This window comes from Alosa alosa, chromosome 16, assembly GCF_017589495.1.
Source record: "Alosa alosa isolate M-15738 ecotype Scorff River chromosome 16, AALO_Geno_1.1, whole genome shotgun sequence".
NCBI classification, from domain to species: Eukaryota; Metazoa; Chordata; class Actinopteri; order Clupeiformes; family Clupeidae; genus Alosa; species Alosa alosa.
The window spans coordinates 16833917-16972098 of NC_063204.1; the positions used below are offsets into that span (position 1 = coordinate 16833917).

A 138182-nucleotide genomic window follows, 5' to 3' on the forward strand; every position below is an offset into this window, starting at 1 on the left:
AACTCCTCTGCTACTGTAAAACACTCTGGTGCCTTACAGTAGTGTTCAAAGACACCTTTTTCTTGTTAGCTGTAAAACAGAGGCCAAGTGAAGGCTATAAGCATTGGCCTACAAGTTTTCATAATTAAGAAATATTAATGCAAGCTATAACTACAAACTATTCTCAATAATGTGTTTGTGTTTCACTTTCACCTGCTGCCATGTGCGTTTAGCAATGGTGTTGCATCTGAAATGTTCACAGGATTAGGCATACACTAAATCAGTCAATGGGGGCTACTTAAACATCCAATTATCCTATTACTGTAATCTATATGCCCACTTCTGAATTGTGTTCAGTAGGCATTTCTCTGTACTCAAAATAGGCAATTTAATTATTTTAACTCATTTCAGACATTCCGCAAGCTATTAATCCTCCAGTAACACATATTTGAAGAACATGTGGAAATAAAACTTTACTTTTAGGCTACCCGATCTGCAATACGATGCCAACAGCCTTGCTTTGCTTTGTTCACTGCCGACGTATTTTATTTTGGTCGTAGAGTGGGTTTTAATTCCTCATAACTTGTCTTAATAATTGTGCATTCCTCATCCGTAAAATAAGGTGAACACGTCATCACTGAAAGTGGTGACCTGCGCTGCAACCCGCCCCTTTTATGTGAACGCGCACAAACTCCAATTAGGTTAACCCGGCTCAACAAATCAACTTCATAATCAGCGTCGTAGTACCGAGTAACACCACTTAAGATAACCAGGTTTTGTCAACCCTGGTTTAACAAAGTAACCCTGGGTTACATCTGGGTAGGTTAAGCTCCTTTCGTAGTACAGGCCCCAGGTCATCAGGACATAAACAGAATGCCTCAGCCTCTAATAAGCACAATATGAAGTGCAGAAAGCCCATCAGTGTTAGCTTTCATTCGATACCATGTTTATGTATATGGTCTTTTGTTGAGATATTCAACATTTTTTGTGGGCATGTCGTGTTGAGCAGGAAACCTGAAAAATGGCCTGAAACTGCTTGTTAAAGTTACAAAAAGATGTTTAACTTGACAACCACCCTAGAACTTTACCTGGGTCCCTTTTAACAAAAAAAAAAAAGGTTGTCAGCAACCCAATCATGTCCACAAGTCTTAACGGAAGCCCTTTTCAGAATTGCCCCCGACTATTAGGCCTAGGTGTTAACAAGCAAGCCCCGTGAGACCATCCTGATCTCGCGAGCTTCAGATTTCCACTCGCAAATATGCGGAGCAAATACGAAGCAATCCATCTGGCGTAGTCAGGTTAAATAAGCACCCCTTTCTGCCGAATTTGTGTTGATATTTAAATTAAACTCAGTTTTAAATGGTGCAAAAGTAATGAGTGGAAAGCAAATCTAGTGAAATGTTGCCTTTTACTGTACAGACAATGGAAACAACATACAAGTCATACATTCAGACAAAACAGGCATGTTCTGTTGAGGAGAAAGGCATTCAGAAGAACTCAAGTAAAAGAGGATCTAAGTAAACAATAGCAAGGTCTAGATCATGGTCTAGCCTGAACATAAAAAAAACTTTAACCTAACCTTTGTTTATTTTCGTATAGAAAAAACATAGGCCTACTTGAACAACAGTAGGCTATACATCTAATAACACTAAAAGTAATATGTGGCAAGTCTTAATTCAGCTTAGAGTTCATCAGCTCTAGGGAAAATGTCTTCATCTTTATCATCAAGAAATATCAATATTTTCCATACATGAAATGACTACTGAAAAAAAAAAAAAAAAACAGAGTGATAGATTTGTGCACTCATAACCAAAGCTCTGACCTCATAACTAGAGGGGAGTTTGTGTCAAGGAGAGGCGGTCAACCTTCAGTGCAATAAACACGACCACAGTGCAACTCTTCAACAGCACAATGGAATGCCTTCAACCAAGTCCATTTGAAAAGCCATATGTAGGATTACACAACACATACAGTTGTCACAGGGTTGGTTCATTTCTCTGTGTGTGTCTGTGCCCTGAGCATCGCTTCCAACAGTAAGGCGCCAAGCAGCAGCTTCTACTCCTCAGCCAGTTTCTGACAGAAGACTTTTTTATTCACCCAATACTTCAGAAGTATTCACTAAATGATTTGGAATTTGTTGTCTCCTAAGGCATTCAAACAAATAAACAGCGGTAGCAGTTACAGAATTTGCCTACAAAGTGTCCCTGTAGGTGTACTAACACAATCCAATGTGGTTTAAATCTCTTATATTTTTACAAGTTGAAAATAATTATTTACATGCACTTTTAATTTTAAAATATTTAAATAAGCTTATTGAAAGTGCCCTTTTTCTGCTATAGTTAGCAGGTCAGTTCAGGCCCAGTCTGGGCAGTCAGTCACATTTGGGTTTAATGCCATGTTTGGTTAGAGCAACTCTTCTAGACAGATTGCCGCTATTGGTTGTCTCCAGAAACAGAATGAGCTGTATTCTGGATTAGAGAAGGCTGAGGTCTGCTCTTTGCTTAACAGGGGAAACACGTGATCCACAAGTTCACTGAGTCTGCTGTACCTACAAGAGAACACAAAATGCGTGGAGTTACAGGCAGAGAAATAAACATCACCCCAAATCAGACAGCTATTTGAGAACCATGGGCATGCATCTGCATTAGGTGAACAGACTGAGCTTACTGGCTTGTGTCCAGTGACTTCCTACTTACGATGTTTTATTGCTTTTGCTTTGCTCTTGTATGAGTTCTCCTTTAGGGTTTACGGTGAAAATGCGGCATATAGGCACCGTGACATGTTTATAGGCGAACACATCCTGAGACAAACAAAAACAAAAGAGGCAGTTGAACTGAAGAGGAATACTGCCTCTCATGGTCAAACTGGGATTAGTGCTAAACACTACAGATTTAGTTAAATGCTTTAAGACCACACATTTGTTCCCATTTAAAAAGAAGACCACAAGAAACTAGGCAACTCATAAGTAAAAAGAAATGGTATGATGAAACACTTTTATGTAGATGTCTGTTTATGAACATAGGAACTGTTGCCATTAATGTAGATAATTATCAAAAACTTTTATCCAGAGCAACTTACAACGGCATCCTGCACTGGCTTGGAATCAAAACACTAACAACACACTGTATTGACTGTACTGACACCCTGTAGTGTGTGTGTGTGTGTGTGTTTGACTGAGTGAGTCAGTGAGTGATTGAGGGAAGAACGGATTGGCAAGACTCACATTAGCTCTGTTTCCAAAAGCCGCATAAAAAGGCTGTGTGTTGGGAGGAAAAAGGTTTTTGATATCTGTGAGGCATTCGATCTTGAACTTCTCAGGCTTTTTCTCAATCACTTCCCTAAGTAAGAAAGCATGTAAAATCATCAGAGTTGGATACTGGTACGCATGTAGACGTATAGCATGCAGTATTTATGTGGCATGACTGTGTGTCTTCACAAAGACCTGTGAAATGCTGAGAACAGGCTGCTGGGTGACAGCATGAGTGGACCCCGTGGCAGGATGGTGCCTCGGTCGTTGACCCAGTGCAGGTAACCCCTGGTCATGCCTGCCATGCCAATGGCCCGCGCCGAACAGTACAGGAATTTATAGCCATTCCTGGAACAGAAAACAAAAACACACATTCTGCATGGGATGTGGAAGCCATCAGTCTGGATAGTTCTGGAAGATATATTTTGGTGATGTACACATACTGCATCATAGACACCTAAAATGGGTCATGCAGACTTTCAACATGGCTATGGTTTCAAAATAGTTATCCTTTTGGGTGCAGTTGTTCTCTATCCATGGGATCTCCAGAGGGCCTGGTGGTGGTGGACTGGTGTCATGTAAAAGGTTGGTGTGTGTATGATGGTGGACAGCCTTACTGGTGTATGGTGTGGTAGAGCTTTGCGATACCCTGATGAGTCCAGTCTTTGCCCAGCTGAGGAAGAATCTGTCCAAACACATCTGACCTACAGGACAAAGGGGAGGATAAACAGAGCATGGTTTGGGGATCATGAAAAGTGAGTTCTGAGATTTAGCAATAGCTGTTGCACACTAAAGTTAGTTATTGTAGCACAGAATAGGACTGTTTTACTTTCTCTAATAGCAGGGCTATAGATTTATTTACTTGGTGATGGTTCCATCGATGTCAGAAATGACAATCTTGTCGTCCCAGTTCCACAGGTAGATGGTACCCTCACATCGGCATGTGCCCTGGTACTGTGTGGTGATGCTGAACATCACGTCATTGGGACCCTCTCTTAACCTCAGGCTGGCCTGAGACATGCAAAGAGCCAAGAGGTCAGGCTTATGAAACCAGGAAGAAGACTGACCAACCTCTACAGAGAGCAACACAGTCTTGTCTTACTATTTGGTCAGAGGACAGGCGAAGCGACTTCTTGTAGGAGTGTGTGTTGTTGTGGCCTTCTGAGGGCGCCCGGTCAGTAATGGTCGGTGGGCTGAGTTCTGTCTCCTCTTCACTGGAAATGTCGGCAACCTTTTGTCTGTTGCACATGGAAAGTGTGTAAACCTACTTTAGAGCCAATACATTGGGAGAACCATGGGAAATGTGCAGGGTTCCACATCTCTGATCGCAACATAAAAACTAAAGTAGGTCAATTTATGGTAGCCACTCAGGAAAAACAATACAAGCACTCCAGCTTCATAAATTCACTGCAGGCTGTAACAGTACAGGCACTTCTGTATTTTCAGTTTTGTGGAACTGTCAGCACAAACCATAACATGAGAGGAATATTGATTTAAAGTTGGAGATTATTTAAGGAGTTACATAGCCATCACAAATGCACTTAATCCATAAAGCTTGTCACCACCAGAGTGCATTGTTTTATTCTTTTAGACCAAAAAAAGACTCACTGTGGGATGGGGCTGTCTTTTGAGAGGACTGGGTCTCCTCTGCTGGGCCTCTCAGACGTCTCAGACTTAGATTCTGACTGAAGAAATAGAGAAGAACATGAGTGCATAATGGCAGTTAGCATGTTAGTTTGGGGTGATTCTGAATACTTTTCAACACCATTCAGCTGTATTCAAGTCTGACCTGCTTGAAACTCTTCCTCCAGAACCACCAGCGACCAGACTTCTTAGGCATTCTCTCTTTCACCCACGCATCCTCTGTGGCCTAATACACACAAACACATGTACTTACAAACAGCAATATAGCTAACTGAGACACTTAATAAGTCCTTATTAAAAATAGAGATATTTCATACAGTGTTATTTGTCTGATATATGCTGCACATCAATCAAACAGTGCCAGTCCAGGGCAGACTTACCTTAGGTAAGCTCTTCTGGAAAGCCTGCAAGCTGAGTACCATGGGAGCTGCTAGGGTCCAGTTGTAATACCTGAGTTTGACAGAAAACAGATAAATGGTAAAGATGTGTCAGAAGTGTGGATTGAATCTTAATAATGCCAAAATAGAGATATAGTACAAAAGTGATATAGTCATCTGTCCTAATACACTTGCATCTTATTGTTATTGCTTATTGTTTTGGTGAATCTGGAGGTCAATACTACATGCACTGTCGACATACACCTCACCTGTTGCCTATTCGCACCACTAGGTTGGGGTTGTCAATGATGGCTGGGTTTTCAGAAAACTCATGATAGGTGATAATGTGCTCCATGAACTTCTCTATTAATGAAAGAGTGATAAGTCAAGATGGCAAAATTGCTGCTACAGTTTTCATTCAGCAATACTCATAGACCCATACACCTAGTATGTTCAAACGTGTATTTTCTCTATGGTCCTGATTGGGTGACTTCTGTGGGTGTCTACCTTTGTTAATCTGGGCATCATCACCAAGGCCTCCACAAAGAGACAGGGAGACGTGGGGCAGGTCACAGGCAGAGTCCGAGAGGCAATCTGTCCCGCTGTCTGCTGCTGCACTGCCCACTGACTGAGGGGACTGGGAGCCTGAGCGCCGGCCGACTTCCACCCAGTGCTGAGCAGCAGAGTCCCACTCACTGACAAAAAAAAACACACACACACAGTGCAGACTCAGAAGAAAAAAACACCTTTTTTGATTTTTGAAACCTAACTCAGATCGTTCGTAGGCCTACTTTTTGGGAAAGTAGCGTGCCATCACGTCTGGCTCCAGAGCAGTGATGTCATCCAGGTAAATGTCATCTGGACCTTGATGCTGACTCCGTTTCCTTACAACTTTGTCATGAAAGAACAGAGAATCATGCTTATACATGTGTTTGTGCGTAAATACAACTTTAAATGTGTCTAATCTGTATGATAATTAGACACACTGTACCTTTCCTCTCGCAGAAGACGTCTGCTTTATCACTGGGTTTGACGTTCGGGAGACCCTCTGTCATGTCCCCCAGCAAACGGGCAGCAGCTGGGGGCACTGTTGACCCGTGACCATGGATACCCATGGGGTTGGATGGCCGTCTTGACTTTGGGCCAGGGGCCTCTGGTTTTGCACAAGTCACATCTGGCTTCACTGGAGGCGCGTCTAATTTCAGGCTACGTGGTTCCGGTTTGACAATGGGACGGACAGGATCGGGTGTGGAGGTGGCCATGGCGCTGGAGCTCAGAATGACGCGGAAGTGTGTAGTCTCTGAGGGGGTGATTGTGACCGTCTTCAGTGACTCAGACCTCTCTCTGCGGCTCACCTTTGATTAAGTTTTAAGAATTTTACAGGTGTTAGTTTTTGGGGCCTAAACATTATAAAGACAAACAAAATCTGAAACAATGTGGTTTCCTTGATTCTGTCGGATTTGACAATGAATGACCCATTAATATTGCTAAACTCATTCTGCCCTCTGATGGAAGGAGAGGTATTCTAATCTGCAGTAGAGTATTTTTGTTAAATAGTTTTAGAATAAATGTAACTGTATGTTTTTCTGCTGTATGATTTTCTTTTAGCTTCCCTGTTGAACTTACCCTGGTGGACTCTGGAAACTCGCCCCATGTCCACTGCATATGAGCCTCTGTCCCGTGCATGCTCTCTGGAGATCTGACCATCAGCTCAGAGTCACTCTTAGGACTGCTGGGCTGGGACTGACTCCTGCTGCAGGGAAGGACAGGACAGACATCAATCACACACACCAGGAGAAGCACTACTACCGTAATTTCCCAACTATTAGCTGCGGCTTATACATTGATTTTGCATAATTTCTTCAGCTATGAGGTTAATACACGGGGGCACTTAATATGGTATTAATATGGTTTTGTTTCTTTTAACTTGCACAAAACACTGCATTGCGTTGTCTTTGTACTTGTACTCTGCACAATGACAATAAAGTTGAATCGGTAACACTTTATTTTAATGTGTCGCTGTTACAGTGTACCTACCTAATTAGGTTATAGCAGCACAGCTGTTACATGTGTACCTACCTAATAAGGTTGTAGCAGCACAGCTGTTACATGTACACTGAAGACAATGAGGCCTTGACTGGAGCTAAGCATGCTTTGTATATCAAATCTATCATGACCCGATTTACCCCATCTAGCAGGTCTCAGGTCAGCTCTTTGCCTCTGATGAAAATTTAGGCAAATTGGCAAAGTTTTGTAAAAGCACTCAGTATTACAATGTAACAACTATATGTAGGTACCCACAAATACATTATGCAAGTACAATGATAGTACCTGATAGTACATGTTGTTACACAGGTTGTACCACTGTACCTAATTAGTACTGTAACATCGACACATTAAAATAAAGTGTTACCGTTGAATCTAATCTAATCTAATCTAAATTGTCAGTATGTCACCAAAAATAATTCACAAGTTATAAAAGCACTGAGACAGGAGGTCACCCACCAGTTGGAGGGCCTCCAGTCACCGTCTGATAAAGGGTAATTGTCCTGAGAGACTAATGCAGGGTGCCTGTGTTCTATGGCTGAGTCCTTCACTGCACACAGTGATAGGGGTCTAGGAATAGGACAGACATCAAAATGCATTGACACATGGCAAACAGGCTCAGAAAACTGTGATTGTAACACAAACAGGATACACAAGGGCATGGGGCAGGTCAATTTGTTAATTGACTGTTTTAGTAGGTATAGAAGTGTAAGCATGTTGGTGTTGTGTATGTGCTTGAATCTTCAGTATTACTGAGTTAGTTAGATCTACTATGTGCACTCATGCATGTTCCTTGACTAATGGATACATGAATATTGTGTGCCCATGTGCGTGCGTGCGTATTTACCGGCCAGTGTATATGTGGTTGTCATCCTCAGAGCTCTTGTCTTTGTCTATCTCCGCTTCACTGTTGGTGCTTACAGTAGTCTCTTCCTTTCGCAGGTCTCCTTTATGCTTCTTCCTCCTCTTCCTCCTCTTCTTCACCCCTGAGCTGCCGGTCAGCTCCTCTGTTGGCCCTCCTTCCACACAGGAACCCATAACACGTGAGTCATGGCCCCAGAACCCCGGGTCCTCTGTTGGGATGGGTGAGGTGACCAGATGGGCAGGAATGGTTTCCTGTACAGGACACAAATTAGAGCCTCAGTAACAATTTATTAGCCTGCTAATGCTATTGCTATTGCTATTGCTATCACAATAAGGGTGTGATCAGACAGGGGGGCGGTTTGTAGTTTGTAAAGTGAGGGGCATCATGCTGTATTTTTCTGTTGAAGATGACTGTTGAAACAAGAACAGTTCACTGTGGTTCTTGGTAAGTGTAACAGTTCACTATGGGTTTTGTAGTCATTGTTTGGCAACTACTGACTCAACTGTCATAATCTTGCCGGTAATAACACGCAATTTAAGATAGTACACGTTGACTGGACAAAGGTTATGGAAACAAAATACAACTTTCTACTAAAAACTTTCCTTTTGAGGTGCTCAGGGCGCCTCTTCAAAAACGTAAGCAGCAGAGGCAGCAGACGCACAAAATGTCATGTACGTGTTTCCGATCAAAGAGAAGATTATCTGTTGAGATTATCTTTATGTGTGCAATGCCACCCAATTTTAAATCGTAAAAGAGATCTGGATAACTGTGACTAGGATTCTATGAATTGTAGAACATGACATGTTTTGAATTTGTCTATAATGTCAAAGATTACTAAATCATATCATGTCAAATCTGAAGATAATGTTAGTAACATAAGACTCTGATGTATTCATAGTATATTACATGATTAATGAAGGTATCATAAATCACTTGAGCTGACATAGTACGTAAAGTGGTTCAAAGGGATAACATAAGTTCAGTAACTGTAAGTATCTTTAGTTTGGCACTCACATTGTGCTGTTCTGCCTCCTGCACAAAGAAGGCCTCGCCACTGTCACCAAGTTTCATATGCAGGTCTACTGGCTCTCCATTGACCTCTATGTCCACCTGTAATATTCACAGTCAAGCAGCAGACGCATGTGGGACTTAATAGAGTGACAGATATATTAACAGTAAAAGACACCATGTACAGGACACATCAAACACCATTTTACTAACAAGCACTCAATAGTAATAGTATGGACCAGCTCTTCAGGTGGTCAATATGCTGGAAATGTTTCTTATTTACTTATATATTTATTAATATTTATTCACTCTACTCTCCAGTAAGTCCAACCCATAAAATGTCCTTTGCCCATAAAAGCTCCTTTCAGTGTTGTTAACTGTCTCTGCTTCTTACCCCCCCAATTTCATTGTTGCTAAGTGAAGCAATCAGTCGAGTCCAGCTGTGCTTGAAAGAATACAGGGATATAAAACAGTGCAATTACATAAAATGGTCATATAATTGGGAAGATTATTCATAAAAGAGGTAATGAGTATTTGTTTTAAGAAGTCTTAGAAAAAATAACCTAATCATATCAGTGACAAGAGAGAGAAGCCAAGATAGTCCCAAATTTAAAACCTTTCTCATGTTTCACAATCAGTTCACATACCACTTTCTCTCGTGATCTGAGGACCCCCAGCTTGCCGAATCGGACGTGGAAGGGGGAGCACTGAAAGGATCCATCGGGCTGACGGACCACCACCACATCTATGCAGCCGGACAGCGTGGCTTGATTTATACCCTTGTACAGCTCTTTGACAGTGACCAGTACCTGCCCAGCCAATTGACCCACGTAATTCATGGTGTCTGCCTACCAAACAACATGCAAAGAAACAAACACACTGAGCATTCCACATACACATGGGCACAAGATGAGAAATAAGAGTTCAGTGCATCAAATTATTCAATTAAAAAACATGTATGTAATTTTGGCAATGCATGGACCTCCATGATTCCTCCTAAAACATCGACATTATTTTCCAAAATAACAAAATGGAAGAGAAACCTTGGAAAAGTTTAGATAAAAAAAAAACCCACATACACACACAAAAAACCTAAATCCTAGATCGTAAGCCCTAAGAATATTACATCAAACACACAGGTCTTTCTAAGAAGGAAAGCTTATCATACTACTTGAACCATAAAGGTCCACAAATTTAACTGTTGAGGTCTAGTACATATATACATCTGTATAGTATATACAAGATGGTTTCTAAACAGAGGAGATGTTAAGCATACAGAAACATATCAAAGAACAATAAGAACATTGACTCAGATTGAGTAAGCGAACACTACTAATGTCAGCAGTTTATTATTATGCTACAAGCATAATAAGCATGTGGCTGTTTGTACATGTGTAAGTATGTGTGTACATGTACACGACTATCAGAGATTTACTTAAAATAAGCAGTGAAGAAATTCTCATGCTGTTCCAGCAAGTTACAGTGTTGACAATACACCGTCCATGGACTTACTCACAGACAGTAACACTTGGTAAACAGGATTATCACACATGAGATTACACAGCACAGGAGCTGAGAGATTCACACTGGTCCTGACCTGCACAGTGAGTATATTCATCTGTGTTTATCCACTGGATTGAAATTCAGTACACAATGGAAGATCAGGGGTGAACACACACTGTAACTTGAGTGTGGCTGATCTATGGTTAATATCTTCATAATGCACTGTCATGATATCTTATGTTGATGAATAAGGCTGATACTATGAAAATGTTTTCTTCAAGTACACTTATTTGTATGTGTATCAACAAAATTAGTATGTTCTTCAACACCCCCCCCCCACACACACACACACACACACACACACACATGAGAGCAAATATATGTGCACCAAGCATATTCTATCAGCATGTGGTCTCGCCAGACACCAAACATGAAGTTCCAACATGAGACTAGCCAGACAATAGGAATAAGTAAAAGAACAACACGTCTGGTCTGTAAAATCAGCTGTGCTCCACCACAAACAAAAGCTTTAAGCTCCTTAGTGCCTAACCAGAGCAATTTCTCAACATTTTCTGCTACTTCTCCACTCCTAAGGACTTTGTTCTTTGTTTGGACAAGAACAGCTGCAGTATGTGATATGACTAACTCAATGACTCCTTCTCTAAAAGGACTCACAACCAGTCTTATTTATCTACGATCACATCCTGAAGTTCTGCGGGCTGCTTTTCTGTAAATCAAAATGTGAAAGCAAGCAGAGGACTTTCCGACAACTCTCACCACACACACACACACGTGCAGTAAATGAAACCATAAACACATGCACGCCCTGACAAAGATGTAACATGCTCACCAGAGTCCATGTTGGTTTTGAAGTGCAGTGATCCTGGATGCATCCACCTCCATCCATGTCAATCCCCCCACCACCCCCTGAGCCCTACAAATCCCTGTCTGAGTCCTCCGCCTGACTTTCACTCTTTATTCTGAGTCTGGGTCTTTCTCATCGCCCCTCTCAGTTTGTCTGTCCGTCTGTCCTGCTGTTTTCTGTCCCAATGTGTGTCTCGGGGTGATACCCCCCACCTTGCTTCTTGCCCCTCTCTTTCCCCCAATTGCCCTCCTCCTCCCCTCCACGCTGCTTGCCCCACTCTGGCCGTGCCATGCTCCGGCATTCTTCTGCCCTAAGTCCACCCCCAGGTCACCCCAGTGGAAAAAAGCCTCAAGAAGGGGCTTAAGCCCCTTATATAACCAACCCAGCAACCTTCACACTCTGATGGCTAAGCATGCTCTCATTGTGTTTTTTTTTTTTTTCTTTACTGGCTAATATCTGTTGAGTTCACCTAGATTCACTTGTATCTGCCATGGAAGTACCTATTATTATAGTATTTTAGGCTACACTGTTTCTATTGTATGAAACCTATAGGTTTTGCGGATATAAGCGCTAGGTCAGGTAAACAGACCATTATGTAAGACTTTTGTGACTAATTTTCTTTTGAAGAAAATACAAAAACAGACATGTGACAAGTGACGACCAAGACCATTTAAATGATAATGTATGTGAACTACTGTGGACTATAATATGTTTTCACATTAAGCTGCACAGAGCAAATACATCTCTAGAGGTGGGAAATATACAGTATGCTCTCTGCTTTACAGTCTAAACACAAAAAAGTCTGAGTGCTCGCTTTAAATGTGATGTTGTGTTGACCTGGACTACATACTATAGGCCTATGTTTGAGTGCTACCAGCTTCTCTGCCAATCATGGCCATTACTGCACAGATGGCTAAGACGCTTTATGGTATTCACTGTCTTTGTAAGGGAGGACCACTTGGCAGAGGACCAGGCAGGAGGCAAACAGGGAAGAGCTGCCCCAGACAAAGTGCATCCGGGGGAGCTATTTTCAGGAGTCAACCCTCTTCCTTTGTCATAAAAATGACCTCAAGCTTGTTCTTATGGTAACAGCTTCTATGTGGTCATTCGCCTCTGGATTCAATTACAATCTCCTAACTTGCTACACAGAGAGAGGTGATTTGATTTTATTTGAGAGAGAGAGAGAGAGAGCACTTCCACTGCATACATAAAGATGCCTTCTGACAGTGCACTGAGTAACCAATCAGGGCAGATGTTCTGGGTGACCGTCCAGTTCAGCTCCTATGTGAAGTGAAAAAAACCCAGACGGGTGATGTGCTGTCAGACATCACATTTGCCACATCCTGTTTGGACCACATGTTGCTGTGACACTTTCAGTTCCACAGAGGCCACAGATTCTTTCACTCTCCATCTCTATGCAAACTCATGTTATCAGTCTTCCACGTTCGTGTCTGAACAAACATCCATCATAGCCTAGATATCAGTAGGGCCTAGCGTAACATTTCTCTGAGACAACTAATTTCAGGTACCTTCGGGTAATCTCCAGATAATGTGTTCTGTAATCTAACAAATATAAAACCAAACTGAAATTTAACACGAACGATATCCTACGTTTCACAGTGAACCATAGTGAAATATAAGGGGGTAGACAGGTGAACTGAGAGCTTTGATTTCGCTTTCATCCTTTCCCGTTCCCCAATATTATGGAACCTTTAAGCCTTGAATGAGATTACCAAGCAAAGCAAGTTTGCAGGTATCTCGCGGGTCACCGACTGTATGTCATGATCGCGCGTTCGGTTACCGACCAGTGGAATCCTCCGGGAGAATCCCATGACCGGATTCATGTATAGCAAAGCCCGAGTCACGCGTCATGGTGATTAAACTCACCGGCGCGCGCGAGCGCACGTATGAGCCGCAATACGGTATGGGGCTATAAACTGAAGATAACGGGCTGTATTTTTTTAGTTTGAAATGTATATAGTCTAGTAGACTATTCTTCTGACCGCTCCTGTCATAAACCGAGACATTAAACCCGATAGCCCCTGGTCCTATGCGTTAGCACACAGAATCCCATCATATAGGCAAGGTCCATAAAACTTTCTATTGATAAGAGATAACTTCACACCGGCCTAACGTATCTTGGCTACACATTTCTAGGTTACACCATTCGTAGCCTACACCAGGCGGTCTGCCATAGCCAGTGAACAACATCAGTTTGTAAAGAATTGGAAAGAAACAAATAACCAGTCGCTAACAACGTGAAGCGTTCTTACCGCTATAAACCGGAGCAAACAGTTCTTTCATCGAAATCGCTCTTTCATATTTCCGACAGCGGTCCCTTCTTCTTCCACGGCTATAGCGAAGAGCGTAAATACCTTTCTCCGCTTGTGGGATAAACAAGCTCGACACCTGCCGGTAACTCGCTAACGGATGACCCTTTACCTCCCTATCATCAAAGCGCTGTAAGAGCGACATGTGACTTCCCTGAAAAGACGTCCACGTGACTTGGAGCGCTCTGTTGTCTAGAGCTTCAAATAAAATGTAAAACTAAACTAAAAATGTGTAGCTAAACAAGTTTACATGCCGATAAGGAACAGATTATTTTTTATTTATAATTTTGATGTAGAGCTATATAAAATAGCTTTACACGCATGTTAATGAAAACAAAATAGGCCCACACATTTCCATTTGACTGAAAATGTAGCCTAATACAGTGATAAACTGACGCACGACAGTGTGAGTTAACAAAGTGCAAAAGAAGTAATCGAAATCTGTACCTGACCTAGTTTCTGTCGAGATGTGCCCTAGATATTGTCGCACTGCAGACCTTTTTCTAGGTTCCCAGATATGTGTCGTGCATTGAAGACTTTTCCTTTTGTTTTTTTTTTCCTTCGCATAATGTGCCTATGTGGCGGATTAAGGCCTACCTTTAAATGGTGATGGTAGTGTCTCATACATAACTGCTGCTCTTTGCACATGAAAGACATGCAGGCCTACTTTTACATATATCTAGCTGTTTTGTTATAGCTATTTTATTATGTTTCAATTAAGTTAGTCAATGATGAAATCTCTACATAGTACAGTAGCCTTAAACATACAAAAGGAGAAAATAAACAATACAAAATATGTGCCCTCTGCTTGCTGTTTATTTGAGACAAGCCTCATATTCCAAAATAACTCATAGGTTTGTTTATTCAAAAATCTATATGGCTATTTCACCGCAACCAAGTATGATAGGCTATACAATAATAGACATAATATAAACGTCACCTCAGGTTGTACTAAAACTCATATACTTGTGTAAAAATCTATGCACACTGAAGTGAGAAATGTCTTTTGAGTGGCAACCTCTTTGCCTAATAGCCTAGCTGTTGCATTGCCCTTTACCAATATTTATTTCTGCCATTCAGTAAGAAACCACATTCTCTTTTCTCCTTTGTCACTTTCTCCTTCCCATATGATTCTCCATCACAAGTCTATTTTGCCCCTGCTGTAGATCCGCTGTCTAGTCCTCCGGTGGCTGAGGGGTGGCAGCAGGTGTAGTTGCTGGTGTGCTCTCAGCACTTCCACCAGGGGTTTTCAGAACGACAGAGTCTGCAGAACAGAGACATTTTTCCATGACACCATCAAGAGACAACATCAATATTTGATCTGCATGAAAATCTTCCACTTATCTATAAACATGCTGTGTCCCTCCTCATGGCAAATAGACAGTTTGTTATTTGAAGAGTTTGGTTCCAAAACGCTATATCCTCTATTTAAATGAATTTTTGTCAACCATATTGTTATTATTATATTATTATTATTATTATTACACATTGTTTTCAAAGCAATTTCAGTAGAACTGTAGTTGGGTATTGTTGTTTGATTTATCTTTATTTGATCAAAACAACATAACTGCAATTTTATGGATATAACCTGAAATACACAATTAAATGACATGACTTTTTAATGTTTTTGAAAATGGAGATATAGCGTTTTGGAACGCTGTCTGCAAAAAATGAGATAAATAAGTTTGACAAGCACATCCTGTATTGGGCATCTGTCCTGGGGCTTACCTTTTCTCTTTGTCACCTTCTTCTTCACTGTCTTCTTCTCCTTGGGTCCATCACCAGGTGTGGGTGTAGCGGTCGGGGTTGGTGGTGTGGAGGTGGTGTCAGGGACTTCCGGGGTGGCCGGGACTGGGGTCTCTGCTGGTGTGGATGGGGTTGGGGTGGGAGGTGTGGGTGTTTTAGGTGTAGGGGTCTTGGGGGGTTTAGGGGTTGCTGCCTTGGGTGTCCCTGGTGGTGGCTGTCCAACTATCACATTGCCTTGAGCGTCGGTCAGATAAGTGGTCAAGCCCAGATCACCCAGGCTCTCTGTCACTTTCAGCTGGCAAGGAAAAGTAGGAGAGATTTACATACACACACTCCAACACACAAGCACACACTCACCTGAAGTCCGTCTCATTCACATTTCAGATAAGTGTGTGCTTGTGTGTATACAGTCATATGGAAAAACAGGGTTGTACATTCCTAAATCAGACAATAAGCTATAGATAAGTGAGTGAAGATATAGTGTACACCATATACACATTTCTCAAAATATAGTCTTTGGTTTTGCCTCTTACTTGCTTTCTCATTTCTTTCCCTGTAAGGACTGGTCTCTGGGTCAGTGTCTCAGTCTGTACCGTGCAAACTCTTTGTTCTTGTTTATACTAATACAATCAAAATTCCCTTAGACTGTGAGCCTATATTTTCTGGTCAGTGATTTCTTTCAATGGGCACACACACATGGCCTGGCAATGTAGTCATCTCTAGTCACATTTTCTCACACACAGGCATACAGATAGACATATGCATTCTGCATGAACAAACTGACATACACACAGAGAGTGCTGGGGTGCTGTGTCTTACTAGGAGCAATGTGGTCAGACCTGGGATTAGTGAGTGAAAATCTGTGATCGTATTAATCATGATTGGGATATTAATCACTGAAACTCAAGCTGGACTTGAGTGGACTCAGTGAATGAGTGTATGCATTCAAACTATGTAGCACTACACAAAATTTGATAGTGAACAATCTTAAATATGATCTTTATTACATGGATACTACTATGAATAACTATATGAATGTTCATATAAATATTATATCATATTTATATGGTGATGTTTATAGTCATATAAACATTACTACATTTATATGAAAAACTTCAGAATATGCCACCTTTCAATGGTACCATGTATGTACCTTGGTTGTATTAAGTCTTAATAATTAAGAAAATTCTCAAGTGTGTCTGTCTCTGAATATTGAGAGTATAGAGATCTACGATTCAAATTTGTCCAATGAACCAGAATAAATGAGGGACGTGATGTTATCTAAATAACAATGGAAAATGTAATAGGTTTAAAGCTGTTTTGGTTCCACTGGTGTGATGTCCATTTGGAATATTTCCATTTATTTTAATGTATTGAAACTATCTTTCAGTGTGAGCTGAAAAGTGGATTCATATCCCAGGTACAGGTGAGCAGACAGCATCATCATATGAAGAACCAGGATTTGAAAAGGTGAGTGAGGATAGGAGGCAAAAATAGAAGAAAAGGATGACTGTCAGGCTGTGGTGAGGTGGGACAAAGAGGGAGATACTTGAACACACAACCACACACACAGAGAGAGAGAAAGGAAAGTGCCATAGAACAAGAACGGGACACATTGAAATCACACAGAGAAAAGGTGAGGGAATATGTGCTCCATTTATTAGAAAGAGGTGACAGACAAAGTGATGTCATAGTCTTTATTGTGACATAGTAGAGTATGTCATAGAGTTCTGTGCAGTGATAAAGCACATTATGCCATTACCTCTATGCACTGAAACAGAGAGTGACTTCTTCAGTAAATGCAGTGATTTAGAAGGTGACATCATAGTCTATGCAGTGAGAGATAAAGTGATGCAACTATGTTTCTCTATGCAGTGGAGGAAAGTGACGCAACAATTATAATGCAGTGACTGTGAATGACATGGGACACACATTGAAACACATGAAACATTTATATTCAACTGAACAAAACATTTAAAAGAGATTCTTGACTTTAACAGGACACCATGATTCCTCCGGTCAGACGTATGGAGGTGACATTCCCCTCACATTTTGAACATATGGCTTCATATCCTCAAACACTCGCGCATGCACAGCACAGTGCTCCAAAACCCTCTTACAAGCAACAATAGGCATTCACCAAAACAGGACACACAGTCAAAACATATCAGGGACTCGTCTAACTTCAGCTATCAAACTATTCCATCCCAACCCATTTAGCCCAGTTGATATATAATTGTTGTGCCATTTTGGATAATAACCAGTTAGTTAAAACATTATTAGCAAAAATAGTTTTGACAATTTTACATACTATGACTGTAAATGAGTATTATGCTAACAATTTATCATCTGACACATTTGACCAACATTATTCATGTCAGTATTCAGTTCCGGCTGCAAATCTTTGGGCCTACCCTGTGAAACCTTAAACGACTATTAGCACCCGTCTCTTGCCTTCTACATTGCACTATAAATACTCTGAAAGAGGGTAAAATACATTAGTGCCACAGCCTAATCCTGGCACTAATAAGCAGCCTATATGTACGTATATCAACTTTCCATGTCTGTCGCTTTTATACATATTTACTTATTCATCGGAATCCTGCTATTTTACTTTCTTTTGACGACGGGGGGGTTTGCCTCGTCAGGGATGAACACACTTACAGTGAATTCACCGCTCTCTGTGCCGTACTTGTTCTTCACCAGGATGCTGTACTTGCCGGAATCCGCTGTGTTCACCTGAGAGATCGTAAAACTGGCAAACTTGCCCGACTCGAACTTGAGGATGTAGTGGTCGTCAGACACCATCTCTCTCTCGTTCTTCAACCAGGTGACCTCTGGAACTGGGTCACCTGAGATATTGCAGGTCAAGTTGAGGGCCTGTGTGAATAGAAAGGACATACAGAAAGGGAAAGAGCGACAGGAATACAGTAAACAAACAAAAGTTTGAAGTCTCACCATCTCTTTTTCAAACAAACACACACACTGACCTTGCCCTCCTGAATGGTGACCACATCTGGTAGACCACCTGCAACGCGAGCGCGATCTGCAAAGAGACAGAGGAAAGAGATCATTGTATCATTACATGGATCATCAATTGTACACATTCAAAAGTGACTGAAAGTCATCAACACTCACTTCTTTCTGCAATGGCTGCCGCTCTACACAGCAAAAGGTAGAAGAGAGAAAAGGAGGGAAACAGACCAAACATATACAGTTGAAACAGAAAGCTAGAATTTTCCACCTCATTATTCTACCAAAGTATATATATATATTTGAATGTTTGCCAAACAATGTTTAAAGGTAAGCAAACTCTCTAAAGAACAGTTCTCCAAGATTTTTTTGCAGAGAATATGAGAAATAATAGAAAATGGCAAAACAATTTGCAGGCATGCAAGGCCACAAAATCCTGGAGGGACTGATAGACCCGTACTAAAAGTAAAAGTACAATGTTCATTATCATCAGGACTTACTTAAGCCTCTGGAACTCTGCATAGGCATCGTCGAATGCTGAAAAGACAGAACGAAAATCCCAGTTAATAACACCACTTCCTCACAGCTGATGAAATCCAGCTAAACCAAGTTCTCGCACATGCAATACGTGATCACACACCTTGTCCAGACAACTCTACGGTCCTCTGCAGGCCTCCTTTCCCATCAAAGAACTCGATGGCGTACTTGCCCTTGTCCTTCTCTGTCGGCTCTGTGATCTGCAGCCACAGCTGCTCTCCCACCACACCACTCTTAATGCGGTCACTGAAGGAGATGGGTGCATCCCTGGACAGAGAGACAGAGACTGTGTTAAAAAAGTCGGAGCACACACACACACACACACACACACACACACACACACACACACACACACACACACACACACACACACACATACACAACACACACACACAACACACACACACACACATACACAACATTTATTCACAGGCAGTCTGGAGTGGAAATATAGAGTACGTATACTTATACAAGACCCATACTTGTAATGCCAGGTGACGTGAAGCTCATCATTATAGTAGTTGACAAAGGTGTACAGTCTGATGCCTTCCTCAGTGCTCTGGATCTTCAGTGGGGTAGATGAGTTTGCTGCAAACATAAACACACGCACACACACACACACCCACACACAATGTCAGGTTTCTGTACTGATTCTTAGGATAAATAAAATAAAGAGAATATTACAGAAGAAATCATGGCTTACCAATCACCCTAAACACTTCGTTCATCAGGTCTTTGAACCCTAATGACAGGAAACAAGGAGACACAGATTATGTATGCTGAAGACGAGTGTGTATGTGTATGTGCTGGTTATTTTGTGGATGTGTGGATGAGATGGTACATTACCTTGATCTGTAAGGTTGAGTGTGGAAGTGTCCTTTCCCCGATCATCCTTCACAATCACCTCATACACTCCAGCATCCTTCTTAGAGATCTGATAGAAATGCAGACAACATGCTCAGACGCTGACATAAAAGACAGAAACTGAAACTGAAAAAAGTCCACCTCAGATGCACTATTCTAAAAACAAAAGGATGGAACGTAACACTGTTCTGAAAAGCTGGGCTTTTCTCCCCTGCTAAAGATGCTGCAGGACATGGATCTGACGATGAGAGCAAAAAAGCAAAAAAAAACAACAACAAAAAAAAAACAGAAGCTCCCCGATGACAACACGTACAGTACTTCACATAAATAAAGAGACGTAGGTTGTAAACAACTCACAAAAATTGATGGTACATTAGGGGATAACAATGACAAAAATCATAGGATGCAATACTGTTAGATTGATAGATAGACTGATAGTTAGACAGACAGACAGACAGGTAGACAGATAGATGGAAATGTATATTCGCAAGCAAAGTTACAGGCCACATGAACCAAACTGATTAGAGATTAGAGGTCCAGACTTTGAGTTTCTTCCAGACGGTGTCATCACCAGTAGCATCACCAGTTCGCTGTAATCAGACACATGAAGATATTGGCACGTGCACATGTTAAAATTTTTTAATCTAAAACACACTTGCATGCATCCTTACGCTGTTCAACATATTAATGGAAAGCACAATCCTTCTTGATAAGGATTGTGAATGAGTGTAATATATAAAAAATAACAGTTAAGTAATAACAATGTCAGCAATATTCAGGGATTAAGCCATTAGGCAGTATTCTGTACTGAGAAAACTTAATATATGTTAAGCCTATTTTTTGTAATAACGGGATAGCTATATTGTTAAGTTACATTGTTAAGGAAGAGAATAGGGCAATTCCACGGAATTCACATCCATAACGCCAGTGAAATGCCTTGCCATTTGTATGATGTGAATGATAACATTCAATTTTTTCTCATGTACATTCTTCAGCCAAAAATAGCAAATGCTCAAATTTCATGTAATCATTCACATCATACCATACCATCACAATTTATTGACATTATGGATGTTACAAAAAAGATAATTTCCCATGGAATTGCCCAATAACAAAAGAATTTTGTGGTTGCTAATTAATATTTGCTATGTTAGCCAGCCTTATGTTAGAGTTATTAACCCTTCAGTTGTGTTCAAACTTGTATCTGAGAGGAGCCAGGCAGAGGGGGTTGGGATCATTTGAGTCAGCTCTCACGTTAGTTTGTGTTGAGATGGTGAAAGGGAATGAGCACAACCGAAGGGTTAAGACTGTCTTTAAAACACACAATCACACAGCAAATAGACCTCCTCCATCCAATGGCGTCATGATGGCCTAATAACCTTTTAATCATCGAAAGAAAGGAACATGTTTATTTTACAGCAGAGGATATCTGTTCAACCAGCTGACCAAAGATTTGACATCGATGAACTTCAGTTGGACTCAAAGATGATTGTCTGGTGTACAAGGATGTTATTGCACTGAATTTCATCGTACACCTGTGCAATATACTGTATAATATCACTGTGTGTGTGTGTGTGTGTGTGTGTGTGTGTGTGTGTGTGTCTTTACCTGTGCAATCTCCAGGTGGAGCCATCCCTCACTGAAGTCCAGCTTCTCATTTGCCTGGACCTCACGTCCATCTTTATACCATAAAGCAACAGATTCCTTCTTCATGTTTCCAACCTAAACCAAAAAAAATATGCCATTGAGTTTTCCTTAAACACATGTGAAAATGCACACACACACACACACACACACACACACACACACTCTCTCTCTCTCTCTCTCTCTTTCTCTCTCTCACTCTCAAACATACACACTCATTGACGTACCTTGCACTTCAGTCTTACAATGCACTCTGGGGTGACCTCGTAGCTCATGTACTCCACAAAGTGAGGACCTGCAGGATGTTAGAGCTTTGCTGAAGTTACCCACAGATACACTATGCCAATGACCACAAAATGCAAGGATCCTTAAAGCCTTTAACTAAGATAGTATTTACCTTGTTTTCTGATCCATTCTTTTCTTTGGAATTCTGACTCCTTTTTCAACTTTTGGAAGACTGTGAAAAGAGAAATGTTTCTATAAGATAATATAACATAAGTGTGTGTGTGTGTGTGTGTGTGTGTGTGTGTGAAGAGAGAGAGTGTGTGTGTGTGTGTGTGTGTGTGTGTGTGTGTGTGTGTGTGCGTTTGTTTGCTCACCATCTCCGATTAGCACCAGGCTAGACTGGTTCTTGGCTTTTCCGTCTTGGAGCTGGAAGGTGTATGTCCCCTCATCCTGGTCGCCCAGGGACTCCATAACCATCTCAATCACACCAGTGTTCTTGTCAAAGTTCATCTTGTATTTCTGGAGTTGGACAAAAACAACATGCCTCAGTGTTTTTAACATTCTTTTTTAAAGTGCTCATGTGCAGATGTGCACATGTGTTTGTGTGTGTGTGTGTGTGTGTGTGTGTGTGTGTGTGTGTGTGTGTGTGTGTGTGTGTGAGAGAGAGAGAGAGAGACAGAGAGACAGACAGGAGAGAGAGAGAGAGAGAGAAAGAGAGAGACAGAGAAAGAGAGACAAGGAAACAGCATAACACTTACCTCTCCCTGGGAGACAACGTTGTCGTTGAAAACATATTCTACTTTTCCATTAGCTGTTATCTTCTCAGCCTGCAGCCAGAAGCGCACTTTGCCTTTCTCCTGTAGCTCCACAGCCAGCTCTGTCTTTAGTGGAATAACTAGCCAGGACCAGAGAAAAAAAACATCACCAGCCACCCCTCACACAGTAGTGTTATTGTATATGACTTCACACTCGAACATGCATGTTGTTTACGGAGGCCAACAGCCCTAATAATGCACTCACTAGGGAATTTGTGGTCGTGGCTGATTTTCAGCAGTTCCTTCAGCCCTGTGAGGGGGAAAAAAGTACATGTTAATTCATCAGCTGGATTCATGAAATATCCACCTCTTTCCCCCTCTCTCTTTTCCACTCTCTTCTTCTTAATCTCACACACACACACACACACACACACACACACACACACACACACACTAACCCTCTTCAGTAAGTGTGTAGCTGCCAGATGATCCATCTGTGTGTGACACCAGACAGGAGTAAATGCCGATGTCCTCCACATCTGGGTTGTTGAAGATGGCTCTTGACCTGTGACAATCACAACAATTTGGTTAACCTTGATTTCACACACACACACACACACACACAGACACACACATACAGACACACCCATACAGTATGTTTATCGACGGGCCAGCTAAATCCTTTTCATTCCTTTACACAGTCTTCTATGTCCACACACAGTATGCATGTGTGTACAGTACATTATGATCAACTTACTTGCCACCTTTGGTTTCAATGGTCATGCGTGAAGTGTCAGTCATCTCCTCATAGTTCTTGGACCAAATGAACTGGGAGTCCGGTGTGAGTGAATCACACTCAAAGATGAGTGAAATCACACCATCGTCATCCACATCAACCACCATGTCCTTTGTGCCTGAAGTGAAAGAAGGAGAAAAGGAAAATAATGAGTAAAATGTGAGCATGTGAGAGAGACAGAGAAAGCAGGAAGGCAAGATGAGCACGTGAGCTACCATTCTGGTATTCATGCACTCGGTCTCCTACCTGGTTTAGTGACAGCCAGGACTGGTTCTGTAGGCTCGGAGGGCTTGCTCACTCCAGCTTTGTTCTGAGCACGAACACGAAACACATAGGTCTCTCCCTCCTTCAGGTTGCTGACCTGCATAGATCATCAGGTATACATATTGTGGCAGTAGTTCCTTACAATCTTTATCAAAACATATATATATATATATTTTTTTCTGCTTTGAAATGGTTTGGGAAATATGATGGCAACCTTCAGATATCTGTTGGGGCAGGCCTTCTCATTGACCCCTCTCCAAGCCTCGAAATCTGCCTCAGCCTCCTTGATGTCAACATAGTACCCGTTCACCTCATCACGGCCTTGATATACTGGAGGTTTCCAAAGCAACACCAGGGACGTCTTCCGCACTTCCAAGGCCTGGAGGTCATGGGGTGGCCCTGTGGCACAGAGGAAGGTGGAGAATTTTGTAAATAACAGTTTTGAAAGGAGCTATGTGGAGTTCTGTTACAACTCGGGTTGTCTTAAACGCAGCCTCATGGCATTCCTCCATTGACTTGCATTGTATATTATGCAGCGGTACCCATGGTGCAACGTGGTATTACAAGAGAGCCAGCCTGATGCTAGCTGGTATGCATGCTAACTCCTGTGGATGTCTGGACAACACAGAGCGCAGGTGTTTTCGTCATTACATCAATGTGGTTGTTTTTTTTCACAATCTGTTGATTTCTAGGTCATTTTCCAATGTTTAAAACTAAATGGCATCCAGTAATGGCACTTTTAGCTCTTTCATGTTTTATTTAGCTGCCATGTCTAATGGTCCTCTCAGCTAACGTACACTTGACTTGGTTTTAACTGATTTAACCCTAACCCTGAGCCTAACTCTAGACAGAGATAAAAGCAGACAGAGAGATGCGTGTGGACTGACATACATGCAGACAGACAGACAGAGAGAAACTTGTAGCACACCTGGCACAGCGATGGTCCACTCCTCACATTTGAAGACCTCACTGGGGATAGATGGGATGCCAACACCGGCCATATTTGCAGCACGAACCTGAAACTGGTAATTCACGTTCTCCTTCAAGTCGGACACCTAAAAATGTGACAAAAACACAACTAAATATAATCACTGTCCCTTTGAAGCACATAACCAATGGCTATTGCAAATAAAACACGCAATATTGAATCTGTTTCCTTTTGTGGTAAGGACTTACCCTGTATGCTCTCTCGCTGACAGATTTGATGTTGGCCTCATGCCATTTCCCTGGCACTCCACCGTTGACCTCACGGTAGTCCACAAAGTAGCCAGTGATGTCAGCACCTCCGATGAAAGCGGGCTGCTTCCAGGCCAGCACCATCGAGTCCCTCACACACTCCAGCACGCAGATACCGAAGGGGGGCGCAGGGGAGGCTGGGATGATGGGGAGCGTCAGTTAGCACCAGGGTGTCTGTCATCACAGCAGCTGTTCTATATGTTCAGACTGTGTAAACGTGGTCTACAACAGTTGTCTAATTGATCTGTGATGTGATCACATTGTCTGTCCTGACTGTCGACAGTTCTCATTGGATACTTGGCCTGTGCCTTACAATCTAATTGTGCTATGTACAGGCAAATGTTTATCTCTATATGTGAATATCTGTCTTTGGATTATGTATAAACATGTTGTGTGAAAACCTTGAGGACTTTCATGTTTGGCTAGCTGTGCACACACACTGCAAGCGAAATACAGGGTAACTTACTCTGTCTGAGTGTAGGCTGCTCTTGTTGAGAAGTATTTGTCTATTATTTGGCTAGTAGTATTTGTGAGTAAACATGCTAGTTTTGCAAAAGTGATCAAAGAATAAGGAGGGAGAGGGTGGCCAGTGATCGGCTGTAGCGCATGTGTCATAGATACTGAAGAGATACTTAGACATAGATACTCTTCAATGGTACACTGTAGGTATTGGGTAAGTGACTAGTGAACTGCTTGAAGCATGTGACTTAAAGCAGTGCACGTTATTACAATACCTTACCTTAGGTCATACTTTCAAGTGTTACTTGCACTGAACCACATCTTTTTTCTGCCTTACCTGTACATTTATGTGCTGAGCTGTAAAAATAAGCAAAAATGGTTTTCTACCAGCATATTTGTTTCTAAAGTGAAGATTCTGTGTTGTGGCTTTCCACATTAAAAGAGCTAACGTTATGTTTTACAGCTAGAACTATGTTGGATATCTGTTGCAAATGTACAAAATTATATATGCTAGTGTATATGATGTGTTTATGAAGCTGGATAACATAAAATGAAAGATGAACCAGTTGGAATAAATCAAATGAAATTGGACAATGAAAATTGCTGAAAACAAAAAGGTTGAAATCAGAAGAATGAAAATTTGCAGAAAATACAACTCCTTGGAATTCTTTCTTAAGAGTAAAGATCCAGAGAGTTGCTGATGAGAGAAGTGGACGGCTTTTTTCATCTTTCATGGATGCTCACCTGCCGAGTCTCTTCGGGCTTTGTCTCTGCCCCGACCAGACGACTCATCTACTGAGGACTTACGTGTCTGAGCCCTGCCCTTTGGTTTGGGAGGCCAGTCTGTCTCTGGCTCTGGGAGTGTCTCTGTTACCTGCCCTGGGGCCGGCTCAGCTTTGGCATCTCCTACAGCCCCCGTGCCCTGCTGGTGGCCCAGCTGGGGGCCTAACTCAAAGGCCCCCGTTTGGGTGCTCTTGTCATTTCTTGCTTCCCTGGGCAGGCCAGAGGTGAGCTCGTCCGCCCAACTCACACTGCCTCTCTTGGGCCCCGTGCCTCTACTGAGTGCCCTGTGCAGACCCAGAGGGCCCCCCTCCCCCGTCCCCAAGTCAGCAGTTTGAGCTCTGAGCGTTAGCGCGGTGTCAGAAGGGGTTTGGGGGGGCACATGCCTGCCTCCCCCACGTGGGCTGTGTACAGTTAGTCCGACCCCATTACCCCCTGTTTCCAGACACACACCATGAGGAATACCGCCCCCTACAGGAGTTAGCAGAAAACAGCGAGAGAAGCAGGTCTTAAATTAGGCACTGATATACAAGTACTATACAAAAAACAGATTACACACTACTCACACAACATACAATTACAGCTATACACACATCCACAGTTGTAAATTACATGGTAACACATCTAGATTCACACAAATCACACGCTGTGAAGAAATCACTAACAGACACATTATAAGCATTTCAGAGGCATTTGATGCATTAAAATGCCATAAATCAAAAATCACACGTTTATCTATTATCACTAGGCTACAGAGACAGAAGCATCTGTTAAAGAGCACTATAGTCTTCATCTGGTTGTAGCAAACAAAATGAAGACAAGATGGCTGAAGAGAGACATCTGAGATTGGAGGCAAGCAGAGAAAAGAAGTAGAGTGAGAGAAGAAAAAAGAAAGACAGAAAGAAAGAGAGTGGGTGACAGGGAGAGGAGGATGGAAAGGATGTCTAAGAGAAATAATGGAAAGATGAATAAGACGTGAAAAATGAGGGAAAGGGAGAACACAGGGAGTGAAATTCAGAGGAAAGTGAGGGGTGAGTGTTGAGTGAGTTAGCATCTTGTATTAATAGCACAAGCAGACTTTGCACCAACCCTTGCTTAACAATTATTCACACAGTTTCTGGTTACAAAGCCAATGGATTTCACTCAACCATAAACCTTTCTACAATTTAGTCTAATTCTAGGTATCTATCATCTGAAAACAATGGTAATGGTAATAGTTCTTTCTATACCATTTATATCATTTATAGTATAGTATATTATATTGTATAGCAATGGTATTCATATTTTTATATGAATACCATATATATGGATTTATATATTCTATGTCTACAGTTACAGTTTATTCCATACAGTGTATCACTATCAAGTGTGTTCTTATCACACAACTAGCATTGCAGAAATGCAAATTCCTCATTATCACTGTTAGACCGGAGCAAAGTCAATCGGCATAGTAACCAGCTGTGTTCCATAGGGTACTAAAAGAGCATGCTGCTTGGTGCAAGGTTTTCTAGTGAGGGCTACCTCTGGGAGCAGTGCACAGTGGTATTAGAGCAGGGGACAATGGCAGAGGGTATTACAGGTGTGCTGGTGCTGGGGGGTGTCCATGGGGTTTGGGGACTGCATGGGATGTGGGGTGTGGGGACGACCGGAAGGGGCGGCAGGTGACCTGGTTTTGTAACCAACCGCTACTTTGGATCACTCGACCCAATCTAGTGGAAGTCTACAAGTCCTGACCACGCCTCCGGTGCATGTTGAGTGGGCAGGACGGTTATGAGAGTGGACAAGGCCTGATATTACGAACGGTGCAGCAGAACGTGGGTTAAACCATGACGTGGAAGAACACGAAACACTGGGACAGGATCGGAGGTCTGGTGACACACAGACTCGGGACGCTCCAGATGAAAAGTGAGAGGAGACAACTAACTGATGGAGAGAACAGCAGATATAAACACACCCAGCCTGTAGAGAAATGTGACATCTCGGGGATATCTGGACCAAGACAACTACACGATTCATAAACAAATCCCTCATCCATAACTCTACCTGTCATCATATCATCATTTTGGACCAAAAACTGTATCTTCTAGTAAACTCACCGATGGCAGCCTTGACCTCGATGGCCTCAGATTCCTGGGAGCATTCACTCAGCCCTGCAGCGTTCACGGCACGCACCCTGAACACATAGGTCTCACCCGTGGTCAGGCCATGGCAGATAAACCTGAAGACCAAAAAGGACACAAAATAACAAGTTACAAAATAGACTAGCAAAGTGGCACTTAAGGCAGTGTAGTTGGTGTGTATATTCTGGTACCTTGTGCCTTTGACGGGTTTGTTGTTGCAGGGCTCCCACACATTTTTGCCAGCAAGGCTAGCCTCTATGTAGTACCCAACCAGCTCTTTAGCATTCTTAGAGGCCTCCCATGACACCACAATAGAGGTGTCTGTGTTACGAGTTGGAACCACACGGCCAGGTGCAGATGGGATGTCTAAAGGCAGAAATAAAAATGGAATACAGTATGGTGGGGTTAGTTATATTGTGTGTTATATGTGTTATATTGTCCATTAACTTTTCAACATTTTGTACATTTGTACATTTCTATGTTGTTTTATGATCATGTCTGAGGTCATGATGTCTTATGACTGTGGCCTATAGGCAATGTGCACAAAATCATCCTGCCAGATACAATACAGGCCACCTACTCACACCTCCGTCACACCATCAAGCAATGTAGCATCAAGCTGATGTTATGAAGTAGCTGTGCTCTGGCACAGTAACTCACCTAGCTTGTCTCCAACAGTGGTGGCCTCAGTGTGCTCAGATGGCTCTCCCACACCTGCCGAGTTGCAGGCGCGCACACGGAACATGTAGGCCTTCCCCTCAGCCAGGTCGAACAGGGCAAAGCGAGGAGACTTTACGGGGATCTCTGTGTTGACGCGCTGCCAGCTGTCTGTGCCTACGATACACTAAGACACACCCAGTGTCACCCAACAAAGACACATTTTACCTGCAACCTCACAATACGAGAGTTGTTGTGATACAACACATATCGCAATACCTGTTGATTCTGAATAATGGCCATGTCCAAAAGAGAATTCACTCTGACAGCTGTTCTTAATTATTCTATATACTAGAGAAGGCAAAGTCTTAAGGATCGCACAACTTAAAAACATTTCAATTGAGGATCTTAAAAGTAAAATTGCATAATTCTGTTTCAAATCTGACAGTTAACTTTAACTTTAAAACTTAAAATGACCTTTTCTGTTGTCTCTTATGCTTTTAGTTTTTTGATGCTGTATCGAGACAGCAGCATCTGTATCAACAAATATCATGACATCATGATACCGATTTTTCAGTCCCACCAATTATTAGCGTCGTTTAACTGATATTTCCAGTAACTGATATAGTATTTTAGAACCATGTGGAATACAGTGTTTGTTTGTTTTTTCCGCATGTCGCTTACCTTCTCCACATAGTACATAGCACCCTCCCCTTTCTCACTCGGAGGCTTCCAGCTCAGGACCACATAGTTCCTTGTTGCCTCAGTAATAGTTAGGTCACATGGTTTGCTGGGAACCACACCCTCTGAATGAAAGCCCCAGAGAGAGATTTGTTACATTTCAGATGCTACACATTGCTTTCAACACCAGGCTCAATGACAAACGCAGTGAATGAGTACCGTAATTGTTATTAAACTGATGTAGCATCTAACCTGATGGCTCTTCCTCTGTGACAATGATTTGGCCAGTCCAGGGGGCAGAAGTGCCTACAGCACAGGGAGCGAAGAGGATTCAGTCAAAGAAAGTTCAGGTATGAGGAAAAGGAGAAGCAAGGAGCATGTTTCAAGTTGAGGGGACAAATTCCACCCGACAACATGGCGAGTAAACAGAGTGAGACGGACTTGGGTGGACTTGGGGTTTCGGGGGTACCTTTGCGAGCGCGGTCGGAGGGGTCCATGGCGGCGGCAGGCAGAGAGGCGCGGGACGGGTGGCTCATGCCAGCCTTGTTGACGGCGCGCACACGGAATGAGTAGCTGCGGCCCTCCACCAGTCCAGTGACCGGGAAACGGGCAAACTTTACTGGGGTGTCATTGCACTGGATCCAGTGTGTGGTGCCAACCTCACACCTTATGGAGGAGATGAGAGACGGAGGGTCACAGAAAGGTTAATGGGCAGTGTTGAGATACATGAGAGGACGGTATGAGAGCATGAATTATGGATCTGTCATGGCAACGGCAAAGGTTATTATTAACTGAGCACTACTCAAGACAGCATTTTCATTCATTTGCATGTTCACAAAGATTGTTTTATACTTTTAAGAGGGAATATTTTGACTGCATGTACTCAAGGTTTCCCAGGGAGGGCCTACACTTGGACTTAGAATATTGAACACCACAGGGCATGTGGTGTGGTACAGTGGGTGTTGTCTTTTGGAACTGACCGGTCCACAAAGTAACCCATAATTGGGCTACCACCATCCACAGCGGGCTGTTTCCAGGAGATAATGATGTAATCCTTGTTGGCTTCATGGCACACCACATCCAAAGGAGCCGCAGGGGCGCCTTCCACCTCCGCATCGGAATCTGCCACACAGAGGAATGCCCATGTGATCAACAGACATGCAGATTCTAAAAACTCACAACTATCTGACACATACTATAAAATATACCACTATAAAAATATAATACACAATTATGTACTTCAAATTACCCACAGAAATCGCATAAGGAATGTACGCCCATTAGATTACACATATGATGAAGACACATAACACATAAACATACAACATATGTGTGAATATACAACCCATCCACCCACCCTCCACACACATATACAACTAAATCAATACACATAAGACCTCATACACATACATCGTGTCACAGCGTCCACTGGAGGGTGCCTTTAAGGGTGCCGTTAGGTGTCTAGTTACACTTTGGTACTATTTCTGCTTTTAGCAGTACTGTGTGTGTGTGTGTGTGTGTGTGTGTGAGTGTGTGTGTTGGGGGATGTTGGCGATCAACCAGCACATTCACGTGCACAGTCCTTCTTGGTACTGTATGACTGTGTAAGGATACATGACTGTGTCTACAATTTCTCATGTACAGTCCACGGTGCACATTGCCAACAGCCAGGAAACAGTCTAACCTTTTGTAGATCACCTCTCACTATCTCACTCTCCCTCGAACATACACACACACACACACACACACACACACACACAGTCTCTTTATATATCTCTTTGTATCGCTCTCCTTTATTTCTGAACCTTGACACCACACAGCTGTGATTAGTTGACATCACATTCTTGGCAAGGACAACAGATCCCTCTCGGCTTTATATTGTGTGGGAGACAGAGCCGGAGTGATGCAGGAAGTAAAAGGTCACTTACTGTGAATGGGACAAACGTGATCAACAGTTTTTTCCATCCCCGAGAAGCAAAGGGATCATGTGTGTGTGTGTGTGTGTGTGTGTGTGTGTGTGTGTGTGTGTGTGTGTGTGTGTGTGTGTGTGTGGGGGGGGGGGGCAGATTAAGATATAACGGATCAATTCTTTCAAGCTTGTACTCACCTTCCATGTGGACCCACATTCATACACACCACACACGCACACTAACACACTGCCAGACCTATATTGGAGCCAATTCAGACCTTGCTTGTGTGCCCTTGCAAATATACTGTATCAACCTCCCCAATGGCTCTTCTCAGTTGTCTTCCTCAGGCCTCCTCATCTCCTCACTGCTCTGTTCTTCAGCCCCTCACCTGGACATTATTCTTCACCCAATGTCCACTGTTACTCAAGACCGCTACTAACACACAGGAACAATATCCCCCACTCCTCTCTATCATTTCCACTTCACTACCATCAGCTTGACAAAGTCCTGCTGGGACACCACCATAAATGTAGTGTTTATAGTATAATTCTATAATATATTCATATAATATTTCTATAATAATTTCAACTAAATTGGGTTTCGGTCAGATTTCCTCACATGGGTTTACTTGTTAATAAAAGAAAAGTCTACAGTCTAAGTTGAAATCTCACAGTTGAAGAAGGAGGAATTTATGTGCAATGAAGAGATGGCAACAAATAAATTATGGATAGATAACGCAAGACATGAGAAGGAACCCATGTTTTTTCGGAGTGTTTCTCACCTCTGACGAAGACGTAGGCAGAGTGTGATTCATATCCGGACTTGGTGATGACGCGGACAGTGTACAGGCCCTCGTCCTCTTTGTTGAGGTGTGTGAGTGTGAGCGTGGCTCTCTCTCCACTCCAATGCGTCTGAACCCACTTGGATGGAGTCAGCAGCTTGTCTGCATCGAGGAGAAAAAAGACACAGTAGCAACCAGAGAGCTAAGTTAAAGTTGCCTGGTACTGAGCAGATGCTTTTATCCAAAGACACATTCTCACCCAGAGAACTAAACAGAACAGAAGGTATTTTACCAAATTAGACACGTCACTACAGAAAGAAACTAGCTCAAGATTAAAGTTAAAGTTAAAGTTAAAGTTGCCTGATATTTAGTAGACTCATTTATCCACAGTGGCACAGACTCGCAATGGCAGGTTTAGGAATCAGACCCAAGTCGACTGATTGTCAGATGGTGACATTACGCCTGTCAAGTGAAATACGTATGTTGTGGATGAGTGCACTGAGATTACCATGGAAACCAGCTTTTGGTAACTTGGTGTGTGTGTTTTGGTGGTGGAAGGAAAGTGGGTATTTCTACAACAACAAAAAAATATTTGAGGAATTATTTTGAGGAAATTATCAATTAGAGAGATTCATCAATACATTAGCCTTCCATTTCCATTTGAGGAGGACTTTTTATTTTATCATGATTCTGTGATAACATATGGTGCTAAAGCAGGTCCACTCTGTCACTAACTTCTAATTGTACATCACTTGAAATGACTGACTGGTCAGTCTAAACTATTTAAGGTATAAACTATTTAATAATGATGAAAAGTACAGTACAATGCACTGGTAGTATAAGTACACAGCATTAGTCTATTTCTCAAAATATGCTTGCTAGGTGCTTTGGATAAATATATCTGACAAATACCAGGACCATAACGAAATGAGATCAGTTTAATAATTGTGTCCTCACCATCTCTGTACCACTCGATCTCAGGCTTGTAGCGCTGCAGTGATGGATAGATGATCACTGTGCAGCCCAGGCTCATGGTCTCGCCCTCACGGCCGAACGACACGTCAAACTTGTCCACAATGTGGGTCTCAAAGGTAATGCCGTATTCACATACCCAGCCATCTGCCAGATGAGAAAACACTCAGTCAGAAACGATGCACAAGGCAGGAGGCTGCCAGCCCACTGGTCAGGGCCAACCCTGAGGAATCAGATCACTACTAGGGATCTGATCCCGTCAGGCTGCCACCAACCTGGTCAGCAGCAGCCTTAGAAAATGGGCAGCACGTCAGGTGTGATGGACACAAGAGGAGGAGAATGGCAGGCTCGGAGATCACAGAGACATGGCTCTTCTGGGCACACACATACAGTACAAAGGGACTAGGGAAGTGTGAAGAGCTCGGAGACACCCAGAGACACCAGTGGACCCTGTAGAGGTTATTCAGTGTGCAGCACAAGACATCATATGCAGTGTGCAAGAGACAGACATCATGTGCAGTATTTAGGACATGGACTGTCTCCATGCATACATTAGCATCACATAAGAACATTACAACGTATAAACAAAATGTTACAAAACAGTACTCACAATCTTACATTGACACACACACACACACACACACACACACACACACACACACACACACACACACGGACACACCCACGGACATGGACACAGACACAGACACACCCACCCACACACACACACACACAAACATTTTGCTCTTTAAACACGTATATAAACACACACTAGGCCTGCTTATGTGTATCATCTGCAGGGCTACACTACGCAAGTCAATCCCATAAGAGGCATGTTAGGACAGCATGACTTACTGTAACAACAGACTAGAATCATGCTGCACTCTTTCTAGATCAGTGTGTACTGTATTTTAGACTAGTGTATTTTAAATAATCCCTAAGGTGCAAAAGTTGTGTAGATCAGGTGATCTTTACTCATTGACAACGTAGCAGTCATTTAAACTATAAATGGCTTTAACTGTAAGACTTTTTGAGCAGCAATAATGCATAGCATAGTAATGTATAAGATACATTTCTATTTTTTATTTAAAATACAGGAACATTTCAGTTTAAAAGAGTGGAGAGAAAAAGATTAGACAGAGACCGACCATGCACATGAACATTCGCTCAAGAGGAAGAAGAAATTCTCAGTTTTCACCAAACACAGAACAAAGAGGTCACATAAACGACACAGAAATACCAAAGAAGCGTTCACCCAGCAGAGCGTGACCGCTCAGTTACCTGGTTCGGAGTTTGCCTTTTCTGCATCCAGCGGACAAAAGACAAAATCAGCCGTTAGCGTGACAGATTTAGCATGTTAGCTCATGTCAGCCCCTTGCCCCTCTAAGTGGGTTTCACATTGATGGCGCAAAGGTCACTATTTCACATATGCAGAAGCACTGGTCAGCTGAAGCACATATCATTGGATCATTTGTATCTATACTCTGTGTGCTCTCAATGTGAAGTCACATAAAATTAATCAGAATGAAAGCAAATCAACATAAATGCAGTGAGCAGAAAGCTGTCATTTATTAAAACTTACGTTGACTGGGAGTTGGCAAGTCTTCCTCAAATTCACCTTTGAACCCTATACAGAAAGAGGACCACATATAAAGGTTTAAGAAACTCATGGTCAAGACTTCAGAAAACAACAACTGTCAAATTCTTAACAGGAAACTAGTGCCGACTCATATTCCATGCCATTTCATTATCATGTAAATTAATCTCACCATGTCTTTCTCAAGGACATAGCCAGTGTGTATTAACCAACATCAATATTAATTATTAAGAATTTATTTTTATTGCATGGTGCTTTGTTCATTTTCCTGTATGTGAAGAGAAATTGAAGTAAGAATTTTATTATACCTGGTACACTAGCTTACATATGACAATAAACGTTAAACTTGAGCTTGAACATTAATAAGCACGCAATGTGCTTTAGTGTGAGCTAAATTCTAAAATGTGCCCTAAAGTTGAGTTACTGCCAGCAGGGCAGGGCCTGTGTCTTGGTTCTAAATGAAAAGGTTTGCATGCTTTAAGGCAACTTTCTATTAACGGTGTATTATATTATCTATCAGATTTGTTCCGTGTGATGGTGGACAGCCTAGTGGGCTGCTGCAGGGGACTGAGAGACCTACTCTTGACGACGACTGAGGCGAAGGCAGAGAGCTCGCCCTTGCTGTTCATGGCGGATACACGATACTGTGCCGTGTCATCAAAGTCACATCTGAAAGGAGAGAGGTCCACGTGACCAACAGGGACAAGACATGCAGACTGTACCACCACAGGGGCAACACGCACACACACACACACACACACACACACACACCCACACACACACACACACACACACACACACACACACACACACACACACACACACACACACACACACACAGCAGCAGCATAGTAATTCATAGTCATAAACTGCATGTATTAATACTGACAATCATAGGAACACTGTTAACACATAAAACATAATAAACACACACACACACACACAAACACACAAACACACACACACACACACACACACACACACACACACACACACACACTTTAAATCATGCCAAAGCATGTGTGCTGAGACTGAAAAGAGTTCCCTGAATCCAAGCCCAGCATGCTGAGGAATAAATAGCCTGTGAAGTGATGTCATGACAGCCAGGTGCTGGGGGATTGGCATTACAGTAATTCACAGGCTTGCGTTCCATCACTGGTAATGCAGTAATGCAGTATCACAAAATTGGCCATTCTGCCTTCATCGTAGGTTTGTGTTTTTTGTGTGAGGGTATAATGCTATTGTATATAAATATGTGGTGGGCGGAGTTGTGTATATCAGTTGTGGTTGATGGCAGAGTTCTATAATAAGGCACAGCAGTAGCTGGCCTGAGAAAGAATGTCCCTTGTGTGTGTGTGAGTGTGTCTCCTCTGTAGGTATTTTTAGATGTCCTCATTGTTATCAACAAGAGCAAAAAGAAACAGTGCGCCTCGAGCCTAGAATTCAACAGCAATGCTGGAATAAGGTGGGCAGTAAAATGACCCAGACTATTCAGACCTCAGTTTAGATGGTATAGATCTATATTTTGTATGTTTGTATGTTTGGGGTTGAGGTGGGGTTGTTATAGTTACCATTTGTAAGCATTGATATGGAACGGTGATTAAACTTTTTACCAGATCTATTTCATACATAGTAGGTGTCCTGTTATTCAGACATTAATAGCCACCCCACCAGCCAATCAGAAAAGAGTATTTCTTCTCTCCGGTTGATAAATACCTGTTGATCTCCAGGGAGTGCACATTGTATTTGCTCTCCACCTTGTACTTCCCAGGGTCCGACATAGGGTCAATGCTGACATTGTTCTTATACCTGAGGACAGAGAGGGAGCGGAGGAAAGAGGCAGGGGAGAAAAAGAGAAGCCAGGAAAATAAGAACGAAGAGAAAGGGACATGACGAGGAACAGAGGACATCGATACTGACAGTGTCTCTCTGCAGTGTTGATGGCACTGAGCTGAGAGTGGACATCACATTCAAATGGAAAAATGGAAAGATGACATAAAGCACAAGGAGAGCAGAGGTGGGGCACTTGGGCCACATGTTAGGGCAGGAGAAGAGAGAACATTCTGTTTTAAGTTTATATCTATGTTAAACTTTACGCTTTAAAAATATGAGCACTGCTCACGTGTGTACGTGTGTGTGTGTGTGTGTGTGTGTGTGTGTGTGTGTGTGTGTGTGTGTGTGTGTGTGTGTGTGTGTGTGTGTGTGTGTGCACGCGTGCGTGTGTGTGTATTTGTGTGTGAGCGTGTGTGTGTTGGGGGTAGGTAGGGCTCATGCATTTTTGGGCCCCTAGACTTACCAGACCACTCGGGGCTCAGGCCAGCCAGACACAGTGCAGTGGAGCCTCACACACTGCTTCTCCCACACAGTGTGGGAGCGCGGCTTTATCACAAACTCGGGGGTATGCATCAGGTTGTCCTCGTTCATACGCTTGTGGTACTCCTCGTTTTCATGGATCTGGGGGCAGGCCAGTCATAATCCTTCACTTGCTGCATACAAAACTAACCATGCACAATCTGCACAGGCCATTCGGCATTCTTGGGAATCACCATTCAAAATTCACAATGCATTAAACAAGCACAATCCTTTATATACTGTCTAGTAACAGTGCAACAGTGTAACAGTGTAACAGACAGCGTAACACTGACAGTAACAGTAACAGTGATAAACTGTGTGTAAGTATGTGTGTGTGGATGTCTGTGTGTACATATGTGTGTCTTGGTTTCGTATGTCTATTCAAGGCCACAGGAATCATCACCTCCTTCAAGACACCCTGTGGTCATTAACACACAGTACCAACAACAAGTCCCAAGACAACAAGCTATCCGAGACACTGGCAACAGCCGAGACTGGGCCTCTGGGAGTACCAGAATGCCCTCCTAAATGAGAGGAGCCAGGGAGCTGGCACATAGGGAAGAAGCTAAAGTTAACCCCTCTCTTTAAGTCTGAGCCTTATTAAAGGCTCTTGTCATGGAAACGGACTCCTGCCCTGCGGTGTTGTGAATGACTCGGTCACTGTCGTGGAGGATTAGCATGTGTGGGGGATCTGCCGGCTGATTGGCAGCTGTGGCGTACAACTGACCCTCTTGGTGAGCGAGATGCGCTCGGCAGACTCCCTCATGACAGCGCGGCGGGACGTGTGCTCGCTGCGCTCGCTACGCTCCATCTCCACGCCGCTGGTGAAGAGGCCCCGGCGCGCCATGTAGCCCGAGCTCTCCTTTAGGCGCGCCTCCTCCGTGTCCGAAAGCCCACTTGCATACTCCTGACTGGGGTGGAAGGGGCAAGATGGGATGGGGTGGGGGTTGGGGTCAACATTGGTAGTTGAGGAAATGACTCTCTGCCTTTCTGCCACCTCTAAGGGCTAAGCTACATCAGGCACATAACTGAAGCGTTCCATTCACGTTGCGTCTGCTGCAACAGTTAGCTTCCACTATAATCAATGGAAGTAGCCTCACCAGACGTGATAGTGGCAGGTACATTTAAAAAAAAAATAGACCATTCTTCTAAAATGGATTTTACGAGTCATGAACGGAACGCTTCAGTTACGCGCCTGGTGTAGCTTCCCTGTAAGTCCGAAATTACACTGGAAGCTGCTGGCTTCAGTAAGCAGCCAGCTCCTGCAGTGGTCATTACCTGCCCCTGAAGATGGGCACTACATAGCCGATGATCTGGTTCTCCTTATCCATGGCCAGGTAGGTGGGCTTCGCCCGCTTGGGCAGTGGACTCAGTCTGCTCTCATCCAGAGCAGAGAAGGTTGCTGCAAGACTACAGTGGTACATAGCATATGATCATACTGCATGTGCTGGTGTACACTGGTATGTATAATGCGCATACATGGAAAATACATCTTGTAGGATGAATGGGAAGAGGGGAATGGGGTTGGAAGCTTTAGCAGCCAAAGGTGGAGGAGAATCAAGGAATGAAGATGGAGGAATTATTCAGAATTAATCGGGTGAAGTAGGGAAGAGTTAGTGCCCTCAGTTGACTGGTGCTCTCAAAGACATGAAACCCAATCAATCATCACATCAATAGTTCTCTGAATATCAAATATGCTTTAACACAGACCGAGAGAAAAACATTTGATCATCACCAGCTGACAGAGTAAGTTGAAATAAATAAGTTAAAATAAATAATAATTTGGGCAGCCGTGGTTAGCACTCTGGACTTGTAACCGGAGGGTTGCCGGTTCGAGCCCCGACCAGTGGGCTGCGGCTGAAGTGCCCTTGAGCAAGGCACCTAACCCCTCACTGCTCCCCTCGAAGCCGTTGTAGCAGGCAGCTCACTGCGCCGGGATTAGTGTGTGCTTCACCTCACTGTGTGTACACTGTGTGCTGTTTGTGTTTCACTAATTCACCGATTGGGTTAAATGCAGAGACCAAATTTCCCTCACGGGATCAAAAAAGTATATATACTTATACTTAATCCTTTAATTCAGTCTTAATTGAAATATAACAAATAACTGTTGCTATCCAAGGTCATATTTTATTCTCACAACCACGGCCACACAACCTCACAACCACCACACATGTCTCTGTTCTCTGACACATACACACACACAGTGAGGGTTACAAATACTAAATGCCTACTGAAACTGTTAAGATGCATCAGAGGTAAATTACAAACTATTGGAATGTCAGTACACATATTGAATTTCCCCTTGGGGATCAATAAAGTATCTATCTATCTATCTATCTATCTATCTATCTATCTATCTATCTATCTATATTTGTGTCTGTGTGTGTGTGGGTGATTGAGTGGGTCATTTGATCATTTGTGTATGTGTATGTCCCGAACAGAGTCCTAAATGGAAGAATATATGTAGGCTACAATAGCGCAATGAGATAAATCACAATATACGAGGTGTTGTAAAAAACATTTTATACAATTCCTGATCAGGAATATTTCAAAAGGTAGGTAAGTACTTCCAATTATAATCTGAGGCCCCTGATTCACATGAAACCATCCTATAATAACAATGACTACAGAGAGTCAAATTCAGATTTTCATTCACATGTTCCATTTGCAATTTCCCCTTAAGCTTTGTGTCACATTCTCTGCAGCAAACAAGACCAGGAAACGTTACAATGCCATACCACAATAATCCAGCAGCTCCCCAAAGTTAGAAGCACAGCGGTATAGCAGCAGGTGGGCTGGAGGAGACTGCCACTCTTACCACCTCTCCACAACAGAACAGGGCCCTGACCCTCATGGCCATCTCCCTTTCCAGACTCAGGTCGGAATGCTTCATGATGGATCATGAGTACAGGAGCTCTCCTTTCACCATGGGAACGCCAGAATTATTAAGTGCCCATTCACAACATGGAACGAACTCCCTAACAACTGACAAAATGTCTTCAGGGCATCATGCAATATCAACAAATGCTTAATGTGTCTCCTTTGTTACATTTAGGATTATGTTTCAGTTCTTAATAAACTAAAGCTAATGCTCAAATCTGACTCTGAGTAATCAAAGACTGAAAAAAATATGTCTTAAGGGTCATGAACGCTGCCTGTGAAAGTAATATTCGTTCTCATATTGTCAAAATAAATCCAGGCATCCCAATTATTGTCCAGATCTTAATTTATAGCACTCTGTTGTCTGACTTGTCCCAGTAAAGAAGCAGGAATGATGACTTAACATGTCCTATGGTCCTCCATGTCTATATGTCCATGACCAGATCAGACCTTAAGACCTTTCACTGCTCTTTAACACTCTATCCAGGTTCAAGGCTGAGGTGACAGGAGGGTAAAGGGAAACACTAATAAAGTCAACTGAATCTATAAAAAAGACACCACCAACCAGAAAGACCTTGTAAATAGACGTTCCATATCCACTCTCACTGGCACTGGCATTGACTCTCACCAACTGATTGTTTTTTCATTTGAACATTCAATTTTTAATTATGTGCCAACTGCCAAAATAAATATCCATTGTTAAAGGATTATGAACCGATAGAATATTAACTTCACTGGACCTTTCTTTTAAAACACCTGCCTTACATTAATATTGACTATACAGTTATCGTTGTACATGTTCATTCAAAAATATATTACCTTTATTCTGCTATATTTCAGCTCAATTTTACTTTTCAAAAACTACAACCCTTTAGAAAGCTTTTCTAAACAGCCAAAAATAATTAGCCATGTGCAAGAAGGAAATGGGATCTGTCGCCCAGACATATGGAAGTGTTATAAATATTATGTCACAGTAGGCCACTTATGTTCTAATCGTTTCAGCACCTTGGGTGTTTACCATGCCTGGTTTAGTTGGGGACAGGGGAATGGACCGAAAATTTTCAATTTTAAAAAAGCTAATCTGGTACAACAATGCAGCCAAAGAATTAACTTTCTAGACAATGAGTATTAACAAATTAAAGATGTGCTGTCTATCAAAGGAAATTCAGAGATTCACTTAGACAGCATTGAAACAAATCTCTCCACTAACCAGATGCTCCACTCTATAAATACCAAAGTGATATATGGAAAAAGTGGGCAACAACACAGTGGTGGTGTGGCTATGCATATGAGTGTGTGTATGCATGAGTGGTAAAGCAACAAAGCTTAAATTTTGAATAAAAATAAATAAATAAATAAATAAAAAACATATGCAAAAATTACATGCACAAAATCAAGGTAAGCATATAAACTGTAACCACAACATATAAACCACTGGCATCTGCACACATATCAGGGACTAATATTTCACTGTGTGCATATGCCATAACAAGACACAACACCACACTCCCTCATCAAAGCAACCCAATCAGCTACTTGCTTTAGCATCTGCTAGAATGCCATGGAAGATCAATGAAAAGCAAATCAAAGACAAACCTTCCAACACAAAGGTTTAGCTAAACACCAGACCCATAATATGAAATACCACCTTTACTATAGGTCAGACAGGAGCTTGATTAGGGGAGCAGTGAGGTTCAGTTCAAAGCACCATATGAGCAGCACAGAGGGAATTCACATGCAGACATGCAGTATTCACAGACATATTAATGCTTTGTTGTTATCTTTTGTGAAAGGATTGGGTTCTGGGGGTGCTGGTAAAAGGAGGAGGAAGGAAATATAGCGATTTAAGGAAGGTAGTCTCTGAAGTGGATAGGAAAGGTCGATGCATGTTTAGGGAGTTGACTAGAATTATGAGATGGGAGTTGAGTTTCGGGGAGGGTCCATGCCCTGCTGGATTACACCCTCTTACCCCTTAGAGCTGCTCTTGCTGTGGGCGGAGTAGCTGCTGGAGCTCTGCTGGTATTGGCTGATAGCAGACTGGGTCTCCCGACTACGATATCCACGATCATAGTGTCGGTGGTGTTTCTGATAGAATGGCAATGATCCTGACATCCTGCACGGTCTTCCCAATCCAAAACTGTATCCACAAACTACCTGAAACCTATGTTTCTCTCACTGGTAATGGAGAATACTGGTCAGTGGCATTACCAGACAGGACCTCTGTCAATAGACAGGCAATTTTAAACATTTATTATTATTATTATTATTATTGCTTGAAAAGATGGATGGACTAAGTTATGATGGCTTAAGTACATTCTCCAAGATTTCTTTTTAGATGCTTGTGTAGCTCCATTAACTACTTGTTGAGAGTTTGTTAATCAATTTCTTGTCAATGTGATGTTCATTATGATCAAAGATTTAGAAATAAATGTATGCTATATTTATATATTTTTTTTCATATGAGAACATGAGAATAATGCAAATTTAGGTTAGAGGGTTTGATAATAGGAATATGTAGGCCTAGATAACCAGTTTCTTCTCAAGAGCCTGTGAATATGGAATTCCTCTTCCATCAGTACATGCATTCACATTCAACATGCACAATAATATCAGTGGACGAGATCAAAACTGACAGCCACACAGTAGGCTAATATTAGCCAGCTGAATGGTTCAATATATTTCATGTTCCATCACTTGTTCATAGACATAATGTTTATCGTTTTAGAAATAATCATTCTTTCATTATTAGTCAGGGCAACATAATTAATCATATTTTTTCTCACCTAGTCCAAAGTGACTTTGAGCCGCTGAAAGCCGCGCTATGAGTTGTCCAACTCCGGGTGCTAGCAACCAAGCCTTGAAATCCACGCAAAGCCACAAGAAGGTACGGACGTAGTGGACAGGGCTGCCGTCTACACAACAAAAATAATGTTGGCGCTCGGCGGAATGTCGAAGCCACAGTCAAGTCCTTGTATGGCCAGAGAGACCGTTAAATATAGCCGAGAGTGAAGAGGCAAGGCTATCTCACCTCTCAACTAACTGGCTGAACGCACACCGGTGCAGGGAGGGAGCCTCGATAGTTCAATCTGTAAACTTGGGTTTCCATGCCCCCAGAGGTCAAATCAGCCAAATGCCGGCTGGTTGACAGCCTTAGGCGCTGGCATAGGTCCGTTCAGTTTAATTCGATAGGTCAAGATAATGGCCTACGTCTTCGTTAAAGCAGAGCACCAACTGTGGCTTTGGTCATGAAATTAAATTAGTAGCCTATTCCCTCTTGCATATTGACAGCTGACTCTGAATCAGCCCTGGCCCCTGGGTCTGGTCCTCAGACTCACTTACTGTAATAATAACATGTGAGAATTTAAACAATTCAGACATGAATGTGCTGAAGATAAAAACAAACTATATTTCTCACCTGTGCCATCATCATCACCCAATTCCACAATGGCTCCCAGAGGCAGCTATCAGTTTTGTGCTTCATTTTAGCCCATTCCCTGCCAAGTCAAGTCAACTTTATATAGCACATTTCATGTTGCAAGCACACATGTGCTCCAAAAAAAGAGAATAGCACAACAGACATGTCATAACCAAACAACAGATAAAATAGATAAAACTTAAAATATGGAAATATAAATACATACAGTAAATAGTGAATGTAAGTGAATAAAAATAAAAGATAATTACAAACAATTAAATAAGTAATAACAATAAACAATTACAATTATTATTATTAATATTATAATTAATAATATATTATTATTATTATTATTATTATTATTTAAAACTACAAAATAGTTTAATTACTTAGCCTTAAAAGCCTAGTTAAAATACTTTAAAGCCTTTTTATTATTAGTCTTAAAAGCCTAATTATAGGGTGATTTTAAAAGAATACACTGTCAAAGCAGTCCTTTAATCATCCCTGTTAGTGGACCACACTATTTGTATTCAACAGTGCACCTATTTGATGTTTCTCTAGGTATTGTTATATTTCTGCTAGCTGTCCTGTCACTAAGAACAACAATTATTTTCTTTAAATTTAAGATGTATTTAACATTCTCATTGTATTCCAATATCATATTGCTAGGGGTTAGGGGAGACCACTGGTTGATGCTGAGCTTATCTCTTTTACTGCCTGGGACTCAGCTGTGGTTGAAACTAACTTTAGACAAGCTATTGTTACCTCTGTCACATACAACACATGCCATCAGACAGAGAGTATGTGTGGGTGTCTATGTCATCTGTGTGTCTTTCTTTGGATGTCATTTTTTTTCTGTTTTGCACGAGACAAGGCCACGTGCTATACTGTTAACACACGCACACACACACAAACCTGAACCCCACTCCACCCATTCGCTGAGTAACATACTCTCTGCTGTTGTGCCTGTTGTCTCATAAGGAGCCAGTGCTTAATATGGTACTTGATTGTCATTAAAGGCATAAATTGGGTGAAGGAAGGAAAAGACTATGGTTTAAAGACACCCATCCAATTATATATGTTATTTACAAAATTATTTAATGTGGCCTGCTGACATTAAAGTGTCAATATGCTTATACTGTAGGTAGGTGTGTGTGTGTGTGTGTGTGTGTGTGTGTGTGTGTGTGTGTGTGTGTGTGTGTGTGTGTGTGTGTGTGTGTGTGTGTGTGTGTGTGTGTGTGTGTGTGTGTGCGTGCAAGAGAGTACATTTCTCTTTGTCAATCTCCTTGAACATCAAAGGACACTGGATGATGAGTATATCATATCTGAGAGATTATTGTTAACAGACGGTTAAGCCTCAATTACCTGTCTGTCAATATCAGCCCATAGATCACATGGAAAATGTCACTGAAGAGTATTCAATGTAACACTATGACAGAGAGAGAGAGAGAGAGAGAGAGAAAGAGATGGTTTGGAGTGTGTTCTGAGGCAGTACATTGATTCTTTTCTGTGTGTATGTGTGCGTGTTTTCGAATGTGTGTACTTTTTTCTGTAAGAGAATGTCTATTCAAAGGAAATAACAAATACAACATTTTTAAAGTTATTAATTTATCAGACAGTTTGATATTATCAATAAAAGTGGATGAAGACTTGTCGTTATTTATTCAGTATAATCTTATTCACTGATACAGGCTATAGACAAACAACATTGATGATCAGTTGATTAAGATGCTTCTATGGTTCGTTTTTCTTTTGCCAATTCAACAAAAGTCAGACTTGACTATCATCTGCTATTTTGGCACAAAATCAGTGTGGAGTGTTCAGTCAGTGGATGTCCATGTCAGTCAAAGCATGTGAAACCAACCACCCCGCAGTAGGCTACACATCCAGAAGCAGAAGTAAGCTATATTCTTCCTTGCTTTGAGTGGGTGAAGTGCAGACACACAAATTCCACTCCACCCAGGTGGATGAAAGGAAATCATGAAGCAACCCGCTTTGGGTGTCTTGAAAAGTGCTAAAATGCTAGTGAAATGCAAGCTAGTGAACCACAGATGTCATTGTCAAGCTAACGACAGTTAAGGAATACCCTCAAATTTGACTTTTCTACAGCTGTTATGTTCTTGTCCTTTTATGGAGAGCACACAGGTTTTGTACAAAACTCTACTTTCCACATCAACATCTAACTTCCCCAAGAATGTTGAAATGATCCCTTATATAATCATCCACTCTGTGTGAGTGCAGATCTATTTTTGCCACCCTTATCAGTATCCCCCCTCGCCTCCTTACCTGTCTCACATCCTGTGTCCAAATGGACCCACCATCTGCTGCTATAAACTAGTCTGTTTCATTGCTGCCAATGTCACACTGAATGTTCTCAGTCGCTTTGTTCTTTGGTAGCCTAAGTTTTATACCATGCAAACAGAACCTTTTAACCTCCTGACTACCAGCAGTTCAATTTAGTCTGAGGACAAATGCACGGTGTAAACTATCTCCCACACCATGCATACTACTGTGCTAACTTCTTTAGTGGATGGGAAATTAGAATTTTCATCAGTGGAAGTAATTGTTTCTGATACTATCTGTTTATTTCCTGACTCTTCCTAACACCTACCATGTTGTCATGACCATGAATCAGTCAAAGAAGAAGCAGAATTCAAGATACTGGGGTTGATGATTGTTAGTAGTTAGTGGTAGACTATTACTGTAAATGACCAGCAGAACATGAGAGGGCATTTACTCCACTTTCTGATGAAGATGCTCCCTCTAGTGGCTACCTCGTTGTTTGTGCTAACAAAAACGTGCAGAAATCATTAGGTTGAACAATAATACAGGACTCAAGGCATCTTGGATAAGATAATACTCCCAATTTTTTTTGATCAGAATTGGGGTGAGGTGGGGGTAGGGGTGTAGGCCAAGAAAGTGATCAATGCAGCATATCCAATCTGCCTTTGGGTTGGGTGATAAAGATTTTCCACTCAATTCATGGTCAATATAGTCAGACCAACATAATATGCTGGCCATCTTGTTGTATGAGCCGTAGCCAACTCTTTTTCAGTTGTCAAAAACTAAAGCAGCCTAACAGAAGTGTTGTGACTGACTATTGGTCTTGTGTGTGCTTGCCAGCCTTGTTCCCTTACTTCTGCATACTTTAACTTTCATGGCTTCAACTTTCAATAGTTAGCTCAATAAAGTAGGCGATGCGCGCATGGGCGGATTATGAACTTTCGGGCCCCTGGGCCCAGATGTATTAAGGGCCCCCACGTATTGTCGTATATGTGGGAGGGGGGGGGTGCATTTTGGGGATGGCCAATACTAAATTCAACCAGATTCATAGCCTATGCATCCTGATTTGTTGATATTGAGGCAATGATTCCATGCAAAGTCTTGGGCTTCAGGGCCCCCTGACCCCTTGGGCCCCTGGGCCTGGGCCCGGTAGGCCTGTGCAGTAATCCATCCCTGGATGCGCTCGGATACTGCATCATGTCTGGTCTAAAAGTAGTTACAACACTGTGGAACTTACAGTTGTCATCCAACATCCACCATGAGTTTCAAATACAGTGCTTTGCCCCATATTCCTGCATAACTTGTATTTGCCCAATGTCCTGTTTTCTGTCCTTCCACAAAATAAATTCTCCTTTATCTGTCACTAATCGGCAAAAAGATAACCTAGGCCCCCTTGTTCTCAAGTAGTACGCAAATGATTAGGTAACGACGTGTAGCAACCCTGTATGGGTCAAACTAGTTTACTAATCAAGTCAAGTCAAGTCAAGTCAAATCAACTTTATTTCTATAGCACATTTAAAAACAACTGAGTTGAACCAGTGCTTACAATCAAACATAAAACAATGACAATGGTACAACAACAATAATAACATAACATGGGGGGAAAATACATAAATAATTGAAATAATAAACAAATTGGTCAAAAATAAAATAAAGAATAAAGTGTGTGTGTGTGTGTGGGGGGTATTAAGGTAGATTAAAGTCTTGGGAGAAAATGAAAGTCTTTAAGTTAGACTTAAAGCAGTCAATGGTTGGAGAGGACTCAATATGTACAGGTAGACTATTCCAGAGTTGGGGGGCAACAACAGAGAAGGCTCTATCACCCTTAGTTTTAAGGCGTGTTTTGGGGATATAGAGAAGATTCTGAGATGAAGACCTAAGTGATCTTGGAGTGCTGTACGGAATTAGTAGGTCACATATGTAACTAGGTGCCAAACCACTTAGGGCTTTGAAGACAAAAAGTAAAATTCTAAAATTAACTCTGTGCTCCACAGGTAACCAGTGCAGCTTAGCCAGGAGTTGCTAACGTTTCTTAGAGCCACTTAATAATCTAGCTGCTGCATTTTGAACTAGCTGAGGTCCTTTGAGAGTCAGGCCTGCATGTAATGAATTACAATAATCTAGTCTAGATATTATGAAAGCATGTAGGCCTATAAGAGTTTCAAGATCAGAGAAGGACAGAAAGGGCTTCGGTTTTGCAATGGTTCTTAACTGGAAAAAGCTGCCTTTGACCACACTATTTACTTGCTTATTAAAATTTAAAGAGGAGTCACAGAAAACCCCAAGATTCTTGACTTCACTGTGGCAGTTTGCAGAGAGAGGTCCTAGTGCATTTTTCAAAATAGAAACATCACTTGGAAGGCCAAATTTAATGATAATAATGACTGATAATTATATCAGTTTTAGTTTCGTTCAGTTGAAGAAAATGTCTTGCCATCCAGCATTTGACATCACTGAGACAGTTAAAAATATTCTACAAAAAACAAATGCCATTACTGTTAACAGGCAGGTAAAACTGAGTGTCATCTGCCTAGCAGTGATACTGAATGTTATACTTTTTAAAAATTGAGCCAAGGGGTAGCATATAAAGAGAGAATAAAAGAGGGCCCAAAAGGGAACCCTGAGGAACACCACACTTTATAGGGGCAGAGGAAGAGGAGAAATTGCCTAAACTAACTGAAAATGATCTATCACTAAGATAAGAAGAGAACCATTGCAAAGCAGAACCCTGGAGACCAACTTCATCCTCCAAGCGTTTTAATAGGATGTTATGGCTGATGGTGTCAAATGCTGCACTCAGATCAAAAAGCACCAAGAGGGCGCAAGATCCAGAATCAACTGCTAAGAGAATGTCGTTTTGGACTTTAAGCAAGGCCGATTCAGTGCTATGCAGAGATCTAAAACCTGATAGGAATTTATCACATATATTGAACTCACTCAGATAAGAAGAAACCTGAGAGAGGACTCAACTGAGAGAGGACACAACTTTTTCTAGTATCTTTGACAGAAAAGGTAATTTAGAAATAGGCCTATATTTCTTCAGGTCACTGGGCTCAAGGCTAGGTTTCTTCAGTAAAGGTTGCACAATTGCATGTTTAAAACCTGACTGGACCACTCCATTGGTTAGTGAGTGATTAATTATGGCCAATACAAGAGGGCAGATGATGGTAAAAACTTCTTTAAAAAGGCGTGCAGGTAAAACATCTAAGTGGCAGGATGTAAATTTCATATAGGAGACCACCTCAGAAAGCTGGGAGGAAGATATAGCCTGAAACTGTTGGAGGCAGCTAGGTGAAAGTTCTATCACTGAGGGATCCGAATCCGGAGGTGAGATTTGAGATTTTATTTTGTCAATTTTATCGATGAAGAAGTTGAGGAACTTCTCACAGATTTCTGTTGAAGGGGCAAGAGTAGATGACGCAGAGGCAGGATTTAAAATAGAATTAATGGTATTAAATAAAACTTTTGGCCTATGAGCATTATTGTTGATAAGCTGAGCATAATACTCAACCTTTGCTGCCTCAACAGAGTTTTGGTAGGTCTTTAGAGAATCTCTGAAAAGGTCATAGAAGACCTGAAGCTTCTCTTTTTTCCATTTGCGCTCTGCTTTCCTGCAAGATTTCCTGACAGAACGGGTCGTGGCATTTAACCATAGAGTGGTGATAGTTTTGACACGCTTTTGTTTTAGTGGGGCAACACCGTCTAAGGTCTTAAGACAAGATGCATTAAAGAGAGTGCCTAATTCTTCAATGTCAGAGCAGGTAGAAATAGCAACAGAGATAGTAGGTGAGTGAGAGAGGATGAAAGAATTAGAGAATGTTGTGGCTGTGGTGGAATTAATAGAACGAGCAAAGGAATAGGACTTAGGGGCAGATACAGGGGGACAAAACAAAATAGATTCAAAAAATTAAAAAATGATCAGAGACCCCAACATCCATAATTTCTAAGTTGGAAACATTGAAACCATAAGACAATACAACTGGCCTGCATGAATATGCGCCCTGACCCATACATACCTTGCCGTTTCTGTTTTCACCAACCCATTGACTGAGTTTCTGTAGAGTAAGAACATCATAAGGGCATCCCATAATGAGCATCTATGGCCCATTTTCTCTCCTGCTGATATTCCACTTCTCAACATCACACCAGTTCATCATTGCCCTTGTTTTGCTTGAGAGGCTGCTGTTAATCGCCTAGCCTATCTTTGTGATTGGGAACAAAACCATTTGTCTCCTGTGGTGTAAGCTGTGCTTACCCCATGCTATCAAATTGCCACCAAGACCAAAGCCTGGTTTTTCCACTGTGCGCATTGAGCATGCTTAAATGCTTCATTACACTTCTTCCGTGTTTTCATTGATGGGGCACTGTTCTTGATTATATCCTTCTGACAGTCATCTCCAAACTGGTCTTAGCACATTTGAACTCCTCCACCAAGCTGGCCACTAGTGACAAAGTGGGTGCAGCTTTGTGTAACTTTTAGCGCCTGAAGGGGATGACGTGTTTGGTGCCTGAAGTTGTTGCCACTACATTTGCAGAAGCTCAGACCATGATTCTAAAGTGGTGTGACTAATTTGACATGGAATTAAGGGATATAGTTGTTGGGGAGAAGGTGAGATAGAAGGTTTTTTCAATCCATAGCCAAGGCAATACAGAATTCAAAATAATGCATAGGCCACAGCACATGTATGCTCATAAACAATTGAAACCATAGCATGTGTATAGTCAAATCGACATATGGTGCCCAAAAAAGTGATCTGGCTCAACTTTTTGATAAGCTGATTATGCTTATCAAATAGTCATGTTTTTGCTCAGCTATTATATAGCTTATGAACATTAGGCCTATCCTACAGGTTTTCTTAAAATCAAATGAGCATAAATGGAGTTAAAAAAAATAAAAATCATACTTTGGACATATGCTTGCCTGTCCCTCAATAAGTATACTGAATGCAGGGACATAGCACAATATCCTGGGGTCCTGCATAGGCAGTCCTGATGAGCCCCCATGTTCCTCAACCCAGGTAAAATAAAATATATTCCAGACTTTTCTAGGGGCCTGTTTCCCCTTGGACCCCTATAATCAGTAGTGGTTTTACCCCCAGTCCAAAGCCCCTGGCTGACTGAATGAAATGTCTCTATAGTTAAAATGCTATCACATGACTAATTTTAGAGATGTGACATGGGCTGGACCAACAGGTGTAGCATGAAATGTGGGTTAGCACTGTGAGTAGGCTAGCGCAATGTCTCTAATCAAGGACAATGAGTCATCACAATAATGTAGGCCTTGTCTTTCTGCATCCTGTTTTTCTGTAGGCCTATAGGCTATACAAATATATTAGTCTACTTCTTGAACTTACTTGTTGAAGTACACATAATGATTGTTGAAATTGAATTTACTGATTGATGTATACAAACAAACAAACAAATAAATAAAGGCCTTGGGGGAATCATACAACAAGATGAAACTACTCCATTTTTTAACAAACAAACTCAAATAAACTAATAGCTTTATTTAAGTGATTCAAAAATGGTATCATCGTCATTAATCATGAATTTTCGGGATGCGCTCAGCCAACTGTTTCTCGTTCTCCGTAAAAGGACATGTAGAAAGAATGTAGACGTAGACACAAGGTTGGGAGTGGGGCAAAGGGGAAGGAACTAAAAGAAAAGTAATAGGGGTATTGTGTTTGGGCGTCGGGCACTGTATGAAATAAAGCTAAGATATGTGTTTCTTTATTTGTATATTACTTCATTCAAAGTAAACGATACTTGTGCAAATACATTTAATTGACTAGGAATTGTATTTAATCGCACTTACAAATAAAGATGGATAAGAGATTTAGTATAGTCTACTGAGGTCCTCTGCATTTGGAATCGTCTGCGTTTCCTGTGCGGAATCCACACCAATATCAGGAAGTTAGGGCGGTGGTTGAAGAAGATCAGCGCCTCCTGTGTGAAAGCCGTTTCTCGACGAAGTGTGAGTTTAAGCTTTGTGTCATATTATGATAGAAACTTGTAGTTTGTATTACCTTATATTGATTTAATCACCAGTATAATATTGTTTCTACCTGACAGAAGTCATCTCTGGCAACACATTTAGGCTAGCAAAAGAAACCAGTGTTAAATGTGATAGCTTGTTAACGCTAGTTTGCGATATTTAGGGACATCCGATAGCGTTAAGCATCATTCAGAATGGACTTGTAGTATATTTTAAGTTACTTTACCAGTAAGCGGTCGTAAAAATGATTTACAATGACATTTTTGTTAAACACATTGCCGCATCTATATGTGTATATAAAATTAAGAACTTGTCCGGTCCTACAAGCTCCGCAAACCAAGCTAGGATGCGTAGTTAGCCGACATTAGCTGACGTAATTATGCTAGCCTAAGCCTGTCAATCCAGTGGTTTTAAAATGTAAAATGCTAACCTTATTTATTTTAAATTTAAATCGAAGGACTTAAAATTGCCGACTTAAGGACATTTGCCACCGGTTGTAGCAGTACTATAACCCCCAAACGCTTCGTGAATCTTTAAGTTACCTGGTTAACGAAATGTTGCAAGAGGCCCAACATTTCCTGTTGTTTTAATAAGTAGCATTCTAGCTAACATTTGGCTAGGATAGGTGGCTAGCCTTTAATGTGAGCTGACTTGTCTATCTCTTCGCGTGATTAGATCATAAATTACGTTTTTAATTTAGTACGTTCTTAAGGTGAGATTTTTGTCTGGAGTGTGCTTACATGCGAAAAGCTAAACTACTCAAGAGTGTTAGACACAAACAAGAAGTGCCACATTCTGAGAACCTAGTTTCCATTTAGGTCATGATCTAATATCCACATCTATATTCGGCTTCTCAGGGGCTCTGTATGTAGGACGCCAGGTTACTTGACGCGCTTTCTTTTATTGTACTCACAACATATAATTCTCTTCCCATTAGGCTGACGTTACGTTGACTTTGTGTCTCCCCACACAACGATTACGTAATATCTTTATCAGTAACGTTACCAGTTTCTATACTTGCACTGTGAGCTAGTAATCTACCGGTCTGTCTGGCAAAAACACTAGTTGAACTATGAGAGTTCAGAGGCTCTGTCAGACTCCTACTGAGGGAAAAGACCCCTTGCTCCCCCAGCTTCCCATGGGAAACACTAACATGCCTGAATAAGGACTCCATTTTCGCATCACCAGTTTTCCTGTCTAAAGTGGTCCTGTTAGAACAAAGCTTTGGATGTGGTTGCTCTTTTGCCTTTTATAGAGTTGCTGTGGCATCCCACAGGGAATCAAGGCCACATTATTAGATTCCTGCAGCAAGGCTCTGTTAGGCATGACTACTCAAATCCTTTAAGTAATTATGTTATCTAGTGGGCTTGTTTTGGATTTTGTTTTGCACAACTACACTGTGCAGAGCTGTCCTGAAGGTTCAGGTTTTAGTTGATTAATACACAGGATGTCATCTGTGCTTGATTTTGTGTGGCTGAATTAGTGCTTCATCTTGAAGCTTTTGAATTGTTTGGTCTATGACTTCCCAAGACATGTGGCTTGCTACTGCCATTAGACATACCCTCTTCTTTTTTACCTGTAAAAATGTGTCAATATACTAACAAAGTGTAGTAATAAACTTTACTTTTCAGGCATTTGATTACATTTTGCTTAGACTAATTTAAAACTGGTCTTATTACTCCAACCAGGTAAGAACACCAAAACAGCAACATGTCTAGCAAAAGGACCAAGGCCAAGACCACCAAGAAGCGCCCTCAGCGCGCCACCTCCAATGTCTTCGCCATGTTCGATCAGTCACAAATCCAGGAGTTCAAGGAGGCTTTCAACATGATTGACCAGAACCGTGATGGATTTGTAGACAAGGAAGATTTGCATGACATGTTGGCATCTCTGGGTGAGTAACTTAAAATTTTTTAAAAAAGTGTCTCAAACTAAATGTTGTCAACACCTGCACATGAGATGCCACATGGCATTATGTTTTGCCGTTTCATCAGATGAATGGAAATTAAATTGACTTCATGGTAAGGGGTATGCTTGCATCGTTTTGAAATGGCCTTATGTAATTTGCCATCCATAAATATGTGTCTCTAGGCAAGAACCCAACGGATGAGTACCTGGAGGCCATGATGATGGAAGCACCAGGGCCCATCAACTTCACCATGTTCCTCACAATGTTTGGTGAGAAGCTGAATGGCACAGATCCAGAGGACGTGATCAGAAATGCCTTCGCATGCTTCGACGAGGAGGGCACAGGTAGGAACCAGTATTTTAATTTGAAAAGGAAAAAGATAGTCATCAACTGGTCTTCAGGAATTTCAGTGGGGTTATTAATGCCATTGTGTCGAGACTTAATTTTTAGCGCCTGAAGGGGATGATGTGTTTGGTGGTTGAAGTGTTGTCACTACATTTGCAGAAGCTCAGACCATGACTCTAAAGTGGTGTGACTAATTTGACTTTCAAAGTAGGACTTATTGCCCTAAATTATCTGCAGAGATGATGACCCACATTGGTGTGGAGAATGTTATTACATTTAGATAACACTATAGTAGTGCTGTTAAGTCTTCTCTGTAGACTACTGTAAACTTGTTTCTCTCTCTCCAATTTAAATGGTTATTTTGCATGTAATCATTTCTGAGGTGCAATAAACAGATGATTGCAGAATGAGCTCATTCAATTCTTCTTTGAACTCTTGGGAGGTTTATCTAGTAAACTTTCAGTGTGCTTTTTAGACTTGTTCTGTCCTCCTCAGTGGTATGTTGCCGCATGTTTTACATCGGAGGATGCCCGTTATTAAATTCAGTTGATAATTCAGTGGTGTACATGTTTAAACTCGATTCACGTAGGAGGCTTTTAGTGGCAGCCGTGGAGACGAGTTAACAACTTCCAACTTGCTCTTTTTCTGATGGAAAGATGTTTAATTTAAGATGTTGACTTCATGGAACTTGCCTGGATTTACAACTACCTGTTAAAACAGTCAGTTTATCAAGTACAGCTTATTTTTGGTACACTTTGACATATTGTAAAATCAGTTGGTGATTTGACTGTTCTCAATCATTCGATGGATTTTGTGTCTAAATTGCTAAAACGTTTAGGCCTATAACCTCTGCTAAAGACTTGAGGCAGCGGCATCATTAACTTGTTTTATAATAGAAATCTTATGTCTTGTCCTCTTCGCAGGCTTCATTCAGGAGGACTACCTGCGGGAGCTGCTAACCACTATGGGCGATCGCTTCACAGATGAGGAGGTAGATGAGCTGTTTAGAGAAGCACCCATTGACAAGAAAAGCAACTTCAACTATGTGGAATTCACCCGCATCCTCAAGCACGGCGCCAAGGACAAGGACGATTAAAAACACTGCTTTATTCTGCTTACCACCCCTCTCCCTTTCTCCCGTCTTCGGTAAACCCGTGTCCGCCCTCACTCCGGTTAGAACTCTGCATGTCTGCTGTAAACTTTGACAGAGTTTCATGAGATGGGCTACTTTAGTGTGTATGTGGGGGATGGTGTGTATCCAACATGCTTACTTACAAAGTTCAAGAATATTCCAACCCCATCAAGCAGGTCCTTTTATTTTGTGCTTAAAAATAAAACCAGTTTAAATGTGAAAACTCAACATGGAATTATGGAAAGCACCTCTGGTTCTTGTGATGGCCTGGCTTAGCTGAATTTTTACATTTTGTAATAAATATGGAACTTTTTAAATAAATCTACTCTATCCAAATATCCTTAGCTGTTCACACCATGTGTTTGTAGTCATTGATTTATAGTTTAGTCTTAGTTAATTATTTTGTCCAGTAGTTAATAAAGTGGGTTCGCTTAGAAGTGGGTAAAATATAAAATGTCTTGACCGGGAGAGCCATTTGTGAGGTTGCAGGCCATTTCTGTCTGTGGTTGCATACCTTCAGTCCTGTGGGCATGTGAGGACATGCAGTTTTTCAGAAGACTTGTTAAACTAATGTAACACCAGTTTAGAGGTAAGAGATTCCTGGCCATCATGGACTTAAAGAAGAATATTTCACTGGCCAATAAGGTTATCACTGGTAGCCAGGAAAGTGTCTACAGCAGTATTAGTATTTATTTAACTAAAATGGCTACAGCGAAGTGTAATGAATCGGCAGTTATTTTGGCATGAAGAGGAAACATTTCTCTCCTGTAGAAAATGATTAGTGCTTTCTCTCAGTACTTTAAAATGGAACTGGACCTTAATCTGGTCCCATGAGAGAATGTTTTGTCTGGTATAGAGAAACCCTGATGCCTGAGTGTAGTCCATGCTTAATGAACAAACTATTGTAATGTTGACACTTCTTGCACATCACTTGGTGCAATGTTGCCTTCCTCACAATCCTCAGATGTAATTTAGTTATCTGGTCTGGTGAACCTTCATTCTAGTATACATTATAAATTTAACCATTAGCTCAGATTTACTAGGTAAATATGTCTGCAATGTCCTTCACAATGTGTGCTGTTATGGCTGCTTCATGAAGGGTGTCACTGGCTCCCTCTGCAGGAGGGAAAATGGTCAGTGAGAGCTTAAGGTTTACTGTATGATAACCACTTTATCTAAATAAATCATTCTTACTCTTTTGATGGATAATGCATGCAACATGTCCGTCTGGCATAAACTAAAGTTAATTTAATTGCTAGGCAAAATTATTTAGTTAATTTAATATCATGTGCACTGTCTTACAGTGGGTCAGTGCAATGTTTGGGTGTGTTAACAAGGAGGTTCTATGTCACTTAATTCCTTCAAAGCCACTTTTGTGAAAAAAAAAACACACAACCAACTCACATTTCATGTTACAAAGTGCAACTAATTAGCATACTTATACTTGATTACGCCCTGTGGTATGTCAAAGCAAGTAACATTGCCTTTTACTGAGATACTTAACAACATTCACAACAGCAGCCAGACATAGAAGACAGAAATAGTGTGAATAAATCATGAAAATGCAAGGAGTATTCTTACAAAATACCTAGAGAAATTTGTCTGTTTAGATTTTTATTTTTTATCCAGAGTTCCTATAGATCATGGAATTTCAAGAATATCATGGAATTTTGATGAAGTCTATTCCAGACATGAAAAGTAAGGGAAAGTTGTGGAATATTAGGGTATTGTATTGTAGCAGTTAGAAATGTTGAGAGATTTAACATTTGACCTAGAGTGGGAACCCTGTTTATCACTATCAAAGTCTCAGGGCTTTATCTCCAATTCCAGCTGGATTTGGAAAAGAGCAGGTTGCTTTTTTTTTTTTTTTGTCTATTTGAGAAATGTGTGGGTCTTTTATGGTTCCTTTGTCGCATAAAGATTTGTACATACTCAAAGAGGTATGCACAAATAGACGTGTATTTGTAAATACACAAACACAAATATACAAATGTAACATACAAATATATAAAGTAATTAGTCATTTGACCTAGAGTGGGAACCCTGTTTATCACTATCAAAGTCTCAGGGCTTTATCTCCAATTCCAGCTGGATTTGGAAAAGAGCAGGTTTGTATTTGAATGGTTCCTTTGTCGCATAAAGATTTGTACATACTCAAAGAGGTATGCACAAATAGACGTGTATTTGTAAATACACAAACACAAATATACAAATGTAACATACAAATATATAAAGTAATTAGTCTTCACCTGATCTCTCACCTTCATACAGTCATTTGGTGTACTGTTATATATTTACAATTTATTCATCTTACACCATAATGACTCCATGTTAAGATGCTGTAAAATTTAGATGTAAATTTGGTAATGTACTGGAAACACACAGTAATATTTTTGATGCTTGCTTTTCTTAAATATTCTCCTCATGAGAATGGCACATCTGTTATATTAGTTCAGTTTGCCAAAATTATCACCATCAATATGAGAATGGTCCATCTGTTTAAGTTTGGCCTTGCACTTTCTGTATTAAAAGATGAGGAAAGGTTCAAAACTTGTAGAACGAGCAGAGATAGAGCAGCAAAACAGAGAAGTCCAAAAAAGGTTACGTTTTCATTCTGACAATAACAAAAATTTTAAAAAATTGTATGTGTTTTTATCAAGTTGTTTCATAATCTTACAATTTTACAGTTTATTTATTCTTGTTTAATATGGTCTTGATATTGAAATAACACTATGTATACTTTCAATATGCAAGCCATCTTTCCTTCACTGGATAAACAGCTGTTACTGAAAGTATTCATTACTATTACGGTTTTCATTTAGGTAACATATAACCATGCCATTCCCCCTACCCATACTCCTCTTCTTAAGCCACTTGGGTGTCATCCACACCTGTCGCACAGGGACTCTACAGGAGTGCCACGATGCACCATTCGTCCCAGGCCACAACCTTGCTGGAGAGGGGTTTGATGTGGTTATGATGCAGCACAAAGGAGCCTATGTGCTGGACCTCCAGACATACCTGACCCCAACAAACACCTGCACCCTATGCGAGAACCCACATCAGGGGGACCAGCTGCAGAAACTGCCTCTTTCTGTGCTGGACTGGCGCCATAACACCAACTGTAAGCAGGAGCTGACCAGTGCATTGCTCAGCTCTGTCACTAATGTGGCAGAGAGTACCACCTCTGCCATAAATAATGATTGGAGCATAGGGCTGGACCTGGGTGATATGGGGGACGTGAATGTCGGGGGCAGCCATTCCAATGCTGTGGAATATGCCATGGCCCAGTCTAGAATAGACAAGTCAGCCTTTACTTCTCACCAACTCAGCTGTACCCATTACAGGTATGTTACTGTAAGTGGTATCTTCTGAAACTTAATTTCAAACATGTCCATTTTGTAACATTATGCTCAACTGTACTCCACAGAGCCTAGGGTGGCCATTGCAGATGTTTTTTATGCAAAGACACACAATAAAAAGACTAAACAATGCAATATATTCTCAAATGAATTGTCAATTAAAAAGGCCATTAAAGTGTGATGTGATCTTGAAGTTAAATATTTCTGCAGGCTTTCTCTTTTAGCACTGCTTATCCCAATGCATGGTTTGACAGAAATTGTCATGGAGCCCAATGTTTCAGTTTATTGTTATACCTCTAAATATTATTTCCAATTTGTCTCCTTCTCTTCTCAGTTACCGTGTCCCAAACTTTCCTCTTCTCAGCCCAGAGTTTCTTACCCATGTGCAGTCCCTTCCAGCCCAGTACACTACACTAACTCAGCACCTCTACAGTCGGTTTGTTGACACGTACGGCACCCATTACATCCGGCAGGTGGAACTTGGAGGGCGTCTGACCCGACTCACCTCCATCCGCTCCTGTCTTGCTAGTGTAAATGGTCACTCTTCTTCCCAAGCAAAGGACTGCATCAATACTGGGCTTTCCATCGGCCTGGGCTACGTTGAGCCATCAATGACAACCAGCAAGTGCAGCTCACTTCTACAGAATAGCAACTCCCAAATAGAGTCAGAGCTATCTTACTTGAACCATGTTACAGAAGTGGTGGGTGGAGATGGGTGGTTTGGAGAGGTGTCACTCTCCAAGAATGATTCTGCTGAGTTCAGAAGCTGGCTGCAGAGCTTGAAGGAAATCCCTGACATTGTCTCCTACTCTCTGTTTCCACTCCATGAGCTGGTAGCTGACCTTACTGTTAGGAGAAATGTGAAAAACGCAGTGAGGCTGTATCTTAGGAACAATGCTTTGCCTAAGGAGCAGCCTTCAGAGCAGTGCACTGGCCAGCCCAACCTTTCCCCTGAATGTTGCCCACTGTCCCCGATGAAGGGAAAGCTTAGTGTGAGCATCCACAACGCCTGGGGTATGGGGTCTGGTTTGGATCCTATTGGACCACCTGACCCTTATGCCAAATTGTCCTACTGGCATATTCGCCATCAGACTCACCATGTCCAAGACAATGCTAACCCCCACTGGAACGCCCATTATTATCTTGGTCATGTGGAAGCTACACATGCGCTTAGAATTGAAGTGTGGGACAATGACTTGCAACATGACGACAATCTTGGAGGCTGCAGCGTCGGGCTGCATGAGGGCTCTCACACACATTCTTGTGGGCTTGATAAGGGAGGGGGGTTCTCTTTTTCCTATACTCTTACCTGTGACAAATACCTTACGGGGTATCAGTGTTCTCAATACAAGGCGAGCCAGGTAGAAACAACTGAAGAGGGAAAATAATGAGAAATAATAAAATAAAAAACAAACTCAGATGATTGAATTTTGTGAATAAGTGCTTACATGTGAATGTGAATAAATATTTGCTCTTAAACATCAGTTTTGTTGTGTGTGGTCATCCTTACATTCTGCTACCATCAATGCAATGTTGAGAAACTGTAGAAGCAACCAGTATGATTTCATGAAGAGAAATATCTGAGAATAAAGCATTCTAGGAGAGTCTAACGTCTGAAGTGGGAGAAAATGGATAAACATTTTCTCCTGAATATTTTCAATTTGGTCGTTGTGGTTACCTTTTAAGTATAAGGTCTTTACAAGGTTTTTAATATTTTATAAGAGCAAACCAGTGAGTCAGTATGCACAGTTATTAAAACAATGAAGAAAACAAATGGTAAGACTTATGAGAAATCAGGAATTATAAATAATACATAAGGGTCATTCTGTGTCAAATCAGGCAAAATCCAGGACGATGGTTGCTGCACCATCCCAGATTTTGCTTAGGTCCCAAAACTAAGACCTGTAAAATATTTTTGTTAACTTCCAACGTGTTAATACATTTTTCACCCTTGATTTTGTTTTTTACACTCTTAAGAAAGGCCTTATCTTGGAGGCCTGTTTGGGCATTAATATCTTGAAAAGTATTATTCCTAGTCTGTCCAATTGTAGGGTGGAAGTCTCTAACGCTTGCCTACAAAGTAGTCTCCGGTTCTGCTCCCACCTACTTGAATGCCCTCATACAGACTTACACTACCTCCAGACCGCTGAGCTCCTCTGACGAATCCACGCCTAGCTCTACCACCCGCATGCGCTCAAGCCAATCCAAACTTTTCTCATCTGTTGTTCCTCCTCGTTGGTGGAACACACTGCCAGTTCCTACAAGGGCAGGGACATCCTTTTCCACTTTCAAAAACTCCTGAAGACCCAGCTCTTTAGAGAACATCTACTCTCATAGCAACACTTACAACAAGTCTTACTGATCCTAGCACTCACCAGCAGTTTTAAACTGACAAGTAACTGTTAAAAACAGCACTCACCGACGCACTTATTCTTACTGTACTATAATGTTTTTTTAAACTGTCCTAAAATTGTGAGAATTGTTCTAAAACTTACTGTTTACCATGTTGTTAGTCGCTTTGGTTAAAAAGCGTCAGCCAAATGTAATGTAATGTAATGTAATGTATGATTGGACCATTACAAATTTGTACTTCATGCCCATAGTTTTAAGGCTCTAGATGTGGAACAAAGTGCAAAACTGGTGATATTGGGGGTCTTGTTAACTAATTTCCGTATCCACATGGCTCCAATCATTATTTTGTCTACAAATACAATACTTTAATGTTGAGTTGAGGTCCCTGCAACAAATGCATCAAGATATTAAGGATAAAACAAGACGTGATTGCATTTTTTGGTAATGTTCATAGGACTGAAATGGTATGTGAGGTAGGTAGTAGGAACAAGAAAATCAATGGGAATAGCTCAGGTATCATTTTGTGTATAAGTGCCAATGATGTACCATGTTTTATAATATAAATACACTTTTTACACTGTTGCATACCTATGCGTTTACATTCTCGTCCCTGAGGCAAAACAATAGTTTGTCTATGGCATAACAGTGGCACTTCGTACATTAAATGCTCATACACTGAGCTACTTTCACATACATTTTCAAGTGCCTTATAGCTACCCCACATACTATTTTAATCCTATGAAAATGAAAGAAAAACACAACCTCCTCTTGTTTAATCCTTAAAATCTTCAAGCCCATTATATGTAGAGCTCAAATCTTGGTAACATTAATACAATATAGTATGTAGGTCTAAAGAAAAATAATGACTGATACCACATGATTGATATAAAAACAAGTTTATACCATACACTACTCTTGTTGCACTTTATTCCAAATAGGGCCCTGTAGAAAATCATCAAGAATGGCATAAACTTTTAATGATTCAGTCATACTGAGAACACGTTTGTCTTCCACTCTAAAAAGTTTGGGCTGTCTATGAATAATACTTTTCATTATATTAATGCCCAAACATTGCTTCCCAGATAATGTTCATGCTGTAAAACTGAATTTCAAGGACTGAAAATAATATGAAGACATAGGATTTGAACAGAAATATTTGACAGGCCTTGGTTTTGGGTCCGATTCTTGACAATGTTAAACATAATCTAAGACGGTGCCCCAACAACCTTGTGATTTGACACGGAATGACCCATAAACGGAAAATTAGCAGGCTAAACAAATAATTAAGAGAACAAATAAATAGCCTATAAGGCCATGAAATCAAAATTGTTACAAAAGAGTAAGCAAGTAAACATCAGCCTACAGTTAAGATCAGACCATTATAGCTCATAGCTGGCAACAATAACATAAATGGGTGAATGCCATCAGCCCTCCCAATGCCATACGTTTTGGTCTTAATTTTCTATTTTATGTATTATCATAAATAGCAGAAATATGCTGAGCTCCCACACCTAGCCTATTTGCAGATAATTATGGGATGATATTCAGAGGATAATGCATAATTATGTCAATCCTATCATGGGATGGACATAGGCTACTACATTACCATTTTGCTGTCATTGAATAGTAAGATGACATTTTCTGAAAGACATCCCTTTTTTAAAAGGGGATTTGCTTTAACATGCAAGTAGGCTGCTAAGTAAAACATTTTACATACATTTTTTTTTAAGAAACTGAGTTCACATATGTTATATTTGTATAAAATAAGTATATTTTTTAAATAGGGAGAAAACTTTGATATGCTATTTATCTGTGATTAAATAACCATGTCTGTCGCCTTGATTTTACGTCTCCGCTTACGTCAATCTATTGGTTACAAAATAACATCCGGGGATTCTCTTTGATCCCGCCCAGAGCACCGAGGCTGATGCATGAGTGGTTGTGTAGTAGATAGACTAGTAGAAGAACCGCATGTGAAAGCTAGGCAGCAATGGTGGCGGCGTCGGCTGTTGTAAATAGCGATGTGTAAAGCAGAAGGTAAATACACTTATGTTTTGTTCATAAGCCAGAATGCCTCGTGTACGTCTCTGTGAACATTATGTTTACTCACTTGTCTTCTCCGGTCTTCACTCACAATGAATAACTACTGTGTTAAACTGTAATACATGTGACAACTTCCGCTTAGCTAACAACTGCAAGGGCAAAGTCATGTCAAGATGGATAAATTACTTTTTCAAATTACGCAAGTAAATAGATTTAAGGAGCATTGTAGGACAGGCTTAATCTTATGCGAATCATTATGTGAATCATATTCCATGAGTGTTGTAGTTTGAATGAATTAATCCACGTGAAGGGAACTTAAAACATAACGTTAACCTTCTTGATTATATTGTGTTGGTTTGTTTTCCTTTGCATGTCAGTTGACATAAATCCTTTAGCTTGTCTTTGGATTTACTTAAGCTCTACATGAACTTACATTGCACATATTGTTTCTGTGCTCAGGTTTAGCTGGTCACCTTGATATCCAGCCATGGCTCTAAAGGTGTTACAAAGAGCTCAGCAGCTGGGTTTGATTGGGTCTCCTCTCCTCTCCTCTGTACGCTTCCTGAGTGTGTGTGGCCCTCAGGAGCAAGCTTGTGTGGTGTGTCCGTGGACTTCCTCCAGCCGCTGTTCCCTAAGACATGGCTGTCGTCGGGCCCGTTGGCCACTGCCCCCACTATCACCATCACCAGGGAGGATGGGTGTCTGCTCAATGGCCGTCCGTGACCCATTGTTGGATGTGGCAGGAACGGTGCGTCTGCATCGGGACTCTCCTCCCGATGGTGGCGTGCGCCTGTCCCTGACAGGGGTGGCTTTGGGCTCGAGGGAACAGGAGCAAGCCATGTTGGAGCGTGTATCCTCCTGTGGCACCTCGCGACAGCTGCTACGCACGCTGCGCTCCTCACTGCTCCTCTCTGACCGCGTCGCCGCCGCCATCCTCCACCGGCTGGCCGACCTCGAGCAGGATGGGGCGGGTGGGCTGCGGGACCCCACGGTCCTGTCGGACGAGGCCTTACGGGGCCTGTGCCAGAGGCTGGAGCAGGAGAGCAGCCGCCTGAGGGACACAGCGCTGGTGTCCACCCTCCTGGCCTGCACGCGCCTCTACCTGGACCCCTGGAGCCGGCTGCTGGTGCGGCTGGTGTCGGAGAGCCAGGAGCGTCTGGACAAGGAGAGTCTCGGCGTGGCAGAACTGTGCATGCTGGCCCAAGCCCTGCTGGCCCTGGAGGGCCCAAACTGCACCATGCTGGGCCAGGTGATGGAGCAGCTCCAATGCAGCGACCCAGCCCAATGGAGCCAGGATGAGCTGGCGGCTGTGTACGGTGCTTTGGGGGCGGGTGTAGCGGAGGGTGGGCGCTACCAGGACTTGCTGAACACCATGCACACCCACACACTCTCAGTGACTGGACGCTTGGAGCCGATGGCAGTGAGCGAGGTGCTTGGAGCCTTGGTCGCAATGGGTCAGAGCCAAGCACTGCCGCTGGTCATCGCCCTGTGCAAGCAGGCTGTGCGCCACGTGCCTGTCTTTACTGATGCCCAGCTGGCTGCTGTGCTGTCTGCCCTCATATACTTTGGCCACAGTGACCACTTCCTAGTTCAGGCGCTGGAGCTCCACGTGCCCAAGAAGGCCTTCACGGCACATCCTGAGACCGTCACCAAAGTGATGCAGTACTTTGGCCGGCGCTGCATCTGGTCGCCGGCCGTCTTTGACGCGGTCGCAGAGAGCTTTGTCTACCGCGCTGACGATTACAGCACCAGCCAGGTGGCCAGACAGCTGGAGGCTCTGGGGGTGCTGGGATATGTGCCGCCCAACGCAGCGCAGTTCTTCCGGAAGGTGGAGGCGCTGCTCCATGCGCGCTTCTCCCAGTTCCAGCCACGGGTTCTCCTAGAGCTGCTGCATGCCTGCACGCTGCTGCAGAGGTTCCCACTCAACTTCGTCTCAAAAGTTTTCAGCCCCTACTTCCTTCAGCAGCTACAAGGTACAGAGTCAGACTGCTATTTTGAATTTTATTGTTGGCTAATGTTTACTGCTTATGAAGAATTGTGTAGGTATGTGATACTAGAGCTGGGTTCTTATACAAAGTCAATTTGTCTTAGTGAATTAGATATGTCTGGTCATGATTCATTTTTATGTTATAGAGCATTACCTAGGTAAATCTGTAATTACCAGGATATTCATCTTAGGTCATATCAGACACACACCCAGCCCTAGATAATGGGATACTGTGAAATGTCTGCGTTTAGTGTGGTGTGATTGCCCATTATGTGCGTTTGTGTGTCACAGGAAAGGATTCGGGAACAGACAGGATGGTGCTTGCTCAGCTCACACAGCTCTATATGACTGTGAAGCTGGAATGTCCCTTTTATAATGTAAGTGATTTGGAGAAGCTCAGTCATAACTAAAATGCTCTGGCCATGTAACATTTATATCTGTTATGTAGCTTACACTAGCCACGCACAGGGGCGCGTTTCCTAAAAACATAGTTGCTAATAAAGTTAGCAACTTTGTTGGTTGCAATGCAATTTCCCATTGCCAACCAACTAAGTTGCCAACAGGTTAGCAACTATAGTTTTGGAAAATGCACCCCAGTTCGGTCTACGTACAGTATGCATCAATGTTTTCCTTAAGCACCAGATTGACTATGATCAGACTGCTGATAGTACAAATTCTTCCTTGCCATGTCCTCATTCCCCTCTGCAAAAACTTCTGAGCTATAGTTTTTGTCTGCTTTTGTATTTGCTCATGTGCATTTCTTCTCTGTGACTAGGGGCCGCAGCTTTTGCCAAAATACCGTGTGAAGTCATTCCTGATGCCAGGACGCTTTTTGGAGACACAAGTTGATGCACACCTCTATAACTCTGTCAAGTCAGGTTTAGTGGATTTGCTGGGGGCAAGATCATATTTTGCCTCAAGGGTTTTAACTCCTTATTGCTACACACTAGGTAAGTGGACATCCACTCACATTCAGAATTGCAGTTTATTGCATAGGTGCAATAACTCCTTACCTTTGGGTGATACTCACCTTTTTTTATCAAACTCAAAAACAGATCAGAGGAGAAATGTGGAGGGTTAGAAATATAAAACACCCAACCCTACTCTACCTTTGATTTGGTCTGACCTCTAGCCTGACTGATACCAAACCAATTCTCAAGTGAGAATAGGTCGGGTCACGCTCAGTTCACTTTTGATTATCAAGGAACCTACAGCAAGTATCCGTGCAGAACATACTGTATGTCCTGTTCATAACCTTAAACCAAAAAAATGTTTTCCCATATCCCTGGCTAAATTTGATGTCTGTCTTTTTGGTAACCTCTGACTTACAAATAGAAACCCACTATAGAAATATTCTGTATATATCATGAAAGCGTATTTTCTGAGATATACTGCGAAAATAAATCTCATACTAGTGCAACCCTATGCTCTACCAATGAGGGAGCAGTGTAATGAGGCAGTGATTCTCCTCTGTGTTCGAAGATGTGGAGATCAAGTTGGATGAAGAGGGATATGTCTTGCCAGCCAGCCACATTGATGAGATCCACAAGAGGTAAAGCCTGCCTGTTTTTTTAGAGCCAACTGCTGACACAAGCATTTAGTATTGATGGAGGTCTTGCTGCATCTGTCATTGCACCAAGTCATTTTCAGTCCTGTGTGCAGGATTGCTGTGTGCATCAACGGGCCGAAGAGGTTTTCTGCGAACGCACAACAGCTGCTGGGTAAAGAAACCATTAAACAGAGACATCTAGGACTCCTGGGCTATGAAGTAGTGGAGGTAAGTGTAGCCCTTGTTTTTTAGTTGGAATGCTCATTTTAATAGTTTTGTCTCAATGTGTTGCATGATTTGACATCTAAACCACTTCGTTACATTTTTTTTTTTTCCAAACAGATTCCCTATTATGAGTTTGAGAAGCTCAAAGGCAAAACAGAAATAGTTGAGTATCTCCACAAGAAGATCTTCCCTCTAAGCTACAGACTCAGCTGGTGAATGCAGACATGTTCCAGCTATATGGACTCTTGACACTGCCAGGCATCATTTCACACTGACTCAATTAATGCAATCATATGCGACTACATGGTTTAACTCAACATATTTATTAACTTTGTAGTGATTTTGCCATACACCATATTGTACATCATCCTCTGCCATATTAAAGTACACTTGAGGTTTATAGCTCTGGTGTGAGAACTGATGATAAAGCACCTCTTGTGAATTTGAAAGCTAGAAACATCAGGGATATTGAACTACTTTTTTGCGCTTTATACAAATAGAACATAATCAATTAAGAAAAGGCTTATTTCAGAAGAAATGAAATATAAAATAATTTATTATGTCACGTGTTGGCAACATTGTTGCAGTACAAAGTCAGTCAACCATACACCAAGATCCCTGCTATAACTACAGAAACAATGCTTTGCCTGACACCCCCATGAAGTAAAATCAAAAGCAATATAGAAAAAGGATTAACATGAAAGTTGATTGCGGTAGATACATTCCTGATATTGATAGCCGTAACAGGTTAGTCTCTGAATGAGCAAAAGACAAACTGAGGTGCTTGCTATCTTAGCATACCCCTTTCCTTCTCAGGCAGATTGGCTGTGTTTATAGGCTTGAGTTTAATATAAACATGATTCTCATATAAAATAAGAGTGCTCCTTGTTCATGTAAGCTTTATGTTGCAGGGATCTGAGGTAAGCCAAATTCATCAACCAGAACACCATCCTGAAATGCAAACATAAGAAAACATTTTTTAGGGATGAACGAAGTACTTCTCACTTACCAGCTTTGATTTAATTATACAAGTATACATTTCAAGTGTAGTATTAAGATGTGTTAAAATAGAAAAGGATTAAATCCAATCTCAGATTCTTATCTCTAGGGATTAGTTGTCCTGCAATAAATAGCTCTTTATCTGGACTCCGGGTAGCACACTATCAATCTCGTCCAGTATGAATCTCTCCTGTCAATTGCACAGCCAATACCAATTTCCCCCTATTGGCTCAAGGATAGCTGGTGGACAGGGGCCAATCCCATTACCCAGCTGGTCCCGTTCCACTGCACTCACCATGAGCATTTGTCATGCTGCTGTGCTGCTTTTGTCACTAAGAGATGTGGAATGGACTTCCCAACTCTCTTAGATGAGAGAGGAACAATGCTGATCTTGTGAGCATCAGGCTTGTAAAAAGAAACAACAAAAACAAACATTTACCCTGTTGGTAGATTTGTCTCCTGGTAGACCCTCGGGTATGGATGGAGCAGTGGAGGCTTCGTCAAGGTAAGAGGAGTCCTCATCAAAGAGCAGTTCATCACCAAGTGCATCCAGTTCTAAGAGCAAAGCACATGACACTGCTGAAAACTAAAATGATCCCCATCAAACAGTGTAATATCCTTCAGTGTGCAGCATCCTGTTCTTTCTCTTAACGTCTCTCATATGAAGAGCAGGGGTGTATTCCAATTAGGTGACAAACCTGAGGAGTATTTCACAAAACCTAGATAAGGGATTAAGCTGGTATTGTTTGGTTATCCTGGCTGAATTTAGCCTTGACTTGGTTTCACAAGAGATGGCACACAAGTTACCATGGGGATTTATTCTGTGCACCTAGACTGGTCCCAACCAGGCGAACAGCCAGACTTAGTTAATTGGTACGTATCCTGAATTACTTGCACCAGGCTTGTCCTAGTCGCTACTACACATCCTGGATTGGCGTCAGTGAAACTGTGTTGAGCTAGGATGACCAGACAATGCTAGGTCAAGCCTTGCTTCACAGTAATTTCTTGTGTATTAGCCGCATTGTATACAAGCTGCAGGACAGTGCTTTATGCAAGTTAAAAGAAACAAAACTGCCCCTATGTATAACCTCATAGCTGAAGAAATTTGGCAAAATCAATGTATAAGCCGAGGCTAATAGTTGGGAAATTACGGTATCCCTTATCTTGGATTTCTTAATTCTGCCTTTGTGAAATACAGTTAATCCAGAGGAAATGGTACACCTCCTAATAGAAGAGCCCTTTGGCTTGGTTTAGTTTGGAGATGGAAGCCCCCAGGCTGTTCTGTTATCATTGGGAAATTACGGTATCACTTATCTTGGATTTCTTAATTCTGCCTTTGAGAAATACAGTTAATCCAGAGGAAATGGTACACCTCCTAATAGAAGAGCCCTTTGGCTTGGTTTAGTTTGGAGATGGAAGCCCCCAGGCTGTTCTGTTATCGTTGGGAAATTACGGTATCACTCATCTTGGATTTCTTAATTCTGCCTTTGTGAAATACAGTTAATCCAGAGGAAATGGTACACCTCCTAATAGAAGAGCCCTTTGGCTTGGTTTAGTTTGGAGATGGAAGCCCCAGGCTGTTCTGTTATCGTTGGGAAATTACGGTATCACTCATCTTGGATTTCTTAATTCTGCCTTTGTGAAATACAGTTAATCCAGAGGAAATGGTACACCTCCTAATAGAAGAGCCCTTTGGCTTGGTTTAGTTTGGAGATGGAAGCCCCCAGGCTGTTCTGTTATCATTGGGAAATTACGGTATCACTTATCTTGGATTTCTTAATTCTGCCTTTGTGAAATACAGTTAATCCAGAGGAAATGGTACACCTCCTAATAGAAGAGCCCTTTGGCTTGGTTTAGTTTGGAGATGGAAGCCCCAGGCTGTTCTGTTATCATTGAAATGGGTATCTTAATTCTGCCTTTGTGAAATACAGTTAATCCAGAGGAAATGGTACACCTCCTAATAGAAGAGCCCTTTGGCTTGGTTTAGTTTGGAGATGGAAGCCCCAGGCTGTTCTGTTATCGTTGGGAAATTAGGTATCTCTGCCTTTGTGAAATACAGTTAATCCAGGAAATGGTACACCTCTAATAGAAGAGCCCTTTGGCTTGGTTTAGCGGTATCACTTATCTTGGATTTCTTAATTCTGCCTTTGTGAAATACAGTTAATCCAGAGGAAATGGTACACCTCCTAATAGAAGAGCCCTTTGGCTTGGTTTAGTTTGGAGATGGAAGCCCCCAGGCTGTTCTGTTATCAGGTTTACAACTTCCTCTGGGTTGTCTTACCACTAAACCACCTACTTGGAAACATGACCTGGTGTGTCGAACTTCTCAGGAGTGACAGGAGCAACGCGACACAACAGACCCACAATTCAGTTTGGCAACGGATGACGTAAGCCCATGTAAAGTGGACGGGATGTGTCTCCAGCACTGCACCGCACGCAACTGTGTGTGGGAGCTGTAAGACTGATCTTAGCCAGTCTGATTAGTTTCACAACCAGCCATCAATAAAATAGTGGCTTAACGGCTCCCACACACAGCTGCGTTCCGTCAACGCATTCCAGTGGGTGTTCCCGACGGTAGCTATGCAAATGACTTGAAGTAAAACCGTAATGTGATTGGTTGGTGCCGTCCGTAGATTGGCTTGATTGGCCGGTGCCGTCTGTCGGTGCAGCAACAGCTGAACTCCTCAACGCGAGCAGCGGAGAAACGCTGACGTGGACGGACCCACAATTCAGTTCGGCAACGGATCACGTGAGCCCATTTAAAGTGAATGGGATGCGTCTCCAGCAACGCGATGCACGCAGCTGTGTGTGGGAGCCGTTAGGCTGATCTTAGCCAGTCTGATTAGTTTCACAACCAGCCATCAATAAAATAGTGGCTTTAAATAGACATTGCTTGGTATGAAATGCGGGTTGATCTGTCATTTCCTTTTTTCAGCTGTGCTTAAGACCTTTGTCATGATCTGTGGATCTATACTGTGCTAGCTTGCACAATGGAGCAAAACAGCTGACATGCTAAAATAATACACTTTCTTGTGTTGGATGGTAATACTGACCCGCCTCAAGGTCGTCTTCATCTATGTCGGGAGTGCCATAGCTTCGGCTCAGGGCCTCCTGTACTTCATTAGCATCCTCCATCATGTCCTCCAGCTGGTCTTGCAGATCCTGCAACCAAACAAAAACATCATCAATATATCATCCATCAAGATAATGTTGAATGATCACATTTCTTCACATGCCCGCAAGGCACATGACCAATGCATTGTAGGAATACAGAGAGAATATTGTGAATGTAAAAAAAGCTTACGTCAATCTGATCAATCTTCACATTTTTGTATGCCTTTTTCATGTCTTTGGCTGCGATCTTCATGGCGTCCACCTACAAACAGGAGATGGGGGAGTTGAATCCATAGTATTTTTAAGCTGTTTGAGGTTTGTTTGTGTGAATGTGTGGTATGTAGTAGTTCATACAGTGGTTTTAGTGTCCTTCAGGGTCTGGATGGTATAGTTGGCTTGTTCCATGTTGAAGGATTGTTGCGTCAACTGATCTCTCTGCCCCTCATACCTACAGAACAGAGGACACATCAGACTGGGGTAGGTAGAGATACCTTCTTGTTTTAATTTGTTGACTGCTGGTGATAAGCAGCGTTTTACTTGCCATTATCCAAGCACAACTTGCTAAATGTAATATGATAAACGTTTCACCAAAGAGCACAAATAGCAAAATATAAGGTAAACATCCTTGGCCTTCATTTAAGCACAAAGTATTAAACTCTTGACTTTGGGATAATTGAACATCCGTCTAATCACAAGCAAAACATGATATATATGGTATATGCTGACTGATGTATTGCACCAATACTCATTATACACCAATGTGTACAATTTATAGAAAATACATCTTTAATCATACTTCAATCAAAATACCTTTACCTAGTGGTAAGTTTGTAACGACTAAATGTGTGTGATTGACTTACATTCTCTTCTGCTTCAGGACTCGCATTGCTTTCTGCTTCACCATGTTCTGGAAAGATTTAGAAGGAAAAATTATAGTCAATCATTCTATTATGACGGGCTATGCAGATGTGTAAGATTAGAATTAGATATAGGGACATTTAACTTATTTCAACAGCACCTCTAATTCTTAAAGGTAATTCTCTAAAGCACTCTTAAACAGGCCACTCAATGTGTATGTTAGTGTCAGGTAAGTTACTGATACTACCTTCGAGGGTCCATCTCGCATCTTCTTCATCTGATCCTTGTATTTCGCCAGTTCTGCATCTAACCTGGCTATTTTCTTGTCAACGGATTCAGCCCGTGCATCCACCTGTGTGTGTCAATGAGAGAGATACAGGTGCAAGAGGCAACATTGTAACATACTGCTGATTTCACCCGGTCTAGAAACCATTATTCGTGCCATATATGACTTCCTAAATCGAATCGCTTGCCATGCAACCTGTCTTTCAAGTCGGACAGTCCACGCCCATAATAGAACAACCACTTCATGACCCGGATGAATACTTTGTAATTGATGTTTTTATTTATTTCCTCAAGATCACGACAGATAATAGAGCATTGGTCACTCTGGCATTAGCTTTGTTTTCAAGTTCCCAAGGTACCAGCTCTGGCAGTTAGATAACATCACGCCTATAGTATAGGCCTATCAAAGACGCAATAAAATTGACAGCAAAACATTTCGAGCAAAACCAATGTAACCTACGTCATTACAGGCCGCACTGACTTTAGCACACTACGTTACACTCCATGTCGCTGTTTTTGTAGCAATGAACTATAGAATAAATGTGACAACGTTAACGTTACTAGATATCTTGTTAATGTTAGCAGAGAATGTGTTCTGATGTTAGCTAAGTAGCTTCTAATGTTAGATGTTCTGTTTAATGATTCGCCAAATCGGTCTGTTTGAACGACTCTGAGCCCACACTAAATAAATTCACTATCACGTAACGTTACAATAATGTTATAGTCTGAGTATATAGTCTATAGTATGAGCATTACTATACATTTTCATGTCTTTCGTGTTGACAAAGCTGAGATTCTTCAACAGAAGTCTGAATTATTTCTCTAGCTAACGCTAGCTGTCATGACAGCTCATTAACAATGAACAAAGTTCCTTTGTTTGGTACGACAAGGCATTCAAAAGTTATTTGAATGAATACTTACACCTCCTATGCAATCTGTTAAGTTCGGGGGTGGCCCCTTAGCTTTTCCTCGACCAAAAATTCGATTCATTTCGTCTAAAGTTAAACAATTAAGGCAGAACAAATGGCTAAACAGTTTACAGCCCTACGAAACTGAACCCAGCTATCCCGGAAATAACATCACGATGACGTTTTCAGTCACATGTTTATGAGCCATGTCTACCGCTTTGGCATGTTTAAATGGGACACAACCTGTATACCTAATAGACCTCACCTGACCATTAGAATAATGCACAACATAAAATAGCCTATTTACTCGTCGGAGCGTTGTTTGCCCTTTCAGGCAGGACGTTAATTCTTGTGTGCAAAATAGTCTAAAATCCTATCAAGGCCCAGACTAATAATAATAATAATAATAATAATAATAAATGCAACAGAATAAAGTAAATTAATAAAATCCCTTCCTCTATTGGGTAATTTAGTCTACATCACAATAGCCTAATCAATGTTATGGTTTCCATCAAAACTAAACAAAATATTATTAATAATAATAATAATAATAATAATAATAATAATAATAAACCCAATAGGACCTTGAGCTAGTCTCAATTTCTGTTCTAAGTGCTACTCCCATTCAGATGACAATTAATCGTCATTGTTCCTTGTCACCCTGTCCATTCCATTGCTTTTGTTCCTCTTCTGTTCATCTTCACCTCCTGTCTCTGTTGTTTTTCCTTGGTTCTCGATCTTCTCTCCCTTCTTGCCTCCTCTCTGCTGAGCTGATGAGCAGAATATTTTTTCTGGCTCCATAGGCCCCACTCTTTCCCCCCTCCACTCCATCTACAGTGCACTGTCCCCATTTTCATTTTGTCCAGAGTTCACCTAGCTTCTAGCTCCCTCCTTTCTTTGTTGAGGTCTTGATGCTCAGGATGGTCATTCATAGTTGCTTCAAGTTTTTCCTGCTCTGTCCTGAAGAAATGCCATTATATCCTGCATGAGAGTTCAAGGCAGCCGTTGTGACCACAATCTGGTCAGTATAAACTTCTTGGTGATCTATCTTTACCAGGGGCGTGCAGAGACCTTTGAAGGGGCAGGGGCTAACATTTAAAAAAGGGCACATGGAACAACATTTTCAGAAAACGTGTTAACTTTATTTAACACATTTTTCTCATGTCTCTCCTTGGTTCTGAAAATTCAATAGGAGTGCATGTACTGTAGGCCTACTGTAGCCAGGGCACAGACAGATAGGTCTTTTCAGTTTTCATTAGGCTATTGTCTACACAGAGATCATAGGCTATAAGGCTACATCTTATTGATTAAATTAAAAGCTAATTTGAATAGCCTAGAAATCTAGACGCACCCTAGCGGCAGCAAATATGTTATTGCCTAGTCTGGCTTGTCAGGCTATAATTTTATTATCACAGTGAACTACCACCATTAGCAAGCTGGTGTCTTGCAGATTCACGTGCTGTGCGTGTGGCCACTGAGTGAAATTACGCGTAATGTAGCCTACTGTAAACAGAGAACGACATGTGGAGTTGGGTTAACAACTAGTAGCCTATGTCGTCGGCTTATGACTATTTAGAAAAGGTTTGCCTACTCTGTTTTATGAACTAGGTCTACTAACCTAAGCTACTATAATATAACAGAATATGTTATGAACGTTCAGCCTTATATTTTCCGAAGCTGCCAGGTTATTGAAATGGATGGACCATGACATGGTTAAAACGGGTTTGATAGCCTACTTCATTAAACATGAAATAACTTTAAACATTTTATTCTCTATCTCTAAGCTGAATACTATTGCATGTTCAGATAGGCTAACTGCCAAGTGACCTTACCGTGCTCCCAAACGTCTCCTGCAGCCCTGTGCCTGCGTGCACCTTCTGAGAATTCACTGAATGTATGACGTCACGGATTGGTGGCCGCAAGGCATTTCAATTAACACAGAAAATTGTTATTTTTGTAAATGTCTAATTTCACAAACTATTAATGAGACATTTTAGCGAAAATTCACGTTGGAACTAGCGGAAGTATTACAAATTTTAAAAAGTAAAAAACGGGTCTTGTCAAAAGGGCACTTGGACATCAAAGGGGCAAAAGGGCAGGTGCTAGAGCCCCTGTAGCCCCCCTTCTCTGCACGTGTCTGACCTTTACCATGGTAACGAAAGGTCCACACCCATGGCATTGCTCCGAATTCTAGGATCAGGAAGCAAAGTAAAGTGTGAGTGACAGCAACCATTGAATGGCATTGACATACCTCTCTGAAGGGTATGTTCTGTGTGCTTATAATCACTGCCCTGATTAATGCATTCTGCATCAACAAGAAACATCCTCTTTTTCTAACAACCCTCTATCCCTCATTCCTCCCATCCCATGGTCTTGTGTTTGTAGAGGACTGATTAAACTCGTCTCATCTGTAAATGGCAAAGGAAATTTTGTATTTAAAGGGAATTATGATTTTTGTGGTTCATTGAATTAAGAAATTAAGACTATGCCCTGCTTTGTCACTTTTTCCCTTTCATCTCCCCTTTCACTGCAACATTTTCAACTCACGAGTCTGGGCCAAAGTCAGACCTATCAGAAAATGAATAAACTTGGTGACATTTACCCTTCCCCTCCATTTCTCCTAAGGTTATAAACTGATTACACCAGCGACATCAGCTCTTCGCTCCGTGCTCACCTCCATCAAAGGCTCTCTTTCCCTCTAGTCTGGAGTTGTGTGGGTTCCCAACCATGCTTTTACTCTTACTGGTTTTCTACTTGCATTTCTTCACCTGCTTATTAAATAATTTTCTGCTCTAATTGCAAATTCACAGAATGCACATGTTCACACGTCAGAACTAAATATTGCACCGTTTTTGCCTTTATTTTACGTAATGTACTTGAATAGGTCTGCTGTGTCCTTACTGGCTCAGAATAGATACAGATTACATATGTCAGTCACCGTATCTCATATGCAGGGGAACTTTCTTCCCCCCCCCTTTACTGGTCCCTTTTCTGTAAAGTCTCCATCCTGCTGCTCTCCAGCGTTTTCCATATCAGTTGGTTCCTGTCCCTTCCTCAGGCTGTTCTCTCCATGTCCCATGGCTCCATCTTCTCCCTTGTTATCAAGAACTTGCCGGGCTCATCTGTTCCGCTGTCTTCCCTTCAGATTCCCACAGAGGAACCTTTCTCATATCAGTTGGCCTCCTGTCCTTCTTCCTCAGCTGAATACAAAGCTCTGATTTTCCAAGTCATCTAATTTATACTTTCTTAGTGTATTCACACTCTTAGTTCTCCTCCCTCTCCAGTTGATTACACTGAATTCTAGTGAATGTTGGTTGATGATACTTTACAATCAAGTCCCATCTGTTCCCATGTGTGAGCTATGTGTGTTAACAAAGCCACATTTTGTATACTGTAGATTTTGTAACCCTATGAGCCAATGTTACATATTCTGAGATAGATGTAATAACACTATCACTGCTGAGGCTAAGCTGCTAATAACTATTCATTATTTCTTATTTTTCTTTTTAAAATGATTGATATTGGTACCACTACTACTACTAATTAACTTATTATTATTATTATTATTATTATTATTATTATTCAAATCATCTTAAAGAAAAGAAAACTATGGGAAGGCCATATTTAAAGGGTTTGGCCTGAAATGAGTATGAAACTACACAGAATGTCTGAGATTATTATAACATTTTAGAGAGTAAACTCAGCGTAAAACCCCTGTGAAGTCAAGTGAATGTTGATTAAATGCACCACACCTGGATGTAAGCCTACAGTAATTGTGAGTGCTGAGAGGAAAGCATTGTGTAGTACCCACTGTCTGCCTCTAGGTTTTGCTCAAGTACAGTCATGAATGCTACCAAGCATAATAGTCCTAGGGAATCATACTTAAAATGCTAAATTACTTATTAACTGATCATTTATGAGATATCCTGTTTATATAATTAAATGTAAATATTAAAAAATATATAATTCTAGATACTGACTAATACTTGCATTAGCCTATAGACATATTTTATTTTCTACCATAACCCCTGGAATGAAAATGCATTATTTTGCTGATAAATATACAGTCCATATGCCTTGCTTTTGTATAGCTGATTTGACACTGCAAAGGGCACTAATGCATCAGTGTCAGTATTAGTTTTGTTTACCTGTATACCTATTGTCTCTCAGTGACCGCATAAAACATTTGCCCACACATGCTCTGAACATAACACAATCCATGTTATTTATCTGTCTGGACCCATGGTTGTCTTTATAATCCATTTTATTGTTCATGTGCTTTTAAGTGTCATTGAGAATGGATTTAGCCCAAGCACTGAAATGTAATTGGAGGCCTTTATTAGCACTAAACCACTGGCACAAAGGAAAACACAGTAACACTGTAGGGGAGACGAGAGTTGACTTTAAAGAAAGTAAGACCCCGGGTTTGTGACAGAGGTTGGTGACACTCTGAGCCAGACTTCTAAAATCCTGTGCCTCCGTCCCCCTAGGCTGTGTGCGTTGCCATGACAACCTTTTGATCCTTGATTGTCCAAGTCAAATGTAGAATTGGAACTTTCAGAGGTCAGAGAGGCAGAGCGACTGAGTGACTGAGCCTGAAGACATCTGTTGAAACTGGATTTGTTTCTCTGCACCCGAGGTAAGCTGTCAAATCTATTCTGCAGAACTGCAACCACAAGAACATACCCACAAAGGTAAGAAAACAGCTGAACCATGAACTCATGGTTTTTATACAAGCCAGTTGATTGTCATCTATTCAGTGGTTATATTGCATCTATAACAAAAACTGAATTAGATTTGTTTCAAATGCCCATCCCCATTACGGCCACTGCTATAGGGAGGGGAACAAATCTTCAGTAGAATGATCCATCACTCATTTTCTCACATGGGACTGACACAGTATCAACACAAGATGACAAAGGCCATTTGACCTTTCTCTCTTGTTCTCACTCTCTGACACACGCTGTATATTATCATAATGCTAAAGTTTAACTGCTATTTTCTCTTCAGGAATTATAATGGTTGCCACTAAAGGAAAGGGAGGCTTAAGAACTGGTTGCCTTTCTCAAGAGAGTGAAGAATCAGACAATGCAGACAGAAAGGTCAGCTTTTGTGTAATTAGATTTATGATCTAAGTATGCACTATATTTTCTAAGATAGATATTTAGTTCAAGAGTAAAATTAAAGCAAACATACACTGGGCATTTTGGAACCTTCACAAGAGAGGACATTTCAGACACATTTAGATTCAGACACCGCAAAGAAGTGAATCATGAATCCCCCATGTACATCAGCCAGCTTTTTAGAGAAATCTAAACATAATACAGTTCAAACAGTCATAACAGCTAAAACAATATAAAGTCATAGTCAGAAGACAATATAGCAATCATTTTAGTTTCAGCTAAAATGAATATAGGTACCACATATAATATCTTATATATTACTGCTACCATACCAGCACTATTGTGGATGATAATGATAATAATAACAGCTATAATAATAATAATAATAATAATAATAGTGGAAGGAGGAGGGCAGAATGAAGAAACAACAGACTTAAACTGTTTACATTTTTCTGTAAAGGTATAGGCCTACATGAGATTGCTCACAATATGGCCAACAACATGTAGCTATATATAGGCCTAGAGAGATTCAATTAAAGTCGGTTCTGCAGTTAAGGGGCTAGCAGGGCTAGACGGGAGCTCTGCATCAAGGCACTGTTTTTACAGAAGAGCCATGAACCCAGGAGCACAGAACCCCTATTTTACTGGGCTGAAAAGTAATTGGAGTTCACATACTAAATAATCATAACAGTTATATAGTGCATTACAAAATAAAGTGTTCATGGATGATTAACAAACAGATAAAAGTCTTTCGTCACAAAAATCACATTTTCAAGTTTACTTGTTGTAGCGCTTGACAGGTATTCAGAATGTTTCATCCATTCAATACTGTAGTAGATTTAAAATACAACAGAAGCAGTGACTCCTAGGACAGCATACAAGTTTAGCCTTTCATCCATATAGTAAAGATCCGGTAGCAATAAACACATATATAAGGAGTCCTCTTTGTCTTTTTTCATTAACATTCCTGTACAAAGTTGGTGGGATTTGACAAATGTGCACAACATTGCAGAAGCGTTTTTCTGACCTTACAAGCCAGTGCTCACTGGCATTGCTGATGACATTTCAACATTTGTAAAAATAACCATCAAAAAGCATATATACATCTCGTGTCCATTTACTGACATGAAAACACATTTTAGCCTGGCCTCCGCCTGCCTACGTTCTTCCGGTCGATTTCTATTCCCTACAGTACTCCGAAGTCTATACAATTTCTTAGCACAGTGACAAATAAGAACTGTAGAATGCACCTGCAAGCTCTTTTCTGACACATCATATTACCTCTGAAGCACTTTTAACTAGTTCAGCCTAAGGCATGTTATTCATTTAACACCCAGGGTCTGTGACCTAAACTCACACAATTCGGAAATGTACAAAGCAGGCCCTACTGCAGGTGAGCTGATGCTACACCACAAACACACCTCAATCACGTAGTCTAACACCTTAAAAGATTTAAATCTCAACATGCTTGGTGGAATTCCAGCAATCAACATTGAGTTTGAGCCCTCTGTCAAATGTATGATCATTCAGGTCCAGGATTTTCTCTAGCAAAGCCGTAATTTCCATAGTTATTTACAGAGGTTGTGTGTGTGTGTGTGTGTGTGTGTGTGTGTGTGTGTGTGTGTGTGTGATGTGTGTTTGTCTGTACAAGTGTGTGAGGGTGTTTATGTGTGTATGGATGGGATGCTTTACATCCTGGACCAATAAGTGCACTTTTGGCTAAAATCTGGATCAGAAACGTTCTGGACTGTTTTTAAAAAAACAGATATAGTAAAAAGTAACAAAATGATACTAACAAAATGACACATAAAAATGTAGAAACAACTAAAAGTAAATTAAATAAGCTGATGAACAAAGCAATTTGTTATTGATGTGTAAAATGTAGTACTACATCTAACAGAAAGGCAGACTGTTTTTAAAAAGCATAGCTTGTCCCTGAGGAATGCACTACCCACAGTTCAGAATATTCCCAAAGGCTTCACTGCTGCAGTCTCCCTTAAGAGACCCATGGCTCGTTAATTAATTCCATAATCATGAACACTTCACTGCTATACTGTTTTAATAAATTAGCAAAAACATATGTCATAATTATTTAATTACTCTCCTACATGGAATAGGATACATAACAACAACAGCAACAAAAAACACCTTATACAACCGATATCTGTCCCTGCTCTTGCCTGTCTCTCCATCCAACTCCTCAGTGCACCTGACTTAAGCAGTCCAGAAATCATATCTTCAACTGAGGAATACATTTTCATGAGGAATTGTGGAGGCTCTGAGAGATGGTGTGACACCAAAGTATTTGTGAATAATTCAGTTGGAGTGTGACACCAGTGTCAGACAGGAAGGACACGCTTATTACTGCATGGCCATGCCTGGGAATCAAGATGCCTGAAGATATTAGCAACTTTATTAGATGGACCAAAGCACGGGCACTGTAATGAAAGTCATATCAGCACGAGAGATTTTTTGTGGATGTAATAGATTATTTTCCATTCTCCAGGTAAGAATACTGAGCTATTCAGCTGTCACTAAAATAATGGTTTTCATGATAAGACACCCTAGAAATCCTATCTTGACATAAAGAGGATAGAACCCTAATAGGTAGTTTAACCATATTTCCTTTTGGGAAGGAGACACAGGAATTTAACCCTGCATTTCCAATTAAGTGTTAAACTTAAACAATCATTTTTAATGGCCAAAAATAGCAAAGTCACTTTGAGCTGACTGGCAACATAATTGTGTTGAAATGCATGGAATGGAGGAACACTGACTCAGTGACTCAGAAAACAGTGAATAAGCAGCATTGTATAAGATGTCAGCAAAACTGATGGAGCACATTTTCTTTGCTGATAAAGGCTTGATTAGAGTTGCCTCTAAATTCATTGTGCATTCACCACACCGTGATAAAAATGTATACAAAAAATAAATGTAAAAGTACACACACATTTGCACACACACACTGCTATACATAAATAATACAAATAAAGATATTTAGAAAATATGAATTTATATTTTAATAGTATAATATATCCTAAATTAATATAACTATATATCTGTCTTAGTTTAAACCATGTATATTATTATATCAGAAAACTCATATTGGCCCCTGTCTGAAGAATGAGTAAACCACAGTTGAGAAAAAAATATTTTGAACAACCAATTATGACAATGACAGGATGTCGGTGACAGTTTCCTCCCTTTTGCTGTGTCTGAGAACAAAATGAGAGGGTTCACTTTGGATGTCCAGCAGGCGTTATTATGAGGGAGGGTTTTTCTGAAGTCGTCACAGGGCTGATGTGACCTGAGTCAATCCTAAGTCATGAGAGTCCTCCTTCCCAGCCTGTGTGATGGAGGACAGTTCCACGGCTAGTCAGGCCGGCTTGGCGGTCCGCGGTGGGCTCTCAGCGGGGCGGGGGAGCTGACGCACCCCAGGCTCTCCCTCCCTGCTGTTCCCCCTGGCCTGACGCCCAGATCTGCCCCTGCCCCCGCGCATGGGGAAGCAAAAGTCCTTGAAGCAGCGCTTGAAGTTCTCATCCAGGAAGGCGTAGAGCACGGGGTTGAGGCTGCTGTTGGTGTAGCCCAGGGCCACACAGAAAAAGTAGGCGGCCATGACAGGCGTGGTCTCTGGCACGACCATCAGAGCCTTGACCAGGATAAAGATGTGGATGGGCATCCAGCACACCACGAACACCAGCACCACCACCATCACCAGGCGTGTGATGCGCCGCAGGTTGCGGTCCTTTTCTCGCGAGCCGGAGAGCATGCGCACGCTGCGCAGGCGCAGAATCATCAGCGAGTAGCAGACAGTGATGATTAGGACGGGCACCACGAAGGCCAGAACAAACACGCACAGCTTCATCACCCTGTCCCAGTACTCATACGGCTCAGGGAACTGCAGGGCGCACTCGGTGGTCCCTGCAAAGGGCAGGGGGGTGCATGATGGGAAAGCAAAGAGCAAAAGTTGAGCAATCGAATGGATAGAGGGATAGAGACATAAAGGAGAGAGAGGGGAAAGGGGAAAAGGAGGACGGCCAAGCTGGCGCATTTAAAAATGAATCAATGATAAATGCGGTAATTACTGCTGGATTTATGATACATGCTTTGGGATTAAGCAGGCGTCTGGGGGCTCATTTATTTCTGATGAAGCGATCAACAATCCATCAGACAGGCCAGGTAAGCTCTCTAATAAACTAACCAATCAAAAGCCCTGCAGCCAACGGCTCTGCAGTGTTTAGGCCTCAGCACTAGCACATTCCTGTCAGAAGGTGAGGTACATACAACATAAGATCAAATGGCAAGCAACCTGTCTTACCATTATTGGTTTGGGTACCTCCGAGCACCATGGCGGGCACCCCGGCAGCTGAAGAGAGCACCCAAATGCCCACGTTGATGCCCTTGGCTTTAAGTGGGGTGCGGAAGTCTAGTGCCTTCACTGGGTGGCACACGGCCACATAGCGATCCACGCTCATCATGGTGAGGGTTAGAATACTGGTGAACATGTTGTAGTAGTCAATGGAGATGAAGACCTTGCACACCACCTCACCAAAGGGCCAAGAGTGGAGCAGATAGTCTGCATTCTGGAAGGGCATGGTAGTGGTCACCAAAGCATCGGCCAGGGCCAGATTGAAGATGTAAATGTTAGTGGCCGTCTTCATCTTGGTGTACCTTGGCATAGTAAAGAGCACAGACAGGGGGTGAGTTGGGGGGCGGACACAGAGACAGAAGAGAGGTCCTAGAGGGCTCCGTTCTGTTGCAAAGATAGCAGCTAAAGGTGCCAATGAAATGCTATGGTCAAGAGGACAATTTTGGTTGCTCAGCCTCACACTACCAGTCAAAGCATTGCTGATTACTTCATTAAAAATAAGTTAGACAGTTAGAACAGTTGGAGCACTGAGAATAAAGCAGCGATTTGAAAACAAGACCCTTAATGGCCATAATCTCAATTTTCTAAACATTCCTGCCAGGGATGTCTTTTGATCAGTGAGTGATTTACTGTGCATTTACTTATCCCTAAGGATGGGCAGCCAGGAGTAATGATGGGGTGTGATTTAAAGAAAGAGCAAAGACAATAAAACATGGTGCATTTGTCTTTGTGTTAGTGTGTGTGTGTGTGTGTGTGTGTGCGTGTGTGTGTCCATGGTTTCGGACAAAATCGAGACCTTTAGAGCCATCGGAGCATCAGGCATTAGGTAAACTGCATTTCTGGAGCTACTTTAATTGGATTTAAGTTTTCAAGCATGGCAAGGACAATCAATCAATATTGTTAACATTTTTTTTCTCCTTCAATTTTTTAAAGACCTATAGATCAAATGTTGTGCAGTATAATCAATCAATTATATCAATGATTCACTAAACTGGCTTAGTAAATCACTGCAAAACAAGTTCAATTTGTCATAAATCAGCAGCTCGTAGCCTCTTACGTGACAGAGCGGGGTTACTCAGGAATGTGGTGTGTTATCGATTTGTCAGTGAAATGACACTTCAGGGCTTTCAGGTGCTCATAAACACACACACACACACACACACACACACACACACACACACAGATACAAATATGCTGTACATCAACTAGTCACGCTCAGATTTATTTGTGTCCCCCATCGTAAATACAGAGCCACCTGCTACAGGCGCCTGAAAAACCGCCATAAAAACAACTGAATCAGCATGCTACGTGTCAGAGAAGGGAATCACTCCATTAAATCACATTTAATCACACACACACACACACACACCCCATCCCACAGACACACACATTCTAAAACACATACACACAGGTCTAGCCAGATACAGATCACACATACACACACACACACACACACACACACACACAAGATATGCATCTATACCAAAGAAATCTGACAAAAATGAAAACATATAATTATATATATATATATATATATATATATATATATATAACGTCACGAAAACATAATCATGTCCAAAAACAAACTTGAATACAACCAAGAATGCATGACACACACACACACACACACACACACATGCATCAGTAGAAGCAACCTACAGAAGGGCCTAGGATTATTGAAACAATGCACAGATGCAATCTTGATGTTACAACCACGACACCATTTGTCATATACAAGTCCACAGACAATCACGGTCAAATAAATCCTTAACCCACAGGATTTAGTACACAAGCATACATGATTTTGCTCCAGGCTTTGAGTGAAGCTGGGTCAGACAAGCAATCAAATGGACATGCTCTACACAAAATAAACTACGTCACCTTTTAACGTCATGAATAATTAACAAGCAATAAAAGAAATGTCTATGACATTAGCCCATCCATGACTCCACATCATAAATGTTTATAGACATAGGCTATTTGAAACACAACAGTATTGAAGGAAACAGTAATCATACCTGATAATGACGTACATGACGAGGCAGTTGCCCACCAGTCCCACCACAAAAACCACGGAATAGACTGCCGTGATTACCGGTATAATTGGGGACATGGGCTCGTGCGCCCAGCTGCCGCTGTTGTTATGCGTCAAGTTGCGCGTGTCGGGCAGAGAAGAGTTGGATAGACACTCTTCCACTAAAGACGACAGGCATTTGTCTTCCTTGAAGATTTCTACCAAATTTGGCTCCATTCTCCGAAATCACACTGAAGGACGGACAGAGGCGAGAAGGTGAGGACAGCTGAAGCCTAAAGTACAGGAGAGGAAAGAATCAGAAAGAGGAGAGGAAGCATGAGGAGGAAAAAATGCGCGGGGACACAAAATCGAACGTTGAACTCTGGAAATTGTCTTTACAAAGGAGCTGGTCAGAACACCACAAACAGTCTAGCGCTGAGTTTGGGTGAAATAATGATAGTTCATTCACATATGACATATGTCATTCCAACTTTATCCTGTATTCCTTACCTTAGAAAAACGTTCCCGCGTCGTTGTCCCTGTGCTCCGGGTATTTGAAGGAAATAATGGCAACCAGCGTAATCTTGGCGCACAGACGGGGTCGTGCTGATGGCTGTTACTCAGTAAACTTTGGCAGCGCAAGTCATACTGGAAGATATTGTGCCACCGCGTTTAATCGATTCAGGAGCATTGGGAGCGTGCGTGTGTGCCTCCTCCTACCTCGATTCTAATATGACATCAGATAAATTGACAATTAAACTTAAGCGTGCGCGATATACGACTGAAATGTGCACTGCCAATGAGGGTTTGTGAACGGGCGTACTTGCTAAGAGTGTGCTTTTTGCTCATGTGAAGAACATTATCACAATATATAACACACATATATCCACATGTGCAGTTTAGCGTCATGTATTTGTTTTAAGTAGGTTATTATATGAGATACATTAATCGCTACTTTATATAGTTTTGAACTCAAATAATTTAAACAATCTTTTGTCTAGTATGTTTAGAATATACTGCAAAATGCAGGTTTAAAATGTAACTCCTACTTAACTTTGAAGGTGTGTGTGTGTGTGTGTGTGTGTGTGTGTGTGTTTATTCCTTTCAGGGATACACACATGTGTTGGTGAGACCATGTCTTTCAGAGGGCAGTCTTCTAGCTCAGACATATGCCAGACACTCTGCTTGACAGTGTCCTCTCTCTCTCCATCACACCCCAGTCTCTCTCACACATCTGACAGACACATTCCATCACACAGTCTCTCCATCACACTTAGACATTCAATGGCATGAGGAGTAATGGCATGTGTGTGGATGTGCATGCATTGTTGAGAGATATAGCTCCTAAATGAGTTGTACAGTTGTGTTAAGTAAGCATATTTCTATCTAACTGCTGAACCCCTACCAATGTGCAATTGCTAATGCTATCACTAGGATGAAAGCACCAAAGTCTCTCTCTTTCTCTCTCTCTCTCTCTTTCTCTCTCTCTCTCTTTCTCTCTCTCTCTCTCTCTCTCTCTTTCCCTCTCTCCATCACTCTTTCCATTCTTTATTCATTCCCATCAATTCTACATTTGCATATCCAGACAGAAGTTTTACAAAGTGAACAGAAAGTGAATTGGAACATAACAGAGTCAAACCTAATAGTCACTTACATGAATTAGGCCTAAACCAACATATATATTTCAAGACAAATGTCAAGCTAAATGAAGAAACGTTTTATTTTCTGTAACTTTTAAAAGACAAAGAAAAGAGGGCTCAAAATATCTTCTAACCAACATATTTCAACTTTATTCGCTGCCCTAAGGTCTAAAAGATCTTGCAGGCAGTGATCATGCTGTTATAAATAATCTTGCCATGTTTAAAATGCTGCACTTTTTCCCTTCATAGCCTATCTCTGGCAATTCATTTTTGAATGACTGTAGATAGTAGTATTTTACCCTACGTCTTCGTAGACAGTAGGCTACACCATTAGGCTATCTTGAGAATAAGACTTCACAGCTGCTAACGATCATCCTCCACAACCACGAGGATAGGTAGGCTAAACGGTCGTTCGTCGCCTTTTTGCTTCTTATTGTAAAACCAACTGTTAGGGCCTACACAAGTGGTCGGCATCCCGGTCAATATTTGATATTAAATTTTCAATTTTGAAGCTATTTGTAACTATGTGTAGCCTATGCAACCCGACTGTTGTAGGCTTGCCTACCACTCTCTGCAGTGCCTTGCCTACCATTCTTGCCTACCACTCTAGTTGTAAACAAACGGTCACATGACATTATGAAGTAGGTGCAAAACCTTAATTTCAGATTGTTTCCTATTTATTACTCTCCTTATAAATTCCATTAGTTTCCATGGCAATGAACAGAAGGCTGCCTGACAGGGAAGCTAGAACACGAGCTCTAATAGAAATGTTAGGAAGAGAAAAGGGTGAAGTAAAGAAGAGAAGTTTGTCTAAGCATATCAAACATTTACAAAAGGACCCTAGTACCCAAAGGCACAATGGCCCTCATAATAAAACACTGTACATTTAAGTATAGATACAAACAACGACACATACATAGCCCCTCTCTCTCTCTCTCTCTCTCTCTCTCTCTCTCTGTGCCTTTTAATGTGTGTATGTGTGTTTGTATGTGTGTGTGTGCATGTGTGATTGCTTGCCTCGCTGTTACTCTCCAATCTGAATCTGATTAAACCAGTTTATTTATGGCCGCTGGTTAACCAAGGCACACTTCTGTGAACCTCATGCTGTAATCTCCCACTCCAATCTGTGTCCTGTGACTCCTCTCGCCCTTGTCTCCCTCTTCTCCCTCCAACCATCTTTCTTTCACAAGGAGAGCTGTGTGCCCGGGGGAGGTGGGCAGGCAGAGCAATGATTGCTAGGAGTCAATGATGACTAATAGGTCACACCTCAGCAGGAGGTGAAGAGGGAGGTGGGAACTGATCAACATCATTCACCTCGAAAAACACACAGAAGGGACAATGCAGTGGAAGGATGCAAAATCTAAAAGTTTTGCAAGTAGCTTATTATACGCACACACACACACACACACACACACACACACACATACACACACACACACACACACACACACACACAATCTCGCTCTCTCTCTCTCACTCACTCACACACACACACACACACACACACACACATACACACACACAAATTCACAGAAGTGAAAAAACGGAAGTTGAGAAAAGGAATGTCAGACACCCCATAGACAGCAAAAATAATAGAATGGAAACCAGTCCACTTTTTCAATAATCTCCATCCATCAGCTCTAATGAAAAGCTTTTTACTGCACACAGAGGAAAATATATAGATGTTCTCTCTCTCTCTCTCTCTCTCTCTCTCTCTCTCTCTGATTAAATACAAAAAAAACTTCAATCTATGCACATGGACATGCAGACACACAAACACCCATGAACAAATGGATTGGACTTCTGACTTTCAACCACTTTATATGTCGATGCACTTGACAGACGTGACCACATACCACATACATGGTAAACACATTATCAAACACACCAGGACACAGTCACACAAATGGCTTAGAGACTTGTCTGCATCGAAATGCTTTCACACCATCAAATCTACTACCCACATCCATATAAGGTCTCCATTATACAACATGTATAATCATACAATATATATTAATCATCATAATATTTCATTATGAATGTGTTAAGTTACAAATATCAGTTATTAAGACTGTGAGAGAGCGAGAGAGAGAAAAAGACTGGATGTTTAGTGGGCAGTACATTTGACCAGATGAGCAGATGGTTGGGAGGAGTGTTACCATGAATCAGATTGTTACTGTGTCAACTTGAGAAAGGTTAGCTGTGTTCACACTCCACACACACCCCCTACACACGCATGTTTCAGAATGCATTCAGACACACATGCACACTCACCCTGCTGTACTCGCTTCTTCAGCTCTCAGCCTTTATTAAGTCAGAAACTAAAATCTAGCAGGGAAGGTCAGTGACAATTTTCACACTGTCAGCATTGTTTAATGAAATGGGTCAAAAACATATAACAGTTAAAGGAACCGTATGTAAGAAATGTATTTCAATTAATCATAAAATGGCCCTGATATGTCACTAGACATTAAGATATCATGTTAATTTCAAACACTTATATCACTGACAACAGTAGTCCGGCCAGGATATAGTCATTTAAAAATTTGAAGTTACAGCCCTCAACTGATGTTGATGTTGTCATGTTGTGTTTTGACCTGATCCCAACCTATCTACTAATCACGAAGTCAGTAGTGTTTCGCCATCCGGGTTGCCAGCTCTGCCAGTCAGGGGGGAGGGGGAGGGGATACACCGCTCTACAGTAATTTGAAAGTGATTGCAGTACCAGTTTTGGCCACAATCTTACATACAGTTCCTTTAAAACATTAATTGTGCTTAATTTTAAAGGTTGTTATGGTGTCATGGGTACAGAGGTTTTTTTGCTTTGTTACCATGTTAATTTGGCTGCTGTTTTAACATGAATAAACCATTAACGTTAATATCCTGACATGTAACCATGCCCAAGAAATGTTTAATGCAAATGTTTATGGTTTATGTTAGCTAATATGCTGATGATTTAGGCGAAGCAACCACTACCTTGGTTGAATGTTAACTTCACTTAACTTTTGGACAAAATACTTTGAAACTTTGAGAGAACGCTCTATTGCCATCTGGATATCACTTTTATTGTGTGGCAAATTACTTTTTTGCTTAATGCAAATACTAAAATGTGTTTTGGATGATCAGAAGGGGGACAATGCATATCACTGACCACATGTAGCCTCTAGCTTTGTCCCAATATTGACTAGAGACCAATAATTGTGTAGTCGGTGTGAACGAAAATGAAGTGACTACTCAAGCAGATCCTACAGAATCATCTTTCTGGAAAAAAACAAAGTGCTTCTTTGGGTTTACATGGCATGGGTTATATAAGGTTTGTATGGTATTGTTGGCTCAAATACCTGGAATTTGGATAGTATCAGTTGAAGAAATATTTGCGATGCTATTTATGCTGCTTGCTAAATATGTTTCAGCTGTTGCCATGCTTGATGTAAAATCGCATGGCCTTAGGCACCCAATAAATGACCTTAAAAAACACCTTCCTACCTGGTCTGCTATATCTCCAACTAATTAGGTATGCTCTAAAATGTTTTAATTATGCATTATGTAAGATTGGCCAGCTGATTAACAAGCAAGCTAAACTATTTGATAGGCTACTCCACACTGCAGAAAAGTGGGGCAGAATATTGTCTTGTCTGTCCACCCTCCTGCCTGCTCCTCTCTTCCTAACATTAGCTATCTAAGTTTTAGTCTCCCAAGTTTGCATCATGTCTGGAAAAATCCTTGTTGTTCAGCTATTCATTTTCCATTAGCTTCCCCCAACATCACAGTGAGGCATTCATTGTTCTAAAATGCTTGTGCAAACCTCAGTTTGTACTCACATCTGATCCCAGACTGATATATAAAGCCTTTTGAAAGTAGGCCTATAATGTGTAATTTATTATTTGTTTACTGGTATGCATTGACATGGAAAACAGCAATTTGGGTGTTCCAATTTGCAGCAATTTGGGTGTTCCAGGAAACGAACCATCACTGTCAACAGCAGACACAAAGTAAATGAATGTGTGTTTGCAAACATTGTGTGTGTTCTAGTCTAAATACTAGAACAATTTTGAAGAACAAAATGTGAAAATAGCTAGAGTGCACTTTACTGGATGCCTCACCAAACAAATATCAGAACTCTCATATTCATGTAGTGCATCTTAGATTTTTAGTAGACTATAGCCATGTTCCTAAAAATAATACAAATAGCTATTTGGACGGAGTGGACATTTTTGCCTCTGACAACAGTGATTAACATATGAAACAGGTAGTGCTTTGAAGGACATTTCACATGTTTAAAAGGGTTGAATGACCTCTCCTCTACCATGTACCATATTTTGAAAGAGGACTGGCGTAAAAGACGTATATATTTTTGTATTGTGTGCTATAGATTGTGTGTGTGTGTGTGTGTGTGTGTGTGTGTGTGTGTGTGTGTGTGTGTGTTTTTATATTATCCATTCCCTGGAGCTATGCATAGCATGATAACTAGATTCTACTGGAACAGTAAAGAGGGAACATCAGCTTCAAGCAGAATGGCGCACACTATATCTGAGCATTTCTGATATTCAATTGTTCTATAGAAAACAATTCCATCTCTGAAAATGGCAGACACCTGTGTTGGCGAGAGCCTCACAAGTCGTGGGGCAAGATGTGATATTAGAGTTAATGACCTCACAACCCTCAACCAACCCTAACACTGTCATCAAAACAGGAAAAAACAAAGGAGACACTCATAGGTATACCAAGTCATTTATAATTTAGAGAAATATCAATGGAGTATTCGTTGCTTTATTATTATTATTATTATTATTATTATTATTATTATTATTATTATTATTATTATTATTTATTGTTTGTGTCCTCTTTTTGTACATGCTTTTCTATTTATTTTGTACAATAGTTTGTTCTGTGCCAAGCTAACCTATTGTATTTACTTACCCAGGCTCACTCAAATACTCAAGGTTTTTGCTTCTTGATGATAAAATATTTGGAGATAGATAGATAGATAGATACTTTATTGATCCCCAGGGGAAATTCAAGGTCACAGTAGCATACAGACAACACACACACACATTCACTAACAGCAGAAAGTAATTAAAAGTATATCATATAAAAAACACAACTAAGCAATAAGGACAGTAGAAGATAAATATATACTAAATACTAAATACTAAATATACTAAAATACAAATTATACTAAATAACACTTAATCTAAATCAATTATAAAAAAACAGTATCCACATAGTGGGTGATTAATCAATCAGGATGCGCTTGCAGTGACTGAGGCAGGGATGCTATCACAGGGGGCTTAGTCTGTGATTGCATGGAGCCTGATGACGGGAGGCATGAAAAAGCATCGAAAGTCAGACTGATTACTTCAGCTTCTCGTTCATTCGTTTTTTGATCCTGTACGGCATGCAACCATATTTTTGCACTGGCACCCATATTTTAGCATCCTCTCTTGAAATTGTGTTAATAAATGAATTCACCTTTGAAATATACACAGCACACAAAGGAAGAGGAAGAACATATAAAATGTGTGATAATTCACTCAGGAAGAGGTGGGTAGAAAAGACGGAAGAGAATTTAAAACTTTGTATAAAGCCAAGTTCTAAACAAATTTTTCAGGATGTGACACATTTACCCTTCATTTAAGGCTACACAGCCCCAAACGCCTCCTTATTCAGACTCTAGAGAGGCTGGGGTAATCAGTTCCTGTGTCAGAGGTCATTTAGAGACAGCAGACATTAGTCTCCTTAATAGGCTCTGTCAAACTCTATCTCTCACATCCAGTTTCACATGCGCATGCGTACACACAAGCTTGCACACACACAGAGGAAAATTGTGTGTTTGTGTGTGTGTATGTGTGTGTCTGTGTGTGTGTGTGTGTGTGTGTGTGTGTGTGTGTGTGTGTGTGTGTGTGTGTGTGTGTGTGTGCGGAAAAAGCTAGAGGCTGGTCGCAGTGAGGTTTGGGACCAAGATCCTTATCATCTATCACAGGGATATGGCAGGCAGGGGACCTTCTTATGGTCAGCTTTTTCAGTTGCCACTAGCCTTCCCTCTTCCCAACTCATATTCACCCGGCAGACCTTTCTTCAATCCATACTTGCCTTCATTCTTCATTGACATTTAATCAAGCCATTTACCGTGAGACTATATGCACTCATTATGTTTAGATGATTAACTCTTGAACTCTTTAAGGTTTGATCACTCACTGAGGACACGCTTTGCACCTCAAAATCAAGCAAGCTCATTTAGAAAGGTCTCATTACACATTAACACACACACACACACACATACACATGTACACACACACACACACACGTACACACACACACACACACACACACACATGAATACAAAAATATACTCATAAATGGAACTGGACAGAGCTTTGCCATAAGAGGTCAATGTATGCACAGTACATGTGTGCAGAATGTGTATAATTATATTAGTGTGTGTGTGAGAGAGTGTTTTGGAGTGTGTGAATGTGTTGTATGCATGTCTGCAATGAGTTGAATTAGTGCTGATGATTCAGGCGATGCGTTAAATAAAACCCAAGTGGCTCTAAGCTGTGGAAATTAGTGATGCTCTTCGGTCATGTGAAAGAATGTGTGTGTGTGTGTGTGTGTGTGTTAATGTGTGTGGGTAACTTCTCCTTTGTAAGAGGTTAAGCTCAGCCAAACAAATTAACACACACACTGTTGCTCAGCACCACGTTCCGTTCCCCCCAAATAGACACGCTGTTCCTGTCACACATGTGGTCAACATCAAAAGACCTTGATGTTCATTTCAGTGGATGAAATCTCAGACTGGGAATGGCAATAAAGATGGATGGTTAACTTTCTGTCAGGTAGTCAGGCTCAAATCAGGGAAGTCAGACACATCCATTTTAGTTTAGTTATTATGGACTGGCCCCTCCCTGTTTTTAGTGTATTTCCTCTTGATGTGAAGTGTGCTGGTTCCCTAGATACAGTACTCCTTTTTAACATCTCTCAAAGGCACCCGAGATCAGTCTAGATTTTTATTCCACCATATACTCAAAAACGTAGCCTTTATTTTATTCTATCACATCTAAAGCATGGCCTTTCCATAATGAGATATGTACTGTATATGTAACAGGCATGAAATCTAGCCTTGCAATGTTAGGTGGACATAACATTATTTCAGTCACAGGGAAGCTAGTGGAATAGGTCAAGCAGAATATTGATCTTCCCCTCATATTTAATACATGCGTCCATAAATCCATCCGACATGGCCACCTTGCAGTCAGTGAGAGAGGTTAGCAAAGAACCATGCTATTTAAAACGATCTGGATGCTTTCCCAGAAATAAATATGCAGATATAAAACTGCAGCCAGAGAGGGACACAGTTTTGAATACAGCATAAAGAAAGCTTTACATACCATTCCATTAGCATACACTTTGCTTTTAGGACACTATGTGTATCGACATGCGCACACTAACACTCACTCACACACACGCACACTTATACCACGCGTAATCTTCTGTCCTCATTAAACATGTGGGAAGCAGAGGCAGAGGATCAGTTTGGGAACCAGGCTGATTCAGCAAATCTGCAGAAAGAGCTAGCTACACACACACACACACACACACACTTCAATGAAAGTACACAAACTCTGTTGCATGAGTGTTGCTGTCTAATGTTGCTAGCTGATGATCCATTCGCTGTGTATGATTGCATTAATTGAATCCTGAGCTATATGGCAAACTCTGTTGGGAATTAAATGTCCTGTCAAAATACATTAAACAAAGCCTTCACTTGAATAAAAAAAGGGTGGAATATGTAATAAGCGAATATCCTTTGAGCTATTTCAAACATGGGCCTCATTATCTTTCAAGCACTCAACTCCTCTTCTTCGAACAATGCATGTACCTTTCGGCACAAATGTCGAGAGGAGCGCTCTGACAGAGCCCTGGGCCAGAAGAGCATCTGATTTAAATGAGCTTAAAGAGGGCCTGCCAATCTGCTCTCCAGCAAGCCCAGCTATCCAAGGAGGAGAAAATGATGGCAAGATGTTTGAGAGACGGAGGGTGGCGCTCGGTGAAGTGAAGTGAAGAATATCCTTTGAGATTTTGCTGCTCAACAAAATAAAGATCAGGGCGATGAGAGGAGGCGGCCTTGGGGTTATTCTACCTCTAATGAATGCCATGTAAACAACCATTACAGCTGAGTTCACGTTCAAGAATATCCTGATATGAACCAGCTGCTCTTAGTATAAGTTGCAATTATAGTTCAGGTATGAGTATAGAAAATGAATGACCAATAGGGGTCTAGTCACCTGTTCAGACTGTTCAGTCTGTTGAGGAGCTACAGCATAGTACAGTGTCTTCTGCCAGGAGTGAAAACAACAAACAGCAAAAGCAAACTATTGAACTTCAACATGTAGAGAACATCTATATGCTATTCACTATTTGAAGGTTTGCACATGCTCAGGCTAGAACGATCAGTCTCCATTACTTTCTCTCAAATCCCACAAAGGTATTATTTAGGATGTCAAAGGCAGATGCCATGAAGGCACTCTAATATAGCTATAACTCTCTAACCTTTCCTTCAGAAAATTGACATGGGAGTTGATAATCATTGTCATCAAAAAGGCTATATTTTAGCTCAGCTGTAATGAGACGGAAGTCATGACACAATACGTCTTACTTATTTCGTTTTTGGTTGCTAGATGTAGAAATTAATTTCTCCCATGCAATGAGGGCAGTCCAGCCACATCCCGACCCCATCAAGCCTCAGACGTTGTATATATTCTATAGGAACACTGGTAGGCTACATCACAAATATAGTCAATGAAACCGGCTCCCCGTGAAAATTTATTTCAAAGTACTAGGAGTATAAAAACATTAATACAAGGCCCTTAATGACCAAGCGCCAAATTACGCCAAGTTGTTAATTGACCCTTACTGCCCATCAAGACCCCTCCATTTCCAAGATACAGGTCTTTCAGTAAGTATGCTTCTGGTATACTGTTTTCCGGTCATCCATCCATGTGGATGGATGCATCCATTTGTTATCTTCCAGGGGGGTTTGAGCTTCATCAAACTCTGCAGGTTATCACTACAAAGTCTACATAGACTGATTGGGTACTCTGAGTCATGGGTTCAAAGGTCAAGGTCACACAGGGTCTATATACAATATATCAGGGGTCCCCAACCTTTTATGTAACATGGACCGGTTTGATTCCCTTTTTGTGTGGGGTGGGGGGTGGGGGGGTTCGGGGATTCCATGTTCCGTGTTGTGCATGCATTACTTGAAAAGAACTAGCTCCAGTTATGTATGAACAGTGAAGGTAACAAACTCTTAAAAATGTGAAAAACATGAACTTGAAGAAGTGAAAATTGAACAATATGAAGCTACATCTATCATGTGTGAATATGCTTAACAAAATATGGTAACAAAACATGGGAACTAAACGTGCATTACGAATATAATCAGTGGGAGCCCTGTGCTTGTTTCCCTGCAACAAGAAGGTTCCATCTGGGGGTGATGGAAGACAGTGACACTCTCAGTGTGTTTGAAATGTCCAGTCGATTGCGCAATTTGGTCTAAGTTGCAGTCATTGCCGACACCCAGCCCTCATCACTAAAATATGCAGCTAACGGTGACTTTTTTTCGGTAAGAAATCTCTGCAGCGGCTCTCGCAACTCAAACACTCTGGCCAGTGACCTGCAACCAACCAACTTGGATAGCGTACCACGGTGGCCCATATCCTCTGACATATCATCAATTCGCCTATGGACAGTGCTTGCAGAAAGCGGTACCTGAGCTATTTTTTTTAGCTGCAGCCTCCCCAAGGAGTTCATTGCACATGCCTTTACCAGCAGGCAGAATTAACTCTTCCCCAATAGTAAAGGGCTTCTTAGAATTAGCAATCCGACTAGCCACTATGAGGCTTTTAGCGCAGCCACGTTCACAGATGTGGTCGCTTTATGCACTAGTTTTTTGTCCTTGCTCGCGTTTCTTACGCTCAAAGAACTCAAGAGGTTTGTCTTTAAGTGTAGGATGCTTGGACTCTAGATGTCGAATTAGCTTTGATGGTTTCATTGCTTCGTTTGACAACTTATCGCCAAATACCACACATAAAGGACTTGGTGCATGCGAGTCACCGGTCTCTGCGAAACCATATTTTAAATATGACTCGTCATATTTCGTATTGAATGACCCCTTTTTTTTTGAGGTATCTGGCTCACCATCGTCAGTGGGTATTATTGCGAATGTGACATTATTGCGAATTAAATTGAGTTTACTTAGTTTGCATGCATTTTTTTTAAACTCTTGTCGTAGGCTACGGCTCGGTTAGGAATGTCCCGCGGCCCGATGGTTGGGGACCGCTGAAATATATTACTAGATGTATATTGTAAATATGTCTGAAGTGGCTTGAGAGATCTGTGGGCATCAAACTGCCCACTGTTAATCACTCCATAGGCTAGATATACTGGTTGGGTGCTCAAGGTCACAGGGTCAAAGGTCAAGATCACATATGATTTTGTGAGTCTTATCCAGGCAGCTTGAAGGGTTTTCATCAATTGTTCCATAGTCCATTACTATAGTGGCTTCATGAACTGATTGAGTATTCAAAGGCATGGGGTCGCATACAGTGCCTCTTTCTTCATTCACATTCTATGCACATACCATTACCCTTAATACATCACATGCCAACAGACTGAACACTCTGTACGCATACTCATATAGCAACCCTCAATAATGGTGGTCTACTGACACACTCAATGACCTGTGGTCTGAAGTCTAAGTCTACTCCAGTGAGTGGATGCATATTCAATGCGTTGTTTTCATTCCAAGAGTCTCAAAAAGAACAGGAGGCAGAGCCTTCTTCTATCAAGCCCCATCCTGTGGAATAATCGAATCTTCTTCCAAGTGGTGGACACCCTTTCCAGTCTACACTAGTACAAGTATTTTCCTTTAGTCCTACAGTATATGTAGGAATGTTACATCAAGTCGACACTAGAAACATTGTTCTTTAGTCCTATATATAGGTATGTTGCATCAAGATCCGCCACCTGTCACAGTTTACTTCCCCTTACATCATGTCAGGCAACCCTTAGCTCAGCTTAGATTTGTATCCAATTATTCTGACTCGGGTTGTTCTCCCAAGGGATCACACAGATACCAACATTTTCTGTAATTTCATTGCAAGACTGCATGTTCTGTCTAAATACTCAAGCAGGGCATGGGTATTATTGTTGGGAAAAGAGCTTTATTACAAGGCTAAATCAAGTAGCCTGGATACCTGACGCAGAGAGTCTGGCCTCGATCCATTGGCAAACGTTTATTTCCTGGTTGGTGGGCGTTTGTTAAAAGAAAATTCTGGTATTTAGCACTTTGAGTCCCTTTTCTGGTTTGTTGTGGATAAACTAGAGTGGTGGACATCGGATATTACAGATGCACGTCCATTTGCTATTTATGGCCTGCAGGCCTCACTGACATGAGCCCATGGAAGTCAGAAAGGGGAATATTCTATTGGGTTCCAGTGGGGGCTGGCATTGAAGCAAAGACAGAAGAGTGAAGATGGGTTTGTGTGAATGTGTGAATGTACAGAAGCACAGATACAGTCCATCTGATCAATAGGTATGTTCCTGGACTCAGCCATTCATTTCTAATGGGCGATCATTTTTGACCGGGAACACAATGGGTGTTCTAAAGTTAAATAAAACACCCAAATTGTTATGAAAAATTGTTTTGTGTATTCAGATGCCCTATGTTAACAAAGTCATGGAGCCTCATGATAGTCAGAATAAATTAACAATGTTTTTGAGAGAGAATAATTGTCAATCGGACAAATTTGACCTCGAACACAACAGGAGGGATAAAAGATGTTTTTACTTGACAAAGTGCAAAACCAGAAGCAAAATCCAGGTACACACAATCTAAGTAAAATACGATAATCAAAGGTGCAGGTAAACAAATCCACAGTAAATGTAATGCTTGGTCAAGAGAATTATTCATGAGAAGCACCACAAGAAACTGACAATAGCCACCCAAAGGTAAAAATATCTCGAACAAGCAAAAATATCAATGAAAATTATATTGACTCTCAAGACGTTACCTCTTCCATAAAGTAAGTGGTTTGAGAGCAAAGCCTGTTAAAAAAAAAAAATTGTGGTTGCAGTCCCTAGTGCATTTCGTCTAGTGCCTTACAATTGCCAGTGCATAAATCACCGGTGATGGACATATTTTAAGATGACAGGTCAATACAACACGTATGCTGAGAATGACAAATGTTTTATGAGGGCTGGAATAACATGTTATTATGTGTCCCTGTCTAACCTAAGACTAGCAGTATGTAGTGGCAGAGATGAGGAAGCAGGTGGCAGATTTGAATGTAATTGGAGGATGATTGTAGTTGACAGTAATAGGGTGTAATTGGCCAATTAGCCGTCCCTGCATCGACAGCCAGGTATATAAATGGATGGCTCAAGCTTGCTGTTCTCACTCTGTGCTTAAGGGGCTTCTGGACGCTTTCCATCCTGACAATGGTATTGTTCCCCTATATTTCTTAGTACTGTGCTAAATGTTCATTTAACTCTTTTATGTGGAGACAGACTGCAGCTGTGGGTAGTAAGATGACAGTAACGTGGTGGAGTAGCTATTGTAGGATGAGTTGGTGAGATTTATGAAAACATTCGTGGAAAATAGGCTGTGTCCAAACATCAGTACATCTCACTGTATTTCATTCTCATTCTCCAGACCAGGGGTGACTAAACTGTTCATATGCTGCGTGAGGCTTTGTACCTTAATAGAAAATATATATATATATATATAACAACAACTAGATGTGTTCAGGCAAACATTTTTTAATCTAAACACACCAATAAGCCTCTACCAATATCCACACAAGCCCATAAAACGTAGTGAAAGGCAACTGATGTATAAAAATGTGATGTTAAATGACTTCATTCTCTGATCCTCTTTATGGCATTCTCAGTGCAAAAGGGTCACACACAGGGTCTGACAAATGCAAAGTAGAGGAAATGAGAGAGGAACGTTTGACTCCAGGACGTAACAGTCATCATGGAGAGAGTTCACTGAAGCATCAGTTCTCCTGCAGTCTCTCCCTATGGATGTCAGTGAGCATACAGAACACATCGACTTCAACAAGCAGACAGATTATTGACAGATTATTGACATTATAGTCATATTAAAGGCCCACTGACTCATATGGTTATACTCAAACCAATAAAAGTACTTACTAGAAAATCTTATGCATGACACTATCGTCTGTGCTTAAGCCTAAGGACAGCACATTTCCACAGGACATAAGGATTGTACTTTCCCATGTGATATAAAAAAATACTGATTTATTTATTTATTGTAGCCTGCCCTGCTCCACCAAAAGTGATTGTCTTAAAACTGGGTCGCAGTGTTGCATAAAGAATATTAAAAGATAAGAACAAAGCTCATCATGTGCAACACCATAACAATATGCATACCTTGTCTTGAAAGGCTATGCCTTGAGAAACAATAGAACTGTGATTAGGGGAACTATGACAAGAACATTTAGTTTGCCAAAGAATAGATTATAGAGAGCCCTGGATTAAACTCTATTGTGGGTTCAACATCAGTTTGGAAAACACATTTTGTGCAGGGGCGTCACAAATAACGTCAGCAAAGCAGCAACATCAGGACCAAATGTGTAGGGGAGACCAGTGTTTCCCATACATCGACTTATTTGTGGCGGCCAACCACAAGATCAACATTGACCACCACAGAATGACATAACCACACTGCACTAATTTGTTAAAAACTGTTGCATTCAAGTTAATTCTGAAAACCTACCACCACAAATATAATTAAATTATGTGGGAAACACTAGGAGACCCTGTTTGTTTTAACAGATGCTTGAGTTTTTATCCAAGTAATCTTGCAATGTCCTAATGGCATTCCTCCAGTGTGATCAGACTGTTGACGAGATTGTATGTTGACAAAACATACCTCGCAATCTGCAGCAAACCTGTGCTAGAGTCAATTCTTCAGTTTAACTCTGTCCATGTCTCCATGCTTTTCCATGTTTTTTTCAGCCAGAATTTATTTTTATTCTTTATGACTGTTCCAAAGACATTCATAATTCAGAGAGCGGAAACATGATGACACAACTCCAGATGGGCTTTATAAACACACACACACACAGAGAGAGAGAGAGAGAGAGAGAGAGACAGGGAGACAGAGAGCCCAGATGGGTCTTCTGTTCTCTGACTTGGCTGATACACAGATAGACAGGCAGATGTGTCTGGTGGAGACTCTCTCCTGGAGAATCTTTGCATATGAAAGCCATGTGACCGATACTGATGGTGAAGATGCATTGAGTGGAGAGAAACAGAGATGGGAATGCTTCTCTTTTGTCCTTGACATGTGTATTTGTGTGTGTGTGTGTGTGTGTGTGTGTGTGTGTGTGTGTGTGTGTGTGTGTATGTGTGTATTTTGCCCCTGGCTTGCCTTGAGGGTTATGAGTGAAGGATCATGGGAGAAGAACAGAAAACCAAGGCCATAACAACAGATTTTCTCTCTCTTTCTCACACACACACACATTCTGCATTGGTGCTGCAATGCTGGCAATTCTTTTGTTCCATTGGTTGTGCTTGACTGTGTGGTGCATATACTGTATCTACATTCTGAATGAGCGGTCTGCAGACTGAAAGCCCCCAGGCATGAAATATGCATTCATAACCATCACATATCTTCTCACCTGTGCACACTTGTACTTGCCACAACACATGCATCATCTTGTAGAAGAATTTCTGTCCACACTCAGAGAGAGAGAGAGAGAGAGAGAGAGAGAGAGAGAATATAATTGATTAAGTGTAACAATGTAACAATGTTTATAATGTTTATAATGTTTGTATATGTTTTCTTTTTATTATTATTATCCCTGTGAATATGATTTGGCAATGCATCATATGATTTGTTGTACCAATAAAGCATATTTGAATTGAATTGAGAGAGAGAGAGAGTGACTAACAGTTAAATTGGGCTTCATTCCCCTACGTCAATTTGTTGTCAGAAGGACAGCCTGATTAAAAAACACTGATTAATGCGCTTTACTATGGCCAGCTATCTACAACACACTTGGACTGAATTAATGTGTTTTTTCAGCCATGTGCTCCTTAACATAGTCTCAGTCTCCACTGGGATTACATGCCCATCCTGTCCTAATCTCAGCAACAACAACAGCCATGACAACATCCTCAGCATCTGCAGTGCTCCGCCAATCTGCACATCTCATCACTGCTGCCCTCTCCACCAGCCTTGACCATCTGGGCATCCAGACAACAGTTGTTTATGGAATGGAACATTCATTTAAATCCAGGTAAAATGTAGGTTATTTTATTTTTATAATCCTGATAACAATGAGCATTAGGTTAGCTTTAGAGTTCCTCAAAGTCCCCCCAAAAGCAAACAAACATACAAAAAAAATCTTTTTTAATGAAGGAATTTTTTTTTTTTTAATTGAGCCTAGCATGAAAATGAAAGCTCGCCTGCCTGAGGCTGGCCCCAGCAGTGGAGAAAGGGCATAGCAGATGGGAGAGGCTTGCGTTTGAGATGCCTGGTGCTGCTATGCCACTGAGTGTATGTACTCAGGTAGAGAAGCCCTCTGCTTAACAGCAGTGCAACATTGTGAAATTTGTGAGGATGCTACCTGCCTTCACAACTCACCTCAGTATAGGTCATGGTCAATATAAGTGAAAGTCTAAGAACTCAAGCGTTACATCTGCAGAGCTGAGACACACACATAGTCACACGTTGTGTGTGTAAAGGCAGAGTTCATGAACTTTCATCAAGCAACAGAATGCTTTCATGCGACCACCACTGTAGCTTATTCAGAGAGAGTACTCTTATAAGGTTGTTAGATGAAGGCAGGAGAGATAAGACAGCATGTTATGCCACCTCAGTGCTCTTAGAGGTTTCCACACAATAAAGCCTCTCAGTTAGGCTTCGCTTAGACAGTACAAGTGTCAGCCTTTCCCCTCCTCCCTTCCTCTTCCTCTCTGCTCGTCAACGATAAATACCAAGCACTGCCGGTAATGAATGGCTGTTTGAATGGCTCACGCTTCAGCAAGGTAGACGCAGTGAAAACCACTCTCTGTATAAACTCCTGAATATTAACCAAACTCAGCACTTGTTCTGGGAAATTAGAAGAGGTGGCGGAAACCGCTGGATGCACTGAATCATAAAAAAAGGCACCGGGCTAAAGATGGCCATGCTCAGAGGAGGAGCGAAGTGGAGGGGGAGATAGGCTTTCATCATTAATTACCTTTTTGACAGCTCCAAAAGGCCTGTAGGGCTGGCTCTGACTCACTTGGGAGCTGATCTGCAATATACGGCAATTAAATCCTTGTTGTCCAATCACAGGGACAGAAGAGTCTCCCTCTGTCCAATCACAGGCCTTGTCTACTGCTGGCATTGCTGGGGGGTTGTCTGTTTCATATGAGGGAGAGGGGAAATAACAACCCAAGGAATTAAACTCAATTTAACCCATAGCCTGGGAGAACATGAGCTAACCAAGCGATAAACTGCACACCAGCACAAATGAAAGTAACCTGGGAGAGAAAGAGAGAGAGAGAGAGAGAGAGAGAGAGAGAGAGGGGGGATGAAAGTGATAAGGAAAAATTACAAGATAGGACCGCCGAGTTTAGAGGAATCTGCTGCAGCTGCTATTCAACCCACAACCCATAAATGTATACAAATCTAGATCTACCATCTTCTTTCTCACACACTTGCACAACCATGTCTGTAGTGATCCATATAGACAAACAACGCAAAGCGCTGTCCTGCTATATACTGTGAGCCTCCTCAGACGTCCTCAGTGTTCCCATCTGTCCACTGCCAATATATCTCGCTTACACAGAGAAAAGATGAGGATCTCCAGACTGACCAAGAAAATGTTTCACATGTCCAATACTGTTTTGTGATTTGTTTTTATTTATGTAATAACAACTACCTAATTTTCTCATTTACAGACAAACTTTACTGTCCCTATAAGAAAAATGCCTTTAAACATTTCAGTGCACAATGACAAAAATAAGTCAACCCATTAAATCTGCAATATGTGTCAGTGACCCAGATGTGGTCAACATGGTCATGATGGATGACTTGTAATCAGAAGCAAATCCCTGCTTTAGGGTATACAAGCTTGTATGTACACTTGTGCATTGTTCTTTGGAAATGGAGGAGTTGTGATGGAATGCAACAATAAAGAATGTGCACAACACATTGTTTACCCCCAAAAAAACAAATATCTTGAATAAAGCCATCAATCATATTTGTCTTTCTTACGCACAGACGGATGGATAGACACAAACACATTTACACACACACACACACACACACACACACACACACACACACACACACACACACACACACACACACATGCTTAAACAAATACAGTTAAGAACAAAATTATTCATGGCCCTGGTAAATATTGATTTACCGGTAATGTTGATTTTCTCTTTATCAATATGTTTGTTCTGACTGAGAATGACACTGCCACATGCCAAAAGGTTGCAAGACAATGTGGTTGCAACATGGAATCAGAAAAAGAAGCGTTTTCATCTTTTTTTTAACATTTTTATGAAAAATGGTGCCCAAACCCATAACCTTTATAAATAATCTGTGGAAACATCTTTATTTGCCATCACAGCTCTCAAAATGGTTCTTATAATACCTACCAAGCCTCTCCATGTTTCCACAATGATTCTAGACTGCATCTTTTTAGCAGCAATTCAGGTTTTTAGACAGGAACGATTATTTGCCATCACTCTGGCCTTGTGCTCATTTTTTTGGCGGATTGAGGTCTGGACTGGCTGGGCCACTCTAAAATGTTGATATTGCTCTCTGTTAACCATTTCTTGCCTTGTTTGGCTGTATGTTTTGGATCATTGTGTGGTTTAATGGCCTATTGGGGCAGGTCTCTCAGCAGACTGATCTTTTCCTCCAAAAATCTTAATGTGCCCCTTGTTTTAGTGTTACCATTTACTTTGAGAAAGTCACATGGTCCCATTGTCTGAAAAACACCCAAAACAAATCTCTATAGCTATTGTCCACTGTGGATAGGTGTTTGGGTGGTTGAAATATTCACACTATCCCAAAATGGACCACATCATGGACCACTGTTCTCCAAACATGCACAACTTACTCATCTTAACTTTTTACAAGGGTACACCTAGACAAAGACTTTGGGCCCTATCATGACATTCTAAAGTGCGTAGTCAATTCAAGTCTATTCAAATTTAGTAGGATGTCCAGTTCACATTGGGAGGGGTTTCATTATCAAAAGTGGAGCGCATGGCGCAACAAGGTGTTCCTAGGTTTTTTAATCAGTCATATGGGTGTGTTTGGGGCGTAACATCATTTTAAACCAATGAGAATGACATCTGGCATTCCCTTTAACGGTGCAAATACTGTGTTATATGTCAAATAAATGCATCGGTTGGGAAAAAAAAAAAAGCTGGAAAAAGCAACACTTACCCTAATATTGCTCAAATGACTGAATAAAACAACATTTATCCTGCAGAGGAGTTGCTTATATCTCGTGACAGTCGTCTTCAGCTGTGCTCCATAATGTGTCTCTCGCCTCTCCCCTAATCACTTTTAACCGTCATTACCAATTTGCAAATGATGGTAAATAACTACTCATCATGAGATGTACAGTATTTCGTAATATCTTTATTATGACCGCCGCTAGCGAAGCTGAAATCATGAAATTGCATGAAGCATGAAATTTGGTGGGTATGTAGCCCCACTAGACTTTTATGGAAAAATTTTGTTTTTTTCTCCCGGGGCCACCCCCCCTCCCGTGCTGGGCCTCGAACCGCCAAAAAAGCAGTTTTCCCTAAATAACTACCTGAACACTGAGGATGAAGAATCTTTTTATGGTATGTAAGGGCCCACATCAACCTGGCCCATAATCACTCATTTGTGATTTGCAACCCCGGTAAAAAATTAAAATTTAAAATTATTCTGCTTTAATCGCCCCTATCTTCAGTTAAGATGTTCAGAACTGCACCATATTTTATGTGTATGATTTACCTGGCATTCTCTGGGGGTATGCCAAGTTTCGTAGAATTTCATCCATGGGGGGGGGTCTAAAAAAAATTAGGTTATGTGTACATTTAGTGACTGTACACTCATTGGCCTGTAGATGGCGGTGCACACATATACACATGCACACACACACAGGCACCCACAAACTGTCGGTATTAGAATGGCGATGCAAATGTGGATTAAAAGAAAAAAATAAATATTCATCATCATCATCATGGCTGCATTTCCAGTATTGGCGATAAGTAGTCGTTTGTCCACTAGATGGCGCATCGTTGCAGTGAGACATAATTTTGTTGGAAGTTAAAAGTGGGTTGGAAAAACAATGGACGCTTCCTACAAAAACTGTAGTTTACTGTAATAAGGATTTTCACATGAAATGTAATTCCCATTTCTTCTTGAAGCCAAATAAATCTGAGGATGTTTATCGCATGCTTGGTTTTACTGCAGGTAATGCGTTATTTATAATATCAATAAGGACCTCCGTTTTAAGATGAGGCCAATTTGATTGATTGCATTTGTAGGTTATACCAAACAAATTGATAGAGACTATAATTGGTCATTTGTTGCCGTGCTAAAAAATCATTCTGTGCAATGGAAGATTTACCAACGTTACACCGGGTCTGATAGCCTACAGATTCCATTTGTTTTAAGTGCTTGGTAATCGTTTTGATTCCAGTCTGTGAAATTAAAAAGCATGTGTGTGTGAAGTATCCAAACAATGACACCTTCATTTAATTATGGCTGCTTTAGCAACACACCTTAAAGGAACCATATGTAAGATTGTGGCCAAAACTGGTACTGCAGTCACTTTCAAATTACTGTAGAGCGGTGTATCCCCTCCCCCTCACCCCTGACTCGAGGTTGCCAACCCACATGCCGAAAGACTACTGACTTTGTTATTAGTAGATAGGTGGAGAGTGGCACATCAGGCCAAAACACAACATGACATGACAAAACACAACATCAACATCAGTTGAGGGCTGCAACTTCACTTTTTAAATGACAATATCCTGGCCGGTCTACTATTGTCAGTGATATAAGTATTTTAAATGAACATGATTTCTTAATGTCTAGTGACATATCAGGGCCATTTTATGATTAATTGAAATACATTTCTTACATACGGTTCCTTTAAGCTACTGTGTAGTGGGTCCCATTTAGAATTGGCTACTTCATTCGCACTTTCCTTGACTCATGGAGCTGCGTGAATTTTATTACAACTTTTTAGCCCGCGATATGGCAGTTTAAGTCCGCTTGATACTGTAAGGCGTAGCCATTGGTTTCAAAGGAGATTTTATTTGTTATTAGCCAGCATAGCCTGTTGACAATTTATGTTGTAAATAGGCCTACCTTATAAGCCTACTTGTAGCTTAGGGAAGCTAACAGCTTTCTATTAGGATCTAGTTTGTTAGTTACAGTTTTGTCATAACTCCCTGATTCATTTTTGCATTTAGAATAGCCAGAGCGTGGACCTGCCAATATGACTGTTGACATGTGCTCTTAAAATAGCATATGAACAACTCGCCATTGACTTCTGACCAGGTTTAGGTGGTGTATGATAGCGATTTTTAGACAACGCTCCAGGCCCCTCCCTAGGTTGTTAATTGCCACACCCCTGGTCGCAATGTTTAAAAAATAAATGTGCAAAATACCAAATTAAGCTTTGCGCGGATGAATAACGAGCTTTACGCCATGCGCTGGAGCCCAAAATACAGCCCTTTAGCTTTTGCTGGATTTTTTTTTTGACCCAGGGACATGGCCTGAGATTGGCATTAAACCCCAATGATGACATGTCCATTTCATGTGTGGAGGTGAAAAAAATATTCCTTTGGGGTGTTTTTTCAAACAGGGGGACCTGGTGACCTTCTAAAGGCTACATTAAGTTTCTGAAGGAAAAGATCAGGCAGTGTGCCGAGAGACCTGCCCCAATAGACGGCAAAACAAGGCAAGAAATGGTTAACAGAGAACATTATCAACATTTTAGAGTGGCCCAGCCAGAGTCCAGACCTCAATCCATCAAAAAAGTGAGCAAAAGGCCAGAGTGATGGCAAAGAATCGTTCCTGCCTCAAAACGCGGATTGCTGCTAAAAGGTGGGGTCTAGAATCATTGTGGATACATTGAGAGGCTTAGTAGGTATTACAAGAACCATTTTGAAAGCTGTGAATGCAATTAAGGATGTTTCCACTGATTATTTAAAAAGGGTATGAATAATTTTGTGCAAGAGGCATGCACATCCCAAATGTTAAAGTGGGTGCTGGAATCAAAAAAACTAGATGAACACCACTTCTCAAATGTACAGTAAAATGTTGTGCTTTATGACCTTGATGTTTTTATTTGCACTTTTGCACTTTGGCGGAAACACTTTGCACTTTAACTAATCACCTGCATCATGTGACAGGTCAGGTGCTGCCTCTAATGGGTATATGTATGTGCTGTGTGTTAACTGTTTCATGTCTGAGGAAGGGCAATGTGACCCAAAACGTTGCATTACTTGTGGTGATTAAACCATTTCATCTATTGGAGTTTTTTTTTTATGAATATTTTTTTTTTATAATTTTGGACATGCAGTTTTTCACAAAATGTTTTAAAAAGATGAAGCTTCTTTTTTTGATGTCATGTTTCTACCACATTGTTTTACAACCTTTAGCCATGTGGCAGAGTCATTTTCAGTCAGAACAAACATATTGGACAAGAGAAAATCAACATTAAATCAATATTGCCAGGGGTATGAATAATTTTGTTCTTAACTGTATGCACACACATACAAAATTATGTTTCCTGTTGGGTAACATTTAAAAGATAGGCATGCTTCAGTTAATTCATTTGGATAAAGTGTGGATGGGAACAGCCGGTAGTGACTCTAGGGACTCTTTATAACTAACTCTCTCTCACACACACTCACACACACACACTCCCTTTCACGCTCTCTCTTTCTCTCTCTCTCTCAAACACAAACACCACAGTATTCTCCACTGAAGAGCACACACACCTCGTATTCCACTCAGCAAAAGAGGACCATAAATCTTTAATTCATCCCCAGTATGAAAATGAAAGTTTAATTTGGCTGTAAATCCTGGAAATGTAATTTTAAGCGGCGTGGTTTGTCTTTTCTCCTGTGAATCCCGTGACAGAGAGAGACACCAGGCGTGCTGATTCATAATTCAAGAATGAATGCACAATATTTAGGACAAATCTCTCCCTCTCTCTCTCTCTCTCACACACACACACACACACACACATACAGAAACATACGCTATGCGAAAGGTTGCACCCCGACACTTGCAGAGGAAATTTCGATTCCATTCGAACATAAAACATATTTGACTGCAGCCATAAACTTGCACTCTCTGCCTTTCTCCCACTAGAAATTGATCGTATGGACCGGTTTAACAGTGTGGTTGACTGGCCGTGTCTCCCTGCCCTGTAATATGAATATAATTTATTTGTTGCCTTTGAAGCTTAGTGCGACTGAGAACACAAAATCATGGGGGTCACTCACAAGATCTGATGGAAATGAGAGGAGGATAAAAGGAGAAAAAAAGAAAGCAAAGCTTGATCAAATCATGGGTGCGTGGCTTGGCAGCAATGATGAGTATATATGGGATGGCATCACTACATACAGGAATTGTACAGTTGATTCCATGGGGAGCCAACACACATGTGCGTGCATGCACACACACACAAATACACACACACACACGCACACACACACACACACACACACACACACACACACACACACACACACACACACACACACACACACACACACACACACACTGCTCAGCCTCAAAGGATTAACATTGAGACACCTTAATGGGATATTCAACCAGTGGGCTCAATTAATCTGACCTTGACAAAGTGTTTAGCCGTGGGAGTTAATTAACCAACACAGACTTTTAATGAACAAAATCAGCCATTTGTGAGGATGTTTTAAAATGCTGTATGATAACTAATTATTTCAACTTGTCAAGAATCTTTGTGTGTGTGTGTGTGTGTGTGTTAGTGTATGAGAGAGAGAGAGAGAGAGAGAGAGAGAGAGAGAGAGAACAGTACAGTGAGTGACCACCAATTAGCCATCAGAAAAATAAGATACAAAAATAATTCATGGCAACTAAAAGAACACAGACTAGTTACTGTTCGACAAGAAAGGTTGAGATGGAAATGTACCTTCTCCTACGATATAAACCGTGGCCTACTAAACAAACACACAAGCACACACACGCGCACACACACACACACACACACACACAAATAACTGCACAAGCATGTTTTGATTCTGTTTCTGGTTCTGTTTTCTAAATATTCGTGTGAATGTTTAGTATATGTTCAGATTTATCCTGCTTTGCCAATACAAGTGTATATTGCCATGTCAATAAAACCCTTTGGATTGCAATTTTCAGATTCAAACCTCAAGACTTATCTCATTTTTATGCAATTTCTCTCTTCGAGAGACTCTTAGGCTTGGGCTGTGTGTGTGTGTGTGTGTGTGTGTGTGTGTGTGTGTGTGACTGCAATGGCTATCGGCGAGTGAGTTATCAGCGAGTGTGGTCTGTGTGATGGGTCATTAGCTCTGTGAGCATGTTTCTGTCCATGGAACATGCCTCTTCAACCCTCCCTGTCTCTCTCTCTCTCGCTCTCTCTGTCTGTGTCTCCACTTTCAGACAGAGCTGCTGACTCTTACAAACCACTGATGGGCCTCTAATGAGTCTCTAATGAGCCTTCATAGGGCTTTGACAAAAGAAGCCTCGTGAATCAATCCATCACACATAGCAGATGCATTCAGATATGAGCATGTTGTGGTAGGCAATATTATTTTTGAGACAAGGTCTCTAGAGTGTTTTTTAGCTTAGCCTACACACCTCCCTTTCCCTCCTTGCTTCCTCATTTCAGGACCTTATGAAATTATAAGAGAAACGTGCAGTATCACTGTTTCATCTAAATGCTAATGACTCTATCTGAGAGTTTGTGTACATTTGATTACTTACCCACATATGCCATACATGTGTGTGTGTGTGTGTGAAATTGCAATATGAAATTGCAATATGTCCTCTTTTTAGTCATCTAAAGTTGACTAAAAAGAGGAATAAAAATCAAAAAACTTTGGCAAGTTTTCAAAACCCATCAGCTTGGTTTCTAACAAAATAAAAGTCAGTCATACCATTACTCCAGTATCCCTACCCTGAGTAAGGGATAATGTATTGTCCGCCGGTAATTATCAGAAATAAGTCCCGACAGGGAGAACCCCCGACGCGCAGCGGAGGGGTTTTGCTTCGACCTGAAGGGTTATTTTCTGATGATTAGGCCTACCGGCAGACAATACATTATCCCGCTTATTAATGCACTGTATTCGGGATTAGGCCTCTGTAGCTTACTGTATAATTGTAGCCTACTAAAGAAAGAAATACTGTATTTATTTTTCTGATTATGATTTTTTATCCTCAAAATTAGAAATATTTACACACATGCAGACAATTTGAGAATTTGTTAGGTCAACAAGGATGTGGTCTTTTTATATATATTGTAATCTATAACGTGTAGGCTATATGTTTTATGTGGTTTATAAACGTCTAGCCTACATCCTTAGCAACAGATGAGACTACGTGCAGTGTTTTTTCATTTCACGAATCACGAATTATTGAGAAGAGAAATGCCGCCCTCTTGCGCTAATCAACACAACATGCACAATTACCACAATGTTGATGTTGCATTTGGTCTCAGACCATTCTCTTTGTAAATAGCCTACAGAAAAAACCTAACACAATAATATCTGAATAAAATTGATAAGCTTTCTTGTATGTTAGCTTAGGCTACTAAAGATCCGAAATACACATCCAAAATACAGTAGGCCTATGCCTAAATTAACCAAAAATAATTCAAATAAGCTCTTTCTATGAATTAATAATTTGTTGTGGACAATTCTTTAAACATTCATTTTGATTGTTTTTATACATAGGTTCATCTAATCCATTTGTAGGCTATAGCTTACAAGCCGTATTGTCATATTTTAGAGACATGTTCTTCTTTGGAGAAATTGTGAGTCGTCTGTCCAACAGCCAACATTATCGTTAGGACTGGATGCCAGACCGCTACTCTTAAACTCTTGTTTTAACAACAACCAACAATATAATCTTATAACCTAACCAGTGTGCAGTTTATTATTATTGTGGAGGAAAGACGTTCATACGCATGCGCTCAGCAATTCAGCTGCTGCCCGGTGCAAATAACCTCCTCGTGCATACATGGATGTGAGCAAGAGCCAGACCAACTGCTTTGGGCTTCCATGGTGATACGGTGGGTATAAAAAATAATGGATGTATAAGAAATGTTACATTGCCTGTTTTTTTTTTAACGAAAGAGTAAGTCGAGTGGGAATCCTAATTGGCGAGGGGTGCGTAAAACCATAGCGTGCAACAGAATGTTTGAGATTCCAGTGGTTACAGGCGTTGATGCGCTAGCCAGCTGTTCTTCCATTCGGTTCAGTGATCGCCTGTGGTAACGTATGTAATTGCTGGCTTTTGTTGTGATTGTTTACGCAGCGATTGTGGAGATACCTGATTTAACCCAGAAACTGATTGTACAGATCATATTATTATTGATATTATTATTGTTGTTGTTGTTATTATTATTACTATTATTATTATTACTACTAGGCTACTATTATTAGGCCTGTTACTATTATTGCGTGCTAAAACTGATTTGGAAGATAGGCTGTGACGCCGTTCATGACGGCACTCAGTATAGGCAGGGTGAATAATTTTGATGCTGTAGCTGGATATGTAACCCACTGTCGATACGAGAGGAGCGGCATGTAGTACAGCATGATGTCGTGCGGGGGATTCTTACAAGATGATGAGGGCCTTTTGCTATCTGAATGCCATGCCTTCCCTTTTTCATTAATTAATACAATATCGTTTGTTTTAAATAGATTTGAAATGTGCCTGGCTATTTACAGGGATGTCAATTTTACATAGCCTTATTCTGAAACTTTCAATAACAAAAAGGAATGTTTATGTAATATGCACACAACCAATGGAGGATAGAGGAATGAAAATATGTGGTATAATGGATAATGGTGTGTGTGTGTGTGTGTGTGTGTGTGTGTGTGGTAGAAGTGGAGAAACAACTGAGGGGTGCTGGTGCTCAGAATATGAGGACTGATATCAGGTGTTACTCTAATTTAATTAGACCCAAAGGACCAAAAATGATTTCCTCTCCCAGGATCAAGACATACCTCGAGAAACTACTGCTGAGCTGTTAGTGTTGAACAGTTGTTGATCAGTGGTGGTGGCATAGGCCTTCATACATATTCCAAGCCACATGCTGTTAATGTTGTTAACTGGTACCACTATGTTAATTAAGGAATGTGTCCCCCCTCTGTCTCTCTCTCCTTTCTCTTTAGCCCATGGGTTCAGAGCGGGAGGAGATGGGCAAACGGCAGATGCAGGAGGCACCGAGTACTGTGCAGACGCACAACACACACACTCACAGCGCCATAAACACTCACACACACAGCTGGCTGAATGCGCCTCCCAATGCCTGCTGCTTCTGCTGGTGCTGCTGCTGTAGCTGCTCCTGGTACAGTCCAACCACACAAATTCACACACACACACACACACACACACACACACACACACACACACACACACACACACACACACACACACACACACACACACACACACTCTGCTCTTGGTACAGTCCAACCACACAAACAGAGATGCACTGCCATACAGCATTCACAATCGTGTTGCAACAGCAGCAAAAAGGCACAAGTAGCCTGAGAAAGCCACACCACAGTGATACTGCTCTTGACACTATAGTGTGTTTGTACTCTGTAAGTAATTAAGCACTCGCGAGGCCTAGGATGCAGGTGTTCGGTTTGCATCATTAGAGAAAGGGGACTGAAAAATTACAGTGTTTACGACAGGTTTCCCGAGGGAGCTTAAGTACACAGGCACACATATTGTACACACACACAGAGAGACACATTAACACACATTCTCTCTCTCTCTCTCTCTCTCTCTCACTCACACACACACACACACACACACAAAACAAAACCTGAAAGCAAGTTTTTTTTTCTTTTTAAGAGCTGCTTTAGATTTACAGAGAGAAAAAAGATACAGATAGAAAAAAAGATTACTTTGCCAGTCACTAGACACAGACCCAAAGCTTGTTCACTCTATCACTTCCTGTTTCTATTTTCATCACTCTTTTTTCTCTCAATTGTTTCAGCTTGACTGTGCGCTCTGCTCAGGATGAGCGAATCCAAAGGCTTGTCTGTGAGCAAACTGAAGTGACCAGCAACTGTGAGGAGAGGTGATTAATACACTGTCACAGAATTAACACAGGGGTAATCCTTGCCCATGACATTCATAGAATAGATTTATAGCTATGAATGGACTTAGTAGAGTCAGTATGGAAAACTGCCAGTTTGCGACAGCTTCATCCAAAAGAACTTTGCGGCGGTGTAATTGTGGATCACTCCATTGACTACTTCCTCCCTCTCTGCCTGTAGCCCCAAGCCAACGCTGGAGGATGCCAGCTCGTGGGGGCAGTCGTTTGAGCGCCTGATGAAGAGTCCGGCCGGCCGTGGCTGCTTTAGGCAGTTCCTGCGGACGGAGTTCAGCGAGGAGAACCTCCTCTTCTGGCTGGCCTGCGAGGAGCTGAAGAAGGAGACCAACCGCGGTGTGGTGGAAGAGAAGGTGCGCCAGATCTATGAGGACTTTGTCTCCATCCTGTCCCCGCGAGAGGTACGGCGGCTCCCATGCATGCATACACTCGAATATGCACTCACAAGCTCAGAGCGAGAGGATTCTGTGTGCAGATGTCTCAGTGTCCAGATTCAGTTGACTTGCATGCACTTGTGCACACAAAAAAAAGGGGTTTTGTGCACATAAGAGTTTCTGAGACAGTTAGCCACTCTCACTTGAGAGCATGCGGGTTTGGCGTATACAGGTGTTTACAACCCTGCGATATGTTTGTGTTTCCACAGGTGAGTCTGGACTCCCGCGTGCGCGACGTGATCAACCGGAACATGACGGAGCCCACGTCCCACACGTTTGATGACGCCCAGCAGCAGATTTACACGCTGATGCAGCGAGACTCCTACCCACGTTACATGAACTCCAGCATCTACTCAGACCTGCTGCTGAGCCTGGAGCAGCAGCAACAACTGCAGCAGCCAGAGAAGCCTCCTGAGACCTCCTAAATAACACAGGCACGCACACGCATGCACCTGAGCTTTAGTGACCACGTAACCACATGTAAGCCACACATGCATACGTTCAGGAGACAAACACACACAGAAGTCCTCTGTAAACAGATACACACCAATCGCACAGCCTGGCACTAGTTGCACTGAGATACACGTTACACACTTTGAGCTGCTTCAGCTGGCTTACACCACCTTGAATCCATCACACAAGTGAGGGCAATCAAAATCACTCACCAATGCACAGCCTCAAGAAACCCTCACAACACACACACACACACACACCTATTTTCCCTCTCCCCTCCCAATTTCTCAGGCGCCATCCCTGGATGCTCAGAGCACCAACTGTTATCAGAGGCATCCGGAGGAAGCCACAACAAGCAACATTTTTATTTTTGGACGTGACTGTATATAGAACTTCAGGTACATACTAAATGACAAATATTGTGGTGTTTCAGTCAGATTGTCTTAAGAAATGAGTACCAACAAATTTACCAATATGTTTTTTGTCTGGTAGAGCATGTTGACAGTAGGCACATATCTAGGTCATCAGAGTAATTAATCAGAGATAATGACAATGACAAAATGAAGTAGAAACAGCTGAATAACTACATTGTAAAGTAATGAACAACTTGAATCTGATCATTTTTAGCTTGACATTATCAATCCTAATGACATATTATCATGTGCAATCCTAAGGAAGGGATGTGATGACAGAACAGCCAGAGGTGTTCTAGCTGTTGCTTCATGGAGTGATGCCACCTGGAGTACATCAAGTGAAACTGGTGTTCTGAATGTTTGTTTACACTGGCTGTGTCACTGCCCTCCCTTACCCGGTGCCACTAAAGCTGCTTTCAGACATAGGTGGAAGTCTGCATGTTCTGCGAAGTGGTTGGGCCGTATATCTGAACAACATAACCGGACATTTGGAACTCAACTTTGCCAGCTGTTACACTACTCCCTCCTAGTATTTCCGACGGACATTATGTAAATGAGCTCATGTCTGAACGAAGCCAAGAACATGCGGAGATTCTGTTCATGCGTGTGTTCAACCACGCAGAGATCCTGTTCATGTGCGTGAGTGTCGTTCACACATGACAGCATAATGTCCGCATGTAAGCATCATATTTGAATCACCTGAAGGGTCGGACATCCGTTTGACAAAGATCCACATATAATGCGGAGGACATGTCTGAAAGCAGCTTAAGAGAAAAGTCCCACACCTGTGCCTTGAACTGTGGTGCGTTTGGAACTCCCAATGAAGAAATTACTTAATCGACAACATTAAAATATCAAACCTATACATTTCTTTATGTACTAACACTGAGATTATTTTTTCCCTGTTTCAGTCCTTCATTGCAATACTGTACAAATCAATGACTTTTGTCTATTTATGGATTCTTTTTTTTTTTTTTTTTTTTTAAATATATCAATATTTATGTTGTGTTTTTATCTGTTAGGCAACTAAAGGATGGGAGTTAAATAAAAGCACAAATGCTTCTATCACACACTGACTGTGAATGTGCACACTGTGTATGGGGTGAATATTATAAATCTTGGTTTGGTAAGTTGGTAAGATTTTACAGCTGATTTCTTACATGTATCCTTTGTCTTTGTTGCTTTCACACTCATAGCAAAGATCCTTAATTACTAACTGCTCTGCGTCAGCCCTCTCTGCTCACAACCTTAGAGCTAACACTTAAAACCTTTACCATTTTGTCACAGCAATTCTGAGTACTGTTATTAACCTATAGTGTAGAGTGTAAGGAATAGAAGCAAATATACTGCTTTTTCTCCATTCTCAAACTACATTCACAGAATGTCTGACAGTTCTTGCAAAATAAAACACTCGCCTCAAAAGTTTTACTTGTGCTCAGAGCCAAACAGTGTCAGAGTACCGATCCAGTGTATGATTGAAGTGTTCCCTTAATTTTTTTGAGCAGTATAGTATGCAATAGAAAATCTGGAAGACACAGAGAGGTAAAGCAGATGGCTTTTATTTACAGTAAATTAGCATAAAATCAGCTACATCCTCAGGTCTTTGCAATACATCACTTGTCATAAAGACTGTCATGGCAACAGTGGTTTGTCTACGTATCCTCTTCATGACCTCTGAACCTGGATGGTCACCCAACTCATCCAGCTGACAGAATAATTCCTATAGCAGCACATTGGTCAGTCCCCTCGGTCAGGTGGGTTCTGGAGTCAGCAGCGCGATGAGAGTCCTGTTTGGGTTCAGTTCTGTTTGAGGCTCAATCAGTCTGATTTGGATTGGGTCACCAGCTATCAATGAGGTTGGGCAGCCGTTCGTCACTTGTCAACTGTTCACACGCTGCCAGCTTAGTCAATTGGAGGCAAGTGTGTTTCTATGAATCCTTTGATATCATCCATTTCCTACACCAAAAGAAACGCACGCACAATCACAAGCTGAAAAGGGCTCAGTAGAACAAAGCAAAACCAAAGAAATACAGGAAGCGGAGAAAGGATGCAAGAACAGGACCAAAAGACAATTGGGCACACCGATTATTTTGTGGTTGTGGGTATGAAATAGGGCTATACAATCATCGCAATACGAACCAATGCAATTACTTAATTGCAAAAGCTACAAATAATCGTCCACAGTTAATTTTGTCACATTTATGACTTTTATATTCATATAATCTTCCTTGACTGTGCCACTTCTGTTTGGTGGGTGTGTGTAGTGCGCAAGGGGCACAGAAATTCTGATTGGTGAGCTTCAGTCAGTCGGTGCGCTTCTTATGCACTGGGCATGCTCACCAACAGACATGGACAGTATTTTAGTGGGCTCTTTGCACAAAAGGCTCTCAATGTGGCCTCTTTGTTACCGGTGGAGCGTTAACTGTGTTGTAACGGCATCTTCTGTTATATTCTGCTCCTAAACATCTCCAGTCCGACACTGAATATCTTGTTTGCCCAATAATAACAATTTGAACTCGCATAGGCTAAATCCTTCTTTATCGTAATGTGCTGATTTACTAGGTGCAACACACCTGGCTCCACCACAAACAAGCGAGCTGTACGTGCAAAGAGCCAATTACTGTAGATGTATTGGAAATACCTATTTAATTACTTTAGCATATTTTGCAGGATTGGAAAAAGTAAAATGTAGTTTGTAACAAAATATTTTGAGGGATTGTATTTATATGTTTTTCTCAACTAAGTCAAAATTTCATCACTCAGTTAAATATACTACCTATAACCATGACAATAGGCTATGCTTATCATAGTCTGGGAGCCAAAGGCCAGAATATCGTTTTTTTCTTTGCTGTTTCTTGTTGCTTAGGGGTTACGCAATAAGAATAAGGAGGGTGCCCAGTCATATTTCTTGGGCAATTCCATATATTCAACTCTAAAGTTAACCTAAGTAGCGATTTGTCAAAAAAAATGCCAATTTCATTACCCTTTCGAAAGGACAGCATAACATGTAAACCCAATTTTCCCTTTTCTTGCCACATTGTGACCAGTTTTGATCAGTGCTTCAATCAAGCTTGTGCAGAATAATGATGTCAACCATAGCAACGAAGCTCTTATCTTATCTTAGGAATTGTAAGTTTTCCTTACTAAGAGTAGGTCCAAGAGGCTTTGTGAATAACTTTTAAGAGAAAACTCCGAGCTAAAATATTTTAGTGCGATTTAGGAGTACTCCTAGTGGTAAGATAAAATGCTTTGTGAATACGGACCCTGATCTACTAGGAGTCCTAATGTACAGAATGAATAGCCAATCAGAAAATAGTATTTCTTGTCTTGATACATGTTCAATAATATGCCTTGTAGTTTCTTTTAAAAAGTTTGGGTACTGTGTGGGTATTTTTGTATTATTAATTACTTTGTATTTTATTTTGTTACATTTCATCAGCCAGTATTCGTAGTTTGTAACAAAATAGTTTTTTGATGTATTTGTGCCCACCTCTGCTCACCAATCAGGGGTGGCACAAATAAAAGAGACATTTGTAATATTGAACTGTCCGACCAATAAATCGGTGTGCCGATTATCAGCAGATATTAGCTATTTGATATTTAGATATTGTCCCCAAATTGTGCAGCCCTAGTATAAAAACAATGCAAAAACATAAGAACCACGCTCGAACGTGACATTGTATGTCCAAAATCCATCAGTTCGCCATTTTTTATAGCAAGATTGCATTACAATGCATTAGATTTCTGTTTAAAGATGAATCATGAAAGATCAATCTAAGTTAGTATAAGTGAGAAGCAGGAGGGGGAGAGAAGGAAGCACTTGAGGCAAGAGAAGTCATATTGTTGTACTACTACTACTTGTGTGTTCTGTGGGGGTCTGTAGTTGGAAGCTGGGTGCTGATAGACTGACCTGTGGGCAGGAGGAGTGGGGCATCCCGGGGTAGGTCTTGAAAGTGATGTTAGCAGGGTTGAGGAGGGTCTTGAGTTTCTCGACTGTGAGGCGGCCAAACACCAGTGGCACCAGAGGGTCTGCTTCCCCATGGCATTGAAGTACAGGCACATCCTTATTGCAGGTATCAGCAGCAGCCTGAAGCCAAACACACACACACACACACACACACACACACACACAGTGAAAGAGAGAAAGAAGTCACTGTGTGCAAGGGAGAATAAGCACCAAAGTGCCTGTAAAAGAAAGAGAGAAAGAAGTCACTGTGTGCAAGGGAGAATAAGCACCAAAGTGCCTGTAAAAGAAAGAGAGAAAGAAAGAGTGATGGAGAACACAAACAAGCGTATACCTGTGAAAAAGAGTGTCTAAGAGGCATCCAGCAGCTAAGGGCCAAAACACCACCAAGCTTCTGATTTGTGGTAAGAGCAGTGTAGAGAGACAGTGCCCCTCCCTGCACACACAAACACACAGATACATACTCTTGAGCTCAAATATCAGTATGCTTCTTTCCATGTTGCCATTTAAGATGTTATAGACAAAATACCCTGTGAAAAAAAAGAAAATCTGCAATATGGCCATTTTTTGGAGGACAGATGCAGACGAAATTTAATACGGTATAAAGGAAAGAGTTTTACCTAATTTTGACCCAACACTTCTTACTACAACTTTAGATAAATCATCTATTGACACTTAAGTATGGTTGTGTTTCAGTTATCTTAGGACAGAGAGATTTAATGGGTAAGACTGGTAACTTTAACAGTTTACAATTTGCAGCTTGATGGCTCACAGGTAGACCTGCACCCATCATTAATGCTTCTCTACTGGTTTGTGCAGCAGGACTGAGGGAAAGCATGATGAGCCCTCTGTTTCATGAGCCAGCAGTTTTTAATCAACTTCATAATCCTGACACGGTCATAAGCACAGCATTCAGATCTGTGTAGACCCTCGCCAACAGGGCAAAAGTGGTTTACAGGAGTGTTTTACAAGGTTTGTGCAGTGGTTTACAGGATGAACTTTCATAATAATCGTTTACAGCTTGCAAAAATATCACAAGTTACATTACATTCCCCCTAAATGCAATTGCCAAACAAACAATGAAGCAAAAGCCACTCAGATTGTGTACCTGAGAGAATCCTCCAAGCACGATCCTGGTGGACGGGATGCCATTCTTCACTTCTTGATCTATTAATGCTTTGACTGAGGGGTGTAATTCACAATTAATTACACAATACTTCCTCAATAGATTGACTATAGAACGATAGACTGAATGATAGATCAGAGGATAGAATGAGAAAACAGACAGAAAGATAATACAACTGACTGACAGACAGATAGACCACTAGATAAATAAAATGATTAAAAAAAAAAAAAAAGACAGACAGAAAGATAGAGCAATAGCTAGAACGAAAATAGAAAGACAAACAAACAGACTGTCTACAGCATATTCAGATAGTCTTTATTTAAAGTGACTTGTGAATATAAACTCACTGTTCTCTGCGGCTCGTTTGATACCAGACTCATCTTCAGCTGCATCTGGACTCAAGCTTACAATATCAAACCTGCAAGACAACAAAACATATTAACATAAACCCAAAGGTCCTGTTCAATGTCTACAATAGTATGCATTAAGTTGGTCATAATTGAGGGAGAGAGAGTTCCAACGTTGTCAGAGAGTTCCAACCTCTTTCACATATAAAGCTTGAATGAAGGAAGTAGGCTACAACTGGGCAGTGCTAAACATAGACTACAAAGGAATCCACAATTCTTATTCAACTGTGGCAAAAACACCTTTTCAAGTCAAGATAGATGGAAGATGCAAAAAGCCTAAATCTAATTGCAACCTTCCAGTTCCTCCTGAGCTGTGGCAGTTTTTGAAATAGTGAAGGTCTATCAACACCAAACTGTGACTGAGTGGCCAGTGGGTAACACATTGGGCCTCATAAGCTACCTTTTCCACTGTGAATAATAATGCTGATGTCTCTTACCATGAAGGCATGCGCATATTCATGTTGAGGCTCACAGGCATGATGGGCCTGTGAATAAGCAAGCCAAAAAACATATCGTGAATTACACAGGCATCTCAGGGATGAGATACAGCTAGGCAAAATGCTGGCTTCAAGAACTGAGCGAGTACTCACGCGTGTGGACATATATATTTCACATGTGGGGTCCTGATACCTGCAAAGGCTTCTGCCCAGCCATGCCTGTAGAGGAAAGTTCCGTCATTATTATGCAAACACATTAACAACACCTCAGTAGGCTACTCTAGACAGAATTGAGACATTCGTAAGAGTTTTGTTAAATTAGATGAATATAACATAGACCAGTTCATATTCTAATACGTACCCGGTGTCACCTAGGCCATGAAGAAAAATCACCTGCCGACATCAACAAAGATTCATTAGAGCTACACTATTTTCCACTCACATGTCCAGTCTAGATGCATGAGCGCAACGATCGTAGCCTATATACAAAATGATTGCCTTTTACAACGTAAACAAAGGGAGAGAGCAGACGCTTTAGATATAATTTGCATGCTTTGGTTTAAAGTGTCCCGTGAGTTAGGTACTGTGTGATGAATAGCCTACATAGCATGTTGACTACAACAACGGCTAAAGTACAGGTGACCTGCACGTCCTCGCATGCAACAATAACTCACCGCTGCACTGGCCTTTCGGGCTGCTGGGACGATTGCGGGCAGCGGTGCCGACATATTATTACCACACATATAACGGACGGACAGTTGACATTCAACAAGAGAAACGGTAATGGCTATGCCACCTCTTTTAAAACACACAACCGCCAACCAATTTGACTATCTTAAGCTACCCCTTCCGCTGCCAGCACAATGCGCTCTCGTCTTGATTGGTGTCCACTTAATTTTTAAATCGGACGAAACCGGCATCCATATCAGCATTACTCATTTAACAAAAGATGTTAAACGTAAGATAACACTGCCGAGGAACTCTTTGGTCTTGTGAGACAACGTCTCCTGCTGAATAGTTTCCCTAAAGTGCTTTTAGAAGCGGTGGTGCTGATCCGTCCAGGAAATCCCGCCTCCTGCAGTGGGTGACTGATAGCTCGGGGTGTCCTTGCTGCAAGTGACACTTCTCAAAGCATTAAGCTCCCAGGCTGGATGTAGCCCGATTAGCGCGACTAACCCACTAGGTCACATGCTGCATGCATTTTAAACACTAGGCTACACGAACATTACATGGGTAGGCAGGCATACTAGTAGCAGGGTACAGAAAAATAGGGTACAGAAATGTCTGGCAAGTTTACATGTCGTTATTTAAGATTGTCATCTAATGTTCTCATACCTTAATGATGGTATTTTTTATTCAAGTAGATACCAAATATATAGAACTACAGTTATACAACCCTGTACAGATTATAAAACTGGGTTTACAAGCCTTTATTGTCGCCGTTGGGGATGTAGCTCAGTGGTAGAGCGCATGCTTTGCATGTATGAGGCCCCGGGTTCAATCCCCGGCATCTCCAGTGAATATTTTCATGATGTGAACAATTCAGATGTATTATAAACTCTATAATGAAGATGTTATGGATGTCCATATGATGGAGAAGCTTGTAGCTTAAACGTATCATCCCGAATAACCTGGCTTTTTCATTGCTTAAAAAAAAAAAAAAAACGTTAAGCAATGTCATATCTTCTCCAGAGTTATTATGATCCATAATCATAGAAGGAGGCACAGTAAGAAACTATAGGACTTTGATGTAAAAGTAGATTCAGAGAATGTCTAATAAGGGCTCTGGTACATTGTAACAGATTGTTTTGTAACAATGCTTCCGGTTGAGGCACACACGTGATTATCCGCCATGACAGTTGTCCTTGAATGAAGTGCATGGAGAGCCATCCTTGGTACAATGTCTGTGTCCAAGACGACTGGTGGAAAGTCTTTGGATATTTTGAAGAATCTTCCTCGAATTACACTTGCAAATTTGCGTCCAAACCCCGGTGCCAAAAAAGAAGTAAGTCATTGTCTTTCCAATTTGTGGCGAATGTTGCCTAGCTAACTAACGTTAGCCAACAAGTTAGCATTCATATGGTTAGATATTCATATTCACATCAGCTAACGTCATTTAAACGTTAGCTAGTTTACTGTGGTTCATGTAATTATTTTACCAGTTTATACGTACGCAATTAAACATACATTTACAGCACCAACAATGTAACTTTAAACTCCGATTAAAAGCTAACGTTACGAACTTAACATACTCCATCATCTTCAGTCAGGCTGATTATAACTTAAAGGAAAATTCCAGTATTTAGCACTTTGAGTCCCTTTTCTGGTTTGTTTTGGATGAACTAGAGTGGTGGACACCGAAATTTTGACGATTGGTCCTGTCTCGAACCTTTCTGACTCGCTTTGAATCGCCTTGACTAGTCAGAGTGGCTGCCAGCAGGCATACTGTAGGCTACTCAAACATGTCCTAAAACAACCCTTAACGTTCGTTTACAAAACTGCAACTCACCGAGTGGTGTTCGTTGATGTTCCAAAACAAGTAGCGTAGGGAAATAGTTTCTGTCGTGTTTTATTTGGCATTTTGTAAAATCCCATTGATTTCTGTTGGCAGACTCCTTGCACGTTGATATTAATGCGCCACCGTCTATGCTTCAGGTTCAAATATTGAGCAGTTGTGAATAGTTCCACAATAGCAAATAAGACGGCTGGAAATCATACATTGCGCCGGTATATTTGCTTTTAATAATCAAAGAACACCACTAACCACTTGGTGAGTTGCACAGTTTTGAAAACGAACGTTAAGGGTTGTTTTAGGACATGTTTGAGTAGCCTACAAAATGCCTGTTTGCAGCCACTCTGAGAAGTCAAAGGCGATTCAAAACAAGTCAGAAAAGTCGAAACAGGACCAATCGTCAAAATTTCGGTGTCCACCACCTTCGGTGTCCAATTTTCCTTTAACTAGCTTGGCCATGTTTTTGCTTCCGAAAACCTGTAGTGTTACTCACCAGTGCAAGAGCATTTTATGGGGGGGTTTGAACATCCTGTTGAGAATTTGGTCGCTTTAGTTGACTATGCACTGAACACTTGCATGATCTTCCATGGTTTAAGAGGAGTTGCTATCTTCGTCCTTATTCCTTTAACATGACTAGGCTGAACCCAATAACCCATTACAATAAACAGCAGTGTTAATGATGAGGCTTATACCATGTGTATGCATTTATATATGTAAGTGTCAATTAATATATTCTAAGTAAAAAGTCATATTTATTGTAGTAATTTTCCTACAGCCACACCAAACATCACAAAGAACTCACTTTCTTTTGTAACATTTTCTAACAGTTTTGTCAGGCCATAAGTAGCATCCATTGAACAGTGATGCAAAGTTACCTTCATTCTGACACTAACCAGACTTTCCTTTCTTCCTTTCTAGGAGAGGAGGCGAGGTAGAGGTGCCCATGGTGGTGACAAAAGTGGTCGAGGTCACACGGGAGAGAGACAGCGGGGGAATCGCCCACGTCTTGGCTTTGAGGGAGGACAGACTCCCTTTTACTTGGCCATTCCAAAATACTCTTACAATGAAGGACACAGGTTGGCCATGCACTTACACATTTACTTGACAGTGTAATTCATAATGTGACATTTGTGACTCGACCTGAGAGTTCTTGTTGTTTGTTTATAAATGTTGTATGAATCTAGTCAGCGTCCCCAGTACCCTCCACTGACGCTGCGCAGACTGCAGTATCTAATTGATCTGGGTCGAGTGGATACCTCCCAGCCCATTGATCTGACACAGTTGGTCAACTGCAGAGGAGTTACCATCCAGCCACTGAAGAGACACTATGGCATCAATCTTGTCGAGGAGGTGTGTGGTGTATGAATGTTGAAAATGACATGGCAGTGTTCATTGTAGTTGGTGTTTTCTGTTCAGAATATTGTGCATGTTTCATTTTAGCAGCCATTAAATTTAGCTAGACTTGTCAAATGTCAATGCAATCCAGGCCATTTCCAGTGCTCTCCACTGGATGGCAGCATGCAGCTTACTGTGTTCCCTGTGTTTGCCAGTTCTGTCCACAGAACTTTTTGTCAGGATTGGCATGGAGTTGAAGTTGTCATTTTAAACCAGTTTTGATATGTTTATTCGTGTGTGTTTGTATTGCAGGGGGCTGACCAGTTCTGTACCAAAGTAAATATTGAGGTCCAGATTGCATCTGAAGGAGCTATATCTGCCATCGAGAGGAATGGTGGCGTCATCACAACAAGCTACTATGACCCTAGGAGCCTGTGTATGTATCTTGCGTCTTACAAAGTATATACAGTCAGTAAAACACCGTTAAAATGAGTGTTCTTCGGCAGTTTATTTAATTGTTCTCTAACTTGTACGCATCTTTGTGTCCCACACAGCCGTCCTCATAAAGCCTGTGCCATTCTTCATGACCGGCCAGCCCATCCCCAGACGCATGCTACCAGGAGAGGACCAGTTGAAGTACTACATGGACCCCAGTAACCGTGGTTACCTGGCTGACCCTGAGCAGGTCCAGGAGGCTCGCGTGGCCCTGGCGCAGAAATACGGTTACGTTCTTCCGGACATTTCCAAAGATGAATTGTATAACATGTTGGCCATGAGAAAAGGGCCGCGGCAGATTTTCTTTGGCCTGTCACCTGGGTGGCTGGTCAACATGGCAGAGAAGAAAATCCTTAAACCAAGAGATGAAAAGTTGCTACAATATTACAATGCTCAGTAGTGCCTCTACACTAATACTCATGCCGTTTGATCATGTAAATACATGTTGTTGTTGTTGTTATTGACTAAAAAAAATATCAGAATATAGTCACATCAGTCTTTGTGTGAATGGATGTGTGTGTGAGAGAAAGATGCAGCCTCAGAGTATTTGTTGGCTTATTTTTTAAGGCCTTCACCACAATTAAAGTTTGTCAGAGTAAATATAGGAGCATCAGTGAGAAAAATGTAATATGCATAACATGTTATCACATTAATGTCTTGAGGGCTTAATATAAGAAAACAAATATGAAGGTATCTCTGTATTGATTATGATATGATGAGTTATGAACTAGAAGTAGCATAGTTGTTAGTGAGCTGAGCTGAAATCTGGACATTTGCCCGACACTCAAGAGAGAGCCTGGCATTCAACCATTTTGGGCCTGGATTGAGACCCTTCATAAATGTTAGAGACTGAGGTTCAGGGTAGACATTTGGTTTACTAACTGCAAAAGTAAATGATCTGAAAATAGGCATCCTACACAGTTCTGGCTATAGCCAGATTGGTGTCTTGGTTCAAGCCTGAGCTGGTGTGGATTGAGCCATGCATATGAGAGTTAATTTCCTACTTGCAACTCTTAGCAGTGAAAGTGAGCAAAGCACCAGGTTGGTAACTTGCCATTAGTAACTGGGAGATGGAAGGAGCGTGAGTATGAGCAGGTGAGAGGAAACTGGGAAAATAAGAACTAAAGACCGAAAAACAGGAAACAGATGCCTGTTGTTGGTGTGTATGTGTGCCACGGTAAACGGTGAGTGTGTGTGATTAGTCACAAAGCAGCTGTGTCCGGGCCGCACATTCAAACTACGAGTCGAGTCACACTCGGAACTCTGTCAACAAGCATGCTGTTTTTCAAAAAGACTTCAGGTCTTGTTATCTGTAGGCTATTAAGCAGACAAAACTTCTGTATAGTAGTATATTCCACAGGATGATTTTTTTTAAATAGAAAATATCTGTCTGATCTGACGTAGCCTAATTTGCGTCACTGAATTACATTCTTTAAATTTTTTAGCATCATACGTTTTCCTTTATGCGTTTTCCCGATTCAAATTGTAGCCTTGGCAATTTAGGCCTATTTCTTATCTAATCTTGACCTAAAGGCTAAACGGTATTTTGCTAATATTGGTGAACAATTATTAGGCTAATATTATTATTATTATTATTATTCCATATTATATCATCATTATGCCTACTATTATTATTGGGCTTTTGGTTTACCCGGGTTTAGGAGGCTAAGGGAATGTGGTTTTAGTGTTGTTACGTAAACAAAAATCTAGTCTAAAAATCTTATTACGCATAAAATGAAGACTTCCTCCCTTACTTATGTTTTTCGTTCCCCATCTTTTTTTGTTTGTTTAGTTAGTTCACTTAAACTTCGGATGATGTCCGTAAATAGCTCTCTGGTTCATGCAGATATTGTCTTAAGGGACGAGGCCATAGAATTTCAGCTGGTACGAGGCTTTATCAAAGGAAGCATATGTTAGTGTGTGCGCACGGCTGGCCGTATTGTGTAAACCCAACCACCACCAGCTCCCTCTTTCTCCTACGTGCGGCACAGCGCGGAAATGTCACCAAGGCTTGTACCCACGCGCTGATCTTATCGACGGGCAGGACGGGATCCTCTGGAGCGCGCTTGGCGCACCCGAGGTTATGCGCCAAATTGAAGGACTAATAATTCTTATTTTGCGAGTTCAAATTTCAGAAAAGGTTTTGCTATCTAGTAAACTATTTGTTTTACTTTTTATCTTCACAAGTCAGCCCTAAGCCCTATACCTCATCAAATGAATGTTTACTGAAAGACGTAGTCCTATGTACAAAGCTGCGTTTTTAAACCAATCCCTATAGGCTACAGGTTTAATAATCGTCGCACCAAACCTGAGTGCATTTACTTTAATTTACTTTAGAGGTAATTCACCAAATGGATGGTAAAACACTACTTAATATGGCTTTAACTAGTTTAGGTTACATGAAGTGTAGGAAATCACTCCTTACCAAATATTGGTTGTTTAAGTAACAGGTTAATATGCGGGATTGCAAAATTGGTCGATCATTAGGCCTACAGCCTAAATTTAGTTGTATTCAGTGCTAAGACTAATAACAGAATCAGGTAGCCTAATGTGTGAGATCTTCATACATCTGCCAACTTAGGCTATGTGGCTTTCAATAGGGCTGATAGGGTACCACTGCTGTGAGAGACATAAGGTTGATGCAGACGTTATGATTGAGTATTTCTTTTACGGGAGGCTGTTGTAGGAGTTAGTTTGAAATATTTACATGCCCTGGCCAGGCAGGAAAAGCGGCCAAAACCTTTCAGCATTATACTTTAAATAAATCAAACCACAGGAAAGAACAAAAACACAATCAGTGTTTATGAGCGAACCCCTGCTCTTATCTTCAAAGCTGCAGAACTCCCTCAGAATGAAACGCGGCCTGTGTGTGTGTGCGTATGCGTGCAGTTTGTGTGCGCGCGGGCACGTGTGTGTCTGTCTCAGATCATGTCTGCGCATTGCTCGCAAGCATAGCTGCATGTGTGCAAGTATTTGTGTGCATGCGATGGGGGTGTGGAGCAACACAAGACATCTGAGTCAATAATGAGAAAGAATTGCTTTTTGAATGAAATCAAGGCTAGACTGGTTGGGAGACAAGGGCAGAGCAAGATGATAAAGTTAATTGAATAACTGGCTGTTTGAGCTGCCTGAGCTTGGGTGACAGACAGGTTGAAGATCTTCAGTAATCAGGTCTACCAGGGATTTGATCAGACAGAACAGTTTGTGCTGAAAGCTCAGAATCTGATGACATAGAATAGTCCACATTTTAAAGACTTAAGTGAGTGAGTCAGAGAGAGTGAGTGTGTGTGGGGGGGGGGGGTGGGGTGGGGGGGGGGGCAAAATACAAGGGAAGGTAATCCATTGTATGGGTCTTATCACCTGAACTGCAACTGGAATACAATTCTTCATTTACAAAGAATACTCAATCAGAAGGAACGGGAGTTGTAAGTGGGTCCACTTCAAAGTAAATGAGTGAGAGCGTTTCTTCCCCTGCTTTCCGGAGACATCACACATACAGAATGATGAACTGTCCACTCTAGTGGGGTCTGGCTCCTCAGGGTCGTGCTTTGACTCTGTTCACTTCTTTGTCTGCCAAAAGCCAAGAACCGAGTTCTCCTCCCATGATTACCATCAGAAAGTTATTAATAGTCTCTCTCTCACACACACACACACACACACACTGACACAAAAACTCTGTGGTGGTCAAGGCTTGGTGGCCTACAACAACATAACATTTAGCTTTTCCTAGGAGCATCTGTTGTCCTCAAAACCACTAAGTATGTTGCCTGTACTATCATATAAAGGAATGTCATTGTATGTATGTATACACGCTATCCAGGATAATGACATCACACCACACATACATGCATTCATGGCTTACAATACTCTAAGCACCTGAATTTGTTTGAAAAAAGTTTGCTAAAGTCATTCGAAAAAAGTTTGCTAAAGTCATTTGACCGGTGTGGTGCATAGGTTTGGAATAATCAGATCATCCCTCTGTTAGACTACTTGTGTGTGTGTGTCTGTCTGTGTGTGTGTGTGTGTGTGTGTGTGTGTGTGTGTGTTTGTCTGTGGTTGTGTGTTATCTATTTTAAGAGGCGGTGCCTCATTGTGTCTCACTAATGAGGGCTCTGTAAGCATGCTTTCCCTAGGGGGCATGTAATCCTCTCAGTGTGTTTGGGTGTGAGTGTGTGTGTTTGCCCAAGGTGTGTTTTATCAGTGGTAGAGAAGGTGAGAGAGAGAGAGAGACCCTGAATATAATACTATGTCCCAGACTGAATTTGCCATGCAGACCACTTACCTGCTGTGCCAATACAATCCAGAATGGTACACATACAATGGCCTGCAACACAGCACTATATGGATACTCTGTAATCATAAATGGGGGTGGCAAAGAGATAGCTGGTGTCTCTTCTCAATTGTGCCCATCCTCCAGAATTGGACTGAATTGGAGGAAACCACAAATTAGCTGCAATACACCAACAGAATGAGCCAGTGTCTCCTTTATACAATGTCATCCCAAGCTCACATATGAACACAAAGCAATACAGCACTTACAAACCTACTTTCAATGCATTCTCAAAATGTAAGACCTCTTTATGTCTTTGCCAACACCACCTTCTCCAGTCTTCCATAACTCCAACATGCAAATGGAACAAGGTGAGCCCAAGTATTCCAGACAGTCTCCCAGGAAAGATGGTCCATCTTTGGGAAGAGCACAGAGCTGCGACCTGTTCTCTTGCAAAGTCTGACTCTTGTGACATCCAGATGATCCACTCGTCCCTGTATATGAGTGCTGTCCATTACAATGGAACATTGTAATCCACACACTCAAAGAACAATTGCCAGAAAACAATCACCCATTCAACAGTGCATACATACACAAGCAAACAACACACACACACACACACACACACAGGTCTATATATAGGCTTATAGGCTAACATAATAAACTGTGATAGAAAGAGGATGATAATAGAATTATGTATGTTTATTTAAAAAAAAAAAAAAGGAGTGAAAAGGAGGTGCCATTAAAACAAAACAAAAAAATCCCAAAAGTCCTGCCATGGGCCCTTAGTGCTGCACCCCACCACATCGGTGCTTGACACGACTGTCAAACGAAACTAACATTATTGTATTCACGCTGAGCTGCACGGGTTAATTAATTAACCCCATTAGAGAACTAAACAGCAGCTCGCGGCCCGTGTGCGTGATTTCACGCGCCGGGATGTGGATTCTGCCTTTTTAACTCTAACGGCGCGTGAACGAGCAGAGGTTTCAGAGAGAAAGCATGAAAGCCACGGAAAAATGAATCAATCATTTATTAACACCAGAGAGCTTTCAAGATCCTGCATGTGTATTGGCGTTCTTGTTTCTGTTTCTCGGAATGTGAATTCTATTCTGTGGCACTACACAGGCTTCCAAATTGGAGAAAACGTTTAGGCTATTATGGCCTACCTACCCATATTCTCTGTGGCATTTTCATGTCAAATATGATTGAAACTTTAAAAGGTTTCATATCAACACTAGATTGGATTAACAATAGCCTTGACGAGTAGATTCACAGACTGATTGATGAATAGGCCTGGTAGCCTAGATGGTTTTTTTTATGATAGAGTGATAGAGTAGCCTATTGTCTTTAGCCTATCATGTTAGACCTCAAAGTTTGAAGTCATTGCTTGTTTTCCTGTTTTGATACGGTTTGTGTGCCCTTTGCTATCGTGTTTACATTGACATCAGTGCAATAATTATTTCAACAAAAATAAACTATTTAAAGTCTTGATCAGATTTTGTTTGAGAACATAACAATTATTTATCGAAGATTTAATTAGGCCAGCACTTATCAAGTAATCAATCTAGATGGCCTACCACTATGATAAAACGTGGACAGGATTAAATTCGATTACTTGGATAGACGGCCTAACTAGACGAACATTAGTGCCTTAACTGTATAGATTAACCAACACACGTCTATGTTTTGACTTTTGACATTCTTGAGTTTCGTTAGAGCACCGCGCAGACCTGATTGCTCTTTGAAGATGAGTATCTTAACCTTAATCACTCATTGAATTAAGCGAGGCCAGATCTGAATAGAGCCGTCTGCCTGATCAAGGTGTGAAGGTGAGCTCCATCAGACTACAGTCTATTATAGAATCACATTATTTTGTCATGGCCTAAAGCTGTAGTCTTGCGTCTGCCACTATACGCTGATAACAGGTGCATTAGTAAAATGCCTGAAGGTATGCATGGCCTGGTGTGTATTCTAATATGGAGGCTGCCTGTTGGCGTGATAGGTTGTAGTAGATGACATGAGAATGGCCACTGTGTATGAACAACTGTGAGGTGGTTTAAGACCTTATTCCAGGTTTATTTATTAATCAAATCATCAAAATACACTCCTTCCATAACCTACCTTTTCACTCCGCATAATATTAATTGCAGTGTCTGCTCTTCATTGTGACTTATTCTTGTCATATTTGTGTGAGCAGCGCTAAAGCTGTATGAGCTAAATGACTGGCCATGCAGGCACCGACTTTATTTGAAATTGGGAAAATTTGTTGGCAGTCATCCCCAAATCATGTGTATGTGGAGGGAGATGATAGTTGCGCAACAACTTACACATCTTGCACTTAAACTCCTCCTGTTACCAAAAGCCAGAGGTGATATAGACAGGTTTTTGCATATCTACCCATCTCAGATGAGGGAAAAGTGAGACTGTCTGATGGATGTGAGGTGGATGAATACAGGGGAGTCTCAAACTCACACCTCAAGATCCACTCCTCCCGAGCTCCCATTGGCTCGCTCGATCCAGCGGGCCTACTTTAAGAATGGTGCCCTCTCCACCACAGCCAGCCATCAAAACCACGTGAGCATGTATTTTGAGCGGATGCTGCAAAACTTCGACATGGGCCCCGCCACCGTCTTTGAGAGTGAACGCTACTACCAGGCTCCTTCGCAACCGAAAGCTGAGACGCTGTCCAGCTCTCCTGTCTCTCAGCCGATCAGCCCCGTGTCGGTGGAATCCGAATCCAGCTGCTCGAGCCCGGAGGCCAAACCTTCGGCTGGGGAAGCTCGTGTCCGCAGACCGCTGAATGCCTTCATCATCTGGACCAAAGAGGAGCGGAGACGTCTGGCGCAGCTCAATCCTGAGCTTGAGAATACGGACCTTAGCAAAATCCTTGGTGAGTTGAGAATTGCAATTGCATTCAATGCACTCACATTGAATAGCATATGTCAAGTAAATTATGTGAACATGACATGCATTAGCTTTTGAGTAGAAAATGTTTGCATGGATTTGAAATGGGCATCTAAGCAGTGTACTGCACAGAAATGTGATAATAGATATGTCTAAATTGTTGTATTTTGTACTTGATTTTAACACTCTGATGTTTTCTTTTAGGTAAGACCTGGAAAGCTATGTCCCTTGCTGAGAAAAGGCCCTACATGCAGGAGGCAGAGAGGCTGAGGGTGCAGCACACCATTGATCACCCCAATTACAAATATCGGCCCCGTCGCCGCAAGCAGCTCCGCAAGACTGCCAGGCCAGCCCCTTGTGACAAGCTCTTGCCCAGTGACAGTCCTGTGGTCAGGTCTTACAGCACGCCATACAACCTCAGCTACTTGCTCCAGAACCCCCCAGCACAACATGGCTTCACACACACAGCTTCTTACTCTAACACACACTACATGGCTTCATACCCCAACACCTACCCTGTCGCCTACTCAAACACTAGCAGCACACCGTATTCCTATGGAGGTCTGGTCCCAGATGGCACCACAACCCCGAATCCACCGGCCTACATGAGCACAGTGCCGTATCCTGAGGACTATTACCCGGCCCAGCCAGCAGTGGCGCACCAGGGGCCTCAGGAGCAGGCTGACCAGCGGAGAAGCTGCAGCTGCTCACTGTGCAGTGGAGGGCTCTCTCTAGAGTTCTACCTGGAGCAGGTGAGACTGGACATGCTGGATGAGCTGGACCGCAGTGAGTTTGAACAGTACCTCAACCCAGCGAAGCCAAAAGACTAAAGACTAAAGACTCTGTTAGCTGTATTGGTTTCTTACTAAGGGATTATTAAGTTGCCAAACTGATCTAATTCTGCTGTTAGCCCCAGCAAGAGAGGGGGTCATTGGTGTGCTCATGTCACTTTCATTGTTGCTATGATGTGTATATGTTGATAAATAAATGATTATTTATTTAAATTAACATCAGTCTCAGTGGTTTCCTATAATGACAATGAATTGAATGTAATCTTTGATTTAATGAAATAGTGAGGATATACAATGAGGACTCTACATTAAACCATTTTCATGGTAATTAAATGTTTATTAAACATGTACATTTGGTTGTGTGCAGTGACACATTAATTAAAAGGTAATTACATCTAAATAGAGCTGGATTATCGAGTAACAGTAGTCGGCAAGCAAGACTAGTGACAGAAATATGGCAAAGGCAGCACCACTACTGTGTGACTTCATGTCATGGCAGAGAGAGGGAGGCGTGAGAGAGGCCAGGAATGAAAAAAGAGAAAGTCAGAGGGTGATTAAGGGAGGAGGAGTGGAGTGGGGAGGAGGTGAGAAGGCATCTTAGCTATAGACAGTTGCACAAACTGTGTACGGAAATTATATTGTAAACATATTTTCAGCACCATCCTGTGACCTGTTGTAAGTAACATAAATATATTCGCTCCCTCTCTCTTTCACAAATACACACAACACAACGCACACATTTTTACAAACATTATGAAACTAAATCTAATTTTATGTACTTAACCGTTTTTCCTCGAATGACAAAAATATCATTAAATAAACATTTCATTCCACATTTATCTTAGTGTGGATTTTGGGGATATTGATATGACAAAAATGTTACAGGTCGAGAGGATACATTCCAGGGATCAGTAAAGTTAGAAATTATATCTCTTTGTGCTGCAAATATTACATTATGGAATGTGGAATATTTAGGAATATTGACTCCTAAATATCTTCAGTTTACAGTCTGTCTAAATTTAGTCTTAGATTTGCTTACATTCAGCATTCCTCTGACTGTGCTATACTGAGGCCTGTTCCATTGATTATTTCCTGTTTTAGACTCACTGTGCATCCTGGTAAACTCTCAGTTCAGATAGTAGTCATCCATTTGGAATGTATTCGGAATGTGATAAGGAATGCTACGATAAAATAGAAAAAAAGTTTTACGAAAAAATATTGCAATTTGTGGATTCATGGCTATAATGGCAACAACAAATAAGCAAATTGAATACTTTTGTTATATACATTATATATACATTGTTATTTTGCTATGTCCTGCCTGTGGTGGATTTTTCTTTTCTTTGTATAGAAACACAAATGATGAATCAAGGAATTTTAGGTAATATCATTACACATTATGGGGACATGCAGGCACATATCGAGAAAGGGTGCCCGGACAATTAAAGAGAGAGAAGGATAGAGAGAGGGAGCAAAAGAGGAAGAGAGAGAGAGCGAGGGAGCTTTTCCCTTTCCAGACAGTAATATTTTTAGATTTAAATAGTTAAGGAGTGAGACATTCGATGCAATCTAAGTTAATTTAAGGCATGAATGGCTCAAGTCGACAGCAATCAGCCTTTGATTACAATAGGCTGACAGCCAGCAAAAGTGCCAGTCCGGTGCTGGGGGTTAAAGGACAGATGTCCAGGGGGTGAGATGGAGAGAGGAAAGGGACAGAGACCGAACGAGTAAGACAGTCAGACAGAGTGAGAGGCAGAGAGGGGGAATGAGGGAACAACACTGTTGGTTTAAGCTGGGTTGGGCGTTAGTATGATCAGTGGAGTGCTTGGGTGGGGCTTGTAGCCTGCTGGGCCCATACAATACAAAGCAGAGCACACGTCTGCCAGCAAGGCCCCCACCAACACACACATGCATTGCTATGTGACCTTGAAAAAGACCATCAAGTATTCTCTGATATTGTTTTTGCCTGGTCACACACGCTATAGAGGTTATGTCAAGTTAAAGACAGCAGTCCATACAATGTGTGTGTGTGTGTGTGTGTGAGAGAGTGTGTGTGTGTGTGTGTGTGTGTGTCCACTTCTCCACTCATCTCCTGTTTTCTCTCCTCATGTCTAGCACTTTCTTCTTTCCTTTCCATTCTGGCTCTCCTCCCTCCTCTTCCCTCCTCTCGACACCTCCCTCCCGATCTGCTGGACTGGACTGGACTGTGGTAGACTGTTATTTCCAAGTCTCGTATTCTTCCTGTGCTGTATGTGAGTGTGCATGTGTGTCAGTGTGTGGAGTCAGAAGTGATTATTTCTGCCTAGTGGGAATCTATGGAGAGTCTACTCTGGTGCTCTACTCAGGGCCACTCTCTTTTTCACACACACACACACACACACACACACACACACACACACACACACACACACACACACACACACACACACACCACACCCCACCACATGGAGTCATTATGTGTTTTTCTCTCAGTTGCCCAAGGAGGGCGCTGTTAGGGCCTACGCTGATTGGAGTGCTACTTGGACATGAACAATATGGGAAATGACACATGAAAGACAAAGCAAAATCAAATTTAGTTTCACTGATGAAGGACACACACACACACACATACACACACAAACTAGAGGTTCACATGAAGTCATGATGAATTAATCATGAAAATGGCTCTCTGCAAGCTCAATTTTAAAGTGTTTGTGTGTATGTATTGGACACTTGTTAGTTGTGTGTGGCAGAGAGAGAGAGAGGAAGAGAGAGTGAGAGAGAGAGATAGAGAGAGATTAGCAAAGGATGTAGATTAAAAGTAATCCATTTTGAAATGGAGTGATTAGAATTAGCGTACTACTGATGGAGTAAGAGAGTGGCATGAGGAGGGAGGACAGTAAGCATGACATCATGAGTGTTACAAATATGAAATCTCTCTGTGTGTGCGTGTGTGTGTGTGTGCGTGTGTGTGTGTGTGCGATGTGTGTGTGTGTGTGTGTGTGTGTGTGTGTGTGTGTGTGTGTGTGTGTGTGTGTGTGTGTGTGTGTGTGTGTGTGTGGTGTGTGTGTGTGTGAAAGAGGTAAATATTGGGGGTGGACAGATAGAGGCGGATGGGAACTTACTCTTAAAATATTCTTTATGTATGTGGTCCAGTTAACTCCATTCTTTGCATTCTGCTGTACAATGTCTGCATGCCACTAAAATATGACATGGCACCAAAAGTGCACCATTGTTTTGTAAGCAGTATCATAACAGCTGTGTTTGTGCCAGTGTAGATTTGCAATCTGGAAGATAACAAAGATTTATGAGGTGCAGGTACCTGCAATGGCTCCCTGTATAGTTTTGATTTTAACTTCATAACTGATAATTTCACAAATGTCTAATACGTGTGAATTGTAGAGATACTGTTAGCTCACGAGACACACACACATACACACATACACAGAGAGAGAGAGAGAAAGAGAGAGAGAGTGAGAGAAAGAGAGAGAGAGGCAGAGAGAGAAGTGAAGGAAACAGGTGTGTGTTTGAGTTTAGCTCTGCCCATATTTAGGCAACAATTTACTTCCACTCAATCACAGCTTCCCTTAGCATTTCTCATAATACATCAGCATAATCAAATTCTCTCTCTCTCTCTCTCTCTCTCTCTCTCTCTCTCTCTCTCTCTTCTTATCTCTCTTTCAGGCTGTCTGTCAACTCAGTTCAATTCAACAGAGCCTTGTTGGCATGACAAAAATACACTTTGTATTGGCAAAGCATTTCTAATTGTACAAGTTATGTGAAAGAAAGAAAACAAAGACAGAACATCATGCATCATACAGTACGGCAACAACAATGCGTGTGTGTGTGTGTGTGTGTGTGTGTGTGTGTGTGTGTGTGTGTGTGTGTGTGTGTGTGTGTGTGTGTGTGTGTGTGTGTGTGTGTGTGTGTGTGTGTGTGTGCGTGTGTGTGTGTGTGTGTGTGTGTGTGTGTGTGTGTGTGTGTGTGGATGAGTGCATGTACTGTAGGTGTGTATGCATGATTGTGTGTGTGTGTGTGTCACATGTGGATATGTGTGTGTGTGTGTGAATGTTAGTGTTTGATTGTGTGTCTGTCTCTGGTGTCATCTGGTGGCACTATAGATTAATTTGATTAATTAGTCTAATTTTAAACATGAATATCGATTTACCAAACATGCTTATTAGTGTGTGTGTGTGTGCGTATGTGTGTGTGTGTGTGTGTGTGTTTGTGTGTGGGTGTGTAGCTGGGGGAGAAGGTGTGACTCACAGTTTGGGTAAAGCAGGTCTAGGCTACCTTTCTGTGTGTTTCTGTATTGGAAACGTGTGGTTCCTGCTTTGGAACTGAAGAGGAAGTATAAACCTCCTAAAAGTAAAAAAGTAGCACAACACTCTGGGGCTCAATCAAACCCATGTACTCGTCAAACACACATACACATGCACACGCATACACACACACACACACACACACACACTCACATACACATGCATGCACACACACACACACTCACACACACACACTCACGCACGCACATACACACACTCACACTCACATACACACACACAGGCCACACACACATCCATCAGTGTCAGTGATTCCAGTGATGACACATGAGCCTGATGATGAGCGCAAGTCCATGATTGCTGGGAGGACGTTCCGGCTGGGAAGGCCTCATTTGGGAATGTCTCGGGAATGTCTGGGGTTGCGAGTGTAACCCGGCTGCTATATTTATTGTTATTGTAGGGCAGGGTTGCCAGATTGGGGTCTGTGCTGCACTGATAGTGCCTGTGTTATTGTAAGGCCACAAGGCCATCAGATAACACCCCCACAACGATAAGGCATGTTTGGGATGGTTCTGAGCCAGATCTCTCACACACACTCACACACACACAGAGTCCAATTGCTATCCATTGATTCAGATTATGCAGGATAAGATTCATAATCATCATCTGCAGTTTTTCTAACTGTGCTGCTGGTACAGTTCTTTGAGAAGCAATTGACCGAGCAGCGCAGTGCAGTGCAGGCATTCATTCACAGCCACCATGGTGTAGCAAAGCAATGTGTTACAGCAGTCAATAATCTCAAAATTGATAAATATCTGATATTACATACATTTCGTCATGCATGATATTCTGTAGACATGAAAGATTTCTTTATATGTGCATACAAATCTGATATACATAAATACATTAAATACACCATTTACTGTCACCATTAGATGTTGGTTTTATCTGTTG

At 41.4% G+C, this 138182-nt stretch overlaps 11 protein-coding genes, 1 long non-coding RNA gene and 1 other non-coding gene across 22 annotated transcripts; 8 read left to right on the forward strand and 5 right to left on the reverse strand.

Moving 5' to 3' along the window:
• Positions 1-1368: 1368 nt before the first annotated feature.
• Positions 1369-14552, reverse strand: LOC125309958 (phosphatidate phosphatase LPIN2-like). Of its 3 annotated transcripts, none has more exons than XM_048267087.1 (20): positions 13808-14552; positions 9814-10014; positions 9173-9268; positions 8141-8409; positions 7753-7863; positions 6874-7000; positions 6239-6602; positions 6039-6138; positions 5755-5942; positions 5517-5610; positions 5251-5320; positions 5016-5096; positions 4835-4911; positions 4329-4464; positions 4089-4237; positions 3844-3930; positions 3422-3574; positions 3203-3317; positions 2676-2779; positions 1369-2527 (listed from the first exon to the last, which is right to left on the reverse strand). In XM_048267087.1, exons 2-20 carry the CDS (start codon positions 10003-10005, stop codon positions 2383-2385), a joined length of 2658 nt encoding a protein of 885 aa, XP_048123044.1. In that variant the 5' UTR covers positions 10006-10014; positions 13808-14552; the 3' UTR covers positions 1369-2382. The 3 variants fall into 3 exon arrangements, with proteins under 3 accessions (XP_048123044.1, XP_048123043.1, XP_048123042.1); XM_048267086.1 differs by lacking the exon at positions 13808-14552 and adding an exon at positions 11520-11677 and having other exon boundaries at positions 6874-6997; XM_048267085.1 differs by lacking the exon at positions 13808-14552 and adding an exon at positions 11520-11676.
• On the forward strand, positions 6980-9888 carry LOC125309959. The gene is made up of 3 exons (XR_007196217.1): positions 6980-7057; positions 8236-8336; positions 9805-9888. It is a non-coding gene; the product is annotated as an uncharacterized LOC125309959 (long non-coding RNA).
• Positions 14553-14662: 110 nt separating the features above from the next.
• Positions 14663-43047, reverse strand: myom1b (myomesin 1b). 7 transcript variants are annotated; one of them, XM_048267077.1, is made up of 42 exons: positions 42877-43045; positions 42063-42268; positions 38492-38623; positions 37941-38124; positions 37158-37315; positions 36578-36670; positions 35442-35530; positions 34847-34891; positions 34546-34566; positions 33250-33411; positions 32293-32454; positions 30582-30723; positions 30071-30267; positions 29854-29907; positions 29605-29726; positions 28924-29107; positions 28455-28629; positions 28240-28361; positions 26597-26614; positions 24845-25041; positions 24597-24723; positions 23883-24067; positions 23651-23765; positions 23366-23522; positions 23067-23173; positions 22874-22918; positions 22612-22748; positions 22228-22372; positions 22026-22085; positions 21856-21923; positions 21593-21706; positions 20527-20574; positions 19967-20054; positions 19824-19862; positions 19603-19708; positions 19224-19387; positions 19084-19120; positions 18749-18771; positions 18601-18656; positions 18275-18490; positions 15593-15905; positions 14663-15128 (listed from the first exon to the last, which is right to left on the reverse strand). In XM_048267077.1, exons 2-42 carry the CDS (start codon positions 42203-42205, stop codon positions 15040-15042), a joined length of 4839 nt encoding a protein of 1612 aa, XP_048123034.1. In that variant the 5' UTR covers positions 42206-42268; positions 42877-43045; the 3' UTR covers positions 14663-15039. The 7 variants fall into 7 exon arrangements, with proteins under 7 accessions (XP_048123034.1, XP_048123036.1, XP_048123035.1 ...); XM_048267079.1 differs by lacking the exon at positions 34546-34566; XM_048267078.1 differs by lacking the exon at positions 26597-26614.
• Positions 43048-51659: 8612 nt separating this feature from the next.
• Positions 51660-55512, forward strand: myl12.1 (myosin, light chain 12, genome duplicate 1). Its single transcript, XM_048266472.1, has 4 exons — positions 51660-51765; positions 53475-53680; positions 53878-54039; positions 54964-55512. Exons 2-4 carry the CDS (start codon positions 53497-53499, stop codon positions 55134-55136), a joined length of 519 nt encoding a protein of 172 aa, XP_048122429.1. The 5' UTR covers positions 51660-51765; positions 53475-53496; the 3' UTR covers positions 55137-55512.
• Positions 55513-57901: 2389 nt separating this feature from the next.
• Positions 57902-59947, forward strand: LOC125309679 (perforin-1-like). Its single transcript, XM_048266742.1, has 2 exons — positions 57902-58519; positions 58869-59947. Exons 1-2 carry the CDS (start codon positions 58008-58010, stop codon positions 59920-59922), a joined length of 1566 nt encoding a protein of 521 aa, XP_048122699.1. The 5' UTR covers positions 57902-58007; the 3' UTR covers positions 59923-59947.
• Positions 59948-62809: 2862 nt separating this feature from the next.
• Positions 62810-67112, forward strand: fastkd3 (FAST kinase domains 3). The gene is made up of 7 exons (XM_048266418.1): positions 62810-62923; positions 63389-64902; positions 65208-65293; positions 65692-65866; positions 66399-66468; positions 66579-66693; positions 66808-67112. Exons 2-7 carry the CDS (start codon positions 63417-63419, stop codon positions 66904-66906), a joined length of 2031 nt encoding a protein of 676 aa, XP_048122375.1. The 5' UTR covers positions 62810-62923; positions 63389-63416; the 3' UTR covers positions 66907-67112.
• A 116-nt stretch (positions 67113-67228) lies between these two features.
• chmp5b (charged multivesicular body protein 5b) lies at positions 67229-73028 on the reverse strand. Its single transcript, XM_048266419.1, has 8 exons — positions 72868-73028; positions 71909-72013; positions 71664-71710; positions 71158-71251; positions 70994-71065; positions 70743-70851; positions 68129-68244; positions 67229-67641 (listed from the first exon to the last, which is right to left on the reverse strand). Exons 1-8 carry the CDS (start codon positions 72934-72936, stop codon positions 67591-67593), a joined length of 663 nt encoding a protein of 220 aa, XP_048122376.1. The 5' UTR covers positions 72937-73028; the 3' UTR covers positions 67229-67590.
• Positions 73029-77106: 4078 nt separating this feature from the next.
• On the reverse strand, positions 77107-85067 carry LOC125310006 (delta-type opioid receptor-like). The gene is made up of 4 exons (XM_048267165.1): positions 84871-85067; positions 84365-84653; positions 82296-82648; positions 77107-81898 (listed from the first exon to the last, which is right to left on the reverse strand). The coding sequence occupies exons 2-4, from the start codon at positions 84595-84597 to the stop codon at positions 81354-81356; spliced, it is 1131 nt and encodes a 376-aa protein (XP_048123122.1). The 5' UTR covers positions 84598-84653; positions 84871-85067; the 3' UTR covers positions 77107-81353.
• A 26216-nt stretch (positions 85068-111283) lies between these two features.
• LOC125309468 (regulator of G-protein signaling 20) lies at positions 111284-114967 on the forward strand. Its single transcript, XM_048266415.1, has 5 exons — positions 111284-111364; positions 112473-112648; positions 113309-113392; positions 113592-113826; positions 114069-114967. The coding sequence occupies exons 2-5, from the start codon at positions 112476-112478 to the stop codon at positions 114282-114284; spliced, it is 708 nt and encodes a 235-aa protein (XP_048122372.1). The 5' UTR covers positions 111284-111364; positions 112473-112475; the 3' UTR covers positions 114285-114967.
• A 1301-nt stretch (positions 114968-116268) lies between these two features.
• Positions 116269-123203, reverse strand: lypla1 (lysophospholipase 1). 2 transcript variants are annotated; one of them, XM_048267002.1, is made up of 9 exons: positions 123169-123203; positions 121021-121052; positions 120813-120878; positions 120660-120707; positions 120163-120233; positions 119798-119871; positions 119024-119125; positions 118636-118812; positions 116269-116681 (listed from the first exon to the last, which is right to left on the reverse strand). In XM_048267002.1, exons 4-9 carry the CDS (start codon positions 120698-120700, stop codon positions 116628-116630), a joined length of 519 nt encoding a protein of 172 aa, XP_048122959.1. In that variant the 5' UTR covers positions 120701-120707; positions 120813-120878; positions 121021-121052; positions 123169-123203; the 3' UTR covers positions 116269-116627. The 2 variants fall into 2 exon arrangements, with proteins under 2 accessions (XP_048122959.1, XP_048122958.1); XM_048267001.1 differs by lacking the exon at positions 123169-123203 and adding an exon at positions 121334-121789.
• On the forward strand, positions 122104-122175 carry trnaa-ugc. The gene has a single exon. It is a non-coding gene; the product is annotated as a tRNA-Ala (tRNA).
• Positions 122457-125487, forward strand: mrpl15 (mitochondrial ribosomal protein L15). Its single transcript, XM_048267000.1, has 5 exons — positions 122457-122664; positions 124090-124247; positions 124356-124521; positions 124819-124942; positions 125061-125487. The coding sequence occupies exons 1-5, from the start codon at positions 122560-122562 to the stop codon at positions 125399-125401; spliced, it is 894 nt and encodes a 297-aa protein (XP_048122957.1). The 5' UTR covers positions 122457-122559; the 3' UTR covers positions 125402-125487.
• A 6367-nt stretch (positions 125488-131854) lies between these two features.
• On the forward strand, positions 131855-133008 carry sox32 (SRY-box transcription factor 32). The gene is made up of 2 exons (XM_048267024.1): positions 131855-132164; positions 132383-133008. The coding sequence occupies exons 1-2, from the start codon at positions 131855-131857 to the stop codon at positions 133006-133008; spliced, it is 936 nt and encodes a 311-aa protein (XP_048122981.1).
• The last annotated feature ends 5174 nt before the right edge of the window (positions 133009-138182 follow it).

What these genes read in the sequence shown, in the direction of transcription:
- LOC125309679 (XM_048266742.1), top strand. Translation starts at nt 58,008, where the DNA reads ATGCCATTCCCCCTACCCATACTCCTCTTCTTAAGCCACTTGGGTGTC. An exon ending in CTCAGCTGTACCCATTACAG is followed by an intron (nt 58,520 to 58,868) that starts GTATGTTACTGT and finishes TTCTCTTCTCAG; the next exon opens with TTACCGTGTCCCAAACTTTC.
- chmp5b (XM_048266419.1), bottom strand. Translation starts at nt 72,936, where the DNA reads ATGAATCGAATTTTTGGTCGAGGAAAAGCTAAGGGGCCACCCCCGAAC. An exon ending in TAACAGATTGCATAGGAGGT is followed by an intron (nt 72,014 to 72,867) that starts GTAAGTATTCAT and finishes TGACACACACAG; the next exon opens with GTGGATGCACGGGCTGAATC. An exon ending in TGAAGACGACCTTGAGGCGG is followed by an intron (nt 68,245 to 70,742) that starts GTCAGTATTACC and finishes CTTTGCTCTTAG; the next exon opens with AACTGGATGCACTTGGTGAT.
- fastkd3 (XM_048266418.1), top strand. Translation starts at nt 63,417, where the DNA reads ATGGCTCTAAAGGTGTTACAAAGAGCTCAGCAGCTGGGTTTGATTGGG. An exon ending in TCCTTATTGCTACACACTAG is followed by an intron (nt 65,867 to 66,398) that starts GTAAGTGGACAT and finishes CTGTGTTCGAAG; the next exon opens with ATGTGGAGATCAAGTTGGAT. An exon ending in TGGGCTATGAAGTAGTGGAG is followed by an intron (nt 66,694 to 66,807) that starts GTAAGTGTAGCC and finishes TTTTCCAAACAG; the next exon opens with ATTCCCTATTATGAGTTTGA.
- lypla1 (XM_048267001.1), bottom strand. Translation starts at nt 121,402, where the DNA reads ATGTGTGGTAATAATATGTCGGCACCGCTGCCCGCAATCGTCCCAGCA. An exon ending in CCCGAAAGGCCAGTGCAGCG is followed by an intron (nt 121,053 to 121,333) that starts GTGAGTTATTGT and finishes TGATGTCGGCAG; the next exon opens with GTGATTTTTCTTCATGGCCT. An exon ending in CCCACTCCTCCTGCCCACAG is followed by an intron (nt 116,682 to 118,635) that starts GTCAGTCTATCA and finishes CTTTTGGTGTAG; the next exon opens with GAAATGGATGATATCAAAGG.
- LOC125310006 (XM_048267165.1), bottom strand. Translation starts at nt 84,597, where the DNA reads ATGGAGCCAAATTTGGTAGAAATCTTCAAGGAAGACAAATGCCTGTCG. An exon ending in GTCATGTACGTCATTATCAG is followed by an intron (nt 82,649 to 84,364) that starts GTATGATTACTG and finishes TACTATGCCAAG; the next exon opens with GTACACCAAGATGAAGACGG. An exon ending in AGGTACCCAAACCAATAATG is followed by an intron (nt 81,899 to 82,295) that starts GTAAGACAGGTT and finishes TGCCCTTTGCAG; the next exon opens with GGACCACCGAGTGCGCCCTG.
- LOC125309468 (XM_048266415.1), top strand. Translation starts at nt 112,476, where the DNA reads ATGGGTTCAGAGCGGGAGGAGATGGGCAAACGGCAGATGCAGGAGGCA. An exon ending in ACCAGCAACTGTGAGGAGAG is followed by an intron (nt 113,393 to 113,591) that starts GTGATTAATACA and finishes CTCTGCCTGTAG; the next exon opens with CCCCAAGCCAACGCTGGAGG. An exon ending in CCATCCTGTCCCCGCGAGAG is followed by an intron (nt 113,827 to 114,068) that starts GTACGGCGGCTC and finishes GTGTTTCCACAG; the next exon opens with GTGAGTCTGGACTCCCGCGT.
- myom1b (XM_048267077.1), bottom strand. Translation starts at nt 42,205, where the DNA reads ATGTCAGGATCATTGCCATTCTATCAGAAACACCACCGACACTATGAT. An exon ending in CTCCGACCGCGCTCGCAAAG is followed by an intron (nt 29,908 to 30,070) that starts GTACCCCCGAAA and finishes CCTGTGCTGTAG; the next exon opens with GCACTTCTGCCCCCTGGACT. An exon ending in TCACCATTCAGGAGGGCAAG is followed by an intron (nt 18,491 to 18,600) that starts GTCAGTGTGTGT and finishes CTATTCACACAG; the next exon opens with GCCCTCAACTTGACCTGCAA.
- myl12.1 (XM_048266472.1), top strand. Translation starts at nt 53,497, where the DNA reads ATGTCTAGCAAAAGGACCAAGGCCAAGACCACCAAGAAGCGCCCTCAG. An exon ending in TGACATGTTGGCATCTCTGG is followed by an intron (nt 53,681 to 53,877) that starts GTGAGTAACTTA and finishes ATGTGTCTCTAG; the next exon opens with GCAAGAACCCAACGGATGAG. An exon ending in CTTCGACGAGGAGGGCACAG is followed by an intron (nt 54,040 to 54,963) that starts GTAGGAACCAGT and finishes TCCTCTTCGCAG; the next exon opens with GCTTCATTCAGGAGGACTAC.
- sox32 (XM_048267024.1), top strand. Translation starts at nt 131,855, where the DNA reads ATGTATTTTGAGCGGATGCTGCAAAACTTCGACATGGGCCCCGCCACC. An exon ending in GGACCTTAGCAAAATCCTTG is followed by an intron (nt 132,165 to 132,382) that starts GTGAGTTGAGAA and finishes GTTTTCTTTTAG; the next exon opens with GTAAGACCTGGAAAGCTATG.
- mrpl15 (XM_048267000.1), top strand. Translation starts at nt 122,560, where the DNA reads ATGTCTGTGTCCAAGACGACTGGTGGAAAGTCTTTGGATATTTTGAAG. An exon ending in ACCCCGGTGCCAAAAAAGAA is followed by an intron (nt 122,665 to 124,089) that starts GTAAGTCATTGT and finishes CTTCCTTTCTAG; the next exon opens with GAGAGGAGGCGAGGTAGAGG. An exon ending in TCTTACAATGAAGGACACAG is followed by an intron (nt 124,248 to 124,355) that starts GTTGGCCATGCA and finishes GTATGAATCTAG; the next exon opens with TCAGCGTCCCCAGTACCCTC.
- LOC125309958 (XM_048267085.1), bottom strand. Translation starts at nt 11,576, where the DNA reads ATGGATGGAGGTGGATGCATCCAGGATCACTGCACTTCAAAACCAACA. An exon ending in TGATGCCCAGATTAACAAAG is followed by an intron (nt 5,611 to 5,754) that starts GTAGACACCCAC and finishes TTTCATTAATAG; the next exon opens with AGAAGTTCATGGAGCACATT. An exon ending in AAAGACAGCCCCATCCCACA is followed by an intron (nt 4,465 to 4,834) that starts GTGAGTCTTTTT and finishes CATGTGCAACAG; the next exon opens with ACAAAAGGTTGCCGACATTT.